The 121896-nt window shown below is 40.5% G+C and overlaps 2 protein-coding genes across 2 annotated transcripts; both read right to left on the reverse strand.

Annotated features, from left to right (window-relative positions):
• Positions 1 to 3826: 3826 nt before the first annotated feature.
• On the reverse strand, positions 3827 to 5520 carry LOC117246956 (dexamethasone-induced Ras-related protein 1-like). The gene is made up of 2 exons (XM_033611004.2): positions 5137 to 5520; positions 3827 to 4899 (listed from the first exon to the last, which is right to left on the reverse strand). Exons 1-2 carry the CDS (start codon positions 5405 to 5407, stop codon positions 4370 to 4372), a joined length of 801 nt encoding a protein of 266 aa, XP_033466895.1. The 5' UTR covers positions 5408 to 5520; the 3' UTR covers positions 3827 to 4369.
• A 16736-nt stretch (positions 5521 to 22256) lies between these two features.
• pemt (phosphatidylethanolamine N-methyltransferase) lies at positions 22257 to 117133 on the reverse strand. The gene is made up of 7 exons (XM_033610563.2): positions 116763 to 117133; positions 110116 to 110223; positions 73598 to 73713; positions 56555 to 56700; positions 48028 to 48139; positions 31680 to 31754; positions 22257 to 25778 (listed from the first exon to the last, which is right to left on the reverse strand). Exons 1-7 carry the CDS (start codon positions 116862 to 116864, stop codon positions 25724 to 25726), a joined length of 714 nt encoding a protein of 237 aa, XP_033466454.1. The 5' UTR covers positions 116865 to 117133; the 3' UTR covers positions 22257 to 25723.
• Between the last annotated feature and the right edge of the window lie 4763 nt (positions 117134 to 121896).

Consider the following 121896-nt stretch of genomic DNA (forward strand, 5'->3'; position numbering starts at 1 on the left):
TAAGACAAATCTCTAAATACAAACATAAATGTATCTATCAATGTTAAGACAAATCTCTAAATACAAACATAAATGTATCTATAAATACATAAATGAATCTATAAATGTTAAGACAAATCTCTAAATACAAACATAAATGTATCTATAAATGTTAAGACAAATCTCTAAATACAAACATAAATGTATCTATAAATGTTAGGAGAAATCTCTAAATACAAACATAAATGTATCTATAAATGTTTGGACAAGTCTCTAAATACAAACATAAATATATCTATAAATGTTAAGACAAATCTCTAAATACAAACATAAATGTATCTATCAATGTTAAGACAAATCTCTAAATACAAACATAAATGTATCTATAAATACATAAATGAATCTATAAATGTTAAGACAAATCTCTAAATACAAACATAAATGTATCTATAAATGTTAAGACAAATCTCTAAATACAAACATAAATCTTTACATGCGTACATAAATCTGTAAATGTGTGCATACCAATGGCTAAAAATGTAACCATTTTTGCTCTAAGAGCTGAAAATACAGGCAAAGTCATCAGTTATGATCTGCAGTGGCAGAGGTCTGTAATTGCTTGGGGTGTTTTGTCTTTAAGGCTCTGCCCACACTGTGTCTCAGTCACTATACAGCCTAAATGCCCCCAGTCAGCGGTAGCACCTAGTGATTTTAAGCCTGCTGGGTAGTGGTTGCAGCCATAGACATACATTATTTACTGTAGACGCCACACTGACAGCTTTGGCCTGTTGCTGCGATACGTCAAAATTGCTGCCACATTGGACCGAGCAAGACTGCAAACAGGGGAGTTTTTCTGGATAAAAGCACTTTAACATTTACATTTCTCAACTGATGTCAATGAGTCGTTTTTATATTCAAGGGCTAATGATCTAGCTCCATGGAGCAGAAAAAACTGTTTGTCTTCAGTTACAGTAACATGTTCTTTTTATACATCAGTCTGTCTATGTGACAGTTTTACCTGAAGCTATCATGATTTCAAATTATAATTTAAAGTCTGGCTCTCTGTAACGTATTCTTGTAATGCATAGATTATGTAGTGAAGACTTTGTCACTGAACCGTCTTCAGATAACTATTCGCAAACTATTTGCCGAGACATTCTGAAGGAGGACTCCTGCCCTGTAACCGTCCTCTCTCATTGTAGTGCTTTGTACTCTTTGGTACACGCTGTACTTATTCACACTGTGACACTGGCCTTCCTCTTTCCTCTCTGACGCCGTTGTTAATGAAAAAATGCCCTGACTGGTTAACAATGAATTCATGGGTGCGAATCATGTACACTGTGATCTCATGAATGATGTTTTTGTATTTTCTCCGAATGTCCCTGAGATTGGAGAGATCAACATGAGAAACAGATATGATGCTTTTCAGCTAATAGAGTCAATGATGCATACTAATAAACAGCATAATTATGAATTCTTATAATGAATGCAACAAGCAGTAGAGCACATGGTGTTACTGATTAGCAGGAGGGCAGTGTTACAGTACACTGCTGTGTGTCCCTGACTCCTTACACACTTTCTCTCTCACATGCACGCAGGATAATGCAAGATGTATGTGTGTGTGTGTGTGTGTGTGTGTGTGTGTGAATTTACAGGATACAGTATACAGGATTATTGCTGATGGCGAGGAGCTGACACATTGCAGAGAGGAAGAAAGAACTGGACACTGTGTTTCTGGTTCATCTCAGGGGGGAAGCAGGTGAAATAACACAGTATTAAAATCCTGATGAGAACAAACTGTGTGGTTTGTTTGGAGGCTGCAGGGTGTAATAATTCTCCAGTGTACACTGTATTTGTTTTTCTATTGTATGGCCTGTCATTAAAGGGATAGTTGTGATTTTTTGAAGGGGGGTTGCATGGAGTACTTTTCCATAGGTGTCAGTCGGCACACTCCCACTTTGGCATCCGATATGGTACCTCTGCAATGAAGGACTGTGGAGGGGTCAGCAATAAAACATATTTTAGCCACCTAAAAAAATCAATATCAGTTCAACTGTACACTATATTGAGAATAATTTTACAGCTTCACCTTGCTGTCAGACAGTGATTTCCAACAGGAAAATTAAGCCATTAAGTTGGTCTCTTCAGAGCCAGACTCCACTGAGAAAAACAGTGATTTAACATTACTCAACACAGGAGCTGCTCGTCTACCATTGCCTCGATCACTTATTTTGTTTGTGTGATTCTGTGACATGGGCATTTAAAAGGGTTAGTTCGGATTCACCAAAGTCACACAATTACACAAACTAACTAACTGATCAAAGCAGTGGTACACCAGCAGCTCCTGTTTTCAGTGGGCTAAAATTACTGTTTTTCTCAATGGAGTCTGGTGGCTTCCAAGTTTAAACAAGCTGTCAGATGGACAGGTACTGTAAAGCTGTAAAAATACTCTCAGTATAGCATACAATTTAACTGATATTGTTTTTTTTTTGGGTGGGGAGGGGGGGGGGCTGTTTTTAGGTGGCCCCCACATTAGTACATTACCTTTTGTGTCAGACTCCAGCATGCTTCTCCAAACTATGTGCTGCCTGACATCTACTGTATGTAATATATTGTATATGGATAAGTACTCCATACAATCCTGCATAAAAAAATCTGAATCTGAACTATCCCTTTAAAATGCACGACAAGCACTGGCGGATCATCCTATAGGCGACATACACTATAGGCGACAATCAGCACCCTAGGCAATCTCCTAGGGTGCTGATTGTCGCCTGTTTGCTAGATCCGGCACTGATGAGAGGACTCAGGATCAGAAATTTTAATAGGCATAATCTGCCAATTTACATTACATCATGCATTTTAAGAATCAGAATCCAATTTACTGCCAAGTGAGTTTTCCCATACAAGGACTTTGCTTTGATTAATGGCGCATAATATACATATTTTAAGAGATATTAAATCATTAAATGATTTAAATGATATTATGGGTGGGGAAGGACTTTGACTTTCAGTCAGTTTTCCAGGTCCACTTCATTCATGTGAATTCATTAAGGCTTAGGATTAGGGTTACTTTACTTACTGAACGTGGAGTCACTGTGGTGCGAACAGATCCGGTTTCTAACCCTTATACCAATATTGTGTTTTCATATTCTGGCTTCATATCTGTCAAGCCACAAAAACCTGCTTTCTTATGAGAATTAAGCCATTTCTTCTGTGCTGTGTCTGCTTATTTGATGAATGTTATCTCTGTTTGGATCCAGGTGCACACACTGTTATTAAATTATACAGGGCAACGACGGAAACAATTGCCTGATGGTCTTATGGATGACCTAATCATGGCAGTTTTAAAATTATTATTTTATTTTTATTATTACAATTTCTGATTTTTAAATTATTTTTGCCTTTTACTGTTTCATCTTTCTCTTTTAATTGCATGAGCTTTTTTGTGCTGTTTTAACTTTTCTGCACAGCACCTTGAACCTTCCTCTGTGTATGAATTTAATTAATAAAAAACCATGTCTTGCCTTAATCATGGTTGTGATTTTTGCTTTTTTTAATCATATTATATTCTGCAATATATCTGCACATTTAAGACAGCTGCATTAGCTCAATGAGACACATGTTTGTAGGTGCTGAGAGATGTCTATTATTTGACCCACTGATGCTTATTCTGCAGACGTGTTTAGTGTCTCAGGGGTTAAAACTTGCCAGTAGTATCTGTGTGTTCACTCCATGGGGCTTTTGGATACACATGAAGGGACTAGCAGGTGGCTTTGTGTTGTGTGCACAAAGGTCGACAGTATAGAATGAATGCAAGATAGAAGAATGAGAAACAATGCAAAAATAAGTTTATCTTTTTTTAATTATATTAAGATTTTGTTTGACTTCTTTGCAAAAACTGACATTAACAATAAATATACATTCACAATAAAAAATAGTTGCAACGAGACATTCAAGTGTACTTCGCAATTATAAAATATATAAGATGTAAACAACATTATTTCCCCCTCTAACACTGCACCTTCGGCGCCAAGAGTCTCTTTTCTCTCCCCTCTGGCATCTGTGAAAGGCATGACGTCAACAAAACACATTTTACGCATCGATGCGCGAGTCTCACAAGGTATGAAGCCACGTCACACATCGGGCTCTGATTGACAGAACAAGCAAACATTCTCAAATGTCTGTTTTGGCGGTTCGAGCGGACTCTCTTGTCCAGTCAGTGTCCCTGGAGACGGCGCCTGCGCCAGAGCGCGCGGCGGCGGCCCCGGCGTCTCCACACCTCGCTTGTCAGTCTGAGCGCAGCCGGCCGCACAGGTCGTCTCTCAAACTGACGCACCAGGCTGCCTTCATTCAAAGATTTGTGTTCAGTTTGTGCCTCGCACTCTGCTTAACTGATCACACATCTCTCTTTGTCTTTACCCTGGCCGCCCCCTATGGCCTTCTCTTTAATGTACATGAGGTCGCTGTGCACGCTGGGTCTCCGGGCGCACGGAGTGACCATCCCGTACGCTTCCCCAATGTCCTTCATCTTCTTGTTTTTCAGAGACTTTCTGTGCAGCATGTCGCAGTACTGCACGGACACTTTCCGGTGAAGGTCGGGGCTCATTTCGTGAGGTAGCTTGGCCAAGGTAAACAGAGTCTGAAACATCTTATCCACGTTCTCGTTGCGCTTGGCGGAGATCTCGAAGTACGCGCACTTCTCGTCTCCGGCCACAAGCTGCTCGATCTCGTCCTGCTGCACCTCACGGTAAAACTCTCTGTCGCCTTTGTTTCCGCAGATGACCAGAGGCACATCGATGTTTTCTTTGATTTTGTTTTTTAGGCACGACTTGGTCTCGAAGATCTGACGCTTGAGCCGCTGCACCTCCTGGAAGGAGTCTCTGTTGTCCAGACTGAAGACGAGGATGAACACGTCACCTGGAGGGAGAGAAGAATGCATTGGTTAACTACTTGTCTTGCTTTTGATACATGCAAAGTGTTAGAGATGCAACATGTGTGCTTTCTAACCCTAAAGTATCACATGCACTGTGCGCCCTGCAGCCATGCGCTCAGAGCGCACAGTGCTTGCAGCATTTAAATGCATAAATATCATTGCTCTCTAATTCTCTGTAACTATTCCTGCAAAAACACAAAGATACATGTGCAGATAAGTACCTGTCAGTATGGACAGTCTCCTCATAGCGGGGAAAGGGTGGTTCCCTGATGTATCCAGTATGTCTAGCTGGTAAACGTCTCCCTTGATGCTGTACAGTTTCCTGTGAAAGTCCTCGATGGTCGGCGTGTACTGCTCGTCGAACCTCCCGTTCAGAAAACGGGACACGATGGCAGTTTTCCCAACTTTGGTGGATCCCAAAATCACCATCCTGTAGCAGTTCTTTGCGGGGATGTCAAAATCGCTTTCGGAGGGCGACATCTTCTTAATCATGATTAGACCTGGGCTGCTTTTCGCTGGATAGTGTGCGTAAAAGGCGGTTGAGCAGCCTTCAGGTGGCGTAGATACTCGCGTTTGCTCTGCTGTGTTTCTGTCTGAACTCCGGGCTGGAGCTGCGTATTTATGCGCACGGCGGAGCCCTCCTCCCGATCGCGTCACAGCTCAGTGAGTAGGAACTCGGGGCTTCATTGAGCGCTGGGAAAAAAAAATGGACCAATCTCCCACTGGTGCGTCAGTCTGTCATTACTGATGAAGCTGGTAGCTGAGGAACAGTGACCAGCGGACCTTTCAGAGGTAGTGGATTGTGTAACTTTGGTGTTGGAACAGGGCAAGTGTGCGCAGCAGCAAAATAATAACTTTAATGGAACTTTACCAGTAAATAATTGACGCTTCTTCCGGCGTTTAACCCTGTTTGGCACAGTGTGTTGAACATCAGGCTGACCCTTGGACATTTTCTCAAAACATAAAGCCCAGACAGCGGATGTGAGCTCTTCCAGATTGAGCAAATTTGTTGCAAGCCAGTTTGACATCTCGTCCTAACTGATCCTGAATCATCACGCAGCTTTTAAAGTGTGGTTATATTTTATTTTTTTATCATAACAAGCAGCACCACAACCTGTTTTCTGTTTATTCACATGCTTGCAAAATAAAGCACTGAACACATATTTGCAAATAAAGATTAGGCTGCAGTTGTGTGTCCACTTCTACCGCACACAGTAACTGTTGCAGCTTTATGTTACCAGGCAGGAGGAGGCTGCAGCCGCTGAGAATTGAGATGCTGCAGTTACTCAAGTGTCCAAAAGGGGGCACTCAGGGTACAATGTTATCCACATGATTAGCATGATTCATTTACCTGAGGAAAAGAAGTCAGAGTGGAGTAGCTTTTTGTGTGTGTCTGTGTCTTTAGCTGTTTTTAAATTGGTGGAAAACAGAGGTAGTGACATACAACACATACACAGAGGGTTGATGGAAACAGAAATAAAGACAAATAAAAAATAATGAGGTATAATGATAATTCTTGCTGTTATAAATATGCAAACCACTTATTATTGTACTAAGGGGAGTGGTTTTGTAGGGTACACGTGTGTATGTGTGTGTGCATGCATATATTTAGCTGATAAAGAAAAAACATAAATGTGTGTCTGTGTGCGTGAGTCACAATATAAACAGTCTTCATCTCTTTCATGAGATTCAGCCAAATGCAAAGGAGTGTCCTTGCCACGGTCAATTATCTGTACCCAACAGTTTTTACAAAAGAAGAGGATGTGTGTATGGAGGTGGGAAGTGGGAACAAAGCTGTTTTCCTTATTTTCAGTAGTCATGAATCTGAATGGGGTTTTTGTAAAGTGAAGGGGAGGAGGCAGATACAGGGTTAAACTGGAGCCATAAGAACGGTTGATTGAAACCTGCTGATTCAAAAAAAAAAAGTTTGCTGCTTTAATGTGACTCATTCAGGTGTGAAAAATTACTTCTGCAGTGCAAACACGGTTTGTCCGTGGCTTGGAGGAGTGAAATGGATGCACGCAGAAACAGGAAGCAAGTGTAGTGAACAGAGAAGAGGTGAGGTGTGGGAGTACTTTGACAGGATCAAGAGACAGTGGCAGACAGTGGGAGACTATGGACATGCCCCCCTCAATATTTAGAACATGTGCATTTGTCAATAAAAACATGTAAGTAGCAGTATTTTGAAATAATTAAAGACATTTACACCATCAATTGAGGCAGAAAAGTAAAAAAAAAATCACCAGAATGCAAGAAATTAAGTGTTGGATGCTCCAAATTGTCCTTAAATTAATTTCAGCCAGGAACACTTTAGACAAGGAAAACTTTATTTCCATTTGCAGTGTTATATTTGGCTCTGTTCTGGGACCTCTCTGCCTTTCCTAGGCCTACGTGGAAAGCCCGAGGTTGAGGGAGCACACCTCTCCGCCCTCCCATGTGCTTACATGGAAAGCCTTAAGGCAGAGAGAGCGAACCTCTCTGCCCTTCCATGTGCCTACACAGAAAGAGCAGAACAGAACAGAGCAGCATCAATGACAAACAGAAATGACATTGATAAGTCAGACACAGCATGAAAAGGAGGAGCTGGGGTGGAGGCAGGTTGCAAAGTGACTTGCAGAGGAAGCAGCAACAGTAGACAGGCCAGAGTAGTTTAAATAGGGCACCCTGAATGAGATTTGCCCATTGGTTGCAAAGAAAGGAATCATGTGATCTATCAGCTGACTCCCTTCCATCAATCAGCCACTCTATCAGTTGACTGGGCTGTTTGAGATCAGCTGATGTAGCTGGGATGTGAGCTGAGCTTGACATCGTGTTCTGCCTAAGCTAACGCTATGCTCAGTGTGTCTATACTATAGAACGAATCATAATGTAATAATTACGGGCTAGAAACCCCCCACATCACATACATAAAATCAAACTGTGCTGAGCAAATCTCTCTTTATCTTTTATCATATCTTAATCAAATTCTGCCTCAACTGATTAGTTTTAAGCCTTCTAAAAAAGGCCCACCTAAAAAAAATCAATACAAGCTTAAGCGAATGCTATATTTAGATTATTTCATTGCACACAGACAACCTTTTTTTGACAGGGGACAGGGAATTGAAGCCGCAATATGAAAGCAACCAGACTCCACTGACAAAAAGAGTAAGTTTACTTAGCAGAACACTGGAGTTACCAGTCTACCACAGCTATCAAAGATGATAGCAAAGCAACAAAGTACATAAAATAAGCAGAGCAAAGGCATCAGCGAGGTCGTACCACCGTGTTTAACTATATCTTTAAATGTTACAGGTACAGCTAAAAATGACAACAAAGATAAACAAGTTTACCGATTTTACATTTCACAACAATTCAAATCAATTGTCTGCCAGCTGTCTTTTGGAAGGTGATTGTTGTTAGCGTGACATCACACTGATTCGGGCTATATCTATCATTTGAAATTTGAAAATAAAAACATTCTAAATGGATCCCTTTGTATTTCCTGTTTGAATGTTTTGTAGTATATGTGAATGATATCAACTGAAAGGAAGTAAACGTGGACCCAAGCTGACAGAAAGTGCTGCTACACTGTCTACACTGTTTGTTTTTTACATTAAAGCATATAAACATGTTGTAATACAAAATAATGAATGAATGAATAAATTAAAGTCTGAACCTGAAAATGAGCACAATATGGGACCTTTAATACAGATTAATGATCTCTTACAGAATGACCACAAAATCTTCACTCATTTATTCCTGCAGAGATTTCAAACTGAGCTTCAAACGACCAACCGCTGTCCTTAAAGCAACTATCTGTGAGTCAAGCTATGAGTAAACTGCAATCACCTACAAAACCAAGCTGAAACCAAATAAATGCTTCCCACTCCGGTTCCCACCAAAGGAAACTCCCCTGGTAAGTGTGACTGGTCCCTTCACAGCCTTCACACTCAGGGGTAATCAGTAAGTGTTTTATTCGTGTCAGTGTCCGATCAGGTTAACAAACTACAGAGTGTGCGTCACAGAGTCAGTTGACTATGCTGCTCGGCTCGGCTCGCTCACAGCTGCTGTTAACCTTGATGTTTCTGTTTTGCCTGAGGCGCCCTGCTAAGATTAACAAGATCATCACACTGACCCACTGCGTCCCATGATCTGGACATCTGTGTGGATATATATTGTTTTAGGAGTCATGACACTTTCTTCTTTGTCTTCTTCTTCTTTTATTTATTAATACATTTTTTTGTTTGTCTTGCAAGTCTCTAAGTTTCAATGGACATTTCCCAACAAGTAAATAAACATACTGTAGATAAATACCTCTGTACAGAGAGAGAGAGATAGCGAGAAATCACTGTAATAGTGATTAAAAAAATGTAGTTAAAAATACTTGAAAGTAAAATCATGTCAAAAAAAAGAGAGAAAAAGACAAATATAATCAATCAATAAAATAAATATCTAATAAAATAGAGAGAAAAAACAACAACAACTATAAAACATTAGAAAGAAAATTAACAATACCATTTTTTGTATTGTATTTGTTTTAAAGGGATTGTGTTAGTACTGTCAAGTATGCAGAGCTGGAGGACTGATGTGTTCATGTGTGTGCATGTGTGAGAATAGGTATTCATCAGTGTGTAATCCCCAGTAGATAGAGAAAAGACATGAACAGTTCATAAAAACACGATAACACAAAAAGGATGAGTTGCTCGTTAAAGATTGAAAAACAAATAGATGCAATCAAGAGGGGTTGGAGGACGGCAAAAAAGAAAAATTGCTGATGTTCACTGAAAAGTTTCCCACAACTGGCTCATGATTCAGCCCTTCCTCCTCTCAGGAACATTAAACAAAGAAAATATGTTTAAGTAGCAAATGTTTTTTTTTCTGAGTGAGCAGCTGTAATAAGGAAGAGGTGGCAGTTTGGCCGGCTGATGTCACAGCGAGGGAAGACTGGTGGACTGTAACACAGCAGTGGAGCAGGAAACAGAGGAGAGTGGAAAAACAAATGGTGCCGACAGCGAGCAAATAAGACTTCTGCCAGACAGATTGTAAAAGATGGAGTGAGAGATGGAGATCCTGCTTTTGAAATGCAGTTTGTGAATCAGCACAAAAACACATGGCTGGATGAAGGTTTAGGAAAGTAATAACGCATAGGTTAGGTTTAGGAAAAGACACATGGTGACGATGTGCCTTAAAGTAACAAATCAGTGGTGCAGTGGTTAGCATTGTCACCTCACAGCAATACAGTTGCCAGTTTGAACCTAGGGTGAGGGGTTCGAACCTAGGGTGGGGGAGCCCTTCTGTGTGGAGTTTGCATGTTCTCCCTGTGGGGATGGGTCTTCTCCGGGTACTCTGGCTTCCTCCCACAGTCCAAAGACATGCAGGTTAACTGGCGACCCTAAATTCTTGGTGTGAATGTGAGTGTGAATGGTTGCCTGTCAGCCCTGTGATAGTCTTGTGACCTGTCCAGGGTGTACCCCGCTTTTCGCTCAGTGTCAGCTGGGATAGGCTCCAGCCCCCCCACGACCCCCCAGTACGATAAGCGGTTTTTGGAAAATGAATGAATGATCACACATCAGTCTCCAAAAAAGGGAAAAGTCCTGTGTTGTTTGACCCATTCACCACCCCCACCTGCCACAATATATGGCTTAGTCCTGTCAGTGCACTGGTCACATGATGGCAGCCTTCCTGATTACGTGGGATATACATGAATAACTGGCTCATGATTATGTGGGCTATATACGAATTCTGGTGCATTAGTTTTTGTAGGTATACCTGCGAACACTGCATGAGAACAGTCTGAGTGTGTGTACTACAATGTAGATTGGTAGGTTACCAAGGAGGATGTGGGTATACTCTCCTATACTCTTTTTAGGTGATAGCTGGGTATACTGTAAACACCTAGAAAAAGAGGTAGGTATACCCCGTGTTAATGTGTAGACCCCCCATCACACCACTTCTTAGCAGGTATAATGTTTTCCATGTTCACAATCATAGTTGTTAGCACGCACAAAAAAAAACAAACCCAGCTAAGGCTGATTGGAATATCACTACATTTTATGGTATTTGCTCATAAACCAAAGTAAAAGACACACTGAAATTTTCATGTGGGGTTCTAGATCAAATGCTGAGGGATTTCCAGACTTCATCCTAAAGAAGAACATTAAAATCCGTAGCATATTTCATGGCAATCCATCCAATAGTTATTGAGATACTTTGTCCTGGTAGACCAACCAACACTGCCATCCCTAGAGCTTATAGCCACTAGCATGGCTATAAGAGAACTGTTGTGGAACAACTAAGGTCATAAAAGTTATAACTATAATTACAGGTACTAGTGTGATAATGTGCAAAATAAAGGGAAAAAAATACAAACTACTTAGCTGCAGAGAACCAATGCACATACTGGCTGTTTTTGTGTGTGGTAGTGCTGTGAACACACTTTCTCTGGACTAAACATGCAAATACCCAAATACTACCTCAATTAAACTATTACTAGCACTTTAATTATTCCATAGAGAGAAGTCCCATGATTTCAGAGAGCACACAGTATAATTTGGGATTTCTAAATTGGCCACTTCCATGCTGCAGCTGGTGTTTTTGTAGCACTACAGACATTGTTTCACAGAGATGTGAGAGCACCTACGTGGCAAAAACGCCAATAGAAAGCCAGGTGGCTGCAGGACAAGGTTTTTTTTCTCCAGGCTTACAAGGACAAATGGAACGTAGTGTTCTGTAGAGAATTACATTCATTCATTCATTCAAGAAAGTTCTGAACATCAGAAAGATGAATAAAATATAGTCAAGGTAGTCGTTTCACGGTGGCTCTGACCTACATATGAGCACAAAAAAGCAGATTCATAAATTTCTAAGGTCAACTTAGAGTCATTCATTCAATGCAGCTTGTGCTTCATCATTTTATCTTTATTGTTGTTGTAAAGCATTTATTATCCAGAACATTATTTGAAAATTGTTGAATAAAGGCAGGACGAGATGCGAAAGACTTGAATTGAATATAAGAAACAGATGACCAGTGTTTGGCTGGTTTCGACTGGAGACACATGCAAAAACGACTTTTTAAAGTAAAAAGTGAACTTTCATTTTACATAAATTTGTATACAGTTATTGATTGGACACTCTTGTGCCTGCTAATCAGCATGATTTATCAAACACGACAAGAATGTAAAAAAAACAACTTGTAATTTGTAGTTTCACTGGGCGTTACTTGCTGTACATGGCTTTTGGCTGAATGGAGTAACTGCAGAGATGTTGGACAGAAATGGTGGGCATCAAGAAATAGCCCAATTACACTATGCAACTCATTAAAAAAACCCAAATTGTCTTGTTTAATTCGTACACAGAAATGTGTACGAATTAAACAAAAAGATAAATCATAGGGCTGGGTGATACATCATGAAAATTATACCATGATATATTTTGGCTATATCTCGATACACGATATATATCTCGATATTTTTTAAATCTCCTCAAATGCATTTCATCAACGCTAGGCCTGGGTGACAAAATCAAACATAATAATATGTTTGACCAAGTACCCTCTCTGATGCAACAAAGTTGTAGGGATGACTGTTTTTCTCCAGAAAATATCAATACAATGAGATTTTGGATTTATAACAATCAATAATGTGGCTATGATGACTAAGAGGGTTAAGGCAAGCATTAAAACAAATTCAAAATTCTGGTAACTTGATAAATTTACATCGCTTTACTGTAATGCAGCCTTTAAAATGAAAGGAAAAAACACCATCTATGCCATATCACGATACAACAATATCCAAAATCTAAGATGATATATGGTATATGGTATGATATATTAATTTGTAAGATTCAGTGGTGCCTACCAACCGTATCTGGCAACCCTTGTAAACAGCTGGAGATGGTGCACTAATCTACTGGGCAGGTGCATAAACTGCTGTTCATCAAAAATTCAAGGACTTGAAATAAAACAGAAATTTCCACGTTCTTTTCCAGAGAGAAAACCTCATTTAAAATCCAACTGACATTTGTAATAATGCAAATAACTCAAATTTCAGGTTTGGAACATGGCCTTAGTTAGCACTATGTTGTGCCTTTCACTACACTTTAGATAAGGACAATAACTAAAAACAGGGGCGGACTGGGGCAAAAAAGAGGCCCAGGAATTTAGTACCTGACTGGCCCACTCAGGGGCTGGGGCAGCGAGTGATGGTGGCAAATGCTGGCGGCGGATGATGGCGGTGGATGATGACAGTGGATGATGGCAGTGAATGATGGCAGTGAATGATGGCGGTGGATGCTGGTGGTAGATGATGGCGGTGGATGCTGGTGGTGGAACAAATATGTTCACATATATGTGGGAGACAAAAAAATATACATGTAAACATTATTGAAGGGATAATGACACATCCAACCTGATCTCACAGAAATACGTGAAATGACCACGACCTCTTAACACCGCATTCCGTGGTGGCAGCACGTAATGGGTTGAAATTACGTGCTGCCACCATGAAAACAATGCCAATGTAAAGTCAATTAGGGTCCTCTCCCGTGGTGGACACACGGATTCCCTGATTCAATCACGTCACGTCAACCTCGTTTTCCTCAATGATATCTTTAACATTCCTGTATACACACAAAAACGCGGAAGTGTTCTTGATATTAAAACGGCAAATATATTCCTCTGTTATAATTTCCCACCAATAATAATAATAATGATAATAACGTGATAGTTCGGCTGTTCTAGATATTTGTTATAGCCTATTCAAATATTCAATCACAAAAACGCCGTTTCTAGAGAACTTGCTAAAATATCTGAAATGAACCATCATGCCTACTTTTTCTTAACATATTTCATCTAGGTGCAGTGTCATTACTAGTTCAGCTTTACTAGACATTTGATATACTCAGTAGATGTATCTTTTTACGACCCTGTTTTACAAGCCGCAGAAAAACCTACTGTCCCAAAAACGCTGTTTTTAGAGTACTATCTAAAATAACTACGATTAGCCAACATCCTTGCTTTTTTTCTTAACATAGTTCATCTAGGTGCAGTGTAATAACTACTTTGGCTTTACTAGATATTAGATTTATTCAGTAGATCTATCTTTTTACAACCCTATTTTACAAGCCACAAACGAACCTACTGTCCCAAAAACACCGTTTCTAGTGTATTAGCTAAAATATCGAAAATTAGTCGACATCTTTACTTTTTCTTACCATAGTTCATCTAGGTGGAGTGTAATAACTCGTTCGGCTTTACTTGATATTTGATATATTCAGTAGATATATCTTTTTACAACCCTATTTAGAACCCTACTTTGCAAATCAGAAGAACTACAACTATGTTGCTGATATGTATCAAACTGCATGGCGTGGTCCCAGGGAATTGTAGTTTTTTAAAAATCTAAGTGTTTTTCCCAGATTTGGAAGTTGTAAATACTGAATTGAGAGTACACTGTGGACTTTAAATGGATGGTAAACACATTTGTGAAATCAGATTTTAAATATCTAATTTCTAAATGGGTGAAAATTAATTTTATCCATATTTTATCCATATCTGACAGCACCCTCAGTTGTTGACTACACTCACATGATAGCTGAGGTCAAGAGCTCTCTATAACAGTTGGTCCCATGTCTGTACCCCCTTTAGTTGCTGAGTTATAAGCCCTCAAACATGCACTGAGGTCAAGGTTCAAAGGTCAATGGCTGAAAGCAGGAGCCATGTAGAATCTTCATACTGACATATGTCACTCTCCAGGTTGAGACCTTTCCAATGATGTATTTGGTTTAGCTCTACGACAAAGTTTAGATTTTTTCATTTTTTGGACACAAGCCATGCCAGGTGTAGTTTCAGAGAGCACTTTGAAGGCCCAGTGTATAAAATGAGTTTTGTTTGTTTCTTTGCTTGTTTTTTTTTCTTTGCGGCTCCATGTGATGGTGTTTCCTCTCTGGTTCTTCCGTATTTATTTATTTATTAGTGGCGTCTGGATTCAGTTACGGCAGACGGATGGCAATCTGAAATGGAATGAAGCCCACAGACGGCAGACAGCAGCTACAAAACAGTAGTGGAACGCGCCCCATCCGCCCACAGCACAATGCTCTTAAAGCCCTACGCTATCAAAAGCTGGCAAAATACATTTATTTTATTTTATGGCCTTGACATTAACCTGTCATATTGTTGAGTTATCAAGAACACTTCCGCGTTTTTGTGTGTGTACAGGAATGTTAAAGATATCATTGAGGAAAACGAGGTTGACATGACGTGATTGAATCAGGGAATCCGTGTGTCCACCACGGGAGAGGACCCTAATTGACTTTACATTGGCATTGTTTTCGTGGTGGCAGCACGTAATTTCAACCCATTACGTGCTGCCACCACGGAATGCGGTGTTAAGAGGTCGTGGTCATTTCACGTATTTCTGTGAGATCTGGTTGGCTGAGAGGGATGTGAACTCATTAGTTTGCAGCTGTGTTAATCAAATCAGGTTGGGTTTCCATTATGCGTGCCAAACGTGCCAAACGGTGCCAATCCCCTTTGATCTGACATCAGATGTGACGGGACAGTTGATATAGAGATACATTTATGTGCTGATTGCAAATAGTTGCATTGAATAGTGTTTTTTTTTGGCTATTTATTGCATTGTTAATGTGCCTGATATTCTGGAAACCTGCCTGTGAGGTTTTGGTGACATGTGCGCGCTGTCTGCTGGTCAGCCAAACTTCGGCTTACACCAGCCGCGCTCCCCCTGTGCTGACAGTAGACCTGGTTTCAGCTGCCGAGCTTTTAGCGCACCTTCGGCGAAGCCTTTTGGCACGTAACTGTCACTGCACCAAGCTGGATCTGTCGACACCTCCCCCTGCTGCGCCGCCACACCCATCTCAGCGCACCTTGGTCTGCCAAACTACCAAACTGAGCGCACCTCGGGTTGCTGAACGGCACCATGATCTTTTCCTGACCCTAACCAAGTGGATTTTGTGCCTAAACCTAACCAGACCTTAACCACAGGGCATCATGATGATTTCGGAACGGACTTCGGAACAATGAGTTTAATATGGTCGGAACAATGGGATGTCGAACCAATGGGCAGTTCCCGTGGAACAGAGGCTAGCCCTGATGTTAAACAAGCTTTTTCTCCACAAAGACCGCCTCATATCATTAGGATAAATGTCAGATAACATATAGAAAACGACATGTAAACGTGTTGTCTTACCTTACAGGTGTGCTGCCATGTTTGTTTACCATTTAGCTCTGCTTTCCAAAGCGTGGCCGAAATATCGCGAGAACAAGCAGCGATCTCATACTGTGCCTGAAATCTCGCGAGCTCTAGATACAGCCCAGCTGGATACTACTCCAGGTGGAGGTGTCTCGTCCTCAGTCACATCCAGACCTTGAAAATAAGGCTGCAACCGGTCCCATTCCTTGCAACAGAGGCATTCCTCTTCTGTGGGCACTGGGGTACAGCATTCACAGGTACACCACCAATCTCCAGAGCTACGCAGCCTTGCAACAGCCATTCCTCCCCTCTCGTCCTCTACCTGTTGTGCCTCTCTCTCTCTCCTCCTCCGTTCTTCAATTTCACGAAACTCTTCGTCAGTGTATTCTGGCTCAAATAAATAAGGGCGGCCATCAGACTCTGCAAAATCAAATTCCTCCTCCACAAAGTCGAAGTCTGGCAAAACGTCAGCCATTATTCTATAAATCTTTCATAAAATAAATGAATGAACTTTTCAGGCTACTGTCCGGTTCTGCCTTCCAGCTGTTGCTGCTTGTTCTCGCGAGATTTCAGGCACGGTATGAGATCGCTGCTTGTTCTCACGATATTTCGGCTGCGCTTTGGAAAGCAGAGCTAAATGGTAAACAACAAACATGGCAGCACACCAGTAAGGTAAGACAACATGTTTACATGTCGTTTTCTATATGTTCTCTGACATTTATCCTAACGATATGAGGCGGTCTTTGTGGAAAAAAAGCTTGTTTAGTGGACTAACTTTGCACTTGAAGTATGCCCGTTGACTTACGTTTTAACAGGTCTGACGCTACTATGCGCCCCAGCTGTATCTAGGCTAACGGCTAACATGCTAACTATTATTTTTATGTCACTAGTCACTTGAAACAAATTTAGGATGATAGGAGACAGGTTGAAATAAACCGAAATTTCCCTTTAAGCTAGCCGTTTCCCCATTTTCAGCCTTTATGCTAAGCTAAGCTAATCACCCCCTGGAACTAGATTCATGCTTACCACACAGAGACACGGGAGAGGCATGCATTTTCTTATCTAACTCTTCCTGAGAAGCAAATAAACATATTTCAAAAAATGTCAAACTATTCCTTAATGCAACTTAACAAAAAAACATGATTATCTATTATGCTATCCCAAAACACTGTTTACCATAGCATTCTCAGATGCAGCAAAGGTTTTTGATCATTGCTGACACTTTTAGAAGTATGAGCCTAATATGACATTCATGTATTTGACACATACTATACCATTTCCCTTAGGCGACTATTATAATTAATGGACATACTGTTTCTCTAGAATCATTACATTTATTTAATTTTTCCTTTTGTCTTCTACAGAATGTAAAAACACACCAAAACATTCTGTCTTTATGCTCAACATGACCTTATCTTGTACTTTAGCTGAACTGAAAAGTATTCGCTTTTATGTTTCCCTCTCTCATATATCAATACATGCTTTATTCAAGTTTATTCCCTTTGCATGCAGGTTTTGAGAGGAGGGCCTTGTGACGTGAGAGTCATCAAGTACTCTCAGTTGTTCTTATAAATGCTGTAGAATCGGCGGCCATACACCATTATTCAGCTGTGTGTCTCTGAAATCAGTCATAATAGACATGTGTTTCAGGCTGTCTGTGTTGCTCTAGTCTCTGACGCAAATAACTGCGCGCTGTGGGAGCAAAGAAGAGAGGAGTGTTAGAGATCACTCGCTGGAATTGCTGCTCTTCTTGCTCACTCAGGCTTCATTTTAAATGGTCAGTGCAGAGAAGACCAAGTCTGGTGGTTTGTAGTGGAAGGAAAAGTGAAACCAGACCAAAAAAAAGAGAAAAGTGCTATATAACATTGAGGCAACCTGTAAATTCATTGTCTTTAAAACGCTTATATTGCCAATCAAATGTGATGTTTTGGTAGTTGTCTTTTTTATACTTACTATATACTTACTATACCATGTGCCACCTAGGATGTAAAACTCTCAATGAAATACTTGCAAGATAAAGAGGAAACGACATTACATTGAAGTAGAGAAATATTTTTGCATCTCCATCCCTTCATTTCTTTGTTGGTATTCTGCCTTCATAATGGTTGTGCTGACTGTGTTTTACAGTGGCCATGTCATGCCACGGCTTTCTGCTATAAAAACAATATCAACAGAAATAGCTGGGTGAAGTCCACTGTAATTTTCTCAAGCTCTTCTTTCTTAAAGTACAGTCACATAAGCCCTCTGCTCAACAAAACTGCACCGCACAGAAAATAATGTAATGTCAAAGCTCCAAGGTGGGCAACAAAGAAATACTGAGGACAGCAATCAGGAATTGTACAAAGTGTATAAGAGTGATGACATACTGCTACAGTAATGGCAAAAATAGCATGGAAAGCTCCAGAACAGATTGGACCTTGTGGTGAGATTGTTTTGTAAACCGTGTATGGCTGTTTCCATTGGCTGATATTTTACCATGGATGTGTCAGCAACAGTGTATATGTTGTCCAACAAGTAACAACAAATGTAAGACGTACAATGCCAAATATGTTGGAGGTAGTTTGGAGACTCCAACGCCATAACAGAGCACTGACAAAAAATTTTTTTCATCTGTAAAAGGTATTTAGGTAAAAAAAAAAAAAAAAAGAATGACGATCCAGGACGATCAAAATGTCAGTGTTACTTCTAAAATGTGAAGCTGAGCAAGAGCAGTGTGCAGGATTTTCTGTTCAAAGACTCAAAAATATCAGTTGAAACCGAATATGCATACTTGAATTTATCTCTTGCACAGCTTTTGACTGAAGTGAATGGCAGAGGAATCAAATATTTAAAAGGCAAACAGCCATGGTAAGTGGTCTTTGAAACATTTGGGCTAAGGGGTTATCTCCTGGTTTGAAAAGTAAAATGTAATGCAGCAGGCCGTTCTCATACTCTGTATGTTTCTTATGAAAAGTAATACACCAAAATTCATATGTATCCTACGTAATTATGACTCACCAGCTCAGTGGCCTTGTGGTAGAGTGTCCGCCCTGAGACTGGGAGGTCATGGGTTCGATCCCCGGCCGGGTCATACCAAAGACTATAAAAATGGGACCCATTGCCTCCCTGCTTGGCACTCAGCATCAGGGGTTGGAATTGGGGGGTTAGATCACCACATGATTCCCGAGCGCGGCACCGCTGCTGCTCACCGCTCCCTCAGGGGATGGGTCAAATGCGGAAAACAAATTTCACACACTCAGTGGAACTTTACCTTTACCTTTATGAGCCAGTACTGTGATCACACAACCAATAAACTGACGGGAGCAAAGATGGAAGCGGTCCTATAGGAAGGCAGGTTGAGGTGGTGAAAGAGTCACAAAACACAAGACTTTTCCCCAGGAGACTGGGGAAACCTAATACATGTCAGTATACTTGCCTAAACCTGACCTAGATAACTACATTTATTATGCAAATATGTGACATCATTCGTGGTGGGCTAATTCATAGGATATAAAATGAACCAAAGTATAAGGACATGTTGAATGCAAAACCTTAAACCTGCATTCTTTCTAATGGCCAGCAGGGGGCCACTCCATCGGCTGCAAAGACACATTTGATTGTACAGAAATCTATGGGAAAATGACGCTACTTTTCACTTGAGTAAACATTTGCCCAATAAGTTTAAGGTCTCAAACGTTAGTTCAGGTCTTCGTTAATAAGACATGATATTCATTTCATAAATTATAGTCCAAGTTTAGAGTAAAACAGATGATAGTGCAGGTTATGCTTTAAGGTGCGGACACACCAAACCGACATCAAAGAACTAGCAGCGATGAAAGCCAACTGTTGCGTCGTCTACGTCGCCTCACGTCACCCTGTGTCAGTTGCATTTGAACACACTACATGGACTACATCCGACGGCCAAGTGGCACATACGTTCTGCGCCTGCGTGAGAGAGAGCGGAGTGAGAGAGTGGTGCATCCTGTCAGCCGAGGGGTTTCCTATCTGTGCAGCCGAGCACTGCAGCACCTCCACGGACTATTACATCCAGACGGTCCCGGTATTTCCTCCGCAGGCTCCACTTCACTCGGCAGCCCGATAAACCTGCTGCTTCTTCCCACTTTAACCTCAATAACAAACCGGGGCTCGGTGCTCCGGTTGGATTCAAACAGAGAGCCGGGGCTAGCTCAGAGACTAGCGGAAGCTAACTGGCTGTGCTTCCCTCCAGTCATGCTGCGGCCAATCTGGAAATCCATCGGTAAAACAAAAAAAAAATAAAAAATTTTCTTCCTTTACCTCTGGAGGCACAGCCCGGAGTTTTTCGACTAACGGAAGTGTAGGGGGCTCGGCGATCGCTCATGCCCTTAACTTCCTGCAGTGCCCCCAGGGAATCGCCGTGTTGTTTACAAATACTTCGGGTAGAAAACCAGCAGAGTTTAGCTATATATCACATTTTTCACGTCACTATATCACCGTGTAGACTAATCTGATGTTTGTTAAGTCTATAAACACAATGAATGAACAAACGTTACTATTTCTGTGTGCACGTTTTGTTTGTAATTAATAACATGGTTATCGTAGATTAGCTGGGCTAACCGTTAGCTGTTAACGTTAGCCGTTAGCGTTGTCTGTAATAACCATAGACTGTATAAAAATAAGGTAATAACTCAATAAACGGTCTGTGAATAAAATATTTTTTCCAGTGGATATCTTAGTTACAACATGATTGAGCTAGCAAAGCAGTTTTGTGTTGCTATGTGTGGTATTTATTCAGTTATGGGAAATCACGATGTCTAGAAAGCATCAGTGGCTGCAGCTGACAGGGACAGTTAGCAAAGCTAACATCAGGACGTCATCTGTTAAAAGCCTCCTGTTGTCGGATACGACATGAAACTACTCCAGTTAGCTCAATCATGTTGTAACTCAGACATCCGCTGGAAAAAAAAAAAAAAATTCACGTTGACGTTGATGGCGTTTTGGGTGGAGCAGTCGCTATGGACGCGGAGCTTGCTGTTTCTGTAGGTACACATTTCCTGGGGACACCTGCACATCTCGGCCATGCCCCCTCCATTGTGATTGGCTAAAGCACAGCATCGTTCAAACTCAAAGCCCCACCCTCCCCCCCTCCGTAGTCGTCTTTCACACAGGGCTGCCGACAGATTCTACAATGTAAATTGCAGAATCTGTCTTGAGAGATTATGCTGCGGCTAACACTCCACTAGCCGCTCCCAGCTAGCTCCGGTTTGTTATTCAGGTTAAAGTGGGAAGAAGCAGCGGGTCTGTCGGGCAGCTGAGTGAAGTGGAGCCGGTTAGCCCCGGTTTCACTACAGGCAGATTCACTCGCTACAGGGACGAGGAAATAAAACCTGAACAGCCAATCAGAGTAATTTCTCTCACAGACAAGCTCCGCCGCCGATTCAACATGCTCAATTGGCCGAAAAGACGCAGACGCCAAAGTGCTGACGGTGCGGGACACACTGCAAAAACTAGGCCAACAAACGCTCACTGATGGCCCGACTTTGGTCGACGGCCGACCGTCGGCTTGGCGTGTCAGGGCCTTTAGGGCGATTTCATCTTAGGATTGACAAGTCGCTACCATGGTGGTTTGCTCGGGTTCTCAGTCAGATCCATACCTTGCTCCTCCATAGCTCCACCCTCTCGATTGCATATGGTCACTTCTAGCTCAAAAAAAAAGAAAAAAAGAAAAAAAAGAAAAATCGGCAATGGCCAAATCCAGAACTCAAGGTCACGAGTGGTAGTCCATAAACCAATGGGTTTTGTTATTGAGGCTACGTCTACTAATTTCATACAGTCTATGATTTCGGCACAATAGTACAATCAAATGTCAGTAGACCTGAAATCAAAGGCAAAAAGCAAACACATTTTCTTTGGTTAATGACTTAAATGAAAGAATCCAGACTATTCTGTAGATATGTAATCGCCAAACAGTGTGCTGGTACTTAATTACCAACCAATCAAATCTATCAGTTTTCACAGGAGCTGTATTAGCACTGCTTGCTGTAATCATAAAGAGAAAGAGCACTGTCCTAATATTCCTGACTCATTCAGAGAATAATTATGCATTTAATGCTTTCTCCGCCATCTGCCTGTAAGAGGTACATGTGCAAAAGTGCTGCCTTAAGTGCATCCATTAGTAGCTGTGAGACACAAAGAGAGACCCTGACTTAGTCTTTTATTACATAAAAAACATCCCATCAACACTGAGTACATCACCGGGTCGTGTGTGTTGTTCAGTTCAGAATGGTTTGCATAGGTACAGTATAAAGCCATTACTGGTATAGCTCCTCTGACATTTAAAAGGGCACATTATTCACATTATAAACATTGTACAACATTGAATAACAGTTACAACAATGATGGCAGTGATGAAAAGGCTATCTAGCTTTGTGTTGGTTGTGTTGTGTCTCTGAACACAATAGATGAGCTGTGGTCTTCCAGGCCTTCAACTCTTTCACTCTTTGTACTGCTGTGTAGGATACTATCAAGGATTTCCTGCACACCAGTAAATCCAGGGTGATGCCACTTTAGAGTTAAACCATCAAACTTGCATTATTTTCATTACACACAGTCATCATGTAGGGTTTTTATAAGAATGTATGAAAAAATGAATTGAGAACCTGTGGCAGTGACGAACTATGGAAAAACAACTACGGAAAATATACTAGCTGCTTCCCGTGCTTTCAGTCTTTGCTAACACTTAACTAATATCTTCAAAAGTTTTGAATAGTGCAGTGAATGTTGGTCAAAGTGCTGAGACAAACAGAAATAACACAAGGAACGTTACCAACATTATAGAGGACCTTAATGTAATGGGACATTTTCACAGTAGACTTGTCAAACACAGGTGTACTGTTTAACATCAGTTATGACTTCATTCCATTCAGGTGTGTCAGGTGCAGGGTGCTGCTGCTGTGCATGGTGTCCAGTGACAATACCTGACATGATTTTGAAAAGTAGGCTTTATGTACCTCGGTTAAGGTGGCTCAGTTCCTTTCTTCTGTTGCAGATGGTGGGTGGTTTTTTTTAAACTGTACATTAGAGGTGTCATGATTGAGATAGCTAGATTCTAAATCAAAAATTGATCGTGATGAGCTTTCACTTTTAGTCATCTAAATCCCAAACAGAATGGGGATTTCTCACAGTTATTTTTCTTTCCACATCAGTCTACTTGCGTGCATCTAAAGAAAAAACAAAACAACACTTCAGAGACGACACAGTGTAGCCTACTGGTAGCCTGCAGCTGCACTTTTCCAAACACCATGGCCACTGCCAGAGTTGGAGATGGCAAATAAACACTAGAACTGGAAAATCCTCATGTTTCCCTGAAGTCGGCGGTATGGCAGCATTAACCCATCGAACGAAAGAATAATTTGCACATCTATTTCGTAACAGGTGCATAGGAGAGGGATGAGCAGGACAACATGTAGACAAACTCCTGCACACCTTCTAACTTGCAAAAGCAATAAATTAATTGCAACGTTTCAGTAACTAGACCTTTATCAGGCAACCTTATCATCAGGTTTGCCTGATGAAGGTGTAGTTACCAAAATGTCGTAATAAATGTTTTATTTTTGCAAGTTAGATGATGTGCAGGAGTTTGTCTACAACATTTTTGCTTTCCCCATGAGTTGTGTATACAATGAACGCTTTGTTGACAGAAAAACTACAGTTTGTGGGCTGTGCCAGTTTAGTGAAAGTGAAACTCGAAACTCAAGCTGATGTCTTAAAGTACCCTTCTGCCATCCAGTGAATCTTCTTTTTGTTAGACAACTTAAAGCTGTTGTCCTCATTGGTGGACACTTTCTTGTGCCATTTAGTGGTAGTAAGAGCACAATATACTATTCCGACACAAAAGTGGACAAGGTCCAAAACCTGATCACATTTTTGGGTTGAAACTTGTTTATTCATGATTAATAGTGTTTGTAGTTTGACATGGCAACAAATTTGACCAATTTTAGCAACAGTAACAAGCAAAGACACTGTTAATTACGAAGTACTTGTTTGAAGACATTAGGACTTTATTGTTGTCTCATTTGAGGACATTAGGACTAATTATTGTTGACAATGTTTAGTTTTTTTTGTACTTATCAGGTCCTATTGATCATTGATTAATTAACTGAAATAGATAGGAGAAATTAAAAATGCATAGCAAACAAAAGTTTGGGTCTCAGGAGGATATGATATAATTAGTATGTTTTCTTAAGTGTTTAATCATAGAGTGTTTTTTGTGGCATTATCATTAGCATTATCATTGGTGAATTGGACCTTGAGATGGGGCAGAAAGAGGTTGCAAGTGATGCGCAATTCATGATGCTTTCAGTGGCTGAAATCTATTCTTTTTGAATTGGCTCATCTGTGAGAAGAGGAAAAGTTTCACAGTTTGTAGTTTTTATTTTTGATACTTTAAATATCTTAACAAGGAATTTAGAAGCTTTACCATAAAGGACCAGTGTGTAGGATTTAGGTAGGTACATTGATAGTAATTGAAAATGGCACAATTAGTACGTTTTCTTTGGTTTATAATCACCTGAAAATATGAATTGTTGTTATTTTACCTTAGAATGAGTTGTTCATATTTACATATGAAGTGTATCCTTGTCCATGGAGTCCGGCATGTTGCTACAGTAGCCCAGAACAGACAAAAACCAAACGCTAGCTCTAGATAAGTCAATATGCATTTTTGTGTTGGCCACCAGGTTTTTTATATGAAACTGCTTTGTTTAGTGTTATTACCAGTTTAAATTACAGGGTTTGTTTGTTTCGAAGAGGAAGACACCTTTGTGGAAAATTCGGTACCCTGTAAAAACCTCCTGAATAATGAGCACTTAATTCTAACAGGAAGTACTTTCAGCTGGTTGCTATCTGTAACCCTCACCCTAAATCCTATACACTCTTCTTTTAAATAAATGATTGAAATTTGACCGTATTGCTTTAGTATGGTATATTCCCAAAAACTATATAGCAGTTATGTCACCATGTAGCCTTTTTTTCAAGGATTTTAAGATGTAAATGACAGTTGTCAGGGCATGAAACCAATGATATGTTAATCTTAAAGAACTGAATCTAATTGTGACCTTAAAATCAAAAGGACAATTGAATTATGGTTTTGGAGAATCATGACACTCCTAATGTACATACAGTGGAAATCCAACATTGTACAGCTTTAAAGGAATAATTTCACATCTTTGGAAATGCCCTCAATTACTCTCTTACAGAGAGACAGTCAGCAGTGTTTTTCCAGAGATCATGGTCTGGTTGCTCAGGCTGGTCTGCTGACCTTGTTGTGAACAGTTTCATGTGGGAGCTCTCGTGACAGTGGTATCAATCTTCTCATCTAAATATCAGCAAGAACCAAAATAAGAATGATTTTCAGAATATCAAACTATTACTTTGACTTGCCACCCTCCATGTGGCATCCACATTCTTTAGAAGAGCATAAAACAAAATCAAAAATGAAACTCTTGCAGCTGCAGTGCGAAGGTAGCTTCTGAATCCACACAGGATGTGGACTAATGATAAACGCTGTTGGTAAAGTCTGTCTGTTGTTAAGTCTGTCTGTCCTTGTGACAGGATGGGAATCCTCAGCCAAACCAGGAGCAGGAAGTGCCTGGGCGGGAGGTGATTATTCAAGCTTGCGGCGGTGGTTCCTCTCCTGATAGATCTGATCGGTGAATGGTCTGTAAATACAGCAGAACAAACATGTAATGGGACAATAAATCAGAGGCTGGAACACCGTACCACTCTGTGCCAGGACTGCGTGTGTGTGATCAACCGTGAGGGAACCTGTGAATGATAGGAAGATGCCTCATGTCTCTACATGATCATTCACTCTGTTGCACATGAATGCACACACGGTTTTGCAGTGCTGAACCCCGTATCAACAAACAGCTACACCAGAGAATTGCAGCTCTGTAACTCGAACTCATGAATGTGGAAAATAACATTCCTATTAGATGAGACAAAGAAAAAAAAAACAATGATGGGAGTCCTTGAACAAGCCAGGGATTACAGCTGCTGTCTAGGTGTTATCAGGGGGCTGACATCACTTGGTACTCTATTGATACCAGATCAGTGTGTGGGAAATAGGACCCAGCTGCCCATCAACAACGTTCAACATTGATATTGGTTGATTTTAGGTTGTGCCAACGGGTTATAAAAATTCAATGTCAAGAAAACAAATACTGATGATAGATGACATTGATATGACACTTTCAAATATCTCATTCTAACGTCTTCTTGACATACAGTAGAAAAGTAACATTTAGTTGTAAGGTATGGAGACCAAAACCCAACATCTGCATAATGTCATAATATTAACGTCCACACAACATTAAACATTTAAAGTATCAGCAACCCAATTGTCATTCCAACCAAAATTGATTATCTATCCAACACAAGAGCCCAATGTCTTTGCGATGTCATGTTGACATCTGGTGCCAGCTGGGAGGAAGTTGGGCTACTCTTTGTTATATTTTGTTGGAATATCATGACAGTGCTATGAAGCCTGTAGTATCTTGGTATGAGTGTATCATTGCACGCATGTTCTTTTTAATCAAACACCCAAATAACTTTCAAAAATAGTTGAGGAATAAATGTATCATGTATCACTTCAGGAAGGGACCCAAATGCAAAGCAGTCGGCAGGTGGATTCGGAACAAAAGGCCAGTTTTAATGATGCTGATATAAAAACATCTAAAACAGGCAGGTAACTGAGAGTCCAAAACAAAGAAGAACCAAAACCAGGTAGGAAACAGAGCAGGGAACAACGCCATGAACATGGTGATGAACACAGGCGAACTGACCAGGAACAAAGGGAAACACACAGGGAAATAAATACACAGAAAAAACTGCTCACACAAACAAAACACAGCTGGAGTAGGTGGACATGGGCAAAAGGAGGGAAATGGGGATTGGCTGACAACATAGGTGTAGTGGGGAACACGAGGGTGGAGCAAGCAAGACAGGCAGGAAAACACACAAAGACAGGAAGTAAAACCAGACAAGACACGTGAAGAGAAAATCTACAATATAACACAGGAAACAGATTAAACGTGAAAGAAGAACACGAAACAAGGAAGAACGCAAACAAAAACGCCAAAACAAAGTCTACAGGATAACAGAATACACTCACCAGCCACTTGATTAGGTACACCTGTTCAACTACTTGTTAACGCAAATTGCTAATCAGCCAATCACCTGTTCAACTACTTGTTAACGCAAATTGCTAATCAGCCAATCACGTGGTAGCAACTCAATGCAATGCAATTAAGGCATGTAGACATGGTTATGACAACCTGCTGAAGCACAAACTGAGAATCAGATTGGGGAAGAAAGGTGATTGAAGTGACTATGGATGTGGCATAGTTGTTGGTGCCAAACGTCTTTGTGTTCTCTCTGAACTAGACCATTTTCTCTTCCCTCACATTTAGTTTTAAGAATTGTAGATTACTTTATTCAGTAACAATTTAGATTGAAAAGGCAAAAAAAGGCTTTCAGAGCTAATAAGCTTGCTAACTGTCAAGGTCAGTCCTGTCAGGACTACGGGCCCTGCTAAAGCCAGTTCATATGAATAACTGAAGTTTTATTAACAAATCTGTGCAGAGTCAAAATTGTGCCTGCCAAAAAACCAATATGCCAAAATGGCAAAGAATTTGAAACTCAAAACAAGAAGAAATAAAGTAAACTAGTTCTTTTTTTTGGGAATGTAAACTTAGTTCAAAATTCAAACTGTGAACTCTGAATGTGAACTATTTAATCTTAATTTGTGTAAACCAGCGTTGACATCAACACCACCAAAACTGAGACAGGGTCATGACTGAGACCAGACCAGAGTCCCACACTGACAAATGACAAACTTAAGATAAAATTTAGAAACATGCAAATAAAAGTAATGCCTCGAAGTGATCTGAAAGATCCAGATTCCACAATTCTGAGGCCAAGACAAGACCGTGTAAAAATGAAGCCAAGTCCCACACCTGACCTTCAAATGTGGTTTTGAGACCGGTCTGGAGACCAAGACTGATCTTGAGCTCTAAAGCACAGATGTGAACTGAACTTTGAGGTAGCTCTTAAGAAGTGTAAATGCACATAATACTGACTGTAAGTAAATCGTAGTGGTCCCACTAGAATGTATTGATTGTACCACACACGACATTTCAGACTTAAAAGATATTATAAAAATACTATAAGACACTATGGAAAATATAGGAAACCAAATCAAAGGAAAGCCTTGATGCAGGGTACTTCTCTTAACATATATACATGCATTTACTAATTTAGAGCAGGCACAAGGTAGGCTAAAATGTAGAAACAGATACTCAAAAAATTAAATAGAAATAAATGTGTAATCATAAACCATGGACGGGACATCTACAAGTGATAGTCAGATACCGATGTTTGCTCCGTCTCTGTCATCTCAGTATAGAAATCACCGAAACTGGTTGATGCCAGAGGGTTTCTTATATTCCATATCACAGCCCAAATATTGTTGAAGCCAGGATAAGGCTCATAACAGGGACTCATTTACAGACTATGTCTTTGTGATGATATGACACAGAGCAGAAGCTACGTTTAATCAAATATAGTTCAATTATTTGCGTATGATCAATCCTCACAGGGTCATGAAAGGACATTGAGCCTAAACCACTCAAACGGCTAGAATGGCCCCATTTGCAGCATGTAGGTTTATTTTTAGAGATGTAATAATAGATGGTAGGGGAATAAATTTCAGTATTGATGGGCAGCTTTCATGACTGCATCTTTGAGGCATTGTCTGAACTCACTTGCCATATATTTCACTCTTTGGGCAAATGTGGCCATTCTGAAGATGGAGCTAGACAAAGGAGGCAGATTTTTGTTTTTCCTGAGCAGAAATAGGGGTGAGATGATGTGTACAAAACAATCAAAATAGCCTTCAGAGGCTCAACGAGGTAGGAAATGAACAAAGAGGGCTCGTCAGATGTAATTTGCTGGGGGGTATTTGGGCTGGTAAACACAGATTTGGCATCTAATTGTGTATTTATGTAAGGTGACTGTATGTCTGTGCTAAGGTGTGTTTATACAATAAATGTAGGTCACTCAGTTGTGACCTAATCAATGTGCCATTCTCCATCATTTGTCTTGCTGCTGCTACCCAGGTAAACATTTAATTTGTGTTCTTATAATGGGGTCCTTGATATAGTAAAGTTGTGACAAAGAATGATGTGTTTGATAGCAGCTGTGTGCCACTGTTGTGCACATTTGAATCATAACTGTTATGCTGCTATGTGACCGCTTCCCCACACATGTAATGCAAAAGACAGCTGCACAGTTAACACATGTACATGCAAACAAACACTTAGATGAGAAGATGAGAGGGCATCACACATCTGCACGCGCACGCACACACACACACACACACACACACACACACACAGTAGGTTTAATGAGTGCTGTAAGTGGTCAAAGCAGCTGCTTCCATGCTGTCCCATTTATAATTGTCTTGTGCAGCAGCAGGTTCATGTATTTGTGTGTATGTGGGTGTGTGTATTCCGACATGCATGTGTCTGTGCGGACAGATGAAAAGAACTAGGTCGCTCATAACTGTTTTTTTTTTTTAAATGTGTTATCTCGTAATCACCATGGTCAAGCAAGAGGAGGAGGATGCAACCAACACGGCTCTGAATGTGTGGGGAAAAAGAGTCTGTCCCTATCTTTAATCCTTCTTTTTTGACCATCTCAGGTTTTTGCTTTTTGGCAGAACTAAGGAGATGACATTTGAGATGAAAACACAACAAAGGAGTGGGAGTTGAAACATACGTCATTTTCCTTGGGAGGTGGCCTTGCTTGCGAAATCAAAATTTTAATGAGCCCCCGAAATCTGAAAAATTTGCCAGCCCATTCTTGTCCTGGCATCGGTTGCCATAGTGTTTTTTTTTGCCGTAACCTAACCATGTGTTTTTGTTAACACCCCGGCGTTGGTAGCGGTGTCCTGGAATGTCAACAGCAGACGCAGAAGGACAACTAATGCGTAATATGTAGATGTGAAAGATCACTGACAAAGCGGAGATATGTGATGACTTAAGGATGAAAATGTGTTGCATTTACCTGTGTGACCCAAATGTGTGCTATTTATAAGCCACAGCAGAACAATTACTGGATGAGCTTTAACCTTACTATAAGTAATCACAATAGAACAGATATCTAACTACATCCAACTACACATCTATTGGATACCAAAAAAAAGATATGTTTAAATGAATCCAAGAAGCACTTAATTTATGTTGGTATTCTATACATACTCATATGTAATCTTGAGTTTAAGTATGTCAGTAAGCAGTCAGTTGAAATATCCTCTACAGGGTCTGCTCCTGTGATAATGGCACTGGAAAATACACTGAAATCAGCCTTTCTCTTCAAAGGGACAGGAAAAAAAATGTCTACAGCGATTTCAATACAATCATACATAAGTCACATGGGGCTGATGTAGCATTGATCTGATCTATCACTGAATAATCTGTATTGATGTGACATTTGGACCTGGCCTAACTTAGGTCCTGGGTCTGAGTCCTGGTTACAGGGAACCTAAACTACCCATGAGTACCACTAGTTTGTGAGGAAATAGGTAAGTAAAGCTAAGAGAGAGAGAGGCGTTTACAGTATACAGGAGTCAACTTATAAAATCTGAAGTTCCACAGGGAAGGATTTAGGGTCCCCTGTTGTTTTAATCACATCAATGATTTGGACCTACTTGTGCTGAAAATCCAAGTGATCTAAATTAACACATTGTCAGGGTAACTCTGCAAAAAACTTCACAAGATTGTAAATACATTCATGACCATGTCTGACTTTGGCCTGAAGGTCAAATTTCACTGTATCCTTAATGCATACTGGGATACATTCCCGCCTGTACGCAAGTGATTCAACACAAGTCGAGACCACATTAAAAATACATTTTTAATCCTTGTAGCTCATTGTGTAGGACATTATGTGCGCCTGTTTAACAATATATACCAAAAATAAACTACAAAAATTCAATTTTTTCATAGTTTTATATCAAAATCCAATCATGTTTCCTTCCTGTAAAAGAAATTTTGAAGTGTGCTTATGTAAGCTGGTACCAACTAGTTTCAAGACATCCACTCGTCAATCAATCTTCAACTTTTAGCCACACAGAGCTAAGTTCAAGTTAGCTTGCTAGGAAAAGCATGCTACATCAATGTGTCTTTGGTTCCCCAAAATGCCGTAGTTACAGGCCCACTGGCTACAATTTATTTACTTTGAGGAAAGTGGTATCTGTGACAGCTCCAGATTATGAGCAAGGCATTTTACAATCGACCACTTCAGCAACAAATGTTATATGCAGCATATGATGGGCTTCGTCTTTCTCTCCTTGATGGATACTACTATCCTGTTGGTGTTACACTGTCACTGTTACGACACACCCACTTTTCAACAATCGAATTAATTTCCTGCCTATCCTGTTTTACTCGGAAATATGTCGCAATACTAACGCTAGATACTCTCTAGATACATCTGGACTTTAACCAAATGCATTTTTTGACAAATATGAAAACAGTCTGAGACAAAGAGAGACTCACCCCTCGAATCTTATCGCCACCTTGTAAGCCACGGCCACTATGGCAGTCAGGACGAGACCAACAGGACTGGCACCACTGAAGACAGAGAGGGAGAGAGAAAAAAGAGCTCATATATTGTGTGTACAATTTAATGTGTACTGGATATGTGAGCCACTTCTCAGTGAAGTACCCTTTTTATGACAATCTGTCTCAAACAGATGTGAACTGTTTTATGACAGGAAACAAGAGAGGTAGAGATGTACATACAAAGAGCAATAGAGCATAACTTGAGATTGAAATAAAAATCATTATCATTGTGTCAAGCTAAAACATTATTTCCACACTTTCAAAATATACAATAGCTGGATTAAAGCAGATAATGTGAATGCCAGAGAAGACCAAAGAGGGGTGAAACTGTACTTTTTTTTTTCAAAGAAATGATTGTTTGATGGTATAGTGGATGATAAAGTGAAATTAAATTTAAAATAGTTAAATCTACATGTTTTAAGAAATTAGATAATAAATTAAGACCATTTCTAAGAATATAAAGACCATTCAAAAGGAGCAATTTTTAAACTGAGTTTTTACCCTGTAGTTTATACTCGTGGAGAAAAATATACACACACAGCACACTGACCTATATACCTGATCAGAAAGTGGCACAGTGACATATTTATTCTACCAAGACAGAAAAAAACATTACAAATCACGTCGGCACACTTCACTCAAAAGAACACATGATGGTTATGCAGTGGCCATAATTAACTAAAAAACCTGTGAGTGCTGGACTAAAAGCCCTCTCATGTGGAACAGGGGTGTGACTCACAAAAAGCTATTTCCTCAAATCAGTGTAGACACATATATACCACGTTCAAATTATACATTATGTCTGGTCTGGCCTGCATTATGCGTAACCTTAACATTCCACAGGGATGGCTTAATTTCCCTTCGCACCACCTATGGAAGCTTACCATTGCCACCGTTGCCATTAAGGTAAAGAAAGAAGCATGATGACAATCAGGTGGACTGTCACTGTCTGGCCGCTCCAATTGACTTGCTGATCAGGCTTATAAAACTCTCCACCCTGACCTACTTCAGCAGCAGTAATGGAGTAATGGAGCCACCAGGATAGAGAAATTCAGTGCTTTTCCTGAGTTTTTAAGGTCAGTTGGAAAAATATAACTTAAACATAGACCATATAATATAATGGACGTAGCCACAGTAACGTCACCCATTGGTGATTTGCCTCCCATTTTAAAGCTGCTTTTTTTGGAGCCATAAGTCACCATATTTGGACGACAGAGTGCGGAGATAACCTTAGCTAGCTGCTAATTGGGTTAGCACAGAACATATACAGCTATAACTCTGATAATACTAATGCTAAAGCTATTTTCTACTGGCAAAAATGGTCTTAAATCCATTGAAACAAAATGTACTTACCGGGAGAATTGAATATGCGACTCCTAGGAGGGTCTTTCAGTGAAACCAAACACTTAACAGGACTTTTTAAGGAAAAACCAAAATGTTTCAATTAACTTTCATGAGCTGAAATCACTGATAAAGCGACAGCTATGGCTACACCTACATTACGTGAATCTGGGGTTACACCATGGTTGGGTTAGGCTCATAGATGTATACTGATACCTAAACACTGGATGGCAAGATGGCGCCTATTCATTCCAATGGAGTTGGTTGCCTAGCGCAAAGAGTTTGTCTTGTCAACAGTTTTATAGATGTGTCTTTTACAATTGTAACCCATGGGGAGAAAATGCTTTTTGGGCAGCAGTGGATTATTTCACTACATTACTACTGGAAAACATCTGAAGCAAGGTTGAACGGCTTTCCTGGGGGCCTGGTTAGCCTACCTAACCAACAATGTTGCTGTGGTAGTGACTTGTCAACAGACAGCACCCACCTGTCCCTAAAAGCAGCCATGCCCTTACTTATGCACAACTTTAAGCCTTAATAAAATTTAAATGGATGAGTTAGAAAATAATTAACCCTCCGTACAGCTGTCATGAACAGGGAAATTAGCTATAGAGACCATAACAGTTTTTTGCAGCAGGCTGTAAACATGTTTTTTTTCTGCTGTAAAGCTGGGCATTTCAACATGGGGGTCTATGGGGACTAACTTGCTTTTATGCCAAACTAGCTGTTGAATATTAAAATAATTGAGAAAAGAAAAATATTCTTTTGTAATTTGAGTGTACTGACCCATTTAAGAGCTTGGAGGCAATTCTTCTGACTTAGTTAACCTACAACTTTAGCCCACCACAAAACCACACTGACTTTATGTTCACAGTTGCAATGTAGTGCCAATATTTTGCTTTTCTCCCTGGAGAGCCATGAACCAGGTCAAGACATATGAAGTGAGGAAAGGTTTGACACTACCTGTGGTTTCTAAAAATTACTTCTTTCAAATCTTTTAACTGCCTGTGCCCTTTTTTAAGATCACGGGAGCCACAGAAAATGGAATTGCACACACCAGGAGCTTTCTGTTCAGCGATTTAAAATGGAAGGTCATTACTTTTTTGTCAGAATTTGTTGACTTCAGGCCAAGAAAGAAGTCCTTTCTTTTTGTTTCTGATAACATATCTGATTGCAATTATTTGTAGTTTTTGCAACCAGGGATTTCATATTGGGCCAGGTTTTACATTTTACCCTCTTGGATGATAAATGTCCCTTTAAAACCACTACTGTGTATTTTTCCTTAGGTTACTTCAGTGGAATAGCCTTGGAGTTATTCATCACTCTTGGGATGTTCCCTCTTACACATCTATTTCTGTACATTCAAGTACATTTCAGTTTTACTTTCCTTTCAGTTCATAGTATGTCAATGGCAGGAGGATGCGAACAAAACTGTCGTGTCTTCAAACACTTTTCTCGTGACTTAAGATTTCTGTGTCAGTTCAGTAATAACTGTGATTACATCCAATTACCTTCAAATCTGACACACATAAAAGCAGCTACCACTGACCTATATTATAAAGTCTTACAACTGACAAAACCGAAACTGCTCAGAGTGTCAGCTGACTTTCTTGTGCAAAAAACTGAAACGAAATTCCAATTTATCAGGGTAACACAGTGCTCCCCTGAGCTAGACGTGAATGCCAGTTTTCTTCTGATTCAATCTGTCCTTGACTTTGTCAGCTACAGGAAAAAAAAGTAGAGCATCTCTTTACACTTTTACTGGATTTGTTACATGGTCGTATGATCCACAGAGAGAACAACTGTTGATTTTGTGCAAGTTAATTTGCATCTGAATAAATGAATGCTAATGTCAGAAGGGTTTTATTATTTTCCATTCTGTGCATCTGTCCTGTTCGCACATGCCGGGAAGTCTCAGTCAGCATGCTGTTATCTGAATCTGTATAAATGCGCGACTATACACCATGTGCGTTTCCAAATGTGCTGTCTGTATGAATCAGGCTGCAGACGCTTATATGCTGGCAGCGTGGTAAACTAAGAACTTAAACAAGGACATAGGGACAAAAAAAGTTTGTGCCATTCTAGATTAAAAAGGAATGTAATTGTGTACAATTTCATTGAAAATGGAGAAAAAGTAGATGTGGTAACTGCTGCAGACTGGAAGACTGAGTGAAGATCTTTTCTATAACACATACTCACTAGGGCTGTCAACGAATATTCTAAATTCAAATTTAAATTCAAATTTGAAAAAAAAAATGGACCTTCGAATGTGAAAATTGATATTCGATTGTGGAGGGAGAAAAAAAACACCACAGCAGCTGTCCTCTTTGCGAGTGGGCGTTGGCGTCAGACGCGCATTTCTCCATGCTGGTCGACAAGCGGTTCTGCTCCCAGCTGTTGTCTCCATCACCCGGCTTGACACATTCGCTCGCGGCTCGCGCAGAAAATAGACCAGACGCTGAAACGATCGCTGCAGGGCGCGAGCCGGTCACGGTCCAGTGCTTCGAGGCTATTCGCAGCGCTTCCGCGGGCGGTGTGGCCACGGGTCAGAGAGGGGGGGTGGGGGGTGGGGGGCGAGCAAGAGGTCCGCGGTCGTTTATAACGTAATGCTATAGATAATTGTTTTATGTGTTTTAATGTGCATGTATGTCAATGTTTTCAAAGACGTTTATGTGGAAATAAAAATACCTACAAGTAGTTACGTTTCCTTGTATTAATACATATACAAGTATGTTTCCTTGTATTGGTTTGCCCTCTTGTGGACATAATGCGGAAAAAAAAATATTCAAATGGTTCGAACCTATGAGTTATTTTTAGAAGGAATATTCGAACGTCATTTTTGAGCAATTTTGACAGCCCTAATACTCACAGAAAATGCCAATGGATGTGAGTGACATAGCAGTGTTGAAAACTGTCAGCAGTTGCATGTACCTCTAGATGCGCAACTTTCATTACATGGCCTGCAAAAATATGTAGGTCATATGCTCATCTCTGAGATTTTTCTTGATGGATGGCATTAGAAGAGCTTGTTGCTGGACAGTGCTTAACCCCGGAGCAGTACTGTCGATTTAGGGCATAAAGGTTCCTTCTCACACACGCACGCCAATTGAGAAGTTGACTTCCCATATTTCTCACCTACAAGAGTGGGGAACTCATCGAGGAGTCAACCTATCAAATCTGGTGCTCCACAAGGAAGGATATTGGGGCCGCTGCTGTTTTACCTACACTTTGTAATGTCTGGGGATCTGTCAGTTGGACCACCTTTCTTCAGGACTGAAATATCTTTAAAACTTGGGGATAGTCACGAAATTAGTCATGAAATTTAGTGTAAATATATATTGATAAGGTTCTATGAAAAAAAAATGGCGTTGTGAGAAAGTCCTCATTGAGTAATCCAAAAATTATTGCATTGTTAGGAGACATTCAGAAACACGTCACAGACCCATTTTAGTGTTAGAAAATTTGAGCAACACTGTTTACCACTATGGGGCACACGACTCTAGTAAGTTAATGCGTGCATTGCATGTACAGTACATCCAATTACCATCTTCTATAAGCTCACAGTGGTAGATATCAGTCTGAGCGAGGGAGGTTAACCCACTGAAACTGGGCTAACAGCATGTATCCAAACTCAAAATCTCCTTACAACTCCCACATAAACACTTCTTCAATGAGAAGCAGCAGACAGGCTGTGGGTGCTTTGCGTGCAGAGAATACTGTGGTTCACTGCCACTGTGTTCTTCTCAACAAGACATAGATGATACCGGACCGGCCCCCTGAGAAAAGTGATGCATCCAATAGAGAACAAAAGCTCACACAGAGCGACCAGCGTGATGATCGATTCATACTTTTGAGAGAATGGTGAAGTAAATCTAACCTAACTTAATCTAACCCATCACACACAAAACACGTACACAGGACAGGTGCACCTTCTTCTCATTTCATTACTTTATCCTGCCTATAGAGACGCCACTGCTGTCCCATCTATTTTGGTGTACTGAAACTAAGTTTGAAAAACAGAAAACATGAAGCCTTTATTATAAGGACAGAATGCATAATGTGTCAGTAAAAATAAATGATTAATACTGTATGTGTGATGACACTCTAAACACATAGGCGTCTTCAAATTCATTTACGATTTTGATTTCAGGATTGTGGTATTCATACTTTTCTTTAAAGCTGCATTGCCTGATGTTTTTGGCCACAACACTGACATGTTTTTACTTCATGAAGTTATTATGGTAAACAGATGCCTATTCACACATCCAGCATACACAGAGCAACGTTAGCATACATCTGTAGTTGTGTTTTTGGTCACGTGGAAAATGTAAGTCTTATTTACCCTTCTTTTAGCTCTGTTTGGGTCTCCACCTACTCTTGAAGGAAATATCTGATTCTCAAGCTGCCAAATGCTTCACCATGTTTACTAGCTGGTTGCTAACTTTGCACGTCTGATGCTAGACATGTAGTGTACAGTGGGTTTATTCAAGCTTTTTGACTGAAAGCAGCTGCCTGTTGCGTCTGGACAAAAGGTTGATAAGATTTTTAATTTTTTTTATATACTTTATTAATCCCCAAGGGGAAATTCAATTTTTTCACTCTGTTTGTCAATTACACACAGGTCCGAACACACACATGAACAAACAGGACCTATACATGCACTAAGTGGAGAGATGTCAGAGTGGGCTGCCCATGACAGGCGCTCAGAGCGGTTGGGGGGTTCGGTGCCTTGCTCAGGGGCACCTCGGCAGTGCCCAGGAGGTGAACTGGCACCTCTCCAGCTACCAGTCCATGCTCCATATTTTGGTCCGGACGGGGACTTGAACAGGCAACCCTCCGGTTCCCAACCCAAGTCCCTATGGACTGCACTACTGCCGCCCCCTGAGCGCCCCCTGAGCGCCCCCTGAGCGCTCCCTGAGCGCCCCCTGAGCGCTTAGGGTGAACCAAAACAGTAAAGTTACTGGCTGTTAAACCAAAACAATGAGCAAAAAGGCACTAAAATGCTCCGTAGAGCTGAGAGGAACTAGAGACCTAGGTGATACTTCTCTGTAGGTTTGACAACATGAGTGACCCCTTATTTACACAGCTATTTGATCCATTGTTAATGTGAAAATACTGAGGAATAGCAGTTTAAGTGTGAGCATGCTAATACTAGCATGTAGCTCAAAGCACTGCTGTTCCCACGTACAACCTCACAGAGCCATTAGCATAGCAACCCTTTGATATTAACACATAATTATTTGATCTGTTGATGAAAAAAGTGCCTTAGCCTGATTGAGTAGTTTAATTGAAAACTGTCAAGCGAAGGCAGAGATGTAGTGGTGTGTATACACAGGTATTAGGCATGTACCCACCTCTGGAGAGGGAGATTTACTGTATACCTGCCTTATGCTGCATTCACATGGAATCAGGCAAACATTAGACAGCAAACCGAATGTCATGTTAGTGGATGAGAGAAGGATGGTAAAACTTGGGTGAGGCTGGCAGAAAATACCGTCAACGGCAACGGTAGACGGCAATGCTGTCCAAAGTTAAAATATTTTAACTTTTCGCATTCACCGGCCACGGAAAACTCAACTGGATGTAACGTAGTTCCAAAACGGAAAAGAAAACATGGCTGAACTCGACAACGAAAAGCTAGTACTTTTGGTGCAGCAGCACCCAGAATTATATGACCAAACTTTAAAAGCCTACCGTGATGCTTCCAAGAAGGCGTACATATGGGACGCGATTAGCGCAGAGTTGGGTGGAATATCAGGTACGTAATATGACATGTAACGTTATGAATTGCTTTATTAGCTTAGCAAGCTATCTGGCTAACGTAGCTCTGTAGCCCAAAAACATTGCCATAGCAACAATCACGTGTCACAAGTCACGTGAGTCTCATTTTTCCATTGTGCCGTTCCGTTGGACCGCTTGTTTATTTCTCCCATTCCGTCCAGCAGATGTCTCCCGTCTGCTGCCTGCCTGATTCCATGTGAATGCGGCATTAAAGTAGCTAGAGATGCATGCCAGTGTCTATCTAGCAGGCTGTAGCCAACCCTGTAATCGTCCGTGTAATCTGCAGTGCTCACTGCATCCCAGAGGCTTTTGTTCCCTGATATTAGTCTATAAGGCATTGCCTCTGCCCAGGCAATTGGTTGTCCTAAAAACATCACCATGCCAAGAGCTTTGTTAAGCATGAACAAAATTCCTTTCCCTTCAAGCTTTGGGACAGACACCGCTGCATTGCTTAATAAAAGATGTGAAAACCTGACATGGCTGATAAACTTTAACTTTGATCACACTCTTACGCATTTCCCTGCCTGATTTGAGGAGAATATAAAGATCATGTGTCATGTTCGGCAGGAAGTTTCAACTGGGGCTAGAATTTAATGTAATTTACTCCTATAGTAATTGGAATACCCTTTGAACAAATGAGGCCCTCGGCAAGTGGATAAAATTTCAACTTCCAACTTATTATGAAAGCATTGACATATGGGTATACATGTACGGAACAGACAGAATCTAGGGAAGCCACAGCTACAGTGGCATCCAGTGAATAAGTCTTAATGACAATTGAACAGCACTTAAAGGAAGTTCTGCAATTCTTATTTGAGAATAAATGCACAGTTAAGCCAAGCAGTTGGATAGAAGTCAAGAGAAGGACATTTGGAGGTGGTGAAGGAGAGTACTATGATGGAGATGTACAGAATGTTTGTAGGGGGAACTGTAAGTGTCACAGGGTTTTATGTGATTTTTCTATGCACTCTGGAAAAGAATTAAGTAACTAATTTAAGAAAAGGGTAGAAACACAAGCTATTTAAATCATGAATGTGTTTACATAAAGAAAACAAATCTATCTTTTTTTTCCCTTTGGTGTTTGACCCTGTTTCGTCACAAATACAGAGAGCTCCAAATATAGAACACTGCGATTAACAGGTCGTAATTAGCAAGTTAGACGTGAGAGAATAACAACACGCCAACGCTAAAATCCATGCACCTCATTTCAGATCAGGAAGAAAAAGATATTTATATGCAGTAAATTCAATCAATGGCATTTGTCTTAATTTTCTTACATTATTCTTTCAAATATGTGACATTATTTGGTATATTATTTAAAACAAGGTACACCTTTTTTGACTGATTATTTTTTAGTAGAATAATTCCTTTAAAAGGGATAAAGCTGAGATAAACAGACCTCAGTGTTAACCATGCAGAATAATTTGATCCCTGTCTTTGATACTATCTCATCAGTTTTAATATTTCTGAGTGGTTATATGGTAGCGTATGACCATTTTATACCACACAGAGTAGCAGTGAAGGAAAATATGACACATGCAATTATTTTGTCATTCTGCTTCTTATTATTCTAATACTATTGAAGGATGGGAGCATTGTCCTAGGATGTTTCCATGAAACACAGGGTGATTTTCTGCACACCATGCTCAAACTGTTGAATGCAGCTCTGAACTCTGATTTGGGGGGTGGAATCATGCATGTCAGACCCTTGTTGAATGACCTTAAGATTCTGCATTCACTGTAAGCTGCAATTTTATGAAGTAGGCCTAATTGTAAAAAATGGCTGCAGCTGAAATGTCGAACCACTTCTATCATCTTAAAAATTACACTGAAACGTTGGACTTTAGTATTCATAAATAGCAAGTGAATGGTAATTTTATTACTACCACTTTGGTCCAGACTGAAATCCCTCAACAGCTATTGGATGAATCATCATGACATCTTGTTGTTCTTGAAACGTTTTTGAACTGCTTTGAGTGACAGGAGGGTGCTGTTCATTAACGAGTTGCTACCTTGGCAACATTGGTTAGGTTACCATGCGTAACCCCAACTTCACAGAGTAAGCATAGCTGTACATGTCGCTTTTTCAGTGTGTTTTCAGTTGATGAAAGTTAACTGTAACATTTCAGTTGCCTTATAAACTCTTATTCAGTGTTTGGTTGTAATAAAAGACCTCAAAGGAGTTGCTTGTTTTTCTTAATGGTTTTAAGCCAAAAATTAGCATTAGCATTATCACAGCTTACCATAGCTGTAAATACACCGTGCTAACCAAGCTAGCAGCTTGCGTTATCTACACTCTCTGGTCCAAATATGGTCACTTCTGGCTCCAGAAATCTAAGATGGCAACGGCCAAAATGCCAAACCACAGATTTTAAAGCAGGAGTCCACAAACCAGCGGGTGATGTCACGGTGGCTACGTCCATAATTATAAACAGTCGATGGTCTAGCCGATTAGAAGTTACTCAAACAAGCAAAATTTTGAATAACACATTACATTATGAGGGAAATAAAGAGCACAGACAAGCAGGGAACATCAAAAGTATATACATTTAATGTAATAGAAGAAAACAACAAAATGAATCAGACGTGCAAGACAAAAAGAGATGTTAACAACCCCCTGTTTTTTGTGATGTCAGAGCACATCTGATGTACAATCAAAAACTAAAAGCGGTTTCAATAACTTTGGATTTAACTGTTGCAGTAACAAGAAGGCTTATGCCACATGACCTGACCTGAAATGTGCTACAGTCAAAATCCAAAATCTGCTGGTGTTGCAGTAGCCTATCTAAATACATAATTTTCTCCTAACAGTGAAACAAAAAACATATGCTAAATCATACCTCTACCACAAGAGCCATGCTGTGATCAAGGCACAGCAAATACAGCCATGAATATACCCTTTGTCTGTGAAGCTATATCATTAGATGTATTTTAACTGTTATATGACTGAACTCTTTCTCTGCTGTTGCATTCTGCACGCATACACACTGTAGCTTCAGCCAGAGTCGAGTAGGAACAGTGTAGGATAGAGCTGAGTGGAGTGACAGCAGCGGATGACCTTTTGAAAGTCACAGCGTTGTTCTCTCTCACTCAGAGATACTGCTCTTTCCCACAAGCACAACACATGATAATAGTCCATCGTGTAACTAAAGGTCAGCATTCCCCACGGTGCCAATCACTTTGGTAATGTTAAGTAAGTAAGTCAGTGACCTGGAGAGGTTTTCTCAAAGTGCAAGTGGACAGAAGGCAAAGAAATAGGGCTGAAATGAATACCTAGCTTGTTAATGCATTGGCTACACTACTTGAAGTTTTAATCCTACTGATACTAAATAAGGCCAGCATTTTTAAATAGCAGCTATTCAATCTGTTGTATTGAAAGTCTGTATATTTCAATTTCTTTAAGTGGCAGTTTTCATTATTAGAGGTCCACTTTTCCTGAGCAGAATCCATACTCAAGCACAAGGGACAAAGTGACAGAAGTAGATGCATGCACAAAATCTCTGTTTAATTTCTGACAGAGAAGTTGCTTGAGGTAAGTTTGTGGCACCCAGTAGTCAATACTAGGTACCCAACTCAGAAATATTACAGTGAATTCGGATTTGGCTGTTTCATACGTATATTCGACTATTCATTCCTTTTTTTATACAGAGTTTGAGCGGGGTTCGAAAGGATGTTCAGAGTAACAGTGACGTTCATATAATATAGTAAACAAGCAAATTTATCCATTGAGCTAATGCATGCTAGCTACATTAACGATGCACTGGAAATGTCCAACATTTTTTGTTGACACTAAATATCAAACAAAAGCCAGAGACTGTATCGTATACAGTTGCTGTGAGCTGTAAATTCACCAATTCTATGCAGAAGATACCTTTCTGTCAGAGCCTGACCAAGCCAAACCTCTCAGAAATATTCCTAGAAGTACACTGCACACTAACTGACAAAACAAAACAAAACAAAACAAAACAAAAAAGACTGCTCTTCTTGACGAATGTCAGTCAATTGAGGGAGTTCTGACTAATGATTCGAATCAGCCCCAGGTCTAGGCAGCCCTAGTGAATACGTTTTATTTGGAAATGGGGCCAATGCAATTTGAAAAATAAGTGTTGTTAAATCAACTGGGAATGGAATCTTATGGAGTAAAACTTCAGTATGTTCCATGCTGAAAGTCACATTTAAGTGTATCATGCAGTCGGAGCACCTTGGCACCACAGTGGTTACAGCACATGCTATGTTACTGTTATTTCTCGGGTTCTGATTTCAGCCAGCCCCCTTTTCGAATCCACTTCTATACTTTCATTGATCCAGTAAAGGCCAAAAAAATACATCTTACACAATCACTGAATGTTTGTGTGCATAAAACAGATGAAAATAGACTAAAAGGGTACAAATGTTTCTCCATAGTCATTTTGGGTCATCCTCTGGGGACCACAAACATATACATACAGCATTTTTAATGGTAATCCATCCAATAGTTGTTAAGATATTTCAGTCTGGACTTAAGTGGTGGACCAACCAGCTGCCATCCATGCTGCTAGTGTGGCTAAAAGCATAATAATACATACTGTTTATTAAGGGGTTTTGAGGTGAATGTATGGATGCTTAATTTTTTCAACTGTGGATTCAACTAACAGACTGTTCAACTGTGTTTTACGGAGACATACAGATGTGAAGAGGGAGCAAATGTCTCTCCTTTTCATGCTTGATCTGGTATTACTGGTTGGAACCAAAGATGCAACATGTCCGAATGTTTCAACTCAAGAGAAGATCAGATTGCACTTTAATAAAAAGCAGGTTTCTTGTCATAATGTCACATTATACTGTTGCATGAAAAGTGCTGCTCACTATCAATGTTAAGATGTCAGGAGGAAATATGATACGCACCCCACAAATTACAGTACTACTCCTTCAAGTTGGGTACCACAGTACTTTTCTAGGGCATCATTCTACACAGAACTACACAATATATAACCCCAAAAAGGATGGCATCATGCAGCAATTGTAGCCTCTATCTTATTTATTTAGCAGCACGAGTCCAGCCTGTGTCCATGTCATCTAAGTGCATCTGCTAATGTGAGTCAGCTCATCTTCTGTCCAGGTCACACAGAGAGGCCAGTAAGTGGCCTAATGTGAGGGTGAGATTGTCTGGCACAGCAGAGGTGCTTGTGGGAGCGGAAGAGGTGTGAGTGTGTGCGCAAGTGGGTGGAGGTGGGGGTTATGCGGTGAGTTTTTCCCTCCTTGTGTTGTTTCCATCAGGATCACTGAAGTACTCTCATGGTAACAGTGATGAATGTCCCTGACACCATATCTGAAGAACATATTAATAACATGTGAGAGAAAACAAGAAACATCACTTTGATGTGATAGCAGGTGTATATATGTGAGAAATGAATAAATTTAAGGCACCCTACGCAGTTTTTGACCACTGGTGGTGCTACTGTTTTGAGCAACAAGCAATGCACCGCATGCGTGTAACACAGACTGCATATAGATAATAGACATAGCCACCATGACATCACCCATTGATTTGGGGACTCGGGGTTAGGCATTTTGGCTGTTGTCATGTAGAATTTTTGGAGCATGATGTAACCATGTGTGGACAAGAGGGTGGAGATAACCCTAGGGCTAGCTGCTAGCTTCGTTAGCACAGTGCAGTTACAACTATGGTTTACTGTGATAATACTCATACTAATGCTAATTTTCACAATTAGCACTTTTTCTTGGAGCCAACCTCAAGTGGCCATTTGAAGAACTGCAGTTTGTGGAACTTTGGCATTTTTCAGCACAGAGCTTGGCACTTGGTGTAACATGATACACATTTCTACTAATAACAGACTTTGACCTTGAAAACAGCAATGGACAAGACAATCTTAACTCAAGGTCAACTTAGTCACTTGTTCAGAAGCCTTAGACTGCATGGTCCTCATCAGCAGATAGAGTTTGCTCAGTTGCTGTGGAACTGTCAAGTGCTGCAACAATCCACTATCTTGAGCAACTGAGGACTTTCACAAGGATTTCAAGGCTGAGAATGGACTGTCAAGCTAAACTTTCAAACCTGCAACAATCGATTTTTTGGCGAGGGCCATGGAAACAAGTTGTGAACAAAACACAGGTTAACTATCACTTTTTAAGTAGATAAGGCAAACTTGCAAACAGTTGCTTTTATACACATTCAGCAGACACAGGCCAATGTTAGCACTGATTTGGAGTTGTGTTTATGTCCACCTGGTGAATGCAAGTCCAATATTCACTCTCCTTTTGGCTCCATTTGTGGACTTCACCACCTCCTGAAGGAAATATCTGGCTTTTTAGAAGCTAAATCCTTCATTATGTTCAACAGCTAGTTGTAAACACTGTTTGTTGTTTGGTTCTTGGCAGGTAGAGTGCAGTGGCTTTAACAAAACAATTGTAAAAAACTAAAAAGATAAGCTGAAGATTGCTATAAAGCTGTGCAGAGCTGAAAGGAACTGCACAGTCAACAGAAGACTCACTGAGGGTTCCTTATAACAAGCAACCCATTCTGCAAACTCCATCTGCTGACCACGCTAGACTCTGTATTGTGGTCAAAACCCCATATGATATTCAAAGCATTAATACGCATTAACAAATACTAGCTATAGGCCTGTTTCCACCGCAGGAACTTCCGGGTAATTTTACGGGGCCGGGGCCATTGGTGCATGTCTCCACCGCAAGAACCACCCCCTAAGGACAGAGTTCCGGAACTTTTACAGGGGCTAAAGAAGTCCCTGCCTCGGAGTAGGTACTCAGAATGCCCGAGAAACTCCTGGCTGGGGCTTGGGGATTACTTGGTGCTGATTGGATATACTCAAGGAGGGATGTGACAACAACAGAAAGCAACAAAATAGCCAGCATTTTTAAAACTCAGCAGACGAGGGTTAGCTCGTTCATATAGCTTCCGCCCGTGGCCCGTGAAAAAAATATTTTTTCCAGCGGATATCTTAGTTACAACATGATTGAGCTAGCAAAGCAGTTTTGTGTTGCTATGTGTGGTATTTATTCAGTTATGGGAAATCATGATGTCTAGAAAGCATCAGTAGTGGCTACAGCTGACAGGGACAGCTCACAACAGCATCTGTTAAAAGCCTCCCGATGTCGGATACGACATGAAACTACTCCAGTTAGCTCAATCATGTTGTAACTAAGACATCCGCTGGAGAAAATATTTTTTTCACGGGCCATTTACTGAGTTATTACAGACACTGCTATCGGCTAACAGCTAACAACGTCCCTACGTCGCCCCGGTCAAAATGGTCGCGCAACGATTACGTCACATCCAGAGCTCGTAACTTTACAGGAACCTTCCTCCTACTCCGCTCTCTCAGTGGAGACACGGCAGTTGAGAGAGCCGAGCGAGAGGACGTTCCTGTAGTAGTTCCTGCTCCCCAAATAGTACCAGGAACTTCTTCAGTGGAAACGGGCCTTATGTAAAGAGGAATGATGGCATCCTGAGCAGAGAATAAAGTCACCGTCCCTCTTTGTGTGTTACAATCAGCTTCTCTGTTCTTCGTTGTGGTAGCTGTGCTGGGTGCACATGCATGTTGTGCATGTGAGTGTACCCAACTGGCTAACTAATTGCCAGTGCTCTGCATTGCCCACATATAGTGGTCACCACTAATATCAGGACAGCACTGTTGCCATTAGGATTGTTCCTGCTGTTAGCACCATTAGTAGCTAGCTTTGGGCTCAGCTACCTCCATGTTGAAAGCCATCTGCAGAGCACTTCTAAATCACATTTGGGTGGTATCTTTTTTTTTAAACGCCTTCCTAACATTTCACCAGGGTATACAGTATATGATGATATTTGCGTAAATAGATAAATAAACAACCAACAGCCCACTGCCTCCGCACCGGCTGTTCGATAGTCCTGTAACATTATCCCCACCAGTTATCCCACCACTTTCAGTTATCATCTTCTCTCAGCTGCAGTGCACTACATCACCTCAATACAGCATCTCCCTATTTGTTTTTGAAAGTATTGAAAATCATACTTTCTGGATTTTTGAATACCCTGGCACTCCGTAATACTGTGATATCACCCAACCCAAGCCTAACCTGAATCATAAATACGCTCTGAATACTGAATAGAGTTCACATAATACATTAATCTGAAAACACCAAAAAACTCCAATTGGGTTGTTTATCATCACCAGGCACCAGAGAAATCTGATTTGGACATTACTGAAGCAGAGGAGACATACATACTCAAAGACATGAGCACCTTTTTGTTAGTTCACTCATGACGGTTTAAACCAGTGGCCTATTTTCAGAGCTTCTATTTGTGTTACTGTAGATTCTAAGAACAACCAGGTACAAAGGGACAGACCCTGAAGACAGCATAACAGGTTGAAACAGAGGCTGACTAAACATTGAAGGGAGAAAGAAAGATAAAGGTTGCTGAAGAGACACAGGGAGAGAGAGATACAGAGAGAAAAAGGTGGTAAGGAAATGAGGCGATCCCTGGTTTGCTCACTCAGAACTTACAGTGCAGAAGATATGGGGCTGAATTCAGTTCAAAGCAAAGATAAAATAGGGCAAAATTAGTCACAACAAAAAGGACTACAGAGGCAGTTAAATTGGGAATGGAGTCCACGTAACCCTGAATGAGGGAGAATGGGGGGCTAATAGCTTTTTATTGGCAGCTGGCTCATCAACCCCAGAGCGCTCGCCTAGCAACTACGCACACTGGGCTGCGACAGACGTGGTCACAGTTGTCATAGTGACGAGGCACACGTTAAAGTTTTTACCTCCTCACCCATTTCAGGAGGGAACTGATTTGCAACTTGAGAAAAAACATTTTCCATTTGTAGGTCGCAGCTTATCGTCTATGCCGCTCCTGCATGCCCTCACTTTATTTATAACGCCACTTGACGTACATCAGTACTTAAGCAGTCGGGTGACGGGCCATTTTCCTTTAATTTGATTTCTTTTTTGTACGAACAACTCCTTGGGTAGTGCTTAATGACGAACCTGGTAAAAATAACTTGCTATTGTGATTTATTCGAGCCAATCTCAGCTACAGACCTAAGCAGACATTAAATTCGAATTACACTCTTGTTGACCTCAGATGCAGTCATGAAAGTGACCTCTCCTCCTTTCCAGGAGCACACACACACACACACACACACACACAAACACTTACATGAGTGCCAGGCCTAGGTAGTTGGCAGTGCTGCCCCAGTACATAGGGTTTTCTAGGATGTTGAAGGGGAAACCTGTCACCTTCTCATCCATCAGGATGCCAAAGTAGTCACCTGAAAAAACAAAACAGACACACACACAGTGGGTTAATGCTGTAACACACTGAGATGAGATCTACTTGACAAAAACACTCCATTTCATAACTGAAACCTGATAATTGTCACACTCACTCTTCCTGTTCAGTGATCCAGGAGGCTGGGGCATATCCCAGCATGCACTTGGCTATTAGCAGGGAACATATCTGGGGGTGTAATGGTTCTCAGTTTGTCTCCAGGCATCAACCAGTTTAGGTGGATAGGGATTCAGGGCCAAACCTGGACTGTTTAACACTGTTGCCATGGTTACAACCCCCGTATATCTCATTTTAAACTCTGATTTTGGTCCCCCTGTCATGCAACGCTCACTTTTGGCATGTTTCTGACAAACAGAACTGAGGTCAGACTGAGGAAGCACTGCCAAGGATTATGACTTTGGCACCACACGGCCTTGCTAATGCTACACTGTTTGGCTGCCCCTCCATCACCTGGCTGTTACTGATGCAACCAATGTGACCACATCGAAATGACCTCATGTGAAAACTGGGGAGTGAAAACTTGATCATTGTACAAACATTTGCCGGAAAATGTTAAACCAAAAATTGAATTCTTCTCACTTTCTGTGTGAGGAAATATAAATGCTGATTATGTTATGTATATTTTTCCATTTTTCAAAAGAGAATATTTTTTGGGACTTATTTGTTGAAATGGTGTCTTAGGTCTAATCCTGTGGGTGGGTGTTTCTCATGGCAGTAATTGACCAAAATTTTGAGAGCAAGTATTGCTAAGAGACCAGCTATCTACTTATACTATGCTGCTGACTGGAAAAACATCATAGCATGAATGGATTAAGATGAATGAATAGGATACGGCACCGCCACTCAGCCTTGCTGCCGATTTGTCACAGTGGTTTTTTCCCTCGCAGGTCAACATAATAAGAGACTTGAGCTTGAACTGCAAGCAAAGTCAATTATAACTATTTGTGAAGGCAAGCGGGAGCTGCACAATGCCGACACAAAACAGGAAGCTGGGAATCTTTTTTCTTTTGTACAGGGCAATTTAGTTTCATTTAAATGATGTGACACAATCTCGGCTGGCTACCTTTCTTTATAGTTGTTGGAAGTGATTATTATTAACTTTTTTAATGCCCAACCCAACAGTTGCACCAATCAAATTACAGCACCAACACTATCCGTCGGTACCAAAAATCCATGCTCTCTGAAGAACACTTTGTCAGGAGCTTTGTCACTGCAGGACAATAAAGAGAATTTAAATTTAGTCTTTTATGGAAACTAAAATTTTGATATCATAAGTACAAAATACAAAGTAAGAAAAAGCCTACCAAGGATATGTATACTGATAACTTAGCAATATTAATTTAAATTTCAGTTCAGCAACAGTAGAAGTAATTTCAGAATTGTTCTTTGGTACTGGAGGCTGGTGGTACATTGACAGAAAAATGCGAGGTAGTCTGGAACCTTTTGGTTCAATTTCGACATCAAAGGGGCATTTTCAATGTCTGTAAACCAAAATGCATCTGAATACAACTGGAAAGACCTTCAACCAGTGAGAGTAATGAAACGTCACGTAGCGCTGAACGACGGACAAATGTAGACAGACTACAGCCTACAGAAATGAGCTGTAAAGGTGTAGCATCAAAATGTCTGTTAACGAGTGCAGGAGCCATCTCGGGTGTTTTCAAAAATGTCTCAATGATGCCCTGCTATACTGAGCTAGGTTTATACTGATGCTACGGTGCGTGAACCACAAATGAGCTCATTCTGTATGTTGATTAAAGCATGAAGGCTGTGTGGTTACTTGTGCAGTGGCAGCTTTTACCCAATAAAACATTCTTGGCAGCTGAACCACTGTGGGACTCACTGTAACTTGAGCGCTTACCATTGCTTGCTATGTAATAAGTTCCCCAGGTATTATGTGCACACACAAACAATTGAAATACTTCCATTATGCCTCCCTTGTCCACTTGCATGGACACACACACACACACACACACACACACACACAGAGTAGGGAAAACTGACCTGTTGAATTACACATGTGGTGCTGCTGGCCCTGTTTTCTGTCGAATAGAGGCTGTTGATGCCAAGTTATATAACAATTTTCAATATGAATGCTTGTTCAGGTACTGCAGGTGGGGCAGGATATAAAAAAGATTATATAAACAAATGTGTTTGGTTTTGAATCGGAAGCCGGCATAACTGGCCTTCAGAACAATATGCTAACCTCATTTTTGACCTCAAAAGCGACTATCAGCAACCCATTCAAATTCAAAAGCCAAGTGCAGCATTTTTTGTGTGTGTGTTCCTGCGTCACTGTTGTTTCATTGCGGTTATGAAAATGGGCAACCTGGATTTGCTGAAGGGTGGGGATAGCGGTGTGGTCGCCGACGTAGAGGTTAGAGAAGTGGGTCTGTGACCAGTAGGATATGATCGGAGCTTGGATCCTGGACCAGCTAGTCAATGTGTTGACACTGTCTGTGTAATTTGATTATGTTTGGTTCTTTGTTTCTAGCCTTGTGCCATCAGTTTGAATCATCAGGTCACTGTGACTCAAGGGGCTTAATATAGAGCGAATAAGACACATCAAATTACAACACACACCCACAGGCTATATCCTCTATTATGTGTGTTTATGTTTGCGGGTGCTCAGTGAGGATGAATTGGAAAGAAAACACAGAGCAATTAGATTGTGGTGAGAGATAAAGTCATCCCCACATACAGTACACAGGCACATATACACACCCTAATGCCGACCATAAACTGAACACTTTGAAAAGACTTTTCAAATGATTTTAGTCTGACACTGGTGATCTATCTGTGACAATTAATTCATGAGTCAAATAAGTAAACAAATATGCAAAGCTAGATCACCATGTTGGAAACCTTTTGGAAACGGTTTATCATTTGGGGAGCATGATAAGGCTTAGTGAATTTCCTATGATGTACACATGTGTTTTTCCTATTGTGACATGTCTAAATGCGACCTATTCTCAACAGTTCGTATGATATCTAATAAATTAGTGCCCCAAAATGTCAATGGCATGTTACATATTTAACATCAAGTTACATAGGTTAGGTTTAGCCGAGTAAAGTTATGTTTAGAGAAAGAAACATGGGGATGACGCAACTTAAAATACTTCAAAGTTAACTTGGTGTCAAATGATAACCAATTCTGGTCTCCTTGGGGAAAGTCCTGTGTTTGTTTTACCCATCCACCACCCCAACCTGCCTTCTGACATGGACTTTTGCTCTTTATGCTTCTTTTTTCTTTACTCCCATTAGTGCACTGGTTGCATAATCACAGTCTTCCTGACTACATAGGTTATATATACAATCCTGGCTCATGATCACGTCGGTTATACGCAAATTGTGGTGTATTACTTCTTATAGGTATGCATGCGAACAGTACATAAAAAGAGCCCATCGAATGTCTTCCATGAAAAAAGGCCTATTGTCAGACCAGTTCAACTCAGGCCATCCCAGGCCACCTAAATGGATGGTTGCTGCATATATATACATAACATATGTCATCTGACACACTTTTATGTAACAGGGTCTAAAGGTACCCTCTGCCCAACTGACCTGGTTAAGTTTCAGAGCTTGCCAATGTTAATGAAATGGATATAGTTATTATTTTACAATGCTCTGAGCATTCTGATGCAGATTATATAAATAACTACTTGAATCCTGTTGTGAATACTAAAGAGAGACTGCATTCTCATAAATCACTGGATGCATAATATTATCTGCTCTGTGCTGCAAAGTAACGTTTCCCTGTGGGGATGTATTTACTCTTATTATCCTGGCGGCAGCAATTTGTCCTGTCCTCAGTTTTCTGCACTACTGTTATCTGTTTACTGCCGTTCACATGTGCCTGGGAAACTTGTCTATTGACTGACATTGGCCGGGCCTGGTTTCTGGTGTTTCTCATAAATCACATGGTTGTCCCTGACGACCAACTTAGTTAGACAGACTTTAATGTTGCTGCTCCAACTGGTGGAAGAATGAAGCACGCCAGCAGACTCTCTTGTGATTGCTTTGCTCGATCTGCACACAAAGTAGACGCTTGTCCATATAGTCACGCACCCTCCTGCTGCCCCTGCTGCTGCACCTCTGTCGACACAGTTGGTGATTTGTGGACACAAAGATGGACTGAGGGCATTTCGTTGCAGTGATGGACAAAGATGGTGCAGGAGCTGAGACTCTGTCTGGACCTCTGTGATGACTCACTGTAATGACTGACCTAGAAACCAGAGCTTGCCAAATGGTCATAATGGCAATACTGTCACAGTCGTGTTCATCTGAATTGATGCCTGGATGAATTCAGCAGCATAACAACTAAAAACAAACATGTTTGTGTCTGAGACAAATATGAAGATATTCGCATGGACTGTATGGTGAGGACATGAAAGCGTTTGTTTGCATGCATATAAATGAGCCGGGCTCCATAAATTGGCACAAATGTGCCTGAGTCACATGTCTTTCCTATATAAGTGCATTTAAATGTCCTCGTTAGGATTCAGCACTTTGAGCGACAGATCTTACATACTGCTATTCTCTTCTTACCACTATCATCAACAACATCATTCAATCCATGAACCCAGATTTTATTGTTTTTGGTCTAGCCTCCTCCATGACAGCTGCCTCTTGCGTTAGCCTCTGCTGGTCTGCTGCGTCTAATTAGGTCGCCAGATTTGCATGCATTGCATTAGAAATCACCTAACCATGTTTCAAAAACAAAACGCAACGTCCCAACAGAAAAAATGTGTATATATATACAGTCAGGTCCATAATTATTTGGACAATGATACAGTTGTCGTCATTTTGGCTCTGTACACCACCACAATGGGTTTTAAATGAAACAATGAATACGTACTTAAAGTGCAGACTCTCAGCTTTCATTTAAGGCTTTTTTCAAAAATGTAGTATGAACCGTGTAGGAATTACAACCATTTCTTCACACAGTCCCCCGACTTTAAGGGCTCTTAAGTATTTGGACAAACTAACATAATCATCAATTAATCAGTCAGTTTTAATACTTGGTTGCAAATCCTTTACAGTCAATGACTGCCTGAAGTGTTGGACACATAGGCATCATCAGATGCTGGGTTTCTTCCCTGGTGATGCTCTGCCAGCCTTTTACTGCAGCCGTCTGCACTTCCTGCTTGTGTTTTGGGTGTTTTGCCCTCAGTTTTGGCTTCAGCAAGAGAAACGCACGCTCAATTGGATTCAGGTCAGATGATATGACTTGGCCATTGCAGAACATTCCACTTCTTTGCCTTAAAAATGTCTTTGGTTGCTTTTGCAGTATGCTTCAGGTCAATGTCCATCTGCACTGTGAAGCATCGTCCAATAAGTTTTGAAACATTTGGTTGAATCTGAGCAGATAATGGTGCCCCAAACACTTCAGCTTTCATCCTGCTGCTCTTGTCAGCAGTCACATCATCAATAAATACAAGAGAACCAGTTCCACTGGCAGCCATACATGGCCATGACATAACAGTACCTCCACCATGCTTCACTGATGAGGTGGTGTGCTTTGGATCATGAGCAGTTCCTTCCCTTCTTCCTTCTCTTGTCTTCCCATCATTCTGGTAGTTGATCTTTGTTTTATCTGTCCATAGTATGCTGTTCCACAACTGTACAGGCTTTTTAGATCGTTTTTGACAAACTCTAATCTGGCCTTCCATTTTTAAGGCTAACCAATGGTTTGCATCTTGTGATAAACCCTCTGTATTTATTCTAGTGAAGTCTTGTCTTGCTTACAAGAGCAGCAGGATGAAAGCTGAACATATATACATATTAAAAAAAACTTCACTCAACAACAAACAAGGTGCCGGAAATACTGTACCTTCAAATGGAGGCAGCATTGCAGCTAACAGTGGTCTGTGTGGCCACTATATACCAGGGCTCAACAATAAGGATTGCCCTATTGCCCGGGGCAAGTAAAACTCACAGTCGGGCATGTAAACTAACAACTCACTTGCCTCACTTGATCGGGCAAGTTGCTAAAAATAGTAAAAGTTAATAACTAATTGATAAAATAAATGTATTTTAAAACGTGCTCTTCGGCTCTGATGCAGCGGTCTCTCTGCCTGAAGTCACAGGCACAGCTGTGTAACAATGTCCTGCCCACAGCCCCCATTGATATTATTTTGCGCGACGGATGCTTCATATAATAACATAACAATATAATATTTATGGTGTTATGTCATCGTGTCATTTCTGTCTCTACATGGTCACGCGTTAACAATTCTCCTCTGCTCTCTGTATTGTGCACGGCGGAGTTCCGCCACACATACAGGTGAGCACGCTAGAGCGGCTCGAGCCACATTTTCCTGACCAAACCTGACCCCGAGCCCGGCGCAGTTTGTCAGCTGACAAAGTTATTGTTATGGACAGTGTGTAAATAACCAACAGACTGCTGTTACGCACAGACGAGCAGTGTAGCACGGCACTCATGCGGAGCTTGTGTTGCGTTCAGGTGTTGTCACGTAAATAACAACTTCCAACACTTAAATAAGTCATAGCACAAAACAGCAGCATGTCAAGTGACTTTTTACTTTATTATATTCAATAAAATTGTATGTTCCTAAATCTTGAGACACCTCATATGTAAGCTAGACAGACATTTCACCTGCTCATTACTGTGCACACATGTACTGTATGTACTTAGTCCTAAAGAGCCCTTATGGTGCCAGTAGATACATAGAAACATCCCAGCAGGCTGTGCTTTGCAAGCATACAAAAAAGTTTCACACATGTGAAAATTATTTTTCATGTGTGTGCTTCACCTCCGCTGCTACAACTCCATCCTAGGGGAAACACTGCTGTGTGCGTTTTGTTCAACAGGTGGATGTAGTAGTCTACTGGTAGAGTAGAGAGAGAGCTAAGTAGCGTTGAAGTAGAATAGAGCAGGGCAGAGAGATGGAAGCAAAATATATAAGAACTGGAGAGAGGGGTGGAAAATAAATAGAGGTGGGCATGGCTCAAGTAGGGCGCAAAATTATAGACGGAGAACGATTGACAAATTTTTCACTTTAAGCCCTGACACTGTCATTTTTGTGTAGGAATTAAGCTACAATACATGACATATGTTGTTTTAATTAATAAATACAGTGTGAATAAAGATTACATAACATAAAAATAACAGCAGTCTTTGTTATTTGATAGCTGCTTAAATTAAACAATGTTTATAGGGCAAGTAAAAACTGACTTCGGGCAAGTAGATCTCTGACCAACTTGCCCGACCGGGCAAGTGAAAAAAAACCTTAGCGTTGAACCCTGTATACATACGTACATATATATGGACACAGAATTCTTTTCACTTATATTGCTATACATCATTATATATTAATTGAATTTCTTTGTCGTCTCCTACGGTCGTATCTCGCTTGAACTGCACAACACTGCCTCCACGATCTCCGGTGGTACTGCTCTGTTTCATCTGTATCCGTCAAGTCAAGTCTTTCATCAATGTTAGTCAAGCAAGTCTCAAGTTTTCAAATATGGGACTCACGTCTGACTCGAGTGAAGTCACGTGACTCAAGATGCCCACCTCTGGTTGCATACTGTATGCCCGCCTATAAGTCCTATACTCCTTTACTTCTCAGGTGGTATTTTTTTCTTTTTACATGGAAATAACAACACAACAATCAGAAAAGCAATCTCTCAACTATACATGATTAAGGGACATTGTTTCAACCTTAATTTTCAAGTTCATTTCTCAGTATCTATTCATTTATTATTAAAAGCGAATGACTGAAATCAATAATTTCTTGTCGGTCAGATGGGGTGGGGGGTCTTTTCATGACTAAATGAGCAACAATGATCCATAAAAAAAAAAAAAAAAAGTTTGAGCACTGTGTGCATTTAGTTTGAATTGAGAGTAATCAAACAACCCACCGACTTATTGGATTTTGACTTAATTATTAAAATATATTAATATATTAAAATATTGGCAAATTCTGATTGGTGCAACAAAGTATGACATCCTTTTTTTTTTTTTTTACAACTGAGCCCTGTCTCCTTCAAACCAATGAGAAGAGCATAGAGAACAAAATAAAACAGAAGTCTTTTAAGCAAAATCTCAAAAACCTTTTCAACTTTGGACAAAAAGGTGGGTTCATGTAGGATCCCATCCCTCTTTTTTAGATGCTGGCTGAGAAAATAGGTTTTCCCTTTTTTTGGAAAAGTACTCAACTGATTTAACGTAGAAGAGAGTTCACAAAAGAAAAATTGAGGCCTGGATATACTGGTTTTAAGTCCAAAGTCCTAAACCTCCCATAATGCAACTCTCCTTCAAGTCTTTCAAACACCACACAGTACTAGTTCCTGTGACTAAAAAAAATACCCTGACATGTAAAATTAGTGGACTGCCTCTTTAATATGTGACACTGTGTTTGATACCCACCTAAGAAGGTTCCAGTGAATCCCAGAGCCAGAAAGCTGCCGACCACCAGCAGAGTGCCCAGCACCATGAGAGCTACGCCAGCGTAGAAAACATCCGTCCTGTCCATCACCTCCCACTTGGCCTGGGCCTTCATTGCCAACGTCATACTGCAGAAAAAACAAATCACAACCACCTTTATTTCACTTTGTGTAACTAGTTTGGAGTAGTAGTGCAAAGGGAAAGGACCACAGTTTGCATAAGACCTTCACTGTGGATTTAAGTGGTAGGAAATGAGTTAGAAAATAACAGTGAGCTGGGGAGAAATGCAGATAAAAGACTGTTGTGATGATCTACTTTCATCAGACTAATTCACTGCTCGTGACCATGAAAGGTGTCATGGTGGAGCTGTACTAAACTACTGTACTGTAAACTTGCAGACCCAGTTTAAAGTTGAAGAAAACCCTAATTGGAATAAAAAACTGTGTTACATCACCTTTTCTTTTAGCAAAACTCAGCAAGTGTTTGAGAACCAAGGACAGTTGAAGTTTTGAAAGTGAAATTCTTTCACTCTTGCTTGATATACAACTTCAGTTGCTCAACAGTTCAAGGTCTCCACTGTTGCATTTTGTGCTTCATAATGTTCCACGTTTGTTCAATGAGAGTCAGGTCTGTTCCCAGTCTAGTCTAGTCGCAGTCAGGGGCATCCCTAAAACAGATATCATCCGGATGGCAGCATATGTTGCTCCAAAACCTGTTTGTACCTTTAAGCCTTCATGGTGCCTGCACATATGTGCAAGTTACCCATGATGCCATGGGCAATAATGCACTCCCATACCATCACAGATGCTGGCTTTTGATCCTTACGCTGGTAAAAGTCTGGATTGTCCTTTTCCGTTGTAGCCCTGAGGACACGACCTCCATCTGCTAAAATAATACGAAATGTGGACTCGTCAGACCACAGCACACTTCTCCCCTTTGTGTTAGTCCATCTTAGATGAGCTTGGACCCAGAGAAGTCAGCGACATTTATGGATGTTGTTAATAAGTGGTTTTCACTTTGCATGGTAGAGTATTAACTTGCATTTGTAGATGCAGTGAAGAACTGTGTTTCCAAAGGTTTCCAAAGTGTTCCTGAGCTCATGCAGTCATATCCTCTGTGCAGGAATGTTAGTTTTTAGCCTTGCCCCTACTTCTCTGAATCTTTTGATGATATTTTGGATTGTGGATGGTGAAATCCCCAAATTCCATGCAGCTGTCTTTCACAAGTAGTGAACCTCATGCTGTCCTTGCTTGTGAACAACTGAACCTTTCGAGGATGTCCCTCTCATACCCACTCATGGTACTATCACCTGTTACAAATTAAGCTGTTTACCTGCTGAATGTTCCTAACAGGTGTTTTTTGAACATCACAAAATTTTCTCAGTCTTTTGTTGCCTCTGTTTAATCTTTTTTTGATACATGTTGCAAGCATCAAATTATCAAATTCATCTTGGATTAACCTCTGACCTTCCTCCTGTTCCACATCTATCGAATCTAACAAGTCACATTAATTGAAGAGGAGCAAGGTGAATACATTTTCACATCTCTGATATCGTGATGTAGAAATGCAAAAAATCAAACCAAAAATGTGCTATTCTTCAGCTATATTTTGGAGATACAAAGTTTTTTTTCCTTCTGTATTGAACTCCACCCCCCGCACCCACTCACTCATGCTAACATGCTAATTAGCACAAAAAGAAAAATACAGCTGAGGGTGATGGGCTGATGAGAACGTCAAATTTTGATCTGATCATGACACTACATTAAGGGGCCACACAAATCATAATAACATGAATGTCTGAACTACATTTGATGGCAATCAATCCATTAGTTGGCAAAACATTTCACTTCAAACCAAAAACGCCAACCCTATGGTTTAGGGTTAATCCTCCGGGGACCATGACTGTACAGAATAGTTACTGAAATATTTCAGTCTGGACAGAAGTGGAGGACAGACCCACTGACAGACTGACACTGCCATCCAAAAAGACATGTCGCTAGCATGGCTAGAAAATTAAGTTATGCCTGGTTCACACTACAGAATATCAGCCCGATTCTAACCCGACGCAGCGACATACGATGTCGACATGGATCGTGAACGACAATGAGTGTCATGCACTGTAATCCATCGTTTTATCTTGTGTAGTGTGTCATAGTAGACGACAATCGATGCCATGTCCGGGACGCCTCATGAGGTTCAAACAGAAAGTCTAGCATGTTTGAGTTTCTTTTTGTCGTTCAAGATTGCGCCCATCACAGCCGTCACTTTGACCAATGGGAACACAGAGCAATCTGCTGCCGTAGACAACTGTACCATAACAACACCTCAGGGTTTTAAATATTTGCTCTAAGGACGTTACCACACAGAGTAAAAAGGGAAAAATGATGGTGTGAAGCAGCAGAGGCACTTTATCAACCTGGTGAGTACTGCCTTAAGCATCAGGCTAGCAAACAATGTCATTTCTTCATAATGGAGACGAGTAAGAAAATTAAAAAATAGTGGCAGGGAGAGACTGCCAGCTTCATGTGAAACAGACAACATAATAAACGGGCTGTTATTTATTATTCCCTCTGTATTTTTATAATTTTACTTTTTATTCGCTCCCATTTACCGTGATAAAGTTAATGCATCACGCTGTCATTTCAAACTTAACACTTCCTGTATCTGTTTCAAATTAAAAGCCCCTTATAACTTCAATTGAGAGATTCCCTGCATTTTCTAAATAGGCTTTTATTGTGAAACATTTGCAGGAACTTGTGGAGGATTCAGTGAATTGTATGTTTGCGTATGGTACTTCAAATGTAGCTCCTGCCATCTGGTGGTACTTTTTACATTACTACAATAACATTTCAGCTGGCACATGAACAGACACAGTGACTGAAATAATAGTAACAGCAATAGAAATATGACAAGAATAACCATCAAACACGCCGTGAAAGACCACCGAGGATGATTGGTGTGGACCACCGTGTATTGTGTCATGTCTGTCGGCCAAGTCACAGCAAGATGTTAGGACTCCACAATCGCTTAATGTGACATAGTGACTGTCAGAACGGACAGAAAAGTTGTGTAGTGTATACCAGGCATTAGCAGGGTGTATAATTCATTCGCTAATGGTCGGTTTGGAAAAATTCATGTCACCTCTGCCCACACAGAAAACGCCTGACATCAACATAATGTCAAAATGAATACTGAAGTGAAAACCAAATGGGAATTAACCCTTGTACTACTGAACATGGACTAGTAGTGCATCAGTTTTGTGAAGATTCAAATTAAAGTTGATTATTAGACCACCACTGATGTGCCATTACTGTGCAAAGACGTTTCATCAGGCTTAAGTGCCATTACTATGTTATCAACTGACTCTGAGATATTATCATATGACTGCATGGAAATACATCCACAGGGGAGTAATCAATGAAGACTAACTGTTCACAAAATGTTCGATAATTCCAGAGAGCAGAGTCACATTTTCATTTCATTCCTGAGGGTCGCCAAGAGAACTGCTTTAATGTATTGCCTTACTCACTGGGTCCACCTGTGGGTTACTTTTACACTTTACAGGCAATGTACACTGCAATTTCTTAATCTGAACTGTGACACCTGAAATTGCAATGAAAAAAACAAACAAGAGGTAAGTCTCAATGCATCAAACTAACCTGGCAGCCCGCAAAACCATCAATCATTGCAGACATGATCAAGCATTTAATTTCTATGTCTCTGTCTTCTCTTCTCAACTCTCCCACAACCTCTTCTAATGCATCAACTCTGTGTGTGTGTGTGTGTGTGTGTGTGTGCGTGTGTGTGTGTGTGTGTGAGTGTGTGTGTGTGTGTGTGTGTGTGTGTGTGTGTGTATGCGTGTCTTTAAGTGTGCAGAGAAAGAAACTCCTTATTAGCGAGAGGGCTTTTAACTCCTCCTGACGTCATGCTCAAAGGTAGGCTACGCTACCACTGATGATTTGAGGGTTGTTTGTTGTGCAAGTGTGGTCTTCAAGTGAAAGCCTTTTCATTTTGTATCCACTGTTACCTCACAATATTTGGATGAAGAGTTTATGAAAGGGTGAATATCTGCTGTAAAAGGTGCTCAGTTTGGTTTTAGTGTTGTCTGTATACAAAAGATAGTACTTACAGAGTCCAGACACAGAGAATGGATTTGTATTAATATGTAAAAAGTGATTTAAACTCTGGAGCATTTGCTGAGTGATTCAGCTTTGTTTGGCAGTTTAAAAGAGCACTAATTAAAATATGGTGGTACCGAATAAATGTCTCAACACTGCTTTGGAGTTTGAAAGAGGTGGAAACACACTGCAAAAGCTTGTTCTTTTTTTTTTTACAATATCCTAGCACAGAGGGCAAACTGTGGTCCCCACTTCAAAATGGGATTCTTTACTGGTATAAACACGAGCAAAATATGAGAACATGTCTATAATTCTTGGGTTAGGGTTAGAGTTAATGCCACTATAACTTACCCATAATTATTATCTTCATTAACAATGCTTCAGCTGCCAAGTCACTACATTTATACCTTACTTACTGTAAAATACTCTGAAATAGGATCACAAATAACTGTTTTCACTGTCAATTATTTTCAATCTTCAATAATGTAACATTAATTAAATGTTGGAAAATAGTGAAAAAGTTGACCACTATGTCCATGAGCTCTAGAATTGCTGGTTTTGTGCAACAAAAGTCCAAAAAAACAAAAAGATTTTCAATTTACAATGTGAAAACAGAGAGAAGCTGGCTGATGGCATTCATGTGATCTTCCTCAGATTACTGTGGAAAGTAATTTATAGTACTCATCAGCTCCATCCAGGACTTTGAGGTTTGACATTTTAAGGTCACATAAGCCAGTTGCACAAAGCACCTTAAGTTTGCTTCTGCTTTTGTGGTAGAAGGATATTTTTTGCTTTATACAAAATTTGTGCTGTTTGGAATTTCACTATGTCTGTAAGTTTAAATAATTTTGACTGCAAGAAGAGTGAGTGAGTATGATCCAGATAACCGACATTATGAATGACCCGTATTGCCCTTTTTTGAAGAATAATCAGTGAATTGATTGCCCCAAATCTCTACACAGTAATTGAAGTATGGTAAGACAATGGAACAGTATAGGATACGGAGTGATTTATGATCCAGAACCTGTTTTGCTTTGTTTAAAAGTGAAATGCTTCTTGATAACTTGGTCTGTATATGTTTGATGTGTGGTTTCCAACTGATTTTCTCATCTATTATAACCCCAAGGAATTTAATTTCATTAACCCTTTCTATCTGCACCCCATCTACCTGTATTTGTACCTGCATATTAATTCTGTAATTTCCAAATAACATCATTTTTGTTTTATTTAAGTTTAATGATAATTTATTTCTGTCAAACCATACTTTCAGTTTACTCATTTCTTTAGTGATTTCCTCCAGTAGCTTTTTTAAATCCTCCCCAGAACAGAAAATATTTGTGTCATCAGCGAACAACACCAACTTCAATACCTGTGACACTCTACAAATATCATTAATATACATAATAAAGAGTTTAGGGCCCAACGCTGACCCCTGGGGGACACCACAAACAATGTCCAAACATTGTGAACAAACATCACCGAGCTTTACAAACTGTTTTCTCCTCTGTAGATAACTTTTAATCCAATCTGATACAATACCTCTGATGCCGAGTCTTTCCAGTTTTTTTTATTAATATATCATGATTTATTGTGTCAAAGGCTTTCTTAATATCAATAAATAATCCAACAGCATATTTCTTTTGCTCAATAGCATTTGTGATTTCCTCAATTGCTTCTATTATTGCTAGTGATGTTGACCTATTTGATCTGAAACCATATTGACTGTCGGAGAGTAAGTTATGCTTTACTATGAATGTATCCAGTCTGTTGTTGAAGAGTTTTTCTAATATTTTGGAAAATTGTGGTAATATGGAGATAGGTCTGTAATTGGTGAAGTGATGTTTGTTCCCAGTTTTGTACAGCGGAATGACTTTGACAATTTTCATTTTATTTGGAAATGTACCACTGCAGCCTCTAAATGGAACCAGACCACAGAGTTAATAAAGTTCTGTATTTGCAGTGTTGAAAGGTTTTGTAAATCATAATAAAACACTGCTGGGGTGGATGCAGTTTTGTGTGTGTGTGTGTGTGTGTGTGTGTGTGTGCATTAACATACTCTGTGCCATCTGAATTTGCTCTGTTTCCTCCAGGAAAAAAATGTCCCCCACATCAAAACTAGGTTTGGGGTTAATAAGAGAAAATTGGTTACAGCATCTGTGCTGTGAGGCGTACGGTGTTCTTCCTTTGTCCAAGGAAGGAGGAAGTGTAATGTGATGTTGGTTGTTGTTACGCTATGTCAGACACAAAGAGTGACTGCTGGGCTCTCGGTTAAGTAAGGTGGCCTAGCAAGGCATACTGCTGTGATTTGGATTGAAAAAGAGATGGAAAAGTCTTGGGGATGGAGATGAGGGTAGGGGGTTAGTGGGTGTGAGGGACTAACCACTGGGCATACTGGTTACATCTGATGACAGTTCACTCCTGTTACATACTCTGTAGCTTCTAAAAATAAAACAGGACTTTCTTTCGGAAGCAAGCAAATTGGTCATTGATACGTGTTTTATGTCATTTACCTCTGCATGTTTTTATGGCGTAGTGTAGCATATTTTTGGTGTGTTATTTCTGACTGCGTCTGTCCATGCAGGGATGATGGTATCAGATAGCAGAGTTAAAAGACCCACTCCTGTCAAAACCACACATTTGCCATCTTTGTACCTTTTGGAAAATGAGACCAAAAGTCTGATTAGAGAGACAGACGGCTGAATGATGATGATGAGCTTAGGAATGCAAGGCTGGTGATTTAAAATAACTACACTTTAGTTTTAAAATCTGGTGTTGTTTCTATAGTTTCAGACATAAACCTTCAAAGTCCCATTTGCACAGTGAGTATAATAAATAACAGGTATGCAGTTGTCAGAACCCACTGCTTAATTTGACACATACTCCCATTAATTCCTGCATATGCTCGGTGAAGTCTGGTAGGCTATTAATGTAACAAACAGGGGAAGAAAATGAATGTAACATGGCAACAACTGCCCCATCCTCCCCCCATTTTCCTACTCTTGTTCTTCCACCCTGAGAAAAGCTTGAGTGCAATACTTCTATACTTCTACTTGAACAGCAAGCTTTAAACACTTGAATACTTTATTCCTAGTTATGCCTCTATGCCAGCAATAGCCATGGCCGGGGCATTACGTTTTCAGGTTGTCTGTCTGTATATATGTTATCGCTTTGAGAGATTAGGTCAAAGGTCCATGACCTTGTTTCTCTTATTCTCGTAAAGGTGATTGAGGAAATTTTGTCAAATTTGGCACAATGTCCACTTGGACTTAAGGATAAACTCGATAGAATTTGGTGTACAAAGGTCACAGGTCAACGTCACCGTGACCTTATATCCGTATCATTATCATGTACGTGATATCTGAAGAACACATTGATGCAATTTCTTCAAATATGGCACAAACATCCACTTTGCCTCAAAGATGAACTGATCAGAATTTGGTGGTTAAAGCTCAAGGTCACTGTGACCTTGTCTATTGCATTTTAGTGAACACAGTATCTCATGAACACCTTGAGGGAATTTCTTTAAATTTGGCACAAACATCCACGGTCAAAGGTCACTGTGACCTAACAAAACATGTTTTTGGTCATATCTCAGAAATGTATGTGCTACTTATGACAACATTTTACGAAAAATGTCTGGTGTGATGAAATAATGACGTGATGACATTTTTCATTGAAAAGATCAAAGGTCAACTTCACTGTAACATCACAATGCTCTGCAAGAACACTTTTTGGGCCTTTATTCAACATCATATCTCAGGAGAAAAAGGAGAGACATTTGGTCAGATACTGAATTGGCGACACTAATCTTGAGTGCCCACCTTGAAACTGTGATGATTGTATAGATCCTCTGTGCTGTCAGGGGGAAGATATATGTGACACATCCACATTTTCGCAACTTGACATTTTTGCAGCGGCATATAATTGCGAGGTAGTAATTCTAGTTCAATTATGAAAAAATGTATTAAGATTTTAAACCGTGATACATTTCAACTTGCAGCAGTGAGACGTAGGTAGGCTTCCCTTCATACTGGCAGGATTACAAACCAGAACAGTCTAGGTGTATTAGGGTCTCGGTCAAGTGCCTACACACCCCAATACCTCTTACATTCCATGTCAATACAGCAGCCTGACCTGCATTCCCTTTAGCAGTGTACTATAACTGTACTGACACCTTTTATTACATTCTGACAAAAACAGATTCCTGAAATGTCCTTTCTACTTGTGAAGCATTTCAAAGACACGAAATGTCTTTTCTATTCCCTTGCAGTGGATTCTGTAGTTGCCATGGTCACACGTAAGGTAGGCAGGCTCAAAAGGTTGAACCATCATAAACCCAGTGGAAGTCAGTGGAAGCAGCAGTGGCACCCACTCACTGTCAGAAAGTATCTTTTCTGATTTGTTTTTTTTCATTCAGTGATGATATATTTCATTCTTTTCATTTTTCAAAAAATTCTTTTTTTTAAATTCTTTTATTACTAAACCATACACACATATCAATACAAACCCGAGATTGAGGTAAAAAAAGGAAAAACAAACAAACAAAAAAAAAAAAAACACACAAAGTCATACTCAGAGCCGTATTCACAGGTCTGGTCCACTGGCAATGGGAAAGGAGTGTATTGCCCAATTTTAACGGCTTTTCACAAGTTTAAAAAACTCACATACATGCATTTATATGAATGAAAAAGAATATAAAAGTATCTTAAAAGTCACAGCCACATGTGCATGCTCACGTGTGAGACCAGAGAAAGCACGTGAACACACATGAACGCGGTGGTCTCACGCGCAAGCGCGCACACGTGAGCATGGCAGTTAGAGCTACAGGCTACAATGAGGCTAAAAACAGAGTTCAAATGACGTTTTTCAAAACAACTTTTTATGTCGGGGCTTCAGGACACTTGGATCACTACGGACGAGCAGTATGGAGATATTTTGTGGTTTCAATTATGTGTTCTTGGACGTTTGAATCTGGGGCGCCTTAAGCCTCCATTAGGTGGAGTTGTGTTGCTACCCGCTCTCCCCTTGGATCTCCACAAGGGATGTGAGAACTCTAAAACTTCACCTGAGCCTCCCTCGGCATATGGGCGAGTAGACAATGGCTGAATTTTCATTTTTGGGTGCACTATCCCTTTAACATGCACACAGTTCCAAAGCACTGATCATATTAGTATATGTTTGGTATGGTCTTTATTTAGCTTTGAATATTTCCTAATACAGAGGGAGCAGAGGTGTAACATTTTTACATTTACTACTTTTAACTGTGCAAATCCCAATCCTCTTATCTCATTAGGCTTTCTGCTAATAGCAAGAGCGCCAATTAAACACACACAATTAATTACAAAAATGACTTGTTAGAGCCCTCTGAGCTTTCCCCAGAAGTTTATTATTATTGAATATAATCAGTGGAGTGCATCACTGCTGTGTGCTTAGAAGATAAAAATACATTCTCTGAATCCTCTGCATGTCTGTCAATCAGGCTATAAATCAGTAGTGGAGCTATAAAAAGAAGTGGCCGTCAGTCAGCTACTCAGCACGCCAGTGAGTCAGTCAGTGTATTCGTAAGTTAATTAAGTAGGCAATAAGCAGCACAATAATAAAGCTGTTGAATAATTAGTCTGCTGGTCAATCAGTGTGTTTGTTTGTTGGGATTGGGAACTGTAATAATGTTTTTCCAGTGGACCACTGTATGTGTACACCAAACTACATGCATTTCCACTGTGACTTCATTGCCGTGATCATCTCTCAAACTTTTGTAGCTTCTCTAATATCAGCCCCACTGTTGACTGGTATCTTTATTGTATCAAATTTTTCTGTCTAGACCTGTTGATGCTGAGCTGACGTTTTGATTCAACATCTAACTTGTACACTCTTGCTAGGTAAACTTTAACGTTGTAACTATTAATGTTACTAGCTAACGCTTGCTGGCGAAAATATGACGGACTTTCCAACAATGGAAAAAAAGAGATTTGACACTAAACACGATTGTTCTATTAACCCATGTAACTTGAAAACGAGTACACACCTCCAGTATCTAGAAAGGTGACTTGTTAAATAAATTAATCAATCAATTTGAAAGTGATCAGTAACATCATTGTCATTGATTGAGATATGTTAAAAAAAAGTCAAAGTATTTTCTTTTACATTTTTCATGAATTAAGATGGAGATATAAAAAGAGTAATTGGTAGAAATAAACCATCACCAAATCTCAGTATCATTTATAAAATATTTTTTCTCTGTTCTTTGTAAAAAATATTTTCTAGCTATTTTTGTATGTTGTGCATATAGGATATAAGAGTGTGTAAGTCATGTATTTGAATACATGCATTCATACTTTTAGATCTGTGAATGTTTTTAGAGTCAGTTTTTTTAGTATTCAGCACTGATCTGTACCTGTATCACATTATAAGATCTGTGGTACTTTATATATTTCTGGATACTAAGAAAATACATAGGAAACACATGTAAATCATGTAATATGTTGTCTGTTTATGATGAGAACATAAATCTGTTGTTACAATAGCATAATATAAATTTGAAGTTATCTTTGTTGGTAAAATGACGCAGTCTGAACCACTTCAGGGCTAAAATGAGCTTTTCTTTGTTTAGAAAAAAATATGATGCTAAATATTTAAAAAAAAAAAAGCAAAAAAAAAAAAAGCAGCCTTTTCACCACTTGGGGCATTTTGTTTTTGAAAGCAAATTGCTTTATATGCCATTCAGTGACATTTTCCATCCCTGATTATGGCAGACATAATTTGCTCAAACCATTTACAGATCTGTCAGGTTTCCGATATGTGCCCCCCCCCCAAAGTTAAACTCATTCCTATGCCCTTGGTTACAGTGTCCTGTGGAAACCATATGCGCTACGCCAGTGCAGCTGGAAAGGCTGCAGTTGCTAAAGGCTCTGTGTGAGTACCAATCTTTATTAGTGGTGATATGCATCATATTATTCAGGGGTCATTGCATTTTGTATTTTTTTGTGCATGTTTCTCACCTCTTCAACTTTCTCTCTTTTCCTTATCACTCTGTATTGGATTGGCAATTTGGAACACTTTAGCATGTCCAGAGTGCCACCAGTCATTGTTGTGTGAAAGGTATCATTAGACTGTGCACTTCACTGCCTTTGCAACAAGGGGAAACTACTGAAGACAGCTAACACCGGCAAGCATTTCAAGATTTTGCATTCTATAATGGATGGAGATATTTTGTAAAATGAGTGCCAGGTGGACATTATTGTTTCAAGGGGAGGGGGAAAATATATATCTGTATATGTGTAGACAGGGCCTCAGAAGATATCTGAATGTGTATGTTTGTTTAATAAGATTTCCTTCAGTAGGAGATATCCAGAGAAAAAAGGCCAAATGTTTTGAAATACAAGAAACCAGCCCTTTGCATCATATGATTACACAGTTCTCAATGAGAGGGCATTGTTTTTACTTTGATTTTGTCTCAGTTATGCAATGAGCTGGCTGAGAAACATCCATATCTTCAATGTTTTCCAGCAAAATTGAGATGTAATAAAGTTTATTTCACTGAAATGACCTGAATGGCTCTTTGAGAACTTGAACTGCAAATAAAAGTTGAGATCCGTAGTTTAACTTGCATCATTTAATGGAACTGTTTTTGAATTTTTAATGCCAGAGGAGCTATAAATATCAGCATGTGGAGAGGCAATTGTTAGTCTTTGCTATGATCATTAACCACATCAACCCCTCAGGAAATAGAGTCATTTTGCGCGGAGCAATCAAAACGTTATGTATTGCTTCATGTCAAATAATAAATCAGGTGTTTATATTTCATTAGGGCTGCATAGCTTTTGGATATAAATAGGCAAAGTCTGAACGTATAATATTGACTACTGCTATTTATTTGCAGGGGAATGTCACGCTTTAATTGACTTTTTTGGTCATATAATGTAGTGTGTATAATGTTGTCCCTTAAAAGCCAAAGGCTAACCTTCATATAGTACACACAACCAAAGTGAACTTCCCACCAATCTCCAATGACAAAACCCCACCACGATCCCAGCTTATTTCTTTCAGCTTGTACACCCTTTTAGAGAATCGTGACTTCAGTACCAGAGGAAGCATCTTCAAGAGGAGCCAGGTAGACAATCAGGATTATGGTGAGTAAGGCGAAAGGCAGAGCAAAAACCTACATGAGGGGCAATACACAAGAGATCAGTCAGTGTTTCTGCCCATCCTATGACTCTATAACACTGCGTCAAGGCCAACTCCCTGACTCCATAACACTCCAATCATAAGACAATGCATCATGTCAGTGTTTGCGTCAAGACCCTGAACCTGTAGATTCCTGACTACATGGCACTAAGAGATGGGAAGGTAACTGACGCTGACCATATAAATAGCTCTATACAACATTCAGAGCATTTCTATCATTCAGAGTCTAGGTGGGAATTGTCTGCACACGGCTCTTAACATGGAGGTGGCTGAGTGATGGCTAGAAGCTAATGGTGCTAATAACATAAACAAGACTAACAGTGGCAACAGTGCAGACAGAGCTACCAATGTCTTTCAGGGGGGAACCTGAACTTGACCGTTACGCTTCCATCCTTTTGTCTGCTGTCCATCTGTGCTGGAGGGATGGCAGATTGCAGCACATTAACTTCTCAGCAGAGTGTATGATACACTACGGACTGCCTTTGTCCTTGGCTCTGGCAGCAGCATACCAGCTGGTGATGGAGGAGGTGAGGATGGACTCAATGATGGCAATGCAGAAGTGCAACATCATTGTCTTTTGCGTGTTGAACTTCTTCAGCTGCCACAGGAAGTACATCCTCTGCTGTGCCTTTTTGATGAGGGGGCTGATGTTCAGCTCCCACCTAAAGTCCTGAGTCATGAAGGAGCTGAGGAAACAGAAGGACTCCACAGCATCAACTGGGGAGTCACACAGACTGAAGGGGGGCAGTGGGGCTGCATTCTTCCTGAAACCCACAATCATCTCCACTGTCTTAAGAGGTCAGGTCACTGGATGGACAATCTCACACCTGTATGCGGACTCATCCCAACTCGAGATAAGTCTGGTGAGGGTGATATCATCCCCAAACTTCAGGGGCTTGACATAGTGGCTGACTGGAGGTGTAGCTGTTAGTATATAGAATTTAGAGCAGAGGGCAAGGACGCAGCCTTGAAGGGAACCAGTGCTGATGGTCCAGGAGTCACAGAGGTGTTTCCCCTAGGTTAACATGCTGCTTCCTGTCAGACAGGAAGTCACTGATCCACCTGCAGATGGAGTCAGACACATGCAACTTGGAGAGCTTGTCCTGCTGCAGAGAATGGAAGATAGAAATGACAGCAGAGCTGGAATCCACAAACAAGATCCTGGCAGAGGTTCCTGGGGAGTCTAGCTGCTGATGGACGAAATGGAGGGCCATGGTGAGTGCACTGATGATAGATCTGTTGGCTTTGTGGGCAAATTGCAGGGGTTCCAGGTGTGAGTTGGGGATGGTCTTGAGGTGGGCCAAAACAAGGCCCTCAAAGGACTTCATTACCGACAAGGTCAGGGCGATGGGTCAGTAGTTGTTAAGTCCTGTGATCCATGTTTTTTTAATAGATTTAGGTTTCAAAGCAGGCTAGTACGTAGTGTGGCAGCTCTACCTGCTTTCACTGCCACATTAAGAGGTCAAGCTGCAACAAACACACCGTTGAGATTGGGAAAAAACTCCAGTAACCAAACACCTTAAACCAAAATGCACAAAGGACAAGCACTCAGACCCAAAACCAAAAGACTATGGATGGAGGACGAGAATACTGCTCTCATAAGACAAACAAAAAGTTTAAAAAGTAGGCAGAGTCTTCAAACCAAACGAGAGGAGCCAGAGGAGAAAGAGAGAGACTGGCCAAAAAGACACCCCACCTGAACTTTTCTCTCCCTCACATTAAGCAAAGCAGTGGTAGCCCTTAACATGGTTTTCTTTTAATAAGCAGCTAATCAAGTTGCCACTGGGCAGCAGAGTGGACTACAAAGTAGAGAGATCAATCATGTTTCATACTGCCCAGCATCCACACCGCAGGGATGGCACTGCACAAAATACTACACATGATCAGTCTTTATAAATTTCTAACATTCAGTTAGCATTCTATTCACCAACTGTGACGTGACTCATCCAGATTAACTGCTATCAGCGGCAGATCATTATTACACAGCAGGCATAATAGTCTACCACTGTGTGTACAGTTACACATGTAATGTATGTTTGATTACACAGCAGGAAGCACAGCAAAAAGATTTATATCACACTGCCTTGAACTCATAGAATGAATACAGTAATGACTCACTCTGGAAATGCTGTTCGGAAAGTTCAGAAAGTTAAATAAAACCATCTCTATAAAAACAAATGTAAAGGCAGCAACAACAGTCTGCTGATTCGTGATGATCAGTGAAGTCAGTGTTCTGCTGGGTAACCTTGGGTCCTGGAATTCATGTAGTTGCCACTTGACACTTGGCGCTACCTACCCAAACAACAGCACAGACCAAGCTCACCCCCTAATGGCATTGGCACTACCCAATGGCAGTGACCTCCCCAGCAGGACAACGCACCATGCCACATCGCAGAAAGTGGTCAGGAATGGCCCCAGGAACATGACAAAGAGCTAAAGGTGTCAACCTGGCCTCCAAAATCACCAGATCCCAATCAGATCGAGCATCTGTGGGATCTGCTGCTACAGCAATCCACAGAACTCAAAGGATCCACCGCCAATGCCCTGGTGATAACTAACACACTAACACATGTGGAGAACATTTGACTTGCATTATGGCTTGGTATTTTAGTCAATTAATGAATTTTATTAATCTGCTTTGTCTGCCTTACAGACGCAGTTTACATGTTTTCATAATGGCTCATTTATAAAATCTGAGTTCTACTGAGTGAAACACTGCATAGATTTAAGCCTGCTGAAATCCTTTTCTAGCAGTCTGGACATATTGATGTTTCCAGCTCCTTGCCAAGACCAAGCTGGGTGGTGTGGGGGTTGTTCAGCATCACTAATATCAGTAATAAAAAGTAGTAAATAAAAAACAGGAACATGAGTGGAAACCTCTTCGTCATTGTAGGGAGACGATGGAAACCATACCACTGGTAGAGTTTCTGGGTGCATGTTCAACACTGTTATTAAAGCCACGAACGTAGTTTAGTCCAGTTGTTAGCAACATTACAGACACGGACAGCACAATAGGTAACAGAGCTTTGCAGGGACATTTTAGAACATGGTAATTTAATATTAGTCAAATATCTGTAAAAAACAAAACAAAACAAACAAAGCAGTATTTGCTAAATTAATGGCAATTTACTTTACCAGCCATTGGCAGTGAGCTACCTAGAAAAGCCACTGGGACTAACCATAGACAATCAATGCGCCTAACTACCTAAGGGGGTGATCACACAGAAATGAGACGCTAGGGACGTGGACGCTTCAAAGACGCTTGAAACGCTGGAAGCGCTTATTCAATGTGCGCTAGCTACTGGCGTCTGATGCTCAAAAAGTTGAAAATATTTTAACTTTTCAACATCTACGTGTGTCTAAAAATGCACGTCTAAAAAGAAGGGTCTACAAAAACGCGCGTCTAAAAAGACGCCGGAAAAACGCCTGTCTAAAAAGACGCTTGAATGCCGGTCAGACGCGCTGTTTCATAGGAAAACAATGGTTTTACTGGCGTCGCGTTTTTAGCGTTTCATCTCGGTGTGATCGCTCCCTTACTGCTACTTCCCCAATCTCACCGTAAGCTGCAACCATAATCATTTACATTTATACAGTGGCACCCTCAGGAATAAAGTGGATGCAGTCTGTAGTCACACCCTACACCCTAGCTCAACTGACAGTTTTCCATCAAAAGTGCTGAAAGGGATTTGCTTTTAAATTTGCCTGCCAAAAAAGTACAAAAAAATTCTACATTTTCCAAGCAATTAATTGAATTTTTGGCTGTAACATTGCAACAGAGAAACTAAAAGCATTCTAAATTGTATATTTCAAAGAGTTACTTTCATTACAATGGAGCATTCTTGCCATTATTTGGCTCATTCACATTTTCTGTTCCTAGCACGTCTGAGTAAATGAATTGCTATGTACTACTACTATTTTTAGTTTCTCATGTTGCACTGTGTGTTGATCAATATTCTCTTCAGAAGCACAAGAGAAAACTGGCAAGCCAATTTATCGCTTCGAAGCAGCTTGTTCCAAAAGCGTTGCCCGGCAACAGACATCACAGACATCCTTTGAGAGAGGGAAAAATAAATAAATCTCTTGCCACTGGCATACTGTATATGCATGGTTTTGTTGAGGGTGCTTTGTCACCATTTTGATGCACTGTGGGAGTGTGTGCTTCCACTGGGTGCTATGGTGCTGCGACAGCAGGCGTGGGGTGACACTGGCACATACAGGACCGTGGGTACAGATTAGGATGAGAGAAAGGAAGAAAAGAGCAGCAGTGGTGGGAGATGGGAAAAAAGGACACAGGAATGGAATACAGAAGAAGAGGAAGAAAGTGAAAGGGAAAAAAAGAGTGCTGCGTGCTAGTACCTGAACTGAAAGGTTTGTCATAGTTGCTCATCTGGTTGAAGTATTGAGCATAAACAAAAACATAGGAAAAATGGGTTATTGAGAAGGAAGTTATATAAGATTGGCCTTCATTCTGCATTTTACATTGTGAGTCAGCAGGCTGGGGTGGGCACTTAAAACTCCCTCACCATCAATCTGTACACACCTTGAAACTAACAGTCATGTCCACTTAATTTATTTACAATAATGAAGCGTAAGTGTGATAGTTAATTATGCAATAATGCTTCTAATAAAATCTTGATTGACCAAAACTGAACTAATATGGATGGAAATGAAGGATAAAACGACATGAATTGAGCAGAATGAGGAAAAAAAGTTTGTGCATCACCTGTGGCTGCGGTACACATTGAGCAGAATGATGACAAAGCCCAGGCAGTAACAGGCCAGATAAGGGCTACCAAAGAGCTTGGAGAGTGACCGCGTATGGTGCTCCCATCTTGCCACCTGACAAATGACAGAGAGACAGAAAGCAGAGGTTGTGAGATGATTGTGTCAAAAATCACATCAAGTAGTTATCAAAATTGTGGGGGGTTATGCTCCTTAATATGTTGAAGGGAAAAGCTGGGAAAGCGGTGACAAACTAAAAACAAACTGCATCAACAGAAAGTATGTCAGTATATGGATAGATTGACAACACTGCTACGTAACTTACAACCTAAAATTAGCTGTCTTTGTGGCAAAGTTTGTCATGTTACATCAGAGCCACTTTTTGGCCACTTAGGGGCAGAGTCCTGCATGGGTCTGATTTCAAAACCCACTCCCAAGTCAGAACCGTAACATACAATACTGCACCTGCCCCACCGGTCACACATATGACCAAGTAGTTCCGCAACCTGATCTGACCCGCTGACACAAGATCCAGGGACTGACCGAAAACTGTAAATCCTATGACAACCATGCACTGTTCAAAGAATTCAGTAAGGCAGCACATTTAGCATAGAGCTGGGCAATATATTAATATCCATCCATTTTCATCGGCTTATCGGGGGCCGGACACGGGGGCAGCAGGCCAAGCAAAGCACCCCAGACATCCCTCTCCCCAGCAAGTTCCCAGGCCAGATGAGATATGTAATCCCTCCAGCGTGTTCTGGGTCTGCCCCCGGGCCTCCAACAAGTGGGACATGCCTGAAACACCTCCAGTGGGATGTGCCCAGGAGGCATCCTGATCAGATGCCGAACCACCTCAACTGACCCCTTTCGGTGTGAAGGAGCAGCGGCTCTACTCCGAGCTCCCTCCGGATCTCTGAGCTCCTTACCCTATCTCTAAGGCTGCTATCTATAGGCAGCCATTCCTAACTGACTCAAACAGGACAAAAGACATCATTGTGGTAACTGGTAACTTTACATTTACAGCTGCAGATATGGAGAGAAAAATGTAACGTCAGTGCTTTACGAAAATGCTTGATGTATTCCAGCTTCATCACAATATTCCTTCAAGAGCCCATTTCAGCCAATCCATAATTCCTGCTTTGTAGCAAAAACACAAAAGCCCAAAATGTGATGGGTTATTCATTAAATAAAAAGGACATTTTTCTGTCAATTAAAAAACAGAACTGTTTATTTGTGTTTGTTTATAACTACAGTACTACATTTTATATTTAATAAGGAGCTGTTTTTGTTTTATACTGTATGCTGCTATACAGACACCCTAGACGATGGGTCACAAGTATAGCTCCATCATTGTTAAAGGTCAAAAAACATCACACTTTGTATTGTTAGTTTTTATTAATTAAGCATTCTAAAAATCTAGGAATTTTCTCATTTTTGTGCTGTTTAGAAAACTTGACATCACTGTGTCGTATCAAACCAAACAGTTAAAGTCTTTCTATTTACACACCCAACAAATACTGAGCAGCATAAGCATTTATTTGGAGTTGTTTTTCTGTTAAATTGATGAATGTAAGTCTAATAATCACCCATCTTTTTGCTCTGTTTTGGTCTCCAACAAACCCTGAGGGAAGCACCTGGCTCTTTAGCTGCTGAACGCTCCACTGTGTTCACCAGCTAGCTGCTGAAAACAGCTGCCTGCTGCTACTGGGAGCAATGCTGACGAGAGCGGTGAGACTCAACCAAAACACTAACATTTAGCTGACAGATGCTAAAAAAGCTACGGAGAACAGGTTTGGGTTTTTACTATGAATGACTCCTTTCACATACACAAAGTCATGTTATCCATTGTTAATATATTTTTTTTAATTATAGCAGTTTTTAAGTCACTTTGTTGACATTATTTGTTAATGCCCCTACTGCTTACTTTCACTTCCTCCAAAAGCTGGTTGTTTGGATGCTTTGACTAAAAGTGCTCTATCTATTAACTGAAAACTTTGGCCACAAGAGGGTTGTTGATTCCTCAAATGTTTCAAATATTTTTCTCACAGTGGCAGAGGAATTAGTGATTCAGGCATTCTTCTCTGTTTCTTTCCTATTTGAAAATGTCAGAAACAATTCATCCCAACAACCGTGAAATCTCAACAGTGATGGCTTGAAAGCTTTCTGTCTTTCTTCCTTTTACTGAAGCTGAAATCACCTCAGAAAAATTAGTGTTTAATGTAGTGGTTGGTGTATTGACATCTGTATCCCTTTAAGCATCGCTCTACCATCAGTGTTAGCTTTAATTAGAAACAGAGAGAGTAAAATAAGGACAAAGAAACAGAATGAGATGCTTCCCAGCTCAAATATTTACAGTTAAGAATCTATTCAGAAGCTCAGGCTGACTGAGAGCCTCTTCTAGTAGATGCAAATACTGACTAGGTGATGAGGTCATTGAGTGAATGACTGACTGATGGGGCTGACTAACGCTGTGTTCAGACAGCAATCATGTCTGAAAGTTAAGTGTTTTTTTCTGTGCTTGGCAGGGCATGAAGCCTCAAAAATTACTGAATAACTGAAAAAAGCAACACTTCATCAAAAACACACACTCCATACAAACGTACTTTTAATCGTGACAGGGTATATGAACATAACAGGGGCCTTCTCTGAGAGTTCTTGGCTGAAAAGCATCTGCGTAATTTTTAGTCTGCTGATGTTTATCATGTTTATTCTGAGTACATTTCTTGATGGATTTGTCCCTTTTTGAGACTTCATGAGACGTGTTTCCTTTGTTTGCTTTTCAAATCTTATCTTTAAGTGCTCTATCATGATTTACAAGTGATTGGATTTGTGTGTGTACTGTGTATTTGAACAGCACAATCACTTAGGGTCAACACTAGAAGTTGTTAGAAATCGCCTCCTTCATTCTGTGTTAAATTATTTTCTCCTGCCATTTATACTCATAATTGTATTAAAGTGTATGTGCTCAAAGGTTATACAAAATTACAGAATATTTTCATCATATACCTAAACTAATCAAATCATAAACTATGATTGGTATTTGAACCCCACATCCAATAACAAGTCTAATGTCTAAAAGAGTCTAAATAAAAGCTGAATGGCTGGGTGTGAATGAACGGTGTAAACAGATTTTAACAGTAGGAAAAATACAAGTGAGAACTGCGCTGGGCCATATTACTCATTTCAACAGTTGGCTGTAATGGTTGGAGGCTAAGATCAAATAAAATTGTTTTTATGTGTCTATGAAAAAATAAATAAATAAATAAAAATATGTACACCTTGTTAGTACCAGGTTGGACGCCTTTTGCCTTCAGAATTGTCTTAATTCTTGGTCGCATAGATTCAACAAGGTGCTGGAAACATTCCTCAGAGATTTTGGTCCACACTGACATGATGGCATCACGCAGTTGCTTCAGATTTTTTGGCTGCACATCCATGATGCCAATCTCCCGTTCCACTACATCCCAAAGGTGCTCTATTGGATTGAGATCTGGTGACTGTGGAGGCTACTGGAGTACAGTGAACTCATTGTCATGTTCAAGAAACCAGTTTGAGATGATTTGAGCTTTGTGACATGGTGCGTTATCCTGCTGGAAGTAGCCATCAGAAGATGGGTACACTGTGGTCATAAAGGGATGGACACAGTCAGCAACAATACTCTGGTAGGCTGTGGTGTTTAAACCATGCTCAGTTGGTACTAAGGGGCCCAAAGTGTGCCAAGAAAATCTCCCCCACACCATTACACCACTACCACCAGCCTGAACCGTTGATACAAGGCAGGATGGATCCATGCTTTCATGTTGTTTTCTCCAAATTCTGACCCTACCATCTGAATGTCCCAGAAGAAATCAAGACTCTTCAGACCAGGTAATGATTGTCCAATCTTCAGTTGTCCAATTTTGTTGAGCCTGTGCATTGTAGCCTCAGTTTCCTGGTCTTGGCCGACATGAGTGGCATCCGGTGTGGTCTTCTGCTGCTGTAGCCCATCTGCTTCAAGGTTTGATGTGTTGTCTGTTCAGAAATGGTCTTCTGCAGACCTTGGTTGTAACAAGTGTTTTTTTTTAGTTACTGCTGCTTTTTATCATCTTAAACCAGTCTGGCCATTCTCCTCTGACATCAACAAGACATTTTCGCCCAGAGAAGTTAACTGGATATTTTCTCTTTTTCAGACCATCCTCTGTAAACCCTAGAGATGGTTGTGCCTGCGTGAAAATCACAGTAGTTTCTGAAATACTCAGACCAGCCTGTCTGGCACCAACAACCATGCCACATCCAAAGTCACTTAAATCACCTTTCTTCCCCATTCTGATGCTCAGTTTGAACTTCAGCAGGTCGTCTTGACCATGTCTACATGCCTAAATGCTTTGAGTTGCTGCCACATGATTGGCTGATTAGCCATTTAATTTAATGAGCAGTTGAACAGGTGTACCTAATAAAGTGGTGTATGTTTGTAATTGTAATTGTAATTGTAATTGTCTTACGCACCCTGCGGTCTCGTGCCTATGACCGTGACGATATACAGTACAACATCACTCCCTCTCGTGAGATATTGCTTAAATATATGTAAATATATGTATATATATGTATATATATATAGATATATATATATACATATATATATATATACATATATATAAATATATAATCTGAGAAATCTGAGAGCAGAAATTCCGCGAGTGCACAGAAACAGTTTGAGCCCGAGGTGAAAAGCCGAAGCTCGAGCAGGAAATCTGTGCAAGCAACATGGTATCTGAGTGCGAGCACACAGTTTGAGCAGAAACAGAGTAGATCTAAGGCAAGCAGAGGCTATTTGAGTGCGAGGGCAGGGTTTTTGAACATGAAATCAATAAATAATGCTCTCAAACTGATAGACCACTCTCTTGAATAAAGATAGGGATAAAGCTCCATATTATCCTGCCCTCCATTGCACATATGGTCGAAAATGATGCAAAATCATCAGTGACGATCCTTGCTAAATGTTATATTTTGGCAAAATGAGAAAATTGCTTGTCAGGGAAAAACAAAAAACAATACTGCAAACAAGAAGCTGCTCGCATCTGCTTACTTAGAGGGAATTATCTACTCATATTATTATTATATGTATACATCCCTGAGACAGCTGGTACATAAGCGCTAACCAGGCAGCTCAATTATCTTGCTGAAGCTCCCAATTGATGTTTGATTACAGCTTTCAGTAACTGTACAACAAAAGATCCTAAGTACCACTGTTGACCTCACTATTAAAGGAACTATTCAACTCCTATTGGTTATGCAACATTAAAAGCATTTTATCTGTCTGTCCATGGCAAATCCATCTGCTTGTGGTACTACTGTGTGAAAGAGTTGTTGATAAACTGACAAACTCCAAATTACTGACTTACTGTGGGCTGAGGAAGTGCGTAGATGGACTCTAAAACACAGCAACAAAAAGGACACAAATGTTACCATGGCAACCCCCTTTCTGTGTCCAAGAGAGAAGAGGCAGAAAAAGGAATATGAATAAAGGTGAAAGGAAACAAACTGTATATGGTGAGAAAAGAAGTGTTGGTGTTTAAAAGGAGGGCTTTAGTGACTGCACAGATACACCTACTCAAATGGCATTCTCACCGGTTCTTGAGCTCTATGGGAAAAGGCTGAGCATGAACAGTCTTTTTCAAGATATGTTTATTGCTGTGTTTGACTATCAGTCACTAAGCAGCCATGTCCATGCGTGTTTTCTTTTTACTTTAATGAAGAGATAAGTACTTAGCCTTTGTTTCTTTAGAGAACCAGACCAAAGAACTGCATCTTCAGTGTCATTTTCCATGTTCCTCTGCCCCCAGCTGTATTTTCATTGCTGCCAGCAGCCTCTTCCTTAATGTCTCTCTCATCCCTATTTTCTCTCTGTATCCATGCCAAGAGAAGAAAATTGTTGTGTAATTAAAGCCCAGCAATTTAAGCACTTCTCTGACTCACTTTAAGGTTAGGTTTAAATACTAATTACATTATAGTCTGCTCTTTCGCAAACAGAAAGCCAGGGAGAGACAGACAGCTAACAGTAACAATGGAGGGAAAATAGCATGGAATTAGCCTTGCAGGTAGTTTGTGAATGTGACAAGATGATGTAATGCTTTTTAATGTGGTATCATTTTAAACCTGAGACATGATATAACAGCACATATATGCGTCATCATCCTCTCTTCTTTATTCACAGAGCATGGTGGCACTAAAGTTGGGCCAATTTCCAGTTTTGCCAGACTGGTCCAGTGTTTGAGTTTAAGGTCCCGTTTATACGGCAACGATTTCAACCTAAAACGGTAAACTTCAGTCGCGTTTTGGACGATTGTTTACACGACTGCGTCGTTTTGGGTGTGCCTGAAAACGCAACGCTTTGAAAATGGGTTCGAGAGTACAATTTTTTAGAAAAGGCACCGTCTCCGTTGTCATGTAAACTTGCAATATGCTCTGAAAATGGAGACTTTTCGCATGTGCGCATTACGCTTCCAGTCACTAGGCATGCGCAAGAAAGTCGACCATCACAACAACAATGGCGGACTCCTGAGCTTTGTTTGTGCTGTTTGCACTTTTGAATTTATCAACGCTTCTCCAGCAAAGTGTAGATTTACTGTAGCAACTCCACCTTGTCATCCCTCCAGACAAATGTTTGTGCGGTTACCATATGTTTGTTTATACATCATCGCTCTGTTGAAGGAAGTGCATGTGAGAAGGCACGTGTTGTTTCATTACAAAGTCATTACAAAGAACTTCTTTCAAAACGAAAATGAGAAACAATTCCGGATCGTTTTCATGTAAACGTGGCCTAAACTGGTTTGATTTTATGCAAACCAATTAAACTGGCATTTGTCTTCATGACACATTCTGGCAAAATAAAAAGTAGCAAACATCAGCAACCAACTTGTACTGCATTTGTAATAATTCATATGAAAATGTGATAAACATAATATATGTTTGTATACACACAAACTAACGGAGCCACTAGTGTCTGACGGGCCACGAGCTGAGCACGGCAACATTAAAGCCTAGTCCACACGAGCACGGCTATTTTTAAAACCGAACTCTTTTGGCCTCCAGTTTTTAAAAAATCTGCGTCCATACGAGTGGTGTAATAAAAATACCTCCATCCACATGAAGTCCACTATCAAGCAATGTAATACACATGCCAAAGCAGTAGGTGGCGATATAACTCCTAACTGTAAGTAGCCAATCAGAAGGCAGTAAAACGTCATTACCGGAAAAACAACAACAAGCGTACTATTATGCAGCAGGAGCAGTCTCCGTAATAGCACACTCGTGCTCCTCTGTTGCTGGATGTGGTTGAGTAGCGTTAGTTGTATGATACAGCCACAAAGTGCTGATATGCTGCTAAATAGCAGCAGTATTTTGTTTAGGTCCATCCTCAAATCGTCTCTCGCACACACTGGATCGGGTAATAACACAGCTGTTTTCTGTTTACGTCGCACACTGTGATGTCATACAATGGAGACGAGACAAAATAACTGCAGTTATCCTGTCCACACATGACTGCTGACACCGGACTTTTCCAAAAAGTTCACCCTGGACTCCGGTTACAAATAACTCCGGTTACAGGGGCCCAAAACTGCGGATACGTGTGGATGAAAGGCCAAACCGTGAGCAAAGAGTCACAGTTTTATAAATACCCGTGTTAGTGTGGACAGCCCCTAACACTGCAACAGATCAAATTTCAGTAGAGGTGGGAGCAAGTGGCGCACGTTGTGTTTGTTTACAAGAAAGCTCCTGTGTTTTTTGGGGTGACGAGAGGAGGCATGGCAGGGTTATTCTCAAAGAAAACTAAAACTGCACCAATATGGCAACATTTTAGATTTGAAGCCAATGAAAGAGGTGCCTTAACTGGCCACTACAAATACCTAAATAAAGTGGCAGCTAGCTGGACAAAAACCTTCTTGCTGCTGGCTATATTGTATGTCATTTCCAGTAAATATAACAACATAAAAAGTGTTTTCTGTTTAAAAAGTGCAAACACTCACTCATCTTATTAAGTGTTTACCTCTGCAGTCTGATCTCAAGAGCACAGATGGTAGGTATGTGTTTTACATGATTTAATAGAACTGCGAGAGATAACTGCCACAGTGAGTCCCCATTATGCAATGCAACATGACAGTCAGATGCTGTTGGGACCTGGTGTCATTTTGTTCCACTTGGGAGTGGCTGTCGAGTAAAGTGTGAAACCGACTGGCCAGTCCGACTCTTAATATCAAACTGGTTTGAAAATGTGGCTCAGGTGTTTTTTGAGGGCGACACTGATTTAATATCAGAACAGCTGATGTTTTCAAGATTTTTACACTGCGTAGGTTTGTTCTTTTTACTACTTTAGCTTTTGTGTAAGTTCACTCCTAGTTGTTCTGTCATATTTAAAAAGTTGAAATATGTATTATTAGGGATGCACTGATCTGATATCTGGATTGAATATCGGCCCCGATATCATCAAAATAGATGGATCAGGTATTGGAAAATGCAACCTATACCTGAGGCAATCCTTTCCATTTAAATCTATTGCGACGTGAGCATCTCTACATATTACGTTATCTATTTTTTTATTTCGAGCTTCAGTGGAAGACAATACAAGAATTTAGTAGTGTCAAAAAGAAGATGAGGAACATCATGTAACCATTCAAGTACCCTCAAGAAAACTGCTGCTTAGGCTCCAACTGAGGATGAACAACTGCATCAAAGTAAAATAAAGGGTTAGAAAGAGATACAGTGTGTGCTCATAGAGGAGTGGAAGAGAAAATTGCTTATAAAACGTATCAGAGATATAGTGTGAGCGATGACAAAGACACTTTCTTTAGTATCCAACAAAGAAGTGGCTCAGGTGTGGGCCTATGTGAGCAAGTATTGTGTAATCACACATTATTTGTTTCCTCCACAAGATCCATGTAAACAGCATGAAGTAAGCCTTAATGAGGATAACTGGGGGTCTGAAATTACAGCAAAACCAACCAATCAAAAATACAATAAACTGATGGTTTTGCAAGAAAAGAGGGCAATCAAAAAGTGATTGTGATGCATTCACTGCCTGGGTTAGGAGCAGAGGCAGGCTCATTAAGTTTTCTCACTTTGTGCAAATGTGGCAGGCAAGTTTCTTTTTTTGTTTTTGGGTTTGCTATTCAGAAATTTTATCTGCCACTTTTAAAATCAAAGCACTAAATCAAAGAATAACACTTAGACCACTTAGACATAATTTAATATAAAGATTAAGAATGATATTCAGTGTTCAATACAGCATACATAGCCGATACAGCTCATCTTTTTATTGACAATTATTGGTTACAATTCAATTTTTCTCTGCCTGTCAAAATGATGGATGGCCTGATGGTTTTAAACGCCACTGCCAACAATTTTCCTGCATTTGTCAATGGCAGGTGCTAATTTCATACCCTGAGAAGAGGAGAAGAAAATGTGAAGGTGGCATACAAACGCACAGGCAAACACATATGGCGTGTGTATACAGGCAAACTTAACAAATATGGGAACATTTGATTTATTCTGTACATGCAGCTGTGCCTGACTAAAGTAGGCTGTTCTGTAATTAACTCTTTTTTTTAACACTGCACAGGCTGCTTTAAACTCAAAAAACATTTAAGTTTACATTTAAGAACCACATGGTTAATTTAAAACCCAAGAACACATCTTATTACCATGTGGGAAACATGACAAGCACCCTCCGCCATCCACATTAGCAGGCCATTTATGCCAGTACGCTCTAGTCTTAAGCAGCGCTGGGACTGCAGGCTCCCAACAATCATCCAACATGATGAACCCTGGGTGAGTGGGTACACTAAAAATACTCAGGTGTTCTGCAGACAGACTACTGATGCTGTTATCTAATCATCGATCAAGGCATGGGAATAACAGAAGGCTGGGATGAGGAGAGTACAAGGAGTGGCGCCAGCTTGACAGAACTAGCAGCTCTCCAAGACAAATTCAATCAAGGCTTAGATAACAGGCTCCTCCTGTGTCCCTATCAGCCCACTTAAATCTGAGATGCAGGCACATGAGTGAGCTTGAACGCACCACATCAGGAATACATCTGAGTAGGGATGTCCCGATCCGGCCGCCGATATTAGCAAAAAACGTGCATCGGCTTTGGATCGGACTGCATAGAAAAAATGCCAATTCAAGAACTCCAGTTTTTCATGGACTCCGATCCAGGTTTTCAGGTCAGCCCAGCGCTCCATGATTCAAGCAGTCCATTCCAGTGATCCGCTCCAGCACTTACTATCAATCACCAGGCCAGCATGCAAACACACAGGAAACAGCAGCAGCAGGCTGGCACTGACACTACAAAAATAACTAAGAAGGAAAGGCTGCATTGTTTGTTAAATGTCAACAATGTCTTGTGGTGTTAATCTATTTTTTATTTATTAGGGGGCCAAAGCACAAGTGTGTGGAGTCTTGCTGCTATTTTAATTTCAATGTTAGACATTTTAAAGATTTCTTGAGTTGATTTATTTTCTATTTATTAAGGGGCCAAAGTAGCCAAAGGACACCAGCTATATTTTTTATTTAATGTTCATGTTCAAGTTTAAAATTTGTTTATTTAACCCTGTTAACAATAAACGGGTCAGCTTCTCATACCAACTGTTGTGGATCATTCTAACTAACCCGATTAAGTAGTTGTTCTTGTTAGAGTAATACTGCTTGATCAAACCTTTTCTAACATGACTGACAACAAAATAAGTGAATATGTATAATACGCGATTGGATTGGATCGGTATCGGCCAAAACTCAAGGCTGTAATATCGGTATCGGATTGGAAGTGAAAAAGCTGGATCGGGACATCCCTACATCTGAGGGATTGAGGCTTCTGACATTTGATGTTCCCTAATGGAGGAACATCCAGGCAGAAAAAACAGGAAAAAAGCTAGAAGCACCCTAATCCTCACCCTATCACACCCTTATCCACATGCCAAGAATACACTCAGAAGACAAGAGTGCCATGTACAACTTACGTAATACGACGTGTGGAAATGGTACTTTGGAGTACCTTGTGTTAAGTAATTTCAGTCTCTCCAGTGTGTCATCAGTATGGACTGGGATTCTATCAGCCTCATCAACACTTGGTGGTTGATCCATGTGCTTAATGGAGGACAACCTGCACCCAGGCAAAAATGCAGATGCACGCACAGCCAAGCCAATTAATGCAAGAATGTGTGCTGTCCTGGAGTACCGAGGAGAAACAGAACAGGAACATAGACGGATCACATGCACATCAGCGACACTCTGATTACGTCTTCTTCAATTCAGAAAACACTGATTGAATATTGAAATATGTGGGTGTTTATGGACATTTTGTCAACTGCGGTTGGTTGATTTTGGCTGTGCTGGCAGTGTGGCTCTAGGGAGGACAATGTTATCTGTCAGCTGAGTGGTCTAGACTATATCTAAAGATGGGACAAAATGGCAGCTCCCCAAAAGTGAAGCCAAAACATCTGGATCACCTCCTGGGGGCTGGCTAGACATCAGATACATTTTTTTCAAAAAAATAAGTTTGGTTGACTCTAGCTCTAGATGACATCACCAGCGCAAGATGGCAGCAGTCATATCCAGGATATTTTGGCTTCACTGTTGTATAGTAGAAGAAGGTGGAGACACATTGTCCATCTTCATATGCAGTCACTGGTGCAGACTGAAACTCAACAAATATTAGATGGATTACCATGAGATTTTGTGCAGAAATTCCTGCTCCCCAGAGGATAAACCCATGGAGTGTAGTAATCCCCTGAGTTGATGGTCTTCTGGCTTGTCCTCTTGCATTGCTAGAAAATCAATTTTTCCCCATGCGGTTACATTTTTTTGTCAAATGTCTTGACAACTTTTCAATGCCATGACATTTATGTTCCCCTCAGGATGAATTTTAATAACTTTGGTGATTCCCTGACTTTTCCATTAGAATTTTGTTTTGGTTTACGACCAAGTATCTGCAAAACTAATTACATTCCCTTTAACTTCAAACGTTATGTTTGGTGCTAATTAGCAAATATTAGCATGGTAACACTATAGAGACCATGGTAAACTTTATACCCGGTGAACATCAGCAGTCATTGTGAGCATGTTAGCATGTTGATGTTGCCATTTAGCTCAAATCACCACTGTGCCTAACTACAGGTTTTGAGAGCCGCTAGTATAGCTAGCAGAGCTCACACTACACTGTTGGTAGAGCAACAGCGTGACCAGCTAAATTGACCTATGGCTAAGTCCCGCCCTCAAACGCAATGAGCCAATCACAGTGCGTATAGCCATTCCCATACATAGGGCACATTCTCTGCCTGGACGTTCATTGAAATGCATTACAGAAAATCAGTTTTGTTCGGTTTTATGAGCTTTTTCAGAGATTTGAAGTTTAAAAATGGTCAAACGGTGTGCATGGGGTACATGCAACTCTGACACAAGGTATCCTGAGAAGCTGGGCGACGAGGTGTATTTTTTACCCTTTCCTAAACCACATCTCAACTGAGAAAAGTGTCTCCTTTGGATAAAGTTGTGTGGTAATGTTAGACCACAACATAAACTCAACGTGAATAAGATTAACAATGATGTCTACATCTGTTTTAAGGTAAGACAACATTGTGTTTGAGGCAACATATTGTCACTTTGCTGGAAAGAAATATAAAGCTATCTTTAACATCTCTAGCTAACGTTAGCTAAAGTTAGCCTAACGGTAGCTCCTAGCTGCGTTGTTCATCATTCCAGTTTGTTTGCTGGGAGTTCATTAGTCTATTTTGTTCTAGTTTTGTACTTTGGTGATCATACATCATTAGCTATGTTTCCATCCAAAAGTGATTCGAATCATTTTTTGCAAATCAAAATTTTTTTTCGAATCAACCAAAACCTGGCTAAAGCGAGCGTATTTTAGTTTGTGCGAATCAGGGGATGCGATACTTCTAGATGCACATCTAAACAGGCTGATGGAAACATGGCTACTGTTAGCTGTTGTCCAAAGGGCTCTAGTTAAGCTAACATTAACTTCTGGAGCTTAGCTTCATTAACTTATCTGTAATCGCAGAGATAACAAAGGTTGGCAAACGTTATGCTGAATAATTCAGTGTAAATACTGTAGCACCAAACTAACGGAGAGACCCTGTTGGTAAAGATGGTAAAAAGGCCGTTATCCTTTTCTCATATTCTGAGCCAAAAACCTTAACTTCAGTGGTACTTTAACTTGTTGTCTTTGATGGAGACGGCAACGAGATGGGGTTTATCACACTTACACTGTGACCTGTAAATTTTGGCTTGTAATTTAAGCTTTTCATCGACCTTCTCAACAATAAAATGATGAATATATCCCTCCAATGTGTAGTTTAGGCCCTTTTGGTTACTTCTCAATGACATCTGATCGTTGTGTCCCCAGAAATCATCAATTGCCTCCTGCGAAATGCCGTTTACTGTGACACCTGCCATAGCGCCAGTCACTGAATGTTGATAGTTTGTCCGAGTGAGTGGAGGGAGGTGTGGCTAGGCCATAGGTCAATTGCATTGAAGTGCTGCTCAAATGCTCTTTAACGCAGTTACAATGTGGCGGGCTCATGTGTCTGCTATTTGCCAAAGAGAAACACAACTGAACGGCATCTAACGTTCATATTTGGTAAAAAAAAAAAAAAGTCTGTGCTAATGATTTGTACTGTATCTGAGCTCCATTTTAACATTACATTTTGCCGCCCCATTGCATTCCTATGTTCACTGCAATTCCAAACAAAAAGATAATTGGTTGATACTTCACAACATCATTGGAGTGCTGAAATTGCTGAGTGCTCAATTTTGATTTGTAGCACGTCACACCCATCCACAGTGACAAAGTGTTGGGTGTAGCTTCATGTCACCAGCTTCTATTGAAAATGATCCATACTGCCCTAAAGAATTGGCCTCTTTTAGCAAAATACCTTGTCAACTGCTTGCTAGCTAGCTATGAAACTGTATATGTCACCCTTTCTATCTTTTGTCCATTGCTACAATAGGGTCACAATATGACCTTCACTCAACTCTTGGCCAATGGAAAGGTATTTTTAACATTAATGGCCATAGTAACACCGTATTTGGATATTCATGGTCCCAATTGATTTAGTCTACCATATTTGCAACCTTTACACATTTATTGTCAGACTGATGAAAAAATGAATTGATTGGTTTCATTTTTACTGGACTAAATTAAAAAAAAAAAAAACTTTGTTACACAACTACGTAATTTTGTTCTCCAATTAGCTCCATTTAAATCTGTAATGATCCATTCCAACTCCAGGCAAAGGCAGAGGGCTGAAACCTATTATATCACCCTGATTATGTCACTAATAATGATTCAGCTGAAATGCTTTCAGGCTGCGAAACTGCAAAATGAATACATGCAGATGTCAAAATTATGGACCCAAAATGCCCTCCTTATTGTAATTTTACAGGGGACATCAAAATAACCTGAACCAAATAAAAACACATGAAAGGAAATCCTGAAATGCTGAAAATATACTTGATAGCAACCATGGAGGCTGACAGTCACAGATTGTGGCTTGTTTGTTAAGGACACAGTAATGTGACTAACCATTGCCCCTCAGCTACAGACACAATTCAGTTACGCTGTGATTTGGCTTCTTGGCGCTGATTATCTGCCTTTAGGTAAAGCTCAGGGCTTACGGACCATGAAGGCAGCCGTGGCCGGCACAGTGGTTGACAAGAAGACAGTGGTCTTTAAATTCTGTAAAGCATGAAACCATGACCCTGAAGGATTAGATAGAGACCTACCAAATATATGACAGTCCATCTAAGGCTCCATTTTTATCTCCTACTATATCGACTAATAGGATGCACTAAGTACTTGGCTACAGAATTGGGATATTAGGATTTTATGTGATTTTTGCCTTATTCAGATAAAGCACTTTGACGTTCAGGTATTTAATTAGCTATCAATCCTATCTGGCTAACAACAGTTTACCAACTGATCCTCTAGAAAATGCGTTATAACACAGTATAATACAAAATATATTGATCTGGTCTTTTAAATGACATAGTGAAGCAGAAATACCTATGCCAATCCATACTAGATAGCTGTGACTGAGAAGTTAGTCAAGACTGCTGGAAATACACTGATGTGAAAAAACACTGATGGTTTTCGGGAGGGTTCTTCAGACATATTTTGGCATTAAAATGGCATATTGTTTGAAAGTGGGATTACTTTGTCTTATGCCACAAGAAGTGAAAATGGTAACAAATAAATTATAAAGTAAATTAGTTTTTATACTTTATATATTATATGAAATACTAAATGTCATGTACTTCACTCAATCAGTAACATTACACTGCCAGGACAAGAAGGGTTACGTCCTTTGGGCATCGGGAAGACTTTAAAAGTGAAACATCTCTGCTGGGAGCGACTTTTTGTAGACAGTAATATGATTGTAAGGTACACATACAGAAATAGTTGAATAACGGCAAATCAAAATGGATGGAAATCAGAAATTATGGAGGTATCGGACTAAAATATTACATAGTAAAATATACAAACCAAAAAATAGGAATAAAGGCCTCTCTCTAATCTTGTTGAGGTAAGTAATTGAAGTCACTATCTGAAAATGAATTCATTTTGTTGTTCTTTTTAATCTAAAAATCTAATGGGCAATAAGCCAACAATAAGCCAGGGACACAGGTTTGTTTTTCTGTTTCTTCCATTTGTGCTCCTATCACTTAAAGAACATGTTGAACAATGAACCAATCTACCCAGCACCTGTTGCCTGCCTTCAAGTGCCTATCCTTGATGAACTGAAAAGTCATAAACAGCTGCCACCACTTGTGTCCTTCAATTTGTCACAGCAAATCAAATAGCATATCTAAGCTCTTGAGTAAGAACCAAATGTAAAGAAGAGAATCTTGAAATAGTTTCCAATGCCCAAAGGTGAGACTCACACACACTCACGTAAACATTAGCCGACAACACATAGGTACATTTAGGGTCAGATAACCCTTGCAATTATTGTAATGGAGTCTAATGAATAAAAACACCAGATTTTTGATGAATGAAATATATGAACTGATATCGTCACTAGAGTCATGGATATGTATCTGAGTGTCTCTTACTGTACCTGACTGAACCATATACATATGCACCATAAATAATTTGATTATTGCCTATATCAGCTGCTGTTATCTTGCATTAAAAGGAGACTTATTATGCTCATTTTTAGGTTCATGCTTTTATTTGGAGTGTTTTTAGTAGAACATGTTAACATGCTTTAATGTCCAAAAAATGCATTGTTTTTCTCATTTGGTCTGCCTGCTATTTACGCTCTACTTGAAACACACCATTTTAGCTCCTTTCTTATTAAGCCCCATCCAGAAAAGCCCAGTCTGCTCTGATTGATCAGTGTTTCCGATTTTCCACTTCTGCTCCTCCGGCATCCATCAAGATAGGTCAGACAGACAGATTTAGGTCATGCCTCTCTTTAGAAAGTAGAAGGGCAATTATTCAATCTACTATAATGTCAGTCTTAGGTTGTGCCGATATTTTGTATATGCATGCCGCTCAATCCACACTGAAATCCCTTGATACAGTTTACCACAGCTCTCTCTATGTTATTACTGGGGATGGTTTTAGAGCTCACCAGTGTGAACTGTATCAGAGTGTGGGATGGCCATCTCTCACTGATAGAAGGTTGTCTCCGTTTTGCTTAGAAAGCTATCCTTCTACCTCACTTCTCTTGTGAAAATCAAATCCATCTCTCATCACAGAGGGAAATTAACAACATCAGCAACCAAAATTAGAGTCTCCCTGAGATCTGACTCCAGTAAATACTGCTGTTCATAATGTTATCTTTGTATTTATGCATAAACTCTGTAAACTGTAAACATACACTCTGTTTTATGTTTCTCTTTACAGGTATATAAGAGTTAGGTACTCGGTGGGCAGGGATGGTCACCAAGCTGGAAGTGATACAATGGCACAGCAATTCCTGAGGACATTAAAAGCCTCAGTGGGTCTTCGTTACATGTGACATATTTTCTGATAGATGTAGCAGGAGAAAAAGAGAGAGGAAGGTCCCTTCTTACACTTTCAGGGTCTCAAGACATGCCATTATGTTGTAAAGCCATGAAAGTGCATTTTTCACATCGCCTTTGACCATAGAATCAAACACAACAATAAGCCTCGATAAACTAACAGGTTCATATGGCACTGTTAGCAACAATTGCCAGTGTGCACATCCAGCAGATGCAGCAACATCAACCCGAGAAAAAACAACTGTTTTAAATTCAAGTTTCATTGGTATTTTAGCTCTGGTTTTGTTCTCAAACTCCTGATCGCTGTTGAAAAACATCAGAAACCACAATGTGGCTTATTACAGCATAGGTTTATTTTAGTACTGCAGCTCTGGCCATCAGTTTGAACAGTTATAATAACATATACTGCATATCGCAGCAGCACTGCAAACAGTAGGGGTAATGGGACAATCAAACCAAGCCAGATAATCACATAGGCTGTGGTAAAGTTTAATTGGAGACAGACAGCTTCAGCTGTGTGAGACTACCAGCTGCTGCAGCAGCCAGCATGGACAGCATGAACTGATGAGTACTTTGTTCCCGTAGATGTAGGTCACTGGGCAGCACAGACCTGATGACTGAGACAAACTACATATGCAGCGTGAAGATCCGATGACGTTTAATATTCTGTTTGCTTTATCAGCTTCATCGGCACATACAGGCCGGCTGATAATGCGTGCACCGGCTGGCATCTATTTGTTTAACCTAGGCTGACCTCTGCTTGTGAAGGCACAGTGACAGGGGAGGTTTTGTTTTCATGGAGTCACTGAGAGTAGGAAACAAAAGAAACGGTAATCAGGATCATTGCACTGCAGATGAAGCCAAAAGGGGAAATAAAACACTGTAGGGTCGTAGGTTGTATTATTTCTTGTGTGGGTGGCATTCCAAAACTAAAAACACAAGAGCAAACGTGTATGAATGACATATCCTCATCCAACTGTTCGTATGATATCTCATGAAATAGCACCCTATGAATTGTTTTTTTAGGGACGTCACAAAAAGTTGGTTTAGGCTATTGACTGTCATGGACTGCAGAGCTTCTAAGAATCACTTTCAACTTCATTCTGTCTGATCGGCACTAATGCCAAAACTGGAATAAAACTTTGTGTGATCTCATGTAAGCCAGTTGAAAAATGGACAATAAAAGCAGAGAGACGAACAAAACATGATAAAGGGTTTGAGTGATTTTAGAAAGGTTAATATAGGTGTGCCTTCACCAAATAAAGTCTTAATTGTCTTTTTGCACAGTGTATCTGAGGGCCTTCAAGTAATAGTCCCTTCAGAACCTGGAACAAAAACCCTGAAGAGCTCAGAATATGCCAACAGTCTGACTTCACAAAGTGAGGCTGGATCGGGCACACCTTGAGAAAACCATCCTCCAACACAACCAGACGGCCTTAACCTGGAACCCACAAGGGAAAAGAAAGCCAGGAAGACCAAGAAACAGCTGGAAAAAGTCTGTCGAGGCGGAACTCAAGGAAACAAGAACATCCTGGAAGTAAGCAGAGAAGATCGCCCAATACTGAACCAGCTGGAGGAAGTTCGTGAATGACCTATGCTCCCAAAGGAGCAAAAGGGTTTAAGTCTGACTTCACAAAAATGTCAAGGTCTCAAGCTCTTAAAAAGGTTAAAAGTACATGCCCACACACACTCATATAGACACACACACAACAGCAGCAGCAGCAGCCTCCAAATTCTGACACTTTAATGGACAGTCCTGAGCTGACGCAGTCTTGCTGCTAATTATGCTAAATATAACTACCATTAAGTTTGTGTTCAACGACAAAGAGTTTATGCTGCTATGTGTGCAGCACTCGTGCGTCAGACCATAAAAATAATGTGACTAGATGTTGATTGTAGAATTTTATTCTGCTAGAAGATGTCATGGCATTATGTAATAATCGACAGTATGATTGCATATTCATTCTGCATGTAATTACAGCCAGAGATGTGCGTCTCTAGATGATCCTTGATACCTCCAGATGGCATTAATTTTAATTTACTGAATGATTTTCTGCACTTTGCACCAATAATCAATGAAATAGGTGGAAGTTTTACGTTTATTTTTTGGAATACATTTCTTCACCTAAAAAGGCAAAAAAAGAAAGTTAAGTGACATAAATGGCACTTATCAGGAAATTATGGCTCTTATCATTGTGGAGAGGTGACAGGCCAACGACACGACCATCTAATCACACTTTCACTCTTAATTTCACGGGTCTTCTTCTATCTCACGACTCTTTTTTTGTATCCTTCCTCTTTATTTTGTTTTTTTAAAATTATCTAATCAGCTATTGATTAAAGTTTTTTCCATTCCTGTCTGTCCCCTCCTCCTCTTTTGTCCCTTTGGTGTATTTTTTCTCCTTTTCTCCTCAGTTTAGCTTTCTCCTATACTTTAATTAGCTGCACAAGGTTCTTCTGTCTCCTCTGTGTAGTGAGCCTGTATTCTCTTCTTTTCTCAGCATTTTGATCTGTAAATAACCAGAGATACACTGGAGGTCACGTTGACATCACATAAACTTTCCCCTTTGTTCGCTTTTGATACTTCCTTTGCATTTGCAGCGTTTTTTTTTTATTTTAGTCCCTCTTCTCGATGAAATGAAACACCAATCCTTTTCCCCTTTCTCTCTTTTTCACTCCATTAAGTCCCTTCTTCTTCCTGTCTAACCGCAGATGACTCATTTAGACACTATTATCTGCCTAAGGCTGAATCAGGAGATTTCGGGAACGAGATAAGACCCCTGAGAGATTGGGTCACAACATGGGAGCCTTACATTGCTGACGCTATGTATGGACACTTTTGTGTCCGTGTTAGCCAGTGTCTAATGCACTGACTCATTTACAGTTTCAAGGAGTTTGCTTCTGTCTTTCTGTAATTGGAAATATTTGGTATCGTCAGTGCCTAGCACTTTCCTTGTTTTTTTTGATGTTTTGTTGTTGTTGCCTTCACTCTACAACTTTTGGATACATGTCTTCAGACCAGCTGACAAAATAACATCTCATTTCTCTTATAGTCTGTCCATTTAACCCAGCATTGCACATGTGCCCTTGCTTTAGTCCTCAGGTGAAAGGTAAGTTTTTCCATGGAATAGGTCCTCTATGACGTCCATCCACTGTCCGAGTTGGAGAGTCACGTTTCAGCCAGTTTCTAGTAATGGCCTTTTTGCATCCCAGTATAAGGATCTTGAACAATAAATGTCCTTCTTATGAATAATGTCCACAAGTATTAATCCCAAGTACACATTCCGTGGATCCCTTGGAATCTTGTAACGTGAAAGTTTCTCAAGAATCAGAATAACCCCATCCAGTGGTTGTAGTTTTATACATGACCAGAATATATGTGAGGGATTGGCATTCGCCTGTCCACAGAGTCTCCAGCATGACTGTTTGTATTTTGTATATGGTTTGATAATAAAAATCTAATTATATTCTTCCACCCAAAGTCTCTCCATCTTTTAGAGCTGGTGGATGTTTGCTGCATGCTACAGATGGAATGCCACTCATCTCCCGACAGATTAATGTTCACTTCTGCTTTCCATTCCATATACCTAGCACACTGAATGCCATAGGCAAGTTTCCCCTGCTCCTGAGTTATGACGCTGAATAATGGTCCTAAGATGTTTTAGATAACATATTGATGTCACAGTGAAGCTGACCTTTGACCCTATTGATATAAAATGTCATCACTTCATCATTTCATCCTATTAATCATTTATGAAATTTTTATTAGTGTAAAAATTCCTGAGTAATGGCCAAAATATATTTTGTTAGGTCACAGTAAACTTTGACCTATGACCACCAAAATATTAGTTCTAATCAGTTCATTCTTGAGTACAAGGGGACTTTTATGCCAAATTTGAGGAAATTCCCTCAAGGCAATCTTGAGATATCGCATTTGTGAAAATGACAGACACAAGACCGCAGGGACCTTGACCTTCAACCACCCAGAATCTAATGAGTTCATCATTGAATCCAAGTGGAAGTTTGTGCCAAATTTAAAAAAAAATCTTCAAGGTGTTCTTTCTGAACGAAAATGTGACAGACACAAGGTCACATTGACCTTTGACCACCAAAATCTAACCAGTTCATCCTTAAGTCCAAGTGGACATTTGTGCCAAAATTTAAGAAATTCCCTCAAAATGACAAATCAACAAAATAGCAAACAAGCAATAATAATAAAAAAGAGATAACTACAGACCAACCTAGGGATTAGGTCTTCGGATCGTTTTTCCCTTATGTTCAATTCTGACCAAAAGAAGATCCACCACTGGCTGTAGTCTTAGCTGTGTTTGGGGCTTCAAGGCAGAGAAAGAACAATCCATTAAAGGTTAAACACATATTCAACACCACTGGGAGTGCAGGTCAGGTCAGCCAAGACACTCTTGGCTGACCTGACCTGCAGTGGGTCGCAATGTTTCGGTGGGACAGCCTTTTTTACTGACATTACTGGTCAACAGGAGAAAATACATCATACTAAGTGCTCTCTATTCTGCAGTGTGTCTCTAAAATTCTTTTCATTGATTCAAAACTAGATGTAACAATGTCCTTTCCTAACGATTTATTCAAGGCACTAGTGCTGCCCTGGAGCATTATTTCTGAAGGTCAGCAGAATATGGCTTGCACAGAAATCATTTAATAACACAGGTAGTTCCCACATAACGTTATCTGAAGCCTGGCGTCGCTTCCACGTGATTTGAGCTGAGATGTCAGCCTAAAGCTGTGAGATAAAACCAGAAAGAACAGACTGACCACTCTCCTCCCAGCACCTCAGTGTCAGCCTGACATTAATCTCATGCAGGCCCGGGCCCAATCTAATCTTATTTATGTAGGAGCAGATTTGACTTTGGAAAAGTTTAAGATATCTGCAGAGGCAGGGCAACCTGTTGCTGCCTGAGAGAGGAGGAGATTACATCTGAGTTAGGCATCATTCTAAACAAGAGTGGAAATTCCACCTAAGCAAAGATGTGAATGATGTAGTTTTCATCTTCCTTACCATATCTGTTACAGTTACCTCTCACCTTCAATCAGAAAGTGACTTAAGTGTGTAATATATGTAATATTCCATGACATGGCAAGGCATAATGATGCCGTATAATGAATTTTATATATATATATATATATATATATATATATATATATATATATTTATTAAAAATGTTATTTTTTGCCTATATTTGACAGGACAGTGAAGCATGACAGGAAGGATGGGAGAGAGAGAGCCAGGAAGACATGCAGCAAACAACGAACCAACCAACTCCCACCGCTGCAACAAGGGCTAGCCGCACCTTTCCCATGTGAACTACCAGTGCGCACCACTTTTAAGTCAATACAACATATTAACACAGACCTCGATTTTGCTTCAAGAGAGGCAGAAATGTGAGAGACACTGTTGTCAGTTCCATGTATAGTGAACCAACACAAACCAACTGGCTTTCTCAGCAAGTTTGTGGGAATTGGAAAATGTGCACATTGTGCCAACACATTTGATACAAAAACATTTCATCATCCCCATTTGGGAAAGAAATATAATGTAAAAGAATTTATCAATTGTCTTTCCACTCATGTAATGTATGTGCTTATTTGCCCATGTGGCTTGATGTATATTGGCCAAACAAAACGTAATCTGAAGTTGAGGATTGCTGAGCATAAAGCGGCCATCAGAAACAATAATCTTTATTACGCTCGCCAGACATTACATAGATAAAAATCATGGTTCTGCAGCTTCCCTCAGATGTATTGGAATTGAAAGAGTGTTGCCTAATCCTAGAGGGGGGAACATCATCAAACAGCACCTGAGAAGGGAAGCGTTTTGGATAAATGAACTGTCTACTGTTGAACCTTTTGGAATAAATGATTCACAGGACTTGAGTTGTTTTCTTTAACCTGTTTTTTCTTTTTCCCCCTGTAGGACACGTAGGGAAAGCCATCACCCTGCGTAGGGAAAGCTGTATCATCCTGCGTAGGGAAAGTTGAGCCTGCACTATCACCTGCGTAGCAGTGAGTAAGGGATAGATTTGTAGGATGTGTATTATTCTGCATAAAGATATTGGTATTTCTGTATATAGGTACTGGCTGGGTCTCAAGCTGGAATATAGTACTTTGTAGTATTTGCTCATGTGTAAGTAGATTTTGCTATAATATTCATGCATTGAATTTTTTTTAGTTTTTGAATTTTAAAGTTTTTAACTTTATACCATGGTTGATACATATTTTTCAATTTCATGATTGATGTAATTGTATTGTTTTTGTATACTGTGATATGTTTTCTGTTTGAGTCTTGCTTAGAGAGAAAAAATGAAATTGGTCATGTGACCAGCAAGCATTGAAACACACCTGTGAATGCTCAGGTCAGACCTGAGGTGAACCTGATGACGCTGAACACGAAACGCGTTGTTCCCTCAAATAAAGTATAGTAAAGTCTATGTCAGTGTGCGGAGGATTTGTTTGTCAAGCTGATTACACATGTTCCTGCTGCCTGCCAGCACCTGACTACCTGTGCTGTGCAAGGAGATGTCATTGATTCCAGTTTTACAACATATAGACACTTTAACTATCTGCCTTTCAACGTGCTACCTCAACTACTAATGTACAGTTTTAGCCCACTAACTATCCCACTATTGGCAATGGTTCTACTGTACTTTCAATAAAGCAATCGTACTATCAAATTCACAACAACTCTGTCTGAATACATTGCTCTTCTTAATGGGTTCAGTTGACTATTTAATCTGCAATTTCCTATGACCTGTATCCCAAACACACACCATGTGAAACTGTACGTGGGCAACTGTGCACTCAATGAGTATGGACTAATTCTATTATAATTGAGAGAAGGCATATATCTCTCCAGCCAATATTTTAACACTCAGCAACAGTCTTAAAAGTATATGTATTTTTGACTGTTAGGTGAACTGTTCTTTTGAAGGTACCATGTCGAGTTTTTTTTTGTAAAAAAGGCTTGTTTACATTCACCAAAATATACCCTAAGTATCCTCAAGGCCAAAATATATGCATTGATGGCATTCCCTTCCTCAGCAAACATTTGTAAAGCTTACTTTATGGGAAAATTTGTAATCTGTATTGTTTACCTCCATGTTCGCTAGCTTCGGTGAGAGTCTGTTTTGTCATTGCATTTGCTCCCACTTTGCTACTTTCTTATTACAGTTATGCAAACTGCAGATCAGTAACCATTGGCAGATAACTGTATTGTGTCAACATTTGTACCTGTGTGTTCTCATGTACATGGAAGAGTTGTTACCAGATGGTTTTCCACTATATATATAAACATTGCTCCATAGCGCGACTGGTGGTCAAAAACTCCATATGGTACCTTTAAGGTGCAGAAGCAGTAAATAAGTTCCAGAAAAAGTTGTTTTGTGCATGGAGCTGCCCCATGTCTAGGAAGAAAAAACTCACTCCTACCTTAAGTTAATGCTTCACTGTCACTAACAATGTGTTTTAAGTGTCTTAGGGTTGAAGCCAATGGAACTATTCATGATTTAAACTTTTAAGTCAGGACACAGTATGGGTCAACTCTTCCTCTGAACTAAAAATAAGACAAGGCTGTAATTTCCCAAAACAGTTTTTATGTCTGCAAAATAAGTTCAGCCAAGTACAAGTCAAAAATTGGAGCTTCTCAGTTCAATTCTTTGCACCCAGACAGAGGCTTATGTAACCAGCTGGTGATTACTGTCGTAATCATTGAGATGAAGACTAAGAACACATCAGCTTCAAAAGCAAAATGAAGATTTGATCCCAGATACACTCATCACAAGGTTGTCATGCAGAACGCATTGAGACTCTGATGGTGTCATTACTTTACAGCAAGTTAAAAACTAAAACAAAAAGATTGTGTTTATGAATCTGCCTCCCCATCCATAAAACAACAAAAAGCAGAAGCAATATTACACACTAAGTGATGTAACTGCAATTGAACAATGTGTCCAACTGTAAAGAAAGTCTTGCAAATTCCAAGAAAGCACAGCAGACACACTTGAGGACTTTCAGGTTAGCTGAGGAAAGTGAAAACCTTTGTTTATAAGTGTGTGTGTGTGTGTGTGTGTGTGTCATTTGTAATTTTCACATACTGGTACCAGTGTGATACCTGAATATGGTACAAATACCAAAACAATATTTAGCAGTGTACTTGCAGTGGGGGAAGGACTATAACAAACACTAGCGGCACATTTTTACCAAAACAAATCATTGACGAAAGTTTCTAAACACAACTTGGGCATGTTCCAGCAGGAATATCAGGGAAAAATTAACAATATTGGCATCCAAGTTTACCTCTATCTCTGAGATTAGCATGTAGCTACATGTAGCAGTGTTCTTGCAACTGAGGAATGACAAAAGCAGCACTAAAAATCACCAATAAAAGCTTGTTAACACAACTGGACACATTCAGCAGGAATATGATCCGGAATCGTGGAGAAATTGAGCATCCATGATTACAAGATTACATGATTCCCTGACGTTAGCGTGACGCTATATGTATCAGTGTACTTGCAGCTGGGGAATGACTGTAACAAGGAGTCGCGGCACGTTTTTTTAACATGACAAGTCAAAAATAAAAGCTTCTAAACACAACTGTACATGTTCCAGCAGGAATATGATCTGCTATCAGGGAGAAGTTTACAACATCGGCAACCCAGATTACATGTTTCTCTGATGTTAGCATGCAGCTACATGTAGCAGTGTAGACAAAATAATGTAAACACATGCAGTGGTGTGCCTGGAGCAAATGACCATATAAAGATATCTGGCACAATATGACATCATACTGTAGCCAGAGTAGAAAAAACTGTTGGATGAATCAATGAATCAGTATTGAATGGTAGGAAACGTGAGGCTTTTTCTCACAGGGATTATCCATGGTTGTAAAATTACATATTCAACACAAAATAGGGAAAAGCATAATAGATCCCCTTCAATGATCACGACAGTCATCACAGCTATTGTCACACAGCAGGCACAATCTGGAGAGACTGTAGGCACAGTAGTTGGACTGTCAGCGGAATACGAATACATATGGCTGGACATAAATACACACACAAACACACACACACACACACAAAAGAAAAAAATCAGCTCGCCTCTTGACACTTATCATCACACCTACCATTGCCACACTTATTGGGAGGAAATAACATCATCAGCACCTGATGACACCCCTGCAATCAGTGCACAGGTGTAATGAGTATCCATCTAATTAGAGCGTTGTGCTGTGCTGACTGACAGACAGGCTTTACCTGTGACTGAGTGCATCTGCGCTTTCCAGAGGCTTTCTGAGACTCAACACAACTAGGAATGAGTCACTATATAGGCCACCTATGCGCATGCGCGTGCGCGCGCACACACACACACACACACACACACACACACACACACTTGTAGCCCCCACTGTGCATGTGTAGCTAAGGTCAAGCCTGGAGGGATTCTAACATTCCCTACAGAGCAAATGGACCAAGGACAAAAGTGGCACAAACCGTAGGGGTACTGTTCCAAAACAAGGGTCAATATGTCAGCAGCCTCACTGTGGCACACTGACCCCCTGACTGAGCCTGTTTCTTCTTCTGATTCTATTTTCAGGCCGTAACAGTGTCCTTGTGTCATTGGTCAAAACAAAACCATAAAAGAAGAGCGAATATCACATGACTGATTGGCCTCCTCAACACATATAAATAAAGACTTTTGTTTTCTGATATTTGTGTCCATTAGATTAGATCAGCATTAGATTTTTTTGGCCTCAAGTCTGTGTGTATGTGTGTGTGTGTGTGTGTGTGTGTGTGTGTTTCATTCATGGACAGCGGTCATGTCAGCATGAAAAGATAAAAGGTTAAGCAGTTAGCTAGGGGCTGGTACGTTCTGATCTGTGCCTACTCACACACATACACACACACAATACAAATTCAAGGTACAGGTCTTCCTGTGTCTCTGTTCCAGTAGGTACAGTGTGTTCAGTGCAAATGTAATATAGAGCAGCTGCGGAGTCCCTCCCTCTGTTATTTGATAGAATATATAGAACAGTGGTCTTCCTTGAACAGACTGGTCAAGGTCCCTGCTTGGCCAGCCTTCACAGAAGGGGGAGCAGCTTGAGCCCAATATGTGCTTGTGGAGAGGAGCAAACCATGGAGCATATTATTGAAGCCTTCCCTCTCCAAAGACTAAAAGGAGGTCCAGTCTCCCTCCACAATATAGATCAAGAGGCTACTGCTCGGCTTGAGAAATTTGTATTCGCTTAATAAAATAAATATAGAACATGTGCGTTTAAAGCACATAAGTGGGATATTAAGCAGGGAAAGTCTTCCCCTCAATCAGGAAACTGATGCTCAAGCCTAGTAAAGCAAAGCATCTGCTTGGTCGCCCCTGATACTGAATCCTGATCTCCCACTTCAGATCAGTGGTATCAGTTGTTGGAGCTGTTTTCCAAGGGCCGACCAAGTCCTGCAGGCTTGTTTGTCTCAGATTCTGTAAATCTTTTGAGCAAATTAGAACTGATTTTTAAGTACCTTCTAAATCTTTGCAGGAATTACAAGATCCATCTAAAACTTCAAAGTTGGAAATGCCATGGTCAGGACCAAATCTCTGAAGGCAATAATTCCAGAGATTTATACTTCACTGCAGAATCGGATTTCCTAGCTTATGACTTCCTGGTGCCATTGTGGGAGGGTGATCTCGTGGTAACATTTACCACTGCAGACTGGACCAAGATCTGCAATGGAATCTTTCCGAAACGTACTTCAATCTCTATACAAACCTCTATTACAAGTGTAAAACACATAAAGGTACATTTACCCACTTGTTTTGGTCATGTAATTGCATCCAGGCATTTAAGAAAGGGGTTCATTCTGTGATTTAATACGTAAATGTTACTGGTCAACATTTTACATCGTCTTCTTCATTTTACTTCGGATACGGTCCCTAAATTTCTGTTAACAAACCCAAGACTTTCACCAGGAGCCCGGTGTTCACTTTCCATATGAATGTAGAGCCAAACCGTGGTGTTAAAACTTTTGCTTCCCTCTGTAAAATTGGCTAATAAAATGACCCCTGCAGCAAGACAAACAAGCATGACTGTAATTGTAGACTGAAACTATCTTCCCAACTAATCTCAAAAGTCCCCATTAGTCATCAACAAAACATCAGTAAGTAGCAAAGATACGGCATTATTCAAGTAGCTGGGGTCATAAAAATTCAAATCCTGGGCAAAAAAAGGTTAAGAAGAACTGCTGAACTGTTGTAAACAAGTGATTCATTCGCGTCAGTTTGGCAACAACAAAAACATTTTCTGATGAGTGCTCTAAAATCATCCTGGAACACAATGCACTGCTTATGTGACGTAATATAAATGCTTCCTCCCAAAATGAGCTGCATACATGTTGTACCACAAGTTAATCACTTGGTCAACTGGACTGCTGGGTCATGACATATTGCAAAGCATCTTCAGCTCAGATTCTTGTGATCACGATGTCCTGATCGTCCGTGACCGTATCAACCATCTCTTCTTACAAGTACACAACTAACAGGGCAGCGTGCACCTCACACAGTCACAGAACAAAAAACGGAAGCTTCCTCTTGGAGAGGAACGGGGAAGGGAGGAGAGTGAAGGTGGAAAGCACCAGACACTTACACGTAGAAAACACCGCTTCATTCAAAGAGCAATATGACAGCCTCCAAGACATTTGAATCTGTGTGTCAGTATAAAATGTCAAATTAAAGCACTGCCCTCATGAGACACAACTAAAAAGCCCAAATTAAAAGGAGACTAAATATTAGTCTTGCTAGTAAGCAAAAAGAAACTATGAAAATAGAAAACCACCAGACAAAATGTGATCCTTAAAGGCTATTTAAGTTGAAACATTTCAACCTCTTTGTGCACTAACATGCTAAACTTTCAGCACTATCAGCAGCAAGGTACCAGCACACCACATACAGCATGCAAAGTCCCATGAAACATGGCGACTGTGTGACATGCAATAAATGATGGTGAGAAACCTACATTACCTCTATCTTTCATCAAAATGTCATTGTCATAAATAAAGGTGTTCCTCAGAGCAGCACAGCAGCACAGACAAAGATGCAAAGGTACAAATTGCCACCCTATGAAATATATCCCATCAGCAGCTGTTTAAGCCGTCACATGTGACAGGCATGTGAACAGAAATATTGGTAGTCTGCTTTTGGCACAAAGACATACATCCCATACATTTGACTATTTCTTTCTTCACCCTTTAAGAGACGGTATTCCAATAAAACCAAATGAAACACCATCCAAAACTCTCCCATTTTGCACGCATTAAGCTTTGTAGCTCAAACAGATTATAGGAAAAGATCTTTTATCACCTTTAAGTTCCATCAGTCCTAATGCTGTTTGTCTGAGTAACCCCCATTATAGCCACTTACAGATTATCTTCCAGCAAAATGCACAAAGAGGGTGATTTGGGATCATGTGCAGGGCCAAGAACATCTCAGTGACATTTACTTTAACGCAAATAATTGGCTTCTTATTTGTGAGGCGAAAGCTTCTGTATGATGAACATGTGTGCTGCCAGGTTGCGCAGGTGTGATGAGTCAATGGTCAAATGAGTCACCATTAAAGGTTAGTGGAAATACAATCTTGATATGAACACACACACAGCTGTTAAAGCAATGACACTAATTGCAAAAAGCAGAGAGTAAATTTCTCCAATTTTAGCCCATCATCCTTTAGTGTGTCCATTTGATTAATTACATTAATTGATTACATCTAGACAACAAGGGATCATTATGTAGTTAAAGGGACAGTTCATTTCAAATACATATTTTTTTCTCTTTCCTGCAGTGCTATTTATCAATCTAGATTTTTGGTGTGAGTTACTGTGTGTTGGAGATATAAGCTGTAGAGATGTCTGCCTTCTCTCCAATATAATGGAACTAGATGGCACTCAGCTTGTGGTGCTCAAAGCACCAAAAAATACATTTGAAAAACTCAACAGCAATGTCTCTTTCCAGAAATCATGACCCAGTTACCAAATATCATCCACAGACCTTGTTGTGAGCAGTTTCATGTAGGAACTATTTTGCATGCATCTACTGATCTACTGCTAACCTACTGTAGCACCACTGAGCTAGCTAACATTACAGCTCAGCCAAGGAGGACGCCATTGATGTTTACATCTCACACTGTTAGAAGCACAAGCCTCTTGTCCATAAATAGATGCACACTTCCTTCTGCACAGTGATATGGTTGGTGGGCATAGTTGGGTAGACAGAAATAGTCCTACATAAAACTGCTTACAACAACGTCTGTGGATTATCTTGAGTAATCGGGTCATGGTCTTGTCCGACCAAATTCTCACTGGTTGGACAATTACTGTTACTTTGATAAGGCTGTGTCTCCACCAAAGCGTTACCAAGAAGACACCACCGCTCAAGGCTCAAAGCTTTCAACAGGAAAAACATCCCATCTGAGCCCTTTTTGAGGTGGCAGGATGGCTAACATTAGCTACCCGGCTAAAAATATTAAGTCTCTTTCTCGGATACAGCTCTACAGCAATATTTAACCTTAGTAACTTGTGTTGTATATGACACTGTCAACCCCAGAGTTAACTTCTATAGTGTCCAGTATGTCAGATTCTTCTGATCAGTCCTGCTCAACAGTTAGTGGTGAGATGGACGTGGTTCAGGTGGAAAAGCTTTACGGTGTACAGCTTATTTTCAGATAATGATATTACAGTGGAGACCACATTTATTTTTCACTCGAGGAATTCCACTTGCCTCAACACAGAGTTTATACTTGCTCTGGGCAAGTGTTAAGGCCTCTGCACACTGAGTCAGTTTATTATGTCCAAAACTGTCACAAGTCTTAAAATAAATGACTTTACATCTTGTCAATCACGGTTGCACACTGAGTCCAAAACGTCTTCATGCAGCTGCGGTGCCAAATGAAAGACAGGGAGGGGGTGAATACAGCCAGAAGCCAGATAGGTAACTCCAGCGGAAAGAGGCAAAGGAGGAAATGTGTCTTCTCATTTGTCAAGTATTACGAATTTTCACAATGAATGGAACAATAAGACACAACGAAATCTGTATGCATGGTTTCTGTGCGTGACAATTTTTTCGGATGATTAAAAAACAAATCTGAAAAAAACAGACTCAGTGTGCAAGGGCCTTTAATGTTGAGCCCTGTGACAAGTTCGTGGCGTCAGTCCGACCACCCTATAGTTCGACTACCCATTAGTCCGACTACCCACTAGTCCCACCATAGAGTCCTATTTTTTGAGATCCATTAGACCGACCTCCCAGTATTCCGACCATACTTGTGCCATTCTTCCGTCCGCCGCTAATCCGACCCGTTAACATTAATTAAAATGGATACCTAGATGGACACCTGCCTGTATAATATAAAGCAGTTACGTCAGGCTATCTGGTAAAACCTCTGATCGAGGTATCCACTCTAACAAACATTGACGGGTCGGATTAGCGGCGCTCGGAAAAATGGCACAAGTATAGTCGGATTATTGGGAGATCAGACTAATGGATCTCAAAATATAGGACCCTATGGTCGGACTAATGGGTAGTCGAACTATATGGGGGTCGGACTGACGTGTTGTCCCCCCCCCCCCGCCCCCGCCCCCCTGTGACAGGGGAAAAAATGCTTTGGTGGACACACAACTCTACCAGGTAAAGCACACTCAGTGCACTGTTGAGGAGTTGGTAGAATTTCACTTGACCTAGATTTTCTTTGATTGAATACAGCCCTACTGGAAAGAGACATGTTATTACACTTTGAGTTCCATCTAGTTCCATTACATTTGAGAGGAAGCAGACATTGCTACAGCCAATATCTCCAACATTCGGCAACTCACACCAAAATAATCTAGAGTAATAACTAGCACTTCTGGTGAGAAATGTGTATTTTTGATTTTTGGGCTGAACTGTCCATTTACACTCAGAAATAAATACAAAGAAGACTGATGGAACACATAAGAATTGTTAAACTGCAATACATCTGATCTTATCTTGTTTCATTGAGTTACTTTATTTACTATTTGCCTTTTTCGCATTAGTGCTTAAACATTTCAAATATATGAGCAACCACATTATACTCAAAGGTGCACTTTGACCATGCATGACAAGGTGCTACTTAAAGAACGTGGGAGAGGAACAGGTAGAGAGGATTTTTTTCTAACATGACTTCTTTAAGTTAACTGCAGTGTTACGCAATGCCCCAAGTGTAATTAGACTTCCGTCTTGATGTGAGTCACTCAGTAAACTCCATCACTGAGAAAGATGCCACTTGAAATGTATAGCTCAAGTCTACACGGCACTGGAACATGCACTTGACATCTGAAGTATCCCTGATTGAATACTGATGGGAATATTTTCTTTCCACGTCTTTGTAACAAGGATACTTCAGGACTGATTCTTTGACAAGTGCAATGCAATCAGCACACCTGTAACACAAACATTATCTATGGCCTGATACTGACATGCTCTGTTATGTAATGTATGGTCTATTAGATATTAACCATAACTAGTCTTGATTGCCTAATCATGATCCTTAACAATTAGGATAAGATATACAACCATCTTGCCTGTGAACTATAACCTTCTGTGATAGAAGGGGCGGTTTTATCAGGCTCAGGGACACTGTCGGGACAGTTTGCCTTGATTTGACGAAGACAGATGAACAGTCAATGACAGTCTATCTGTGGACAGACATACAATTTTCAAAACGAGGGCTTGTAACACTCAGGTTCCAAGTGTGTTTCCTCCACTATGTGAACAGAGTTATTGGCCCAAGTATTATCTGGAGGTATAGGGGTAATGTTTAGGGTTACAGTTTCATATTTGCTGCAGGTTGTGGGGTGTCAAGAGGAGGATGTAACTTAAGTCAAACTTCAGACTTCCCCTATCCACCAGGATCTCCAACCAACCATTACAAGTAGGCATGTAACGATATGTCGAATTTCGCTGTGTCGCGATAAAATAAATTCTCGATACCGTCGTGGGAATGCCACGGTAGTTATATAGCTGCGTTCTCCTACAGAGCCGGTAATATGACTGCGTGACTACATTCCCCATAATCCTTTGCATGCAACTGCGCACGCAGGTGAGAGCAGACTCATGCAGCTCAGCATCTCAGCCTCTCCGCGACTGTTCGTCATAGCGAGAAGCCACACATATCACGTGAAACAGCGGAATCGTGGCTTTCCGACAAGACCAAGCACTTGTCGGTAGTCCAATGTTTTCACAGTGAAAAAAAAAGATAAAGTTACACTAAAAAAATGTATAACAAAGCTTTCATACGGCTTTGCACACACATTACTTTTGGATGGATTACTCGCGAACGCAGGGTCGCACAGAAACGCCAAGCATATCACATGAAAGCGCAGGACCAGAGCTTTCCTCTCCTCATCTCCTGTTCTGTTAAAGTGTTAGGGTCTCCTTGATGTCAAGATTGTCAACCTGGCGTGAACAAACTGAGTGAATGTGTGTTTTTGAGTTTTTCTATGACTTCCAGGGAAATGGCTGGACTTTATTTATTTTGGTTTTCTTTTACACACATCTCTACCCACCTCTCTCTCTCTCTCTGTCTCTCGCTCTCTCTCTGTGTGTCTCTCTGTGTATCTGTGAGTGAGGGACTGTGTGTTATTGAGTTTACATTATTTCTAATTTGTTAATTGTGTTGTTGTTGCAGGGTCTGATTGTTGTAAGTTCTGTATATTTGATGAATATTAAGACTACTCTATCCTCATAATTTGATGTCATTCAGATGACTTTCTAGTAATAGTACTACACTACTTTTGTTCAGAGTAGGTTAAAAAATACTGAATGTTTCCATTTTCATATTCTGTCACTATAGTTTTAATTGACATGACTTTGTTATGGCACTTTAATGTCTGCCTGCCTAGCAGTAATAGAGGGAAAATGAAAGCACATGTTCAACTGTGTGTTGATTTGTTTATGATGCGTTTCCAAGTTAAAAAATAACATGCTGTACAGTGTACATGCACTATTTTTGAATAAAATAGCTATTTTTAACAATAAATTTTCTCTTTTTTCCCCCTGTATAGATATAGTGATATATATCGTATCGTGGACTCTTTATCGTAATAATATCGTATCGTGAGTTTCTGGTATCATTACATCCCTAATTACGAGTTAGTATTAAAGCAGTAAGGACAAGATCCCTCACCGGCTTCCCACCAATAAATCATTTGCGATCACTTAGCCAAGCCAAAAGCACAGTAACAGTTCTTGTGTTGATTAACATAAACAGTGATTCAAACATTCAGCTTGTATTGCTTAATGCCTGTGGGTTACTTGCAACCACAAACAACAGCAGGAGTTTCCCTATTAATTGTGGCTGTCAAAGAAAATCTTAAAATGAACCAAATTTCATAACTGCTCCACTTTAATACTAGTAATGTTGTTCTGCACCAGAGTATACTTGTGCCAACATATACGTACCATTTGTTAATGTTGTCGCTGCAGTTTAGAAAAAGCACGGCAATGGCAAAATCCCAAGCCCATACTATGGAGTCAATCCTTGATGTTAGGCCTACTATTGTTTGTATTCTAGAGACAATGTCAAGAACGACCCTTTGTGTGCCGTTGTGTGCCACTTTATTTCCAATGGCCATGCAGTTCAGTGCGTATATGCAGATTTCAGAAGAGACCAGCAGCATGTGAAATGCCTTTAGAACTCTACTTGCCAACTGCTACTCATGTTAAAAAGCAGTCCACTTCTGTGTTGTGGTACAGTTGGTTTTCACACCTGATATGACCATACCCTACACCACATTTTCAAGTGAATTTGGGCACAGAAAGGGACCTAGTCATCCCACTAATTAAACAAACTGGACTTTGGGCCCAAGCGTACTCAGATCTGGGCCCAGGTCCCTGGGGCCGGTTGCACCAACTGGTCTTAAGCCTGGTCTTAAGCTAAGTCGGTCGTAACTTGGCGTTCTAAGTCCGACCTAATAGTTACGCCGGTTGCACCAACAGGGCTTAAGACTTCTTCTCACAAAGACCGGGCGTAAATCTTACACCTAGTCAAGTGCAGGTGTAAGGTCATTATCAAGCTGCGCTCATGCGCTCTAGAGCGCAGAGAGCGCAACTTTATTGTGGCACGTCTCATCCACCGTCTGTATACGAGCGGGCATTTAGACGGGAGAGGGTAATTAGGGACAGAAGCAATTGGACATAGCCTATATAATGACAAGGAGCTGATTGAGAGGTTTCAATTCGGTAGGAGAGATCTGTTTGAACTTATTGAGAGAGCTGTCACCCGATTTACAGTTTGTGTTGGGCTGCAACGCAGCACTACCACCCGCCTTCCCACCAGGCAGGGGAATCCTCCCCAAATACGTCAACAATGATGTCACTGTAAATTGAGGTTTTCGGGGAGGACCCCCGCCAGTTGGATGATTTTTTTTGGAGGAGATGTATTTTTTTGCCTTGTTGAGAAGATCTTTCCACTTCTTCCTCATGTCAGCCTCTGTATGAAGGCAGCCAGAGTCTGAACACGTAGGCTATTGATGTGCCCCGTTATCTCTGCCCATACCGACTGTTTTTTCTTATCTGTGATACGTCTCTCTGCTGGCTGTACAGCTTGATTAATTTTCTAATTTCAGTGTCGGTAAAGTTTTTCGTTGATCCTTCATGTTTTCTTCAAATCTTAAACTGTAAATAAACTGTCAACACAGATGAGAGGGGCTGTCAACTGTCAACTGTCATCTGTCAAGCACACAGGGTGATTCAGCGGCGCATCATTTAACGTCACCATGCTCCTCTAGGCAAGCCGCGAGGGGCATTCCGGGGGCATTCACATGGACGCGCACAGCTAAAACCAGCATAGCTAAGACCAGGCGTAAGCCCTGTTGGTGCAACTGGCGTAAGTCTACTCCTTAAGACTGGTATTAACAAAGACCATCTTAGGGGTTACGACCAGGCATAGTAAAGACCAGTTGGTGCAACCGGCCCCTGATGTCTAAGCCTCCTTCGCTGCCTACCAATTCAATACAATGATGCTATAGAGAATTTGCTGGTATCCAAACAAAATCCAATCAAGAGTATGGTTTCTGGAAAACTGAAACATTTAGGGACCGTACACATGCCGTGTTTTTTTGCAGCCTCAAATCCAAGGTAGACACCCGGCAGGGGCGCTCAAACTTCCAAACGACGCATTCCCTAGCACCTCTTTTCAGGGCACAATGGCTGCGCACGGCATGTCATGTGACAAGGACCAACCAGTCACAGTCAACAGATATCTCTCTCTTTATCCATAAATAGGTGATCATTTTGGGGAAGTTAAGTATTTTAGTGCAGGGCTGGCCGAGCGCCTGGAAGAAGATCAGCTCTGCACCCAGGATTTCAGGTAAATAGGCTTTGGTAATGGCTACTCATCATTACATATACAAGAGGTTACACAAGGCGATTAGGAACAGCAGCTACAATATCTGAAGTATCTCTTACCACATTCCAGAATAAAGGGTTGAATATGATGGCTATCACAGCAATACAAAAGCTGGAGTCATGAAAGTTGATGTGTCGCAGGAGTCCCTCCATCAGCGTCACGTCCATCTGAAAGAAACAGCCATGTGAAAATCACACAATTACGTGAAAACATAATTTCATTAAGAGAGGAATTAAGAGAGAAAAGTGTGGCCTATGATACTGTCCTCACTTGCTACTTATAAAAAGGTGTTAGAAATTGCCAGAGGTCAAATTTCCATCCAAATTTGGTACAAATTTTCACAGAATTTTCCAAAATCTGCCAAAGCTATGCAACCTCTTTTGACTTCTCATTTCCATGTTACTTCCTATGTCTCTTGCAGATACATTTTAGTTAAATGTTGAAGGATGGAGAGCTTCAGCAGATACATCCGCATCTTCTTGACCCTTAAGAGGTTTTTTCCCCATCATTTTGAGTTCCTTTTCAACCTTAACAGATGTGTGCTACATACTGTCTGTTAGTTTTGGTCTGAAATAACATTTGCATTACTGCATATTACTGTATAGTGCTGTCTCAATCACAGTATATAATATTTTCATTGTGAATAAAGAGGGCAAACAGACAACAGTGGACACAGGGCCTTTTAAGAGTTAAGCATGGGGTAAAAATAAATTCTGATGACTTATTTGAGGTGCAGCAGCATAGACCGATATTCCATCTCTGTAACACTGAAGTGCTGTGTGTGGTTTTCAATTTATGCCTACTGACGCCAGAGATGAAGCACAACAAAGAATGTGTTTTATGCCAAAAATCCCAGTTTGCTTTGGTTGTTTTACATCAGTGTTGAGGCCAAAAGGACAACACAGCCTCAAGTATAAAGGTCCAAATACAGTGGCAATGTAGGCGCCAAGTCTGGATAAGTAAAAAGAATGCATGGAATAAAAATGATAAGTGAGATTTCAGTCAATTGCCTCTATAAAATAAAAGTGAACTATGACGTAGTTGGCTGAATGCACTTACTGTAGGTCGCGTTGGCTAAAAGCATCAGCTAGATAAATGTAATATAATGAAGTACATTTTCCAGAACAGTGAGTTATTAGGAAACATGTGGTTCTCCATTGCAACTGCACTCTTCTTTCAGGAAAATATAAGAGCCTTGCACTCAGTGTTGTCCAATATTCATTACCTCCCACATACAATACCTTCACTCAGTGTGTATGACTTTCACTCAACATCTACAACAGCTATCTAAGTAGTAGGGATCATACTGCACTGTACAGTGATGGTATTATCAGACATTTCTGCTGAATCAATGCAACAGTTACTGGCTTATTGACTTCAAATCACAAACAGTGGTATTCTGTGATAGTGTGTGTCAATAACAGGCCCATCTCAAGCTGCTTCTGTTGTTCTCTGTGGAGGGATAGGCTACTGAGTTTAGATCTCTTTCTCATCGATTTCCAAAGATACAGGCTGACACAGGCAACAGGTCAAGGTTACCCTGTTAAATTTAATGAGTGCTCTGACCTTGAGTGTATAGCTTGCAAGTAATTGAGTGAAACATGGACAATTCAAAGTGAACTGCTGCAGGCCAGAAGAGGTGGCTGTCAGTACTTTTTGTTATTGTCAAAATCATGACTCCACCAGGCTTGTTGTTTAAAGGTTCTTTATGTGACAGTCAGAACATTATTATAGCAGCAAACCACTATTTGCTATATAAAGATATAGTGGAATATTCTAGTCCGTCCATGTGTGCATGTCAGTGTATGTGTGTATCCTAGTGGCTAGCTCCTACCCCCACCACTGACATCTGGGCAGCAGCGGCAGCGCGGAAGCAGTAACACCGTTAGTTTTGTCAGCACAGTTGCTGTTGTTCAGCGCTGTTAATGGAGTTAACACTGTTAGCTGAGCCACCAGCTCAGGTAACTCCATGCTGAGAACCGTGTCCAGACAACTAATACTATGGGTTCCAATACCCATACTACCATACTGTTTAGTATGCCAGGAAAAAAAATTAGTATGTCCCAATATATGGTATGTTAACTGAAATATGCCAAAAATACAGGATACATCTGGTTGCATTTTGCGGTATGCAAGCAAGCATGCAGATGATTGGGTTCTGTTGGCTTCATCACACTAAGACCTCCATCAGGCACTGGGACAGTTTTCAGCCGAGTGGGAAGCGGATGGCGTGAGAGTCAGCACCTCCAAGTCTGAGGCCATGGTTCTCTGCTGGAGAATGTAGGCTTGCCCCCACCAGGTTGGGAGAGAGTAACTGTCTCAAGCGAAGGAGTCTTGTGGTCTTGTTCATGAGTGAGGGTAGAATGGAGCATGAGATGGATCGGCGGTTTGGTACGGTGTCTGCAGTGATGCGGACTTTGCAGGGGACCATCGTGGTGAAGAGGGAGCTGAGCCAGAAGGCAAAGCTTTCAATTTACTGGTCCATCTATGTCCCAACCCTCACCTATGGACATGAGCTCTGGGTAGTGACTGAAAGAATGAGGTTGCGGACACAAGCAGCCGAGTTTCCTCCATGGGGAGGCTGGGCTCAGCCTTAGAGATAGGGTAAAGAGCTCAGACATGTGCTCATCTGGCTTAGAACACGTTGAGGTGCTGGGGAGAGGGACATCAGAGGTGCTTCGCTGGGCCTGTTGCTCCTGAGATCCGGCCCCAGATAAGTGGATGAAAATGGATGGATGGATGGATGGAAGCCAGCAAGCTGTTCTGACTATTCTGATCCACAATCCTCTGCACAGCGGAAGATGCCTCATATCGACTGAGTCACAGACAAATGACAGCTCACTGACAGCTGACAATAGCCACAAAAACAATCATAAATACAACACATAACAACAAAAAAACATAACTATGAAATAATCAATAACAGAGAAATGCAGGTGTAATTTTACTGGCGCGAATATATTATGTTAGAATCTACAACGTATGTAGTTCTTACTTTAAAGTTGAACTACATACATTGCAAAGTAAAAACAGCAGAGCTGTTTGGGTCGACCCTTGTCTCTGGTGGGCTTGGCGAACCACATTTTATCTCCAAGGTAAGGGATCTATGAGCAAGAGGGTCAAAGTTCAGAGCACACTGTTGTGACAAAGTAGTATGTCCCAATTGTGTGCATAATGCATGCAACAGTACTTACTTTGTAAGGGCAGCTGCAGTACCCACTAAAAGTAAAAAGTATGTAATTCAGAACGCAGCTATACACTTTGAATTTTGTGTAGAACTAGGGTTGGGCGATAATACGGTAATAAGGTATCCCGCGGTATCTAAAAATAGCAACGGTATCAGTTTCATTACCGTCATTTTAAAAAAAATCTGCCGCGTATATAGGCCTACAGTGGACTGATATAATATTAAATATAATTTATTTAATGCCTAAATAATGAGGGCTTGTCCAGCACCTATGTATGTGTGATTGAGTTTTCAATTTAATACTATTATAATTTAAAACTAATAGTAGTCTATAATGTTTTTCTTATAACTGCCCTTAACTCAGGACATTTGATAAAGTTTTTGGATGTCACCTCGTCACGTGACAGCTCGGACGCGAGAAAGAGAAGAAAAGATGGCAAGCCGCACATCAAGCAAGTTGGTCCTAAAAAAAAAACACAACTTCACAACTTCTGCAAGCAGCAGCAGGTCCAGTGTCCATCAGAGTGGAGGAGGGAGAAGCGCAACCCGAACCACCGGAAAAAACAGATGACTGTGGGCAGTCTCCTTCAAAGAAAGGCCGATGCGGCAGCAGGTCCGGTCGGCACCATACAGAAGCAAGCAGGAGCAGAGGTAACGGCCTGTTGTCGTGAGCCTGTTATTCAGGGAGACGCAGACCGTTTTCCTCTGATGTCGAGGGCTGCCTGAAAGTACCTGTGCGTTTGTGCCACAAGCTCTCCATCAGAGCGCGTATTCAGCACCGCGGCCAAAGTTGTCAATCCACTACGTGCCCTGCTCCAGCTGGAAAAAGTAAACATGCTGGTTTTTCTGGCGAAAAACCTTGAATAGTTTTGAAGCATATGATGCTGCTATAGTTATCATTATACTTTGTTTTTATTTCATTTTTGTTTTTATTTCATTTTAACCCTTTGAAACCTGAGCAAATTGGCTTGGTTTCTTTCAAAACCATGGGAAGAAGGCAATGAGCAACAGAAGACAAAATGACCCAAAGAGTTAGCAAGAAATGAGAAAAATGAGAAAATTAAAAACAAGAAAATTAGTGCAGAAAAAAAGTTAAAAACAAACAAATAACCTGGAAAAAGTGCATAAAAATTAAAATAATTCTGTAACATGATTTGAAATATAAAATTATGATATTTATAAATATAGCTTTTCCCTAGCTTTTTCCCCATATTTTTAAAAGATATTGCACCAAGTTGCTCGGGGTCCAAAGATTTGAATACCTGTGAAAGGAGTCTAAAAGCAGCACAAGAAAAGTGATGTCACTCCAGGATTCAAAGGGTTAAATGAGGAGCAGCCTGTTCTGACGAAAAAACAGTTTGGACTTAGAGAGGGTGAACTTTTCAAACTAAAGGTAGGCTCTAAAAATAAACCAACGGTCTTTACCCATTGCGGTCTGAGGATACGCTGTATAGCACACATTTTCGCTATTGCCTTTGTTGTGTATTGTTACTTTTTTATTATTTGATAAGCCTGTAAGTATTGGATGTTATAGGACTGTGTTTTAATTTAATGATTTGTGTCGATTACTGTACTGGAAGTGGACTGTAGCCCACAGACAATTTGTTGTTATTCCATTCTGTTTGGTTGACTGCTGCATTTGAACTTTTATAGATATTTGTTAATAAAAGTTGTTAATGTTATACATGTTTTGTTGTTATTTTTCAGTATTCTTAGGCCTATGTAATGTTTGCTATTCTGTTTCTGAACGGTATAGGTGCAAGCCGACATTTTGGCGACTCCCTCTGAGCCCTTTAAAGTGATTTTTAATTAGTCATGGTAATACCGTATAGCCCGGGAAAATGTGGGGAAGGTTTAATGGTAACAAAATTTGGATACCGCCCAACTCTATGTAGAACCCCTTTAAATAAATAAGAAGATAAAAAATATGCTCAAAAGTTGTTTCAAAAATAGGTAGCACACATGGTAATGTTTTTATTTGTTTGTTTACCTACTTAAAATCACTGGCCACCACCCACTTTATTAGGTACACCTTGCCAGTACCAGGTTGGACCCCTTTTGCCTTCAGAACTGCCTTAATTCTTCATGGCATAGATTCAACAAGGTGCTGGAAACATTCCTCAGAGATTTTAGTCCATATTGACATGAAAGCATTATGCAGTTGCTGCACATCCATGACCATTCCACCGTTCCAAAGGTGCTCTATTGGACTGAGATCTGGTGACTGTGGAGGCCATTGGAGTACAGTGATCTCATTGTAATGTTCAAGAACCCAGTCTAAGATGCTGGAAGTAGCCATCAGAAGATGGGTACACTGTGGTCATGAAGGGATGGACACGGTCAGCAACAATACTCTGGTAGGCTGTGGTGTTTAAACCATGCTCAGTTGGTACTAAGGGGCCCAAAATGTGCCAAGAAAATATCCCCCACACCATTACACCACCAGCAGCAGCCTGGACCGTTGATACAAGGCAGGATGGATCCATGCTTTCATGTTGTTTTCTCTAAATTCTGACCCTACCATCTGAATGTCACAGCAGAAATCAAGACTCATCAGACCAGGCAACGTTTCTCCAATCCACTAATGTCTGATTTTGGTGAGCCTGTGTGCATTGTAGCCTCAGTTTCCTTATCTGACAGGAGTGGCACCTGGTGTGGTCTTCTGCTGCTGTAGCCCATCTGCTTCAAGGTTCGACATGTTGTCTGTTCAGAGATGGTCTTCTGCAAACCTTGGTTGTAACAAGTGGTTATTTGAGCTACTGTTGCCTTTCTATCGTCTTGAACCAGTCTGGCCATTCTCCTCTGACCTCTGGCATCAACAAGGCATTTTCTCCCAGAGAACTGCCGCTCACTGGATATTTTGTCTTGTTCGGACCATCCTCTGTAAACACTATAGATGGTTGTGTGTGAAAATCTCAGTAGACCAATGAAATACTCAGACCAGCCTGTCTGGCACCAACAACCATGCCACATCCAAAGTCACTTAAATCACCCTTCTTCTCCATTCTGATGCTCAGGTTGAACTTCAGCAGGTTGTCTTGACCATGTCTACATGTCTAAATGTATTGAGTTGCTGCCACGTGATTGGCTGATTAGCTATTTGCATTAAAGACCAGTTGAACAGGTGTACCTAATAAAGTGGCCGGTGAGTGTATGTATGTCATAAAAATGGTACTAAATGCAAAATAAGAATTTTGAAATATTTTTTGTGTTATTATTTGTGTTGTAAAAATACATTTTCAAAATTTAATCTGATGCAAACTTCACTTTTATAAAGTCTGTTGCTGAAATTTCATTGTACTGATAGTGTTAACACATTGTCAAGCGAGGTTTGCAGAACATCGTGCTTTTATTTTGAAAAAGGCCTGCTTTCCGGCTGTCACGATCAAAACAATGAAGCAGTCTGTTCCAGTCGGTCAAACCGGGACCTTCTGACGCTGTCTGTGTGAGCGGTCACACGGATTCATGTGAGAGTTATACATGCAGAGCAGCTTCGTTTTCAACAGTTTTAATGTTTACCTCCGAGTAGTCGATGTTGTTGAGTCCTCCGCAGCAGTCCAGCAGCACAGGGTGATTGTTTCCAGCCGGATTATCGTCCCGAGCAGCTGCCGTGTCGCTCATACACACCGCGTGAACACTGACTCACTGTCAGCACTCATATAAGTGTGTGAAAGATGACAAATATTGCTCAATATTCAGTGCAAGGTTCTTGTTTTCCTGTCAAACGAGGGTGCAGTTGCTGTGGAGAACTACACAAGTCCTGATAACCTCTCACCCTGCTCAAAGCATCCTGGGAAATGTAGTTCAAAGTTCACTTGTGGATAGAAGCAGTTGATTGGTATCCAACACAAGCGCAGCACGTATTCTCACCCGGATATCAACTTTATTATTTACCCTTTGGACCTGCTGCTACACGTGATAACCATGGATGTATTTCCTATCAGTTTTCTTCTTTGTAGTGATTTAATACCCTGTTGCTCCACAGTGACATCTGCTGGCTGACGAGGAGACAGCTCCCAGCATTATACACGAGACATCTCTTAAATCATCAAATTAATTGGCATTAAATCAAAACTAAAGGCTCAGTCTGTTACGTGGTGTAAATAATTGTAAATTAAAGGCTTACACAACCACTAAATCACAGGATTTTCATACGGACTGTTAACATTTGTTTGTCATCACTGCAATAAACATGAATTTTTATCAGTGATAAGCTGTAAAATGCACACAGCTTATTTTCCTTAAGTTCAATTCAATATACGCTGCCCAAAAAATTAAGGGAACACTTAATCGTCAAAGTATAACATTAAGTTAAACTTCAAGGATATCAATCTGTCCATTTAGGAGGCACAAGTGATTGTTAATCAGTTTTACCTGCTTTGGTGCAAATGAACTAGACAACAGGTGCAATGAAGAGGCAAAAGCAAGACATCCCCCGAAATGCATGTGTTGGCCACAGACAATTACTGTCGCCCTCCTGACTGATTCTACCCTAGTTTTGTGTTCTGCTAGTGTCCTTGTCACTACTGGTAGCATGAGGTTGCACAGGTAGTCCAGCTCCTCCAGGATGGCACATCCATTCGTGCGGTCACAAGGTTTGCCGTGTCTCCCAGCGCAGTCTCCAGAGTATGGAGGAGATACCAGGAGGCTGGTTGTTACACAAGGAGAGCTGAACAGGGCCATAGAAGGGCATCAACTCAGCAGCAGAACTGGTATCTGCTCCTGTGTGTGAAGAGGAACAGGAGGATGACCTCCAACAGGCTACTGGTGTGTATGTTTCTGACCAAACTGTCAGAGACAGACTCCATGAGGGTGGCATGAGGGCCCGACGTCCTCTAGTGGGACCTGTGCTCACAGCCCAGCACCGTACAGCTCAATCAGCATTCACCAGAGAACGCAAGAATTGGCAGGTCCGCCTCTGGCACCCATTGTTTTACATTGAGCACATGTGACAGGCGTGAAAGAGTCTGGAGATGCCATGGTGAACGTTCTGCTGCCTGTAACATCATCCAGCATGACTGGTTTGGTGGTGAGTCAGTGATGGTCTGAGGAGGCATATCCTTGAAGGGTCGCACAGACCTACATGTCATAGCGGACAGTACCCTGACTGCTATTAGTTCCTGGGATGAAATCCTCAGAGCGATGTCAGACGTTATGCTGGTGCAATGGGCCCTGGGCTCCTCCTGGTGCAGGACAATGCCCGGCCTCATATGTCCAGAGTGTGTAGGCAGTTCCTGGATGACGAAGGCATTGATGTCATTGACTGGCTCTCTCGTTCCCCTGACCTAAATCCAACTTGGCACTTATGGGACACTATGTATCAGTGCATCCAACGCTGCCAAGTACCACCACAGACTGTCCAGGAGCTCACTGATGCCCTGATCCAGGTCTGGGAGAAGATCCCCCAGGACACCATCCACCGACTCATCGGAAGCATGCCCAGACGTTGTTGGGAGTGCAGTACAGGGATGTGGGGACCATAGACACTACTGAGTCACATTATGAGTTGCAGTGGTAAAAGTCACGCAAGTTGGATCAGCCTTTGATTTAATTTGTTTTACTTTGAGTTTTGGTGTGATGGGTTGATGATTTTGGTTTCCATTGATCGCTGTTACGTCATTTTGTTCCTAATAAATTATACAGTGTACATCAATAAAGATTTTCAACATGGCATAATCTGTTCATCAAGATCTGATGTGTGATTTAGGGGTTCCCTTAATTTGTTAAGTAGTCTATCTAGTTTGTTTGTTTTGAAAAAAGAAATGAAATAAAAACACCTGATTTCTCTGCCATCTCTACATCTATTCTCATTGCTTTCTTTACTTTTGCCTCATTTTATCCCCCTTCTCTTTTTCCTATTTCTTCTTTTCTACTGTGCCCTTTCCTCTTTCTTTGTCTTCCCCTGCCTCCATTTCTCGTCTCCTCTCCCACCATTTAAAACATTTCTATTGGCTTCTCTCTTCTCCTTTTTTCTTTTCTTGTCTCATCTCTCCTTTTCCCTCTGCTTCTTCTCCCTCTTTTCCCTGTTTCTTGTCTTATTTTATACTCCTTTCCTTCTGTCGCCCACTTGTCTTTCCTCTCCACCTCGTCCTTCCTTCACTCCACTGCTCTTCCTTTTTTGTCATTTTGTTGCATTTCCTCCTCCTGCCGTATTCTTTTTTCTTTTGAGGGTTCACATTGTTCTGTTCATTTCCTTTCACCACCTCATTACCATCCTTCTCTTTTCTTCTCCCACTCTCATCCCCTGCTGTTCACCTGTTTTCTTTATTCCCATTTCTGCTCAAGTCCTCCTCTCTTCGATGTGATATCTATCCTTTAATCTTCTAATCTCCTACAATTCGTTTTTACCTCTACTCCTTCACTATCTTGTTTTCCCATCTTTTGTTTCATCTTTTCTTTCTTTTTACTCCTCTTCCCCTCTCCTTTCTTCCCCTCTCCTCCTCCAGCCTCCTGCTCATTGTTTGGAGTCGATCCGTTAAGTAGAAGACACCCCATGTGGAGGGAGATATAGAGGGAGCTCGTAAATCCTCGCAGCTCCCTGACCGAGTGCACTGTCCGTTCATCATCTTGCAAGCTGTCGGAGGCGAAAGCTTCATCATGTAAAATTAAACGAGCATGACATCCAGCCAGCAGGCGGAGATTATGGCTGTAATTGAGACTCTCTCCTCTGTTTTCAAGCCATTCTTGCTCCTTCATCTACTTACGCTCCTGCCATGCATGATGGAAACAACAGTGGCACACCTAAGAAATTTTTCATAGGGGTGTCCAGATGGGGCCCCTGACAGTCTTGGGATAGCACACCAAAGGCCGCAACTGACTCAGGAATTTGATTATGCTGTGTAAATATATAAGCAAGTTAAAATCTATGCCACTATGAGAGTTAAGGAATCACATACTGATAGGTACCTTGCATTCTTATTTTACATATTACTAATTATCTGATGTGCATAGGCTAATACCAGTGCAGTTAACATTTTGAGTTCCACAACAGTCCTGTTTTAATGTGTTATGTGGATACTGTATCTGTATCTGTCACTAGCTATGTTTCCATCCAAAAGTGATTCGAATCATTGGGAAATGTGCATTAAAAGAAATATGAATCCTGTGTGTTTCCATTAAATGTACAGACTTTGGTGAAAACTACGAACTCGAGAGTTTTCCGCAGAACCGGAAACAAAACAAGTCTCACATTCTTCTTCTTCTACGTTTTCTGGTGGTTGGCAACCAACTTGTAAATGCATTACCGCCTTCCCGACCCAGAGTGTGGATATCACCATGGAGAGAGGTGCGCTATGTCAGACTTAACTCAAACATAACTGTTTCCATCCCCCGTTTTGCGAATCAACATTTTTTCGAATCAACCAAAACCCGGCTAAAGCGAGCATATTTTAGTTTGTGCGAATCAGGGGATTTTAATCCGAATTTTGGCGTTTCCATCATAATTTTCCGATGTGATACTTCTAGATGCGCATCTTAACAGGCTGATGGAAACATGGCTATTGTTCTTCAGTGGTTCAGTGGTTGAATTGGTTGTCCTTTTCCTTAAAGAATTAATATGCAGCTTTAATTCAAAGGAGTACATTAATTGTAATGAACACAACATTTACAGGGAAGGTCTAGGTATCTTTGGATAATTCGTAATTCATTTCTTCCTCTGACAGAGAGACACCAAAAAGAATTTGCAAAAACCATAATTGGCCTGTTTGAGTTTGGATTTCCAATTTTTCCTTTACAAACGAAAAACAAATTAAACCACGTGATTCCGTTTTTGGTTTTTGGTTTTAAATTGAGAAACAAAAAAACATGTGACTCCATGGGTTGTTTCATTCTTCATTCCAAAACGAATAAGGAGAAAAGGAATATTCAATAACGAAAAAACGGCTCGGTTTTGATTGGTTTTTCGTTTTTTGATTCTGACATCAAAAATGTTTTTTCCGTTCTTCGTTTTGAAAGAAATATCAAAATGACGTTTTTTTCATTTGTCAATTAGAAATGAATTACGAATTATCCAAAGATACCTAGACCAGGGAACAAGCCGCCTCAAGTTTAGGGGAAACTCATGGGTATCTGTAGAACCCATTTTCATTTAGAAATCTTGAGATGAAATTTTATGGGATCCCTTTGAAAATGGCCATGCCAGTTGTTCCTTCGTGAAAATTTAGCCTAAAGTTTGACTGTCATTTAGCCCACTTCCTAACATGCTACACCAATGGATGCCTTTGGTTGTATAGTTTCGCAAGGTACCTTTATGCTAGCGAAAAAAATTCAGCGTACCACAGAGTCTTAAAGAAAGCAATTATTTTCGCCACAGGGGGCCACTGGGTGGGCCAGCAATTGTATCAGGGTGGCCATGGCCCCCCTAGCCCCCATGACCTCTCCCGTGGGCGACAGTTGCAAACAACATAAGGAATACACACCGAAACGGAAAAAAGCAACAACAAAAAGTCAAGTTTTATCCATTACATAATCGTATCGTGATCAACATAATTCGTGTCCCACTAAAAGTCACTCAGACTCTCTGTATTGCTTTATAGAGAGCATAGAGGACTGTGTTGTTCATGCTGCAGGCGAAGCCGGTACTCGCTCTTTGTATTATTGCATTTAAGCTCTTTATTGTGACAGAGGCTCTTTTGACTTTTTCCATTCACATAGA

Source organism: Epinephelus lanceolatus, chromosome 21 (genome assembly GCF_041903045.1).
Source record: "Epinephelus lanceolatus isolate andai-2023 chromosome 21, ASM4190304v1, whole genome shotgun sequence".
In the NCBI taxonomy this organism is placed as follows: domain Eukaryota; kingdom Metazoa; phylum Chordata; class Actinopteri; order Perciformes; family Serranidae; genus Epinephelus; species Epinephelus lanceolatus.

Bases quoted from the DNA above. Each gene is read 5' to 3' on its own strand.
- LOC117246956 (XM_033611004.2), bottom strand. From the start codon at position 5,407: ATGATTAAGAAGATGTCGCCCTCCGAAAGCGATTTTGACATCCCCGCA. The intron at 4,900-5,136 runs GTACTTATCTGC...CTCTCCCTCCAG, and splicing joins GAGACTGTCCATACTGACAG to GTGACGTGTTCATCCTCGTC.
- pemt (XM_033610563.2), bottom strand. From the start codon at position 116,864: ATGAGCGACACGGCAGCTGCTCGGGACGATAATCCGGCTGGAAACAAT. The intron at 110,224-116,762 runs GTAAACATTAAA...TGTTTCTTTCAG, and splicing joins ACAACATCGACTACTCGGAG to ATGGACGTGACGCTGATGGA. The intron at 31,755-48,027 runs GTAAGTGTTTGT...CTCTGTCTTCAG, and splicing joins TACCTAGGCCTGGCACTCAT to TGGTGCCAGTCCTGTTGGTC.